Genomic DNA, 137,287 nt, shown 5'->3' on the forward strand with positions numbered 1-137,287 from the left:
TTTCCTCCCTCCCCATCACTGTGCCCCTCCTCAATCACCCCCCTCACCCTCCCCCTGGGCCATCATCACCATCCTGTCTTTAGGATACTCTTTTCCTCACTTTTCTTGACCATTTCACCCCCTATGCCATCTATGTACCCATTCTTGGACAATATCATTTCGCCTGGCCTGCTTTCAACTTCCTAAGCGTGGAATCGTACCGTCTTACTTCTGGTCTCGCTCTTGTTTGTAGAATTCGCACGCGGGGCTGCACGTAGGGGCGGCTTCGTTCCTTTTCATTCCCTGGGAAGAGTTTGCCGGGATGCCTTTGCCCCCTCTCCTGCTGGTGGACGCCTGGGTCCTTCTGGGGCCACCAACGACGTCCGTGCTGTTGCTGCGAACATCCTTCTGCCCCGTGCGTGGATTTCTTTAGCACGCGCACCAGGAGCGGAGCTTTTGGGTCGTAGGGTCCCTGCAAGGTCACACCTAGTCCTGGCTTCCCAGCGTTTGTGCAACATCCATTCTGTCCGGCACAGAGGAGCGGCCTTCGCTCCGCATCTCTGCCCGCACAGTTCCGGCAAGACTGATCTTGCGGAAAATGGGAACCGGATCGTGTCATTCTTTTGCTTCGGATCCATTTTACTTGCAGTAAGATCCACACACTTTACCTTGTTCGTCGGGGCCCCCAGCACCCCCCCCAACCCCCGCTGCCACCTGTCACCACCAGAGAGGAGCCCTCCAGCTGCCACGTTCCTGCCACACGGGTCATGTTCCTGTTCCCCCGAATCTCTACGCTCACATCAGCACATGGGTAGGAATGGGAATCGTTGAAGCTGGAGGAGGGGGCCGGGCCAGGCTGGGGAGCCGTGCCAGGAACTCACCCCAACGTCTTCTGTACAAGACACGTCCATGGACCGGCCAGTCCGCCCCTCCCCTCAGGGGATCACAGGCTCCTAGGCCCTACACCCCTAAGTCGACCGGGTCACCGGGAGCAGAGACCAGTTCCAGCCCCGACGCTGGGGGAAAATCTGCTGCTTGGAGAAGGAAAGAGCGACGGGGAATAATTGAGCATATTGACGAAGCCAGGGTGAAATGCATGAACCAGCGGGGACATTCGAAAGTGGAGTCCAAGCACAACAAAGTCTACCAACCGTCCTTCCAGAACATGTCAGAATCGATCGCTCAAATCCCGCATTTCCGGGAAACAACATTTGTCAGCCCTCTGTGAGGTCTGCGTTGCCTGGGGAGGAAGGTGAAGAGGTCTCCATTTTTGCTGTTGCGGTCGCTGTTGCTCCCGCAGATGAAGTGACAAATATTAGACGGGGTTACTAAGCATTTTCTCTTTCTGACCGTCTTGACTTGGAAAGGAGAGTCCTCTCCGCAGGTTTTGTCTTGCTAAAAACGGGGGCCATCCTCAACGTCAACTGAAATGCGCGGAAAATCTGGAAGGAACATGGCCGAACATGCAGTCCGGGGCTGGGAGAGCCAGCAGGAAGAAGCAGCCTGAGGCCGGCCTTGCCTCGTGCCCTAGCTGTGACGTAGCAGGTGCACATGAGTCAGGGCAGGCCTCAGGCTGGTCCAGAAGGTGTGACAGATTGCACTTCCCAAAGACGGCCGCGGCGATCTCTCCCACCCCATACAGCCTTCCTCAAGGTGGCCGTGTCACTCCTCCATCGACAGGTGGGGTCCGGGGCCCTCCCTTAAATCTCGGCAGGCTTGCGATCTCTCCCACCAATATGGTGGTAGTGATAGGCTCTCCAAGGCCTCATCAGAGAAAGTTGCACGGCTCCCACTTAGCTTTCTTGGGTTGCTCGCCCTGGAAGAAACTAGCTACGAGGTCAGAAGTCAACCTCCCAGAAACGGCCACGCTGGAGAGCCCACAGGCAGTCAGCATCAACTGCCAGCCAAGTGAGCGCACCATCTCGGACGGCCAGCCCAGTCCTGCCTTCAGATGACTGCGTTCCCAGCCCACCACGACCTCGGCCAAGTGAGAGCTGGCCCTCTGAGCCCTTTCCCAATTCCTGTCCCACAAAAGAGCGAGCAAAATAAAATAGTTACGCTAAGCTGTTCCACGTGGGGGTCCTTGCTATGCAGCAGTAATAACCCAAACCAGAAGGAGAGGGGGGGAAAATGAAGTTGGCGGGGAAGAGACAAGGAAGGGAATGCTGGCCACGGCGGCTCGGAGGACATTGAAGAAGGAGACGAAGCTGGAGGTAAAGGAGATGGAGATGATGAGGACGTGGAAGAGTGAGAGGAAGGCAGACGGAGAAAGCACTGGCTGAGTCCCACCTTCCTTTTCCGATTGGTTTTGCTCATCTTCTCCGGGCCCCGGCTGCAAGGGGGGTGTCTGTTCTTTTCTCTTATGTCGCCAGGCTCTCTCCTGAAGTCTCTCTTCTGCCCTCTTTACACCTTGATATGCAATTTATTTGGGATGGGGTGGGAGTTCCGTTCCAAGTTCCAAGTTCCTTTCTATTCCTTGCTTTCTCAACAGACTTTTTACGGAATGCACACGCCATTGTGCTCCCCTGGCCCCGCTGGCCGCCAGAGCCTGCCAGAAATCTACGGGGAGGCGGGCAGACGCCCAGCGTTCTTCTTTCCCTGCACCTGTAGCCATGCGAGTATGGACAGCAAGCAAACAACAACACGTATATGTCTACTCTCCGTATAAAACAACAAATGAGGGGCGCCTGGGTGGCTCAGTCCGTTGAGCGTCCGAATCGGGCTCAGGTCATGATCTCACAGGTCCATGAGTTCGAGCCCCACGTCGGGCTCTGTGCTGACAGCTCAGAGCCTGGAGCCTGCTTCGGATTCTGTGTCTCCCTCTCTCTCTGCCCCTCTGCCACTCGTTCTCTCTCTCTCTCTCAAAAACTAAATAAACATTTAAAAAACAACAACAACAACAAAACTTTTCTGTCTCCATGACAGCAAGGATCTTGCCCATCTTGTCCACTGTTGGAGTCCTAGCGCTAAAAAGACAGCCAATTGGCTCTCAGTAAACACTTGTTTAATGAACGAAACAGGCCAGGGTTAACTCTGTAAGGCTATGCTGTTCCACTCGGTAGCCATTAGCCTCACGCAGCTGTTCATACTTAAATTGATTGAAATTAAATTTAAAAACTTCTTGGGGCACCTGGGTGGCTCAGTCGATTGAGCGTCCAGTTCCGGCTCAGGTCACGATCTTAGGGTTCGTGAGTTCGAGCCCCGCGTCAGGCTCTGTGCTGACAGCTCAGAGCCTACAGCCTGCTTTGGATTCTGTGTCTCCCTCTGTCTCTGTCCCTCCTGTGCTCGTGTTCTGCCTCTCTCTCTCTCTCTCTCTCTCTCTCTCTCGTAAATAAACATTAGAAAAACTTGTTTTTTAATTTCTTAAACTGGCCATACCATTGAAGTGCTCAGAGGGCATGGGCCACACGTGGATGGATGGCTGGCATATTGGACATCACAGACATAGAACATTTCCCTCACAGCAGAAAGTTCTACTGGGCAGCACTGACATCAAGGATCCCAATGTGGTGGGGGTGGGGGGGTGGGGGGGTGCGGGTCACGGCAGCAGAATCTCCCAGAGGCGGGGAGGGGGCAGGGAGGTGGGAAGCACTGTTATAAACACCAGGAAGGATCACGGCCCCCTCTCCCTGCCCATCTGCTCTATGGTGAGGACTGGCTCAGCTGTGTTAGTGACACCGTCCCTTCCGACGGCCGTGCAGGGCAGCTGCTGTCACCGCAGTTAACGATATGGAAACTGAGTCTGCAGTGACACAGGCAGCGGCCGAAGAAAAGGCACTTCCGGTTCAGGGGCTGGCTGGAGGAGGAGAGGGGCACCAGGGGCCCAGCCAAGCTGGCCAGATCTCAGGGATGAACAACAGCCCCAGTGGAGAGCTACAGCATGAGATGGGAGACTGAGGCAGGAGCTGCACTCCGTAGTCGAGGGGACCTCACAAGGGAAAGGGACCACGTGGAAATGGGCCCACAGGTATCCAGGGCTCGGCGACCCACTGGGTTCCAGGCCCGAGGCCGTGAGACCAATACCAGCCCCAACGCCAGACGAGCGGAAGCTGTCGGTCCGCGCTCTGCCCCGGCCGGGACCGGGCCCAGAGCCCTGACCCCACAGGATGAGTCCTCGGTGACCTCAGCGACCTCAGTGGCCTCAGTCTTCAAAGGGCTAAGGAACGCTAGAGATAACGGAATGGCCAAAGCACCAGGGCACCCTTGAGATCCCAGGGCAGCAATGGCTGGGCCGTTGTTGGCCATGCTTCATGGTTGGTTTGCCAAGTCCTGGAGCAGGCAGCCTCCGGGAGGCAGAGCAGGGAGGGCACGGAGTGGAGGGCAAGGTCATCTGATGGTGCAGCCGTCCAGCTCTGGAGGGGAAGCCCCGCCTCCCGGGCGCACCCTGGGTGTTCACCCAAAGTAGCCAAGGGGCTGCGGCGGCACAGAATGAAACCACCACCCAAGGACGCGTCGGCCTTCAGCGCTATCAGCAGCCAGAGTTCCAAGACAGACGGAGCTCGGACTCCGGGCACCCCCCTTCCCAGCGGGGTGGGTGGTGGTCAGGCCTCCCCTGGGCCGGATCCTTCTCCCCTTCTCCCCGGGGCCCCCGGGAAGCCGGGCCGAGAAGCAGAGGCCCTTTATGTGCCAGACAGGACCGCCGTGAAGGGACTGCAAATCTGCTGGAGGTGACACATGTCTGTTTTTAGAACAAGAATGTCACATCAGCAGGAACCAGTGGCCGGAGATGGAGGGAGGGGGGGCGGGGAGCGGCAAAGCGAAGGGGATTAGCGTCTGTCTTCGAGTTTTGGGTCTGCTGCCCACGCACCTGGGGCGCGTTTGCCCAGCGCGGAAGGGCCACCCACCTGCCTCAGCTTTGTGCAGGAGGACCTCGGCCTGTGTTAAGTCACAGCATGCTCTCCACAAAGTAGCAGGCAGGTGGCATTGTTCTTGCTTTGCAGCTGGTGAAACAGGATCTCGGGCCGCTGGGGTTGGGCTGACAGGGCGCCCCAGGCTCCCCTATCCCAGGGCCCAGGAGCCAGCATCGGGGGCACTTCCCTGAGAGCTTGTCTTATCTCTGAGTCTGTTCTGCCCCAGCAGGGCCGGGACAGGCGCTCCTGGGGGGGGACGGGGGGGGGGGCTCACCAGTGACGGATGGGACTTGTTACCTAAACAGCACAGCGACCTCACTCGACAGGATGGTCAGCTCCGAGAGGCCCCCGCGGGGTTCGCCTCAACTGCCATCATGGTGACTTGCTCAGTGATGTCCCTCTGGTGGCTCCCTTCCTGTCCCTGTCTCACTTCTCCATGCCCCTCCCTGGGCTTCTGAGACGTCTTGTAGTTGAATCCCTGTCTCAGGGCCTGCTTGCGAGGTAACTCCAACCAAGCAGAGAACGGAGGAGAAAGCCGGCCGCTCGGGGACCGCTTCATTGTACAGTCTGGAGGGAGGAGGTCCAGGCATGGGGCTCAGGCGGGCTGGCCACCAGGAGGTGTGGCCCTGTGACAGAGTCTCCAGGGAGGGAGCCGCTCAGCCTAGTGCTGGCACGGGATTCTAACGTGGACAGCCTGTGCGGATCACAGCAGGACCTGAGACACGGAAAAGGCGAGCAGCCAGGCCTGGGCAGCTGGGCCAAAGCCCAGGACTGAGGTGTAACCACAGTGTTCAGCCCAGCCGAGGCAGACATCCAGAAGGGTCGACTCAACACACCCAGGGGGCCAGAGGTGAGGCCGGTGCTGGGTAGAGATAGGATTCTTGGTCTGGGGCCCACGGGACAACTGACCTACTGGAGACTGCCATCCCCAGGAGTCAGTCCCAATTGGTTCAGGCAAAGAGCAGGTGAGTTCTGTTCAGGAAGGTCTCACCCGGAAAAGGATAAGCAAGACAAGGGCTTGGACCCAAGCCTCTGTGTCCCCCCCCCCACACTTCCCAACAGCCACTGACCTGTGCCATCCACATGTGGCTTGGGTCCTCAATATGTCTTCCTTTGTCCTCTCTCTCTGTCCCCACTGCCACCTCACCCAGGCCGGTCTCCTCTCTCCCGCCCTTGTCCTTCTCCTGTCCTCTGCCCCCACAGAGTAGCCAGAAGGAACTGTCCATGGGCCAAGTCTTTTCTTGGCCTAAAGCCTTTGGTGGCTTCCGATTTCCAGCGCTCCTTGTATCCTGCCCCTTCTCATGCTGCTCCCTCCGCTTGGATGGTTCCCTACTACCCCGCAGTCCCTTGCCCCTGAGTGACATCCTTCCACCTTTCAGATCTCAACTCAGACATCACTTTCTAAGAGAAACCTTCCACGAAGCCCCATTCACAGAACCATTCCATTACTGATGATGTCCTGACCACCATGGGGGCACCAAGAGCCAAAGGGAGTAAATGCTCAAGGGAGCAGTTAAGAAATCTGGAGGACCGATGGAGAGGCCTCGACATTCATCTCAGAGAAGTTCCAGAAAAAGAAAAGGAGGAAACGGTGGAGAAGAAATGTGCAATGGGACAATTGATGAGAATTTTCAAGAGCTAATTTGAGACCTCGAATCAAAAATACACTCCAGGGAGCCTCGGTGGCTCAGTCAGCTGAGTGTCCAGCTCTTGACTGGGGCTCAGGTTATGATCCCAGGGTCACGGGATCCAGCCCCATGTCAGGCTCTGCACTGAGCAGCAGCTTGCTTAAGATTCTCTCTCTCTCTCTCTCCCTCTGCCCCTCTCCCTGGCTCACATGTGCTCTCTCTCAGAAAGAAAGAAAGAAAGAAAGAAAGAAAGAAAGAAAGAAAGAAAGAAAGCAAGAAAGCAAGAAAGAAAGAAGAAAGAAAGAAAGAAAGAAAGAAAGAAAGAAAGAAAGAAAGAAAAGAAAGGAAAAAGGAAAAATCTATTCCGAGAACAGACAACATAAATTAAGAGAAATTCATATGCGGCTCTATGATAATTAAACCACAAAAAAAATCAAGGATAAAGAGAAAATCTTAAAAATCATTGAAAATTAAGTGTAGCCATCAAAACGAAAAAGAAACATAATCTAAACCTTCCAAGCCAGCAAAGTTTTAAGTGTCCTTCAGAATACGCAGGTACGCATGTGTGTGTACATGTGTCACCAGCAGAAGACAGAGAAGACAGAAAGAAGAAGAAAGTAAGTTCAAAAAAAACATGCAGTGAGTCCAAATATATTCTCAATCACATGTCATTTGAGCAATGAATAAATTTAATCAGATGTCTACATGTATCCGTATGTGTGTGTGTGTGTGTGTGTGTGTGTGTGTGTGTAATGTGGCACTCAACGAATTGAGAATACCTGTAATTTTCACACACATTCACATAAACACTAATCATGTATTAGGTCATAGAGTTTTGACAAATTTAAAAAAAAAATAAAAATGTAGAGGGGTGCCTGGGTGGCTCAGTCGGTTAAGCGTCTGACTTCGGCTCAGGTCATGATCTCACGGTTTGTGGGTTCTAGCCCCACGTCGGGCTCTGTGCTGACAGCTCGGAGCCTGGAGCCTGCTTCGGATTCTGTGTCTCCCTCTCTCTCTCTCTGCCCCTCCCCCACCCACACTCTCTCTCTCTCTCTCTCTCTCTCTCTCTCTCTCTCTCTCTAAAACATTAAAAAAAAAATTTTTTTTTTTAATTTAGAGCCTATGGACTACATCCTCTGACCACAATACAATTAAAATGGGACTCAAGAATAAATCTTGAAAGTAAATTTTTAAACTTTGGAAACCTAAAAATTCCTGGGTAAACAGAAAATTGTACTTAAAATGACAAATGCTTGGTAACTCATGACATTAGAGTTAACACTTGAGAAATGCAAGTAAATTGCTGTCAGAGGGAAAGGTTTATTTAGCCTTACAGTCATGTATTAGAAAAGCAAGAAAGATTAAAAATGTACTCTTTTAAAAAAAAATGTAAGGTTTTATTTATTTTAGGGAGAGAGAGAGAGAGCACATGTAGGGGCAGACAGAAAGGGGGACAAAGGATCCAAAGTGTGCTCTGTGCTGAGAGCACAGAGCCCGATGTGGGGCTCGAACTCATACACAGTGATATCACGACCTGAGCCGAAGTTGGACGCTTAACTGACTGAGCCCCACAGTCCCCCCAAAATGTACTCCTTTTAAATTTTTTTTTTTAACTAATCTCTACCCCCAACATGGGGCTGGAACTCACAACCCTGAGATCAAGAGTCACATCCTCTACTGACTGAGCCAGCCGGGCACCTCAAGAGAGATCCAACATAAATGATCAAAAAAAGGAGCCAGGGAAAGGACACCAGAGCAAAGCTAGAGAAAGTACAAAGACAGAAATAACAAAAATAGATCAGAAATAATGGGTTGGAAAATAAAGAATAGAAAGGAATTTTAAAAAGAAACCTAAGGTAGAGACTGGTCTCCCCCCGACGCATTCTCTATTACCTACAAAGTAGTGGAAGCTTTAGGACGTGTATGGCCACCCAGCAGCCTTTGTGGCTACATGTGACACCTGGGCACAGCCCTGCTTGCAGGCTCTGGGCCGCCCTTTCCTTCTGTCTCTCTCCCGGATGGCTAAAACGCCAGCCTGATGGCAGATCACGTTGAGGACGGCAGATAAACAAGATAGAAAGAGCCTGGGTCTCCAACGACCTCCGTAACATCTGGACTTGCGTGTGAAATCTGGAGCCATTTGCTAGGACTGCCGTAACAAATACATCGACGGCACCCATGGGTGTCAGAAATTAACTTCCTCGCGGTTCTAGAGGCCGGAAGTCTAAGATCAAGGTATTGGCCGGGCTGGTTTCTTTTGAGGCCTCTCCCCTTGGCTTGTCGATGGCCGTCCTCTTGATGTGTCTTCACGTGGTCTTTCCTCTGGGCCCACATATGTCTGGTGTCTTTGTGTGTCCAGATTTCCTCTTATAAGGACACCGGTCACACTGGATGAGGGCCCAACCATCATAATGACCTCATTTTTGATTTAATTGCTTCTCACAAGACCCCATCTCCAGGGGCGCCTGGGTGGCTCAGTCGGTTGAGCATCTGACTACCTCTTGCGTCGTGATCTCACAGTTCATGAGTTCGAGCCCCGCGTCGGGCTCACTACTGTCAGTGTGGAACCCGCTTTGCATCTTCTGTCTCCCTCTCTCTGCCCCTAAAAATAATAAAAAATAAAGGCCCCATCTCCAAATGCATTCTGAGGTACTGGGAGTTAGAATTTCAATATGTGGGGGCACCTGACTGGCTCAGGCGGAGAAGTGTGTGATTCTCGATCTCTGGGTCATGAGTTCAAGCCCCACATTGGGCGTGGAGCCTCCTTAAAATAAACATGTATAAAAGAAGGCAGAACTTCAACATGTGAATCTGAATGGGGTAGGACACAATTCAGCTCACAGCAGGTAATGATAAATGCATGACCTTTTTAGGTCATTAATAATTCCAGGTGTCAGGGCACCTGGGTGGCTCAGTTGGTTAAGCATCCGACTTCGGCTCAGGTCATGATCTTGCGGTTCGTGAGTTCGAGCCCTGCATCGGGCTCTGTGTTGACAGCTCAGAGCCTGGAGCCTGCTTCCGATTCTGTGTCTCCCTCTCTCTCTGCCCCTTCCCCATTTGCACTCTGTCTCTCTCTCTCTCTCTCAAAATAAATAAACATTTTTTTAAAAAAGTAAAAATAAGATGTAATCTAGAAATAGGATATAATGTTCCTAATGTGAAGAGTATTTGTTGAAAACTTGCTGCAAATATTATTTTTAAGGGTAGAATATTAGAGACAGTCCAATTAAACTCAGAACAATGAAAGATATACTCTATCACTGCTTCCTCTCGGTATTACAGCAAAGTACCTAGCCAATGACAGAAGACAAGTAAAAGAAATAAAAGACATGAAGTAAAAAAGAAAAGTGTACCTGGAGAAAGTATGATGTAAACTTGGAGTCAGCAAGATTGCTGTATATAAGATTGACATATAAAAATCGATAACATTCCTATGTACTACTAATAACTAGAATATATATTTTTATTTTTTAAGTTTATTTATTTAGTTTTGAGAGAGCATCATCGATTCCATATCCCAAGTAAGTATCCTCGAGAGAAATCTCAGCACCTGTTCTCCAGAATATACATAGTGTCAATTCATATAAATCTCAAAAATCCTTAATGGCAAGCAACAAAAAGTTGCAGAATATACATACAGTAGCATTCGACGTACATAAAATGTTTCTATTTTATTTTTCACTTTTTTTTTAAGTTTATTTTTGACAGAGAGAGACAGAGACAGAGACAGAGCATGAGTGGGGGAGGGGCAGAGAGAGGGAGACAGAATCTGAAACAGGCTTCAGGCTCTGAGCTGTCAGCACAGAACCTCACATACGGCTCGAACCCATGAACCGAGGGATCACGACCTGAGCCGAAGTCGGACGCTTAACCAACTGAGCCACCCAGGCACCCCTTTACTTTTATTTAAGGAATCTCTACACCCAACGTGGCCCTCGAACTCACAACCCCAACATCAAGAGTCACGTGCTCTTCTGACTGAGCCAGCCAGATGCCCCCATAAAATGCTTTTATTTTTTAACGTTTATTTTTGAGAGAGAGACAGAGTGGGAGCAGAGGAGGGGCAGGGAGAGAGAGAGGGAGACACAGAATCTGACCTGTCCATACGGATCCCGACGTGGGGCTCGAACTCAGAAATGGTGAGATCATGACCCGAGCCACAGTCAGATGCTTAACCGACTGAGCCACGCAGGCATCCCCATGAAATGCTTTTAGGTGCAATAGTTTTAGCCTAGTTTACTGAGATATAATTTACATACAGTAAAATTTACTCTTCTTGGTGTATAATTCTGTAGGCTGTAACAGATGCATACGTTGTGCGGTCACCATCGCAGTCAAGATATAAAACAGCTCCAACACCTCCTAAAATTCCTCGGTGCTCGTCTGTAGGCACTGAATCCTGTCCCTCCACCCACAACCCCTGTAAGCAGACCATATGTAACCTTTGGCGCCTGGCTTTATCCACTTACCAAGTGTTTGAGACTCATCCAAGTTATCGCATATATCCACGGTTTTTATTGCTAAATGGTATTCCATCACCCGAACGTACCGATTTATTTATCTATCCACTGGTTACAGTGCAATTGGGTTGTTTCCAGGTTATGGGCAATTGTGAAGAACCCTTCTGTAAACATCGGTGGACTGGTTTCTGTGCAAATATGAAGTTTTCATTTCTCCTGGATAAACAACCAGAAGCAGAGGTGCTGGGTCATCGGGTGAGTGTATATTCAGTTTTACAACCAGCTGCCAAACCAGTTTCCAACTTTCCTGCACAGTTTCGGGTAAGAGTTCTAGTGCATGGTCGCCAGCATTTGGTGTCGTCAACTTTGTTTTCTAAGTCATTCTAAGGTGCCTAGGGGTCACGCATTGTGTTGCTAATTGCATTTCTCTACTAGCTGAGTGCCATTCCGTGTATTCGTCTACCATCCATATACCTTCTTGGCTACACGGTTTGCTCAAGTCTCTTGACCACTTTTAACTGGGTTGTTTCCTTATCGTTGAGTTTCAATGATCCTGTGTATTCTGGATACAAGTTCTTTAACACATGAGTTTCGCAAATATTTTTTCTCCTAGTCTGGAGCTTGCCTTCCCGTTTTCTTAAATGTCTTTTGAAAATCGGATGCTTTGGGGGCACCAGGCTGGCTCAGTCTCAGGGTCATGAATTCAAGCCACGCATTGGGTGTAAAGATTAATTAAAAAAAAAAAAAATAAGCTTTAAAAGAAAGAAAATCAGGGGCACCTGGGTGGCTCAGTCAGTTGAGCATCCGACTTCGGCTCAGGTCATGATATCATGGTTCCTGGGTTCGAGCCCCGCATCAGGCTCTGTGCTGACAGCTCAGAGACCAGAGCCTGTTTCAGATTGTGTCTCCCTCTCTCTCTGCCTCTCCCCTCCTCCGCTCTGTCTCTGTCTTTGTCTCTCTCTCTCTCTCCCTCTGCCCCTCTCCCCCACATGTGCTCTCTCTTTCTAAAATAATAAATAAATAAATAAACAAACAAACAAACAAACAAATAAATAATAAAAAAGAAAAGAAAAGCAGATACTCTTAATTTTGATTAAGTCTAATTTAGCATATTTTTCTTTAATACCCCATGGATATAAAAAAACTGTATCTAAGGGGCGCCTGGATGGCTCGGTCAGTGGAGCACACGATTCTTGATCTCGGGGTTGTGGGTTTGAGCCCCAAGGTGGGTGCAGAGATCACTGAAAAATAAAATTTAAAAAATATGCCTGAAAGAATTTTTGCCTAACCGAAAATCACAAAGATTTTTCTCCTTTGTTTCCTTCCAGGAGTATTTTAATTTTAGGTTTTGCATTTAGGTCTGTGATCCATTTTGAGTGAATTTCCATGTAAGTCGTGAGATAGAGAGAATCTTTTTTTTTTTTTTTTTTTTTTTTTTTTTTACATGGGTGTCTAGTTGGCCCAACAGCATTTGTGGAAATGATGCCCGTTTCTCTATAGGATCGCCTTTGCTCCTTTGTCAAAAATCAACTGACCGTACATGTGCCCGTCTGGTTCTGGTTTACAAAGTTTCAAAACGAGAAAAACAGGATCGGGCTTTACCCCTTGGGGAGAACAAGTAAGGAATTTCGATAGATACAATTCTGTAAATTTTTTTCAAAATATTTTAGCCATTCTAGGGGAGCTGGACCACACGGAGTGAGGCCACAAATTCATGGGAGGCGGTCTGAACAACACGCCTTTGCAGGTAATCATAGTGGGGGGGTGGGGGGGGTGGGGAGTTGGCATCTCCCTGCTAATCCTGAGGCTGAGCTCTTTTTCAAATGCTTATTGAGTATTTGCTTGTACAGTCTGCAAGCAGGTGACAAAGTGGCTTGGGGCCTTACACAGACACAGGAGGACGCTCCCCAATGTCCCCCCCCTCCCAGCATCAGCCTCTGCATATGGCCCTGGGAAGCCATCCGGAGAGAAGGGGGCGGGGCAGTCTCAGTCTTTGATTTCCTAGGAAATAAGAGAGGAGGAGAAGGGGTCCTGCTTTAATCTACACCCTGGCCCTCCAGACTCCAGAGCTTCCGAGGAAGAGACGCCCCCTGCAGGAAGAGAAATGTCAGACCCAAATGGATGGTGCTAGATCGGTCCCTCTGGTCGACCCGGGGCTCAGCCCCAGGGATCCCGGGTCTGGGTCCCGGGGAACAAGAACGCAGGAGAACGCTGGGCGACCTCGTATCCGGTATCTACTGCCGTGAAGCCAAACTATGTGGCTTCAAGCAATAAAACATTGTTGTTGTTGTTATTTATTTAGTCTGAGAGAGAGAGAAAGTGCACGTGCCAGCGGGGGAGGGGCGGGGAGAGAGGCAGACAGAGAATCCCCAGCAGGCTCAGCGCAGAGCCCGATGCGGGGCTTGATCCCACGACCGTGAGAGCATGACCTGAGCCGAGATCAAGAGCCGGGCTTAACGGCGCCAAGCAACAAAACATTGATTTTACTTACGAACCTGGAGTTCTCGCAAAGCTCCGTGGGGACGGCTCATCTCTGCTGCAGGTGCCATCGGCTGGTGAAGATTTCCTGGGACCAGCAGCAAACACAGTTTCCTCCCAGAGCAACTTCCCTACCCGATGACAATTTCCGATGATGGATCAGCTTCCAGCGCCCGGCGCTATCCCTAATCCTCACCACCACCTTGCCATGGCCGCGTTGTCATCCCCATTCTACGGGTGATGTCATGGAGGCCTCCGGAGAGCCCGCGATCAGCTTGGAGATACGCACGAAGGATGCTGCAAGGCCGGGGCTCATCGAGGCTTCCTGGGGACGCCACGCCACCTGCCACCGGGAGCTGGGCATCCCAGCGGAGGAGCTCAGGGCGGCGCGCCGGGGGCACTCGGCCTCCCGAGCCTTCTGTCGCTGCGGGCCTGGGGCAGGGACGGTGCCTGACCCGCTCACTCTGTTTGGGAGTCGACCAGTAAATTAAAGGGCTTCATTATCTCATTTGAGAGTGGCATAGAACACTTTGGAAAGGCTGGCGCATTGACTGCAATCATGTTCTGAAAGGCCCCGGATCCCTGGGAGGGACGTCCCCTGATAAATTGCTCTTTTCACCGAGATGCGGCTGATACGTCGCCAGCTGTTCCCGCGGTGTCTGCTGCAGACAGGCTTTGCATCGTCGCAAAGGATTTTAAGGAGACCAGATTCCCTCCCGAGGGAGAAAATCCTCCTCGCAATGCCCAGAAGGAGGGCCCGGACACCGCTCCCAACCTGCCGAGGAGGAACTCGGGCTGCTGTGGATCCGGGGGCCCTCGGGAACCCCAGGACGCCCCCTCCCTCCACCACCCCCACCCCCCCCCCCAGTTGCCAGTCGTTCCACAAGCCTTGAATGAACGTCACTGCGGGGAAAGCCACCCGCCGTCCGGACCCTGCCCTCCTGACTTCAGGATCCAAACTCGGCCGCGTGTGGGTTCCACGGGACTCGGTTACGACTTTGCCAACAGCCATCTCAACGCCTTCCTGGGCCGGGCAGCCATCCAGACACCTGCATGTTGGTGATCATGAAATGAGGCACAATTTGCCCAAAATCACACCCTCCGAGAGTCTCAGGCCGTAGCCCTTTCCAGAATTAGTTCCCAGGACACTGAAGAGCTGGAGTAAGGCCGGCCTTGGGAATCGGCAAAGTAACAAAAATAACAGTAATAACAACTGACGGCTGTCGGGCACTTCCCACGGGTCAGGCCTGGACCCAGCACCTGCCCACACCACCCCCGAATCCTTACAGCAACTTCTATTGACAGATGAGGAAACTGAGGCACGGGAGTGTGAGTGGTAGGGACGTAGAGGCCCCTCAGCTCCACCACAGTGTCAACCTTTTGGTTCTTAGAGGCTTTGCAGGCTGTCCTCAGCCACAGACTATGACAGAAGAAGACTTGGTGGCCCCCTGTCCTGCCCCGGCCCTGCCCAGTGATGGCACAAGAAAGGGGATGACATTCCCACTGTGACCATGGTGACTGAGGCTCCCTCGTGGATTCGATCAAGGAGCGTTCCTTAAGTCTGAGCTCAGTCTTGGCGAAGGCTCTCGGGAACCCCAAGGAAAGCTGTATCCACACCTGCCCCTTCTCCTAACCTTCCCCAGCCTCTGTCTTCCCATCTGCAGAATGGGCATACGGATCCCTACCTACCTCCGATGCAACCACATACACGTAGGCACCAACCATAAGCACACGGATTTCTTTCCTTTCTTCCTGCACGGAGGGGAATCACCAGCTGGGAAGGAGTAGAGAGTACGGGTCCCAGAGGGGGCCCATCCTTAAGGCCAGGGTGTCAAAGGACAGCTCCTCAATGCTCTCGTGCTTTCATTCACTGGGCAAATATTTACTGGCCACCTACTATGCGCCAGGAACAGTGCTGGGTGCTTTCCTAAAGACATTCTTTCATTTAAGCACCCCCCCCCAACACGTGCACACACCAGCCATTTTGAAATCCTTCCTGATTTTCGAACAAGGGCCCTGCCTTTTCATTTCCCGTTGGGTCCCACACTTTATGCAGCCAGTCCCAAACCGGCACAGGAGGAAATGGGGCACAGAGAGGTCAGTGATCTGACCTGAGGTCCACACGGCTTGCGAGCGAGAGAGCCGGGAGGGAAGCCGAGGCCCAACCGGCCACAGATGCCAAGGCCTCACGTCGAACGTGGTGCCGCCATGTTGCCACGGAAAGAGATCCCTTCGGACACGCAGTTCTTACTGTCCGGGAGAAATCTTCATTTTTGTAATGTTTATTTATTTTTTTTTAATTTCTTCAAATGTGTATTCAGTTTTGAGAGGATGAGAGAGACAGAGGACGAGCAGGGGAGGGGCAGAGAGAGAGGGAGACACAGAATCCGAAGCGGGCTCCAGGCTCCGGGCTGTCAGCACAGAGCCCCACGAGGGGCTCGAACTCAAGAGCCATGAGATCATGACCTGAGCCGATGTCAGATGCTCAACCGACTGAGCCACCCAGGCGCCCCAGGAGGTGTTCTTGATGGAGGATAAAGGACGAGGCTGTGAGTGCTGGCAGATGGGGTCACAAGCCACATGTAGCACTTCCTGCAAAGAACAGAGTCCACTCTGGTCACATACAAAAGGAATTTATTTTTAAATATTGAGTAAACCGGGGTGCCTGTGTGGCTAAGTCGGTGAAGCATCTGACTTTGGCTCAGGTCATGATCCTGACCTGAGCGTTCGTGGGTTCGAGCCCCGCGTCGGGCTCTGCGCTGACAGCTCAGAGCCTGGAGCCTGCTTCAGATTCTGTGTCTCATTTCTCGCTCCGCCCCTCCCCAGCTCATGCTCTGTCTCTCTCTCTCTCTCTCTCTCTCTCTCTCTCTCTGTCAAAAATAAAAATAAACATTAAAAAAAATTTTTTTTAATATCGAGTAAACTGCCACAGCCAAGAAGAACCTAAGGAGACATTTGACATGGCAACTAAATGTAATGTGGTTTTGGTGATGGAATCTTGGGAAGGTAAAAGGATGTCAGGTAAAAACTAGGGAAATCTGGGGGCACCTGGCTGGCTCAGTGGGTAGAGCGTGCAACTCTTGATCTCGGGGTCATGAGTTCAAACTCCACCGCTGGTGGAGAGATCACTTAAAAATAAAACCTTTTAAAAAAGAAACTAGGGAAATCTGAACAAAGCGTGGGCTTCAGTTAATGCTAATGTGTCAGTATTGGTTCACCAATTGTAACAAATTGGTTCACCATACAAAGAAAGATGTTAACAATAGGGAAACTGGGTGAGGACTTAGAGGAACCTCTGTAGTATCCTTGAAAGTTTCCTGTTATTTCAAAAACTATTCTAAAATGAGTATGATTTTATTTTTATTAAAAAAAATTTTTTCATCTTTATTTTTGAGACAGAGACAGAGCGTGAGTGAGGGAGGAGCGGAGAGAGAGGGAGACACAGAATCCGAAGCAGGCTCCAGGCTCCCAGCTGTCAGCACAGAGCCTGACGCGGGGCTCGAACCCACGAGCCATTAGACCTGAGCTGAAGTTGGACACTTAACCAACTGAGCCACCGAGGTGCCCCTTATTTTTAAGCTTTTATTTTTTAAGGAAACCCAATGTAGGGCTCGAACTCACGACCCTGAGGTCAAGAGTTGCACACTCTACCATGAAGGGTGTGATTTTAAATTGGATGAGGGGGCTCCAAAGGTACAAACTTCCAGTTATAAGATAAATACCTGCTAGGAACGTAAAACCACAGTTACCACTGCTGTGTGATACGTAGGGAAGTTGAGAGTAAATCCTAGGAGTTCTGATCACAAGGGGAAAAAAAAAAACATTCCTTTCGTTCTTTTTATCTATATGAGATGATGCATCTTAACTGATTGTGGCAATCATGTCATAATATATTTAAGTCCAGGGGCACCTGGGTGGCTCAGGAGGTCAAGCGTCCGACTTCGGCTCAGGTCATGATCTCTCAGTTCGTGGGTTCGAGCCCCGCACCAGGCTGTCTGCTGTCAGCACAGAACCGGCTTCGGATCCTCTGCCCCCCAACCATGCCCTGCTCGCACACTCTGTCTCTGTCTCAAAAGTAAATGAACATTAAAAATAATTTTGAAAAAAAAAATGTAAGTCGAATTATTATGCTGTCCACCTTAAACGATATACCTCTGCACATCAACTATCTCTCAATAAAACAAGGGTGGAAAAGAGTGCGTTTTTAAACTATTGAGTCAATTGCAGAAAACTAAACACACACGTACACGTAAAACTGTGGAAATCTGGATAAGCTCAGTGCATTGTATCAGCGTCAACTCCCTGGGTGTGAGAGTATGATGTGTTATTTTGGTTTTTTGTTTGTTTGTTTGTTTGTCTCTCTTTTTAATGTTTATGTATTTTTGAGAGAGAGAGAGACAGCATGAGCAGGGGAGGGCAGAGAGAGAGGGAGACACAGAATCCGAAGCAGGCTCCAGGCTCCAGGCTGTCAGCACAGAGCCCCACATAGGGCTCGATCTCACGAACCATGAGATCGTGACCTGAGCCGAAATCAAGAGTTGGACACTCAACCGACTGAGCCGCGCAGGCGCCCTGAAATTTACTGTAGTTTTTACAAGATTCTACCATTGGTGGAGACTGGGTAGAGGGTCTGGGGGACCTCCCGGATTATTTCTTACAACAAATCTCAAATCTACAATTCTTTCAAGATTAAAAAAATAAAACCTCAATTTAAAGAGATTGAGAACAGACTCTTTGGGAGAGCTGGAGAAACAGGGTCTAGGCTGAACTTCTGGACCCTTCTCTGCACCATGGGGCCAGACCTCCACCAGCCACACCTTCTCCTAGGGACCTCACCTTTACTCAGGCAGCAGGTGTCCCCTAAAATGGCACCACTAAGAATTCCACATGACTCGCTCTTCAAGGTGACGTTGTCATTCTTCCATCTCGAGGTGGACCCCTCCTCTTGACTCAAGACCGGCTTGGGCCTGTTTGGACCAAGAGAACACCACGAAAGTGATGGCATGTGACCTCTGAGGTTTCAAAAGGTTTCGACCTGACTCTCTTGGAACACAGCCTCTGGAGGTGCTTCCTCTGGGAATCTAGCCTCCCTGCCGTGAGAAGCCCAGGTCACACAGAGGAGGGCTCCCGCTGACAGTCCCAGCTCAGCCCATCCAGGCGCTGGACGTGCGAGTGGAGAAACTTGCAGATGAGTCCAGCCCCCCGCCTTTCAAGTCACTCCCAGGATCCAAGCCTTCCAAGGTGAAGTCCAGCCAGGTACGTGGGAGCAAAGCCTAACTGTCCCCACATGCCCTGTCTCAGTTTCCAACCTACGGAATTTGCGGGTTCATAAAATAATAGTCGTTTTACTCTACGAAGTGTGGGCTGTGCGTTACGCGGCAATAGTCACCGGGACAAATCCTATTGTCGTCCCTGAAAGCCTGATCCCTCTCAGCGGCACGTGCACCTGTCGTGCCTCTGGGCCCCTCTCGCGCTGGTCTGATAAGCCCGCCTCGCAGCCATGAGGGAGGGCGTGGAAGCTTCTACACTGTGAACACAGGACTCATAACAAGGGAAATCATCAAAATATACACTGGGCGGCCACCACGGACAGACGAGCACGAGGTCAAGCCAAGGAGGTAAGGCTCCCTGTGTGGGTTAAGAGTGTGACCAGGGACAGAAGTGACCTCACCCCTCCCCTGTAATTTCTACATGACTCCAGACCCCACCACACTGCTCCCGTGCTGACTTCCCTCTTCCGTTAAGGCAGTGGCTCTCCGACTCAGGATTATGTCAGCATCTCCCGGAGGGCTCCGTGAAACAGATACCTGAGGCCCCCACCCCCGGAGTTTCTGACCGAGCATTTCTAACAAGCACCCAGGTTAACGCTGTCGCTGCGGCTGCGGCTCAGATGCAATTTGAGAGCTGGGCGTTGAGGCTTCGGGGTGGTGGTTTTACAACCCGGCTGCACATGTGCAACCGCCAGGGAATGTGGGAAGGAAAAAAAATGCCTGATCCCACCCCAGATCAATGGAATCAATATCAGCCCGAGTGAGCACTTCTCGACCCGTGGAAAGGGGCCAGAACCTTCTTGGAAGGGGGTAGACATGACAGGTGCTTATCTTCTGGAGAGAAAGTGGGCTCTTAAGCTAGGAACTCACGGTGAAGGCCACGCTGGGCCCCGGCCAGGCAGAGCGAGAAGTCCTATCCATCTCTGGGCATTGCTTTCTTGCGTCCAGAAACTCTAGACTTGCGTGGAGAAGTTGCTGGTGTCCACACTCCCACACCCCACTCCCCCCTACCACACCCCCAGCGGAGGGATTGAGGCCTGGGGGTCCAGGCTCATCGAAGCAGGAGAGGGCCTGGGGCTGAGTATTTCTGCCTCCAGGGATTCTGACACCAACCACAGTTTAAGAACAGCTGTTCTGGAAAAGTGTTGTCCAAGAAAATATAATGCAAGCCACGTGTCATTTGGAATTTTTAAAAAGTGAAAAGAAACAGAGGCACCTGGGTAGCTCAGTCCATTAAGCAACCGACTTAGGCTCAGGTCATGATCTCACAGTTCATGAGTTCAAGCTCTGCATCAGGCTCTATGCTGACAGCTCAGAGCCTGGAGCCTGCTTCAGATTCTGTGTCTCCCTCTCTCTCTGACCCTCCCTCCCCTCCTCCCTCCTTCTCTCTCTCTCTCTGAAAAATAAGTAAACGTTAAAAAAAAAAAAATTAAAGGGCACCTGAGTGGCTCATTTGGTTGAGCATTCGACTTTGGCTCAGGTCATGATCTCATAGTTCATGAGTTCAAGCCCCACATCAAGCTCCCTGTTGTTCGCACGGAGCCCACTTAAGATCCTCTGTCCCCCTCTCTCTGCCCCTCCCCTGCTTGCACTCTCTCAAAAATAAATAAAACATTTTTTAAAAATTAAAAAAAGTGAAAAGAAACAGATGAAGTTAATTTTAATATTTTATTTAACCCAATAGCTAAAGTATTTATCATTTTGACATGTAATCAATATAAAAAATTACTGAGATATTTTGCATTTTTTTTTCTATACCACGTCTCTGAGAGCCAGAGTATTTTACATTTATTGCACATCTGGGTTTAGATTTCAGAGATTTCCATAACCAAGTGGTTCCACAGTAGTGTGACCGACGTGTCCCGATTTACCCCAGTCCTGGGTTTAAAACTGAAAGCCCCAAGTCCCCAAATCCCCCTCAGGCCCAGAAAAACCAGGACAGTTAATCACACTACTCCAAACACACGTGAATGTTTTCTAACAACAGAATTGAGTGGCAGTTTTTAAATGTAAATAAAACGACATAGAGGCCCCTGGGTGGCTCAGTCACTGAAGCATCTGACTTTGGCTCAGATCATGATCTCAGTTGGTGAGTTTGAGCCCCGCATCGAGCTCTATGCTGACGGCTCAGAGCTCGGAACCTACTTTGGATTCTGTGTCTCCCTCTCTCTCTGCCCCTCCCCCCCCATACTCTCTCAGAAATAAATAAACCTGAAAAATAAATAAAATAAAATAAAATAAAATAAAAAAGAAGAGGCGATTAAGATGCAGATACAAACACACAGGGAGACCTTGTGAGGACACGGGGAGAAGACAAGACATCTACAAGCCAAGGAGAGAAGCCTCAGAAGGAACCAATCATGCCCACGCCCTGATCTCGGACTTCCAGCCTTCGGATTTGTGAGACAACACACATTTGCTGGGTGAGCCCCCCCCCCCCCCCGTCTGTGGCAGTTTCTTACGCAGCCCTGACAAACCAAGACAAGAGGCTTCCTGTGGTCTGTGTGGCCCATGCTTCCTCACAGCATGGCAGAATGGGTCCAAGATCAAGAGTCCCTGGAGGACCAGGGGCACAGGGTATCACCCGTCACAGGGAGTCATGTCCTCTGTAGTCACAGACCTGCTCCAATTCGAGGGGAGGGAACCTAGACTCACCTCCTCATGGGATGATGGGGACGTTGCGGGAAGCAGCATGGAGAATGGGCGGCCATCTTGGAAAACACAACGTGCCAGACCAGGTGGGTAAGTTGAGGAAATGGGGTGGCGTCGTTAACCAAGACGGGGATCACAGGAGGCAGGGGAGAAGGTCCGAGGTGGGTTAGATGATGAGGGAAGGTTTGAGAAGGTTGGGTTGGCAGAGGCTGTCAAACTTTCCGTGGAGGTAGCCAACCCCTAGGAAGTTAGGTATGTGAACCGGGGCCTTGAGAACATGTTTGGACCTGGAATTGCCCATTTGAGGACCATCAACCTATTAGAAGCCAGAGACTGAGTATACCCGTAGAGTCAGAGAAGGTAAGGGTTGAGTTATCTATTGCTAAATAATATACCAGGCCAAGTAGGCAAACCCTAAGACACTCTTTTTTTTTTTAATGTTTATTTATTTATTTTGAGAGAGAGAGAGAGAGAGAGAGAGAGAACGTGAGCAGGGGAGGGGCAGAGAGAGAGGGAAAGAGTGAGAATCCCAAGCAGGCTCTACGCTGTCAGCGCACAGCCCAACGTGGGGCTCGAACTCACGAACCGTGAGATCGTGATCCGAGCTGAAATCAAGAGTCGGATGCTGAACCAACTGAGCCACCCAGGTGCCCCCGTAAGAGACTTTTAAAGACAGAGAACAAACTGAGGGCCGCTGGAGGGGAGGCAGGTGGGGAGATGGGCTAAATGGGTGATGGGCATTAAGGAGGGCACTTGCTGGGATGAGCACTGGGTGTTCTGCACAAGGAATGCATCACTGGGTTCTACTCTGGAAACCAATACTGTGCTGTATGTTCACTACTTTGAATTTCAATAAATACGTTTAAAAAAAATAATAAACCAGACCAAATTAACAACTATTTAATATTTTTCTATAGGCGGGCTTCTGGCTTCACCTGGCTCGCTCACGGGGCTGCGTTCATCCAGACAGGGAGCTGGAAGATCCAAGAGGGTCCCACTCACATGTCGGGTAGTTGGACGCCAGGGATGCCAACCATTGCTCCAGCTGGGCCGCCTGGGTTTCTATTTTCCCGTGGTCTCTCACCGGGCGTCTTCACAGCATCACGGTCTCAGGGCAGTGTTCTAAGCGGGCGGGTCCCAGGGTACAGGACTTACCAAGCACATTTGCTAACACCGCACTGGCCAAAAAAGTCCCATAGCCAAAGCCAAAGTCGATGAGGGATGCCTTACCAGGAGGCATGATTCACTGGCAGTCATTACTGTAAAAATACACGTACAGGGGGGCGCCTCGCCTGGGTGGCTCAGTCGGTTGGGCGGCTGACTTCGGCTCAGGTCATGATCTGAGCCGTGACTTCGAGCCCCGCGTCGGGCTCTGTGCTGACAGCTCAGAGCCCGGAGCCTGTTCCGGATTCTGTGTCTCCCTCTCTCTGACCCTCCCCCGTTCATGCTCTGTCTCTGTCTCAAAAATAAGTAAACGTTAAAAAAAAAAAAAATACAAGTACAGGAAGGAACACCAGGTGGGCCTGCATTCATTTTAGGGCAGGGCAGAGAAGAAACCACAGATGGAAAGCTGGAAAAACCAGAGCAGGACCAGAAGGGGGCAGGGCTAAGGAATCGAAAGAGAGAGAGAGAGAGAGAGAGGTGAATTCTACTGGGAAAGCGCCACACCAGAACTAGCATGACCTTGACAGTGGGTGTCTCCTTGTAGTCCCAGCCTGAAACCATCCTCTGGATTGGGCAACCGGCAGGTCAGCATCTTTAACAGCTCAGCATGGATTTCTGTAGTCGTGTCACAAAAATCGTCAGCCCCAAATACGGCTCAGTGAGAGCGATTCTCCCAGGCAAACCGATGCCATATCCATTTGCAAACTTTATGGTGGTCTGGCTTGACCAACGAGAAAACTCCCGGTGTGGCCGAACGCTTTCGGCCAAGACCACAGTAAGAAATAACCTTTGCGTCAAGATCCAGCAGGTGGGGGCGCCTGGGTGGCTCAGTCCTTTTAGCGCCCAACTCTTGGTTTCGACTCAGGTCACAATCTCACGGTTTGTGAGTTCGAGCCCCACTTGGGGCTCTGTGCTGATGGTGCGGAGCCTGCTTGGGATTCTCTCTCTCCCTCTCAATAAAGAAATAAACTTAACAACAACAAAAAGATTCAGCACACACACGCATGTGTGCACACACACATGCACACACACCTGAATGCACATATGGACCCACATGCCAAAATTAAAGTTTCCTGCAACTTAGAAAAGATGATATACTGACTACCCTTGCTCTGTGCAAAACTCTGGCATTTTCTTTTTCTTTTTTTTTTTTTAAACACCAGTCAGGTCCTGCTAAACTGATTTCACATTCCACTCATGGGTCATGGCCTACAGATCAGAAAATACTGACTTAGGGAACACCTGGGTGGCTCAGTCGGTTAAGCATCTGACTTTGGCTCAGGTCATGAGCTCATGGTTCGTGGGTTCAAGCCCCGTGTCGGGCTCTGTGCTGACAGCTCGGAGCCTGGAGCCTACTTCCATTTCTGTGTCTCCCTCTCTCTCTGTCCCTCCCCTGCTCATGTTCTGTCTCTCTCTCTCTCAAAGATAAATAAACACTAAAAAAAAAAAAAAAAAAGAAAGAAAGAAAATACTGACTTAGGCCATCCAGCGCAGAAGTCAGAAAAGTGACTGAATCCTATCTTTAGCCTTGTCTGTTTGGTTTCACCAGTTGCTTTGTTGTTGTTTTCTTTAACTGAATGTGATACCTTCCGACAGGCCTCCCTTGTCCCGTTCCACTTATGACTGTCTGATGCCGAACTGGTTCACACACCTATGTTACTCACCTGGGCCCTGAATGCATTTCTGTTTGGGCCTTCTAGATCCCTAGATCCTGAAAGTGTCGCGTTTGCATGTATGCCCTCACCTGCCAGTCGCATTGCAGGCCAAAATCACCGCCTTCGTGGACGTGAGATTCTTGCAGAGGAAGACAGACCCACCAATCAACCAACCAACAAAACATAAACATATTCTTGGGGCGCCTGGGTGACGCAGTCGGTTAAGCGTCCGACTTCAGCCAGGTCACGATCTCGCGGTCCGTGGGTTCGAGCCCCGCGTCAGGCTCTGGGCTGACGGCTCGGAGCCTGGAGCCTGTTTCCGATTCTGTGTCTCCCTCTCTCTCTGCCCCTCCCCCGTTCATGCTCTGTCTCTGTCTGTCCCAAAAATAAATAAAAACGTTGAAAAAAAAATTAAAAAAAAAAACAACATAAACATATTCTTTATTAGAGGGTGATCAATTCTTTCGTGGAAACAAAGCGGGAAGGGAGGGGATCAGCCAGCTCTAAGAGCTACCAGACCCCTGTGTGTAAATGAGGGGGCCTCGGAATGCTCCGACCTGACCTCACAGACGAGGAGGGCTGAGCGAGAGAATGTGGGAGGGCAGAGCCGGAGTCTTCCTCAGAAAGAGCCTTCCCAGACTGCCCCAGCAGGTAAACCTGACCCATCACGTCCCCAAATTATTCTGCCAAAGAGCAAAGCGCCAGCAACTTTAACCTAGACGGTTTCACACCAGTCAGCCAGTAAGGGGAAGCGTCCCAGGCCACGGTCACGGGCACGCTGTCTCTGCGGTGGGAAGCCCTTCGGATCATTTCAGACTTTTCGCTAATTCGGCCTTCGCAGCCCCCAGCACCCTCCCTCGCGCGGGCTAAACGGCTACCTCATTAGATCTGCATACATGACCCCTCTCGACCGGACTCCTGGTGACTGCGCCTGCCTTATCTCTCGCCTCTCCTCCCTCACATTTTCCGCTCCAGCAAAGCCAAACACAGCCCAGTGGGGGCTTTCACGCTTCTGTGCTTTGGACACGCTGTTCCTTCTGCCTGGAAGGCCTCGGGGCTCCGGCCCCGCCCCCCTCCTCGGCGAGCTCCCATGCATCCTTCAGAACCCAGTCCGGATGACCCCTTCCCCCAGGAAGCCTCCGCTGGACCCCTCGGCCCCACCTCTGCCGCAGCACCCATCTCTGGTTTGCTTCTCCGCACCCTAACCAGAGGTTTCTAGCAATCTCCCACCCCCCACCCCCAGACCCGGGCCTCCTCCCGCGCCGGGGCTGTGCGGGCTGCTCGCTCGCACCCCGGGGCGCCAGGTCCCGAGCTCGGGCTCGGAGTGAGAGCTCGCAGCTAGGCCCAGGCTGGCCCGATTGGCCCCCGGCCTGCTCCGCACCACCCCACCCCAACCCCCACTCCTACCCCGCCTCCCCTGCGGCCCGGCGGGCGCCCGCGCTGCTGCCTTCCGCGGGCGCCGGGCCGGCCCCTTGCGCGGCCGCCCAGCCCCCGACAGCCCCGGCCGGCGGCGCCCCGGCCGCGCGCGACTACAAGTCCCGGCACGCCCCGCCGCGGCCGCGCATGCCCAGCGGGCCGGCGTTTGAGTGGCAAGTTGTTTGTTACAGCGAACACCAGCTGCTCTCCGCGCCGGGCGCCGCGCGCCGCCGCTCCGCCAGCGCTGCCGCCCTCGCCCGCCGCCCGCCCGCCGCCCGCCCGCCGCCCGCGGCCCCTCGCGGCTCGGCGGGCCTCCCCTTTGTCCGCCCCGGGCCGCCCGGCGCCGAGCTCCCGGTCCCCGGGCCGGCCGCCCGCGGCGCTCGGTGCCGGCAGGGCGCGCAGGGGGCGGGGGCCGCGGCTCGCCCCCCGCCGATGAGCCGCCGCGGAGCGCGGGCGGACGATGGAACTCCACATCCTGGAGCACCGGCTGCAAGTTGCCAGCGTCGCCAAGGAGAGCATCCCGCTCTTCACCTACGGCCTGATCAAACTTGCCTTCCTGTCCTCCAAGACCAGGTGAGCGCGCGGGGACGCGGCGCCGGCCGGGGAGAGACAAAGAGGCGCACCCGGGCGGCTGTCCTCGCCGCCGCGGCTCGGAAAACAACTTCGAGCCCCGGGGAGCGCCCCCGCCCCGCCGCCCGCCTTGTTTTCGACGAAGCCGCCCGATCTGCCCTCGAGCGGGGTCCTTCCACCCCGAGCCCCGCCTCGATGCACCCCCGCCGCCGTCTCCCGCCCCCCCCCACCCCCCGCCGCATCTCGGCCCGCTCCCTCCCATCCCCTCCCCGAGATCCGAAGGGCCGGGGAGGCTGCAGTGACGAATCCGTGAATGAATGAACGAACGAATGAATGAATGAAAAACAGGTGTGGGGACGCGGCAGTGGAAAAAACAAACTAACACCCCCATCCCCCAATCCCTCGGCTGGGCCGGCCCCCGTAGCCAGGGCCGGGGGAGGGATTCTGCTGAGCGCGGCTACCCAGAGAGCAGAAAATCATAAAATCATTAGTGGGTGTTTATCTCAAGGTGTCTGTGAGGGCTGCGGACGGCGCGGGAGGCCGGGGGGAGGGCCCGAGGAGGGGCTGCGGGTGAGGGTCGCGGTGCTTCTGTCTCCTCCAGGTCCAGGAAGGTTGGGGGGGGGGGTGTTGCCGAACCGTGGAAGGGGGAGGAGCAGGCGTGTTTATGGCTCAGCCTCGAGGCTGGGCTTGGATGCTGCAGGGGGAAAAATAGTTGAAGGCCTTGGGAGGTTGGGGAAGAAACAAACAAACAAAAAAAACCAAGTTGGATTTTCTCCTGCCGGGTCAGGATCTGACTGTGTGAGCCCCCCGTGGGTGCTTGGTTTGGGGTGTGTTTTTTATGGTGCCGGAGCCCCGTGGAGTGTGAGCGCGAGCTGGCCGCTGTAACTTAAATCCCTTGTTTGTCCACCATTGTGACTGTTCAAAGCCATGAAGTTGTTGCTGGTTGGGTCTTTCGGGGTTGGGGCCGAGGCGGTTCCCCCTGGCTGCAAAATGAATGAGTACATTACAGGTCAAGGTTAAGGTTAAAATGACAGGCCCCTAAGGCTGCCCCCTTGGGCGCTGAGCCCAGGGAAGCTCTGGGGATGCAGGGAAATAATTCCATCGGAGCCTCTTATCTGCCTGTTAAAGTTCTTGCCTGGAAATCTCACTTTGATGTGTGTGTCTGAGCGGGCAGTTTAGTCCCGCCATTGTTTGCCAGATGGAGCGAGCCAGATCCGCCGGTGGGATCTTGTATACTTTCTTCTCCCGGCTGGGCTGCTCGGTGGGGTATGGAGGGTTGAAAACCTCTCCTTTGCTGGACCCTGGGCTCCTTTGATGGCAGAGGTAATTATTAAACAGGTCATTTGAAAACAAAAGCCAACAGCTGAAATTCTGAACCTTCCCCCCCCCTCGGCCCCCCTCTGGCTCTTGACCCCCCCCAACCCTCCTCTACCTGCCCTCTGCCCCCCACTCCCTAGCCTGTCTTGCGCTTCCAAGGCTGGAGGTGAGAGAAACCGGCCTTGTTTTTCCAACCCTTGGCCCTCAGCCCCAGGCAGCCCCCTGGCTGATGTGCCGGCTACCATTCAAACCAGGATGATGACTCAGGCTGTGGCTGTGTGGGGCCTGGGTGGGTGCTGGGAGGAGGGGGCATTTGGGGGCTTCTTAGAAGGGCAGCAAAGAGCCCCTCCCTCTGCCCCTCACCTTCTGTGTAGGGACTGGCCCTCTTCAGCCCCCACCGCAGGGTCCAGTCTAGAGGACTCACAGACATGCTGGGAGGGGGGAGCGGGAGGGGGGGAAGGAGGTGGGGGGAGCAGTGAGCCCCTGCTGACCTGTCGGACCACAGAATTGAGTCCTGAGTCCCCCTTCTCTGTCCCCTGCTGGAGGCAGCTGGTCTGTGGCCCAGGTGACCAGTCCAGGCTCCAGATGACTCAGAGGTCAAAGGTCATCCCCGTCTCCAGGGTCTGGCTCCAAGAAGGTGCTTGCCTCTTCTGCACTCTGGGCCGGAACACTGCCTTCAGGTTGCCCCTAGCCCCTCACTGCCTGAGTGACCGTGACCGTGACCGTGACCGTGACCATGGCAGGGTCCCTTTCCTCCTCTGGCTCTCCTTCTGTCTGTAATGGAGACAGCACCATCTGGCCCCCTGCTTCTCCCAGGGCTGCCGTGTGCAGCATGGAATGATTGTGGCCGTTGGCTTTTTAGCAAGTAGAAGGGGTGTTGGGTGTGGATGTGTGATCGAAGCTATTTTCAATAAAAAGTCCTCCAGGGCAAACTTTTGCTCCTTTTTGATTCTTCCACCAGCCCCTGCCCCCAAGTGGTGGCCCATAGCCCTGTCGTTTGCCCCACCCCTCCCCCAACCTAACTTTAGCCCAAACTAGTGCAGTATAGACGCTACAGCCCCCTCCCCCAGCGTCTCTGTTAACAGATTCTCCACCGCTTCCTGTAGGGTCATATCCTTGGCACGGCCTTTGGGATCTGGATCCAGAATCCTCGATCTTTACCCATTCTGGCCAATACTCTGGTCACCCACAGTTTCCTTTTCCTTCCCTTCACACCTCTGTGCTTTCGTAGTTCCGATTCTGCCCGGAAACATGCCCCTCTGCCAGTAAACTTCTGTTCACCCCTCAAGAGGTAGTGATACCACCCTGAACCTTTCCTGACATCCCCCGCCCCCACTTCTCTTTATCCCCAGCACTTAATCACTTTTTCCCTCTACTTTCCACCTGGGTGGAGGGTTGGGGAAAGACGTCGCATTGGCAGGGACCCCACTCTGGGTGGGGGTGCCGCTGGATCTAAGAGATGCCGAGATACCCTGCCCCTCCCTCTTCCGAGCCCAGAGCCTGATGGGAGAGAAGGAAGACACGGTTACAATAGAGCAAGGTGGAGTCAGGGAAGGGGGTCAGGTGGGGTAGCAGACAGGCCTGCGGGAAGCCTGGGAGGCTCCCTGCAGGAGGCGGCATGGGACCTTAGGGCTTTCAAATAGGAGTTAGCCAGGCGGGAAGGGGATCCTAGTCCAAGTTCCTGCACACGCCGGTCCACCGCTCCGCGAATTGGGTTTTTACAAAACCTCCTCTGCAAAGAAGGAGTCTGAGGCTCAGAGGTCAGGTGGCTTGCTCAAGGTCACGCAGGTGAAGTGGCAGAGGCAGGATTCGAAGCCGCAGCTTTCTGGCTGAAGCCCAGAGACTTGCTATTCCAGGTTCAACAGTTAGGTCCAGCTCTCCTGTGGGCTGCACGCTGTTCCAGAGCCTTTAGGAGCACAGAGCCCAAGCCCTAGGCTTCCTGTATCCCTTCCGCCCTGCCCCTGTGGGCCTTTTCTCTCCCAGGAATGCTCACCGCTCTGCTCGGCTCGCCGCTGGTCACCTGCCACCTCCACTTGGCACTTCCACACCGCCCCGTTCAGGTGCTCCCTCCCTGTTCAGCCGTCGTCCTGCACAGTGTATTGTTGGCTTCTTTCTCTCCCACCCAGACGCCAGCCTTACCCTCAGGAAGTTTTTTGAGAGTCGTTTTACTCACTACTTCCCTCCACCCCCACCCAGTACCAGAGATACTGGAGCAAACCTTTGATTTCACTCTCCCTTACCAAGAGGTACAGATGCCGGGTTTGGAGAAGGAAGGCGGCTTGCTCAAGGTCACACAGCTGGGAAGAGACAGAATTGGGATTTGAACCAGGTCCTTTCTCCGCTGTGCTCAGCACACTGCTTTGTAGGCACTTAGTAGCTGCCTGTTTGATGGATGTCCGACTCCTGCACAGAGTGACCCAGATTTCAGCCAGTCCCGTCGGAGTGCCCTGGGGGCTGAAAGAGGCACCTGGAGAAGCGAGACCCAGCGCCCCCTGCCCCCTGCCGAGGTGTAGGGCAGCATCTGGGTATGGCTGGATCCCACCCACGGCACCGCGCGGGAGGGCGAGACCCTGAGTGAATAAAATCAAGGCCATCCACGGAACTTCTCTGCCTTCCCGGTAACCTGGGGCTCTGCAGCCCAGCTGAGGGCTCACTGCAGCCCTGCCCGCCCCTCCCCAGCCTCACCTGTCCCGGCCTCAGCCACAGAGATTATTTCTCCTGCGTGCACGCGCGTGTGCACGCACACACGCCCTATGGCCCAAAGCCTCAGACCTTTGTTCTGTCTGCCCGGGATGTTATTCTTTACCCTTCCCCCTTCCTCCGCCGGCTCATTCTTTTTAGATTCCATTTTCACCTCACCTCCTCCAAGAAGTCTTCCCTGAGTGCACAAGCCGAGCTTAGACCCTTCCTTCGCGACGATGGGCTTGATCTCAAGAAGGTCCCAGCCGCGAGATATCAGCAGGCTGCTTTGGGCTGCAGATAACAAAAAGCCTTGACTTCTCTGGCCTAAATAAGAAGTGTGTGTGATAAGAGGTTGGGAGTCAGGGCTGCTCTAAGGTTAATAACTTAAAGGCTTGATGATGTCCTCAAGGACCCAGGTCTCCCCGTCTTTGTCTTTGGCCATCCTTGGCATGACGGTGTGGCTCCCTCTGGAATGGCCGGGGCAGCTGCAGGCTTTATTGGCAGCTCAGGAGGAAACCGAAGGGAGGGAAAGGCCCCTTGCCTCCAGAATGTCTCTGAGAAACCTCTCCAGGAACACTTCCCAGCCCCGCTCTGCTCCTGCATCGACTCCTGGAGCAGAACTGGGTCACATGAACAGGCCTGCACCAGTCACTGCGCAGGGGATGAGACCATCGCAGACCAATCAGGATCCATCACTGCAGGAGGGGCCCACCGCCTGGGGGCTCAGGGCCAGGGGCGGGTGGAAGCCCACCAGTGTCCTGTAGGACTCAGATTTGCTCTCCGCGGCCCTGTAAGGCAGAGCTGGGGTCCACTGATGAGTATATAGTGAAAACTGTGACCGCTCCAAGTCGGAGTTGGAATATTCCCATTCTACAGATGAGGAAAGCAAGGAACACACAGAAGGGGCAGGGCTGGGATTTGAACCCAAGAAGTAAGGCGGTAAAAGCTGTCCTGATGACCAGGCAGCCAGGCCTAAGGGCCCGCCGGCTTGGATGCCCCGTCCCCAGGGGCCACTTAGCAGAGGTGCCGCTGAGAGGTCACAGCAGCAGAGGGAGGACAGGGGCAAGGTCATCATCCTGAGATGCATTCAGGTGGCAGGAAGCTGTAAGACCCCCTCCACACCCCCCCCTTTTTTTTTTTTGCCCATAAAATGCTCTTATCTTTAAATTCCACCCAAGGAAGTGCATCTCATTCGACTGGCAGAAAAAGCGCCCAGGTGAGTATGTGGTAAGCAGGTGCCCACAAAAACCCACACCGCCCACCTGGGCCAGACCCACAGTCTGCAGGTGTCGGGTGCGTTCTGACCTGTGCGCGCCCGTTCGTGTTGCTGCCTGTGGGAAATCTTGCCGACAAGCCATAGTGAGCGCTGAAGATTTAAGAGGCATTTCTAGGAGGGGTGCCTGGGTGGCTCAGTCGATGAGCATCTGACTCCTAATATCGGCTCAGGTCGTGATCTCACAGTCGTGGCATTGCGGCATATAGATAGATAGATAGATAGATAGATAGATAGATAGATAGTCGTGATCTCACAGTCGTGGCATTGCGGCATATAGATAGATAGATAGATAGATAGATAGGTAGATAGACAGACAGACAGACAGACAGGCATATATAGGCATATAGATAGATAAATAGATAGACAGATAGATAAATTTTAAAAGGAGGCATCTCTAAGAGAAAAGCTCAAAATTGCAAAAAGTCCATCCAAAGCCCTCATCGTTTTCCTGAGTGCCTTGGGCTGAGGCCACCACTTGCTTGCAGTTTAGGGAAAGGTGGGCTAGCAGCGGTGTCCGGGCCTGGGACCGGGCACCTCGGGTGGCATCCCAGCACTGCTGCCTCCTGGCTGTGTGACCTTGGGCAAGTTGCTTGACGTCTCTGTGCTGTCAGTTTCTTACCTCTCTAACGGGGATCATGATCATGCCTACTGTCTAGGCCGCCGTGAGGACTTAACAAGACATGACAAGCGCTTCAGCGGAGTCTGGTCCGCTATAAGCTCCGATGAGCGTTAGCTGAGAGAAAATGCCCTGGTTAAGCTGGCGAGTGCCAGGGCGGAGGTGGAAAAGCCCAGGGTTAGGAGACTTTTTACGGCTCCGCACATGCATACACTCTGATTCTAGCAAGTGGAGATTCTGTCACTGCTCTCCAGGAACCTGCCTGAGGACCTGGGTCGCTTAGCCTCGGCAAGGGGCAGCCAAAATGCTATAGGACCCCAGAGCTGCAAGCGGGTAAAGCTTCCTGGAGGAGACGGCACCATTTGAGCTGAGCCGGGGCAGAATGGGAGGACGGCAGGGGGTGGAGGGGTGGAGGATGCGGGAAGACAGGCAGCTGGAGGGGGTGGGCACTGGTGGGTCCGGAGGGTATGCGTGGAGAGCACGGGGTGGCCCCAGCTGCCGGGCGCCAGGTATGGAAGGCACAGCATTGTCCTTGGCCTGCCCCACATCCAGCTGTTTGGCGTGGTCTACCTGTCCTCGCCCGTGCCCACTGCTCCCGCCATGGCCCGTCCTTCTCATCTCTCCCCTGATTTAGCCAGACAGCTCTCCCCTGGGTCCCTCCGCCTCCAGGGCTGTGCAAGTGGCGAGCACAGCCAGAGCATTCCGGGCAGGGGACACAGCACGAGCAAAGGCCTGGAGCCTGGAAGGAGAGGTGCGTAAAGAGTGCAGGCTGTGACTTGTGGTCGGTGGGACGACAACTTGTGCTTGGTGCACATGGCTGTTTCGTTCATGCAGAAACCCGGCAGCGTGCACCTGCTGTGTGCAGGGCCCAGCGGGAAACACAAACGGAGCTTTTGTCCAGTGGGGAGAAAAGGTGCATTCTCCACCCGAGATCAAGGGTGAGAAACCCAGAGGAAGGGGGCAGTGGGTCAGGTAGGGGCTGAGCGGAGGCCGTGTGGCCCCACTGGAGTCTGGTGCTGGGGCAGATGTCACGGTTCACTCTGCTTTGCTCAAAAGCCCTTCTCAGACCATCCCCTGCTTCTCCCCTGGCATCGTGAATGCTCAGTCTGATTTCCTCTGTCCTGTCTGGCTCTGTCCCGTCTCTGCAGCACACACGCCCTATTTTAGAAGCGGTAGTTGTTAAACATCCGAAATTCTTCAACGCTTTTCCCTTCCGAAGCCAGGGCTCCCCTTCATTGAAGCGGGGCCTGGATTAGCGACTTTCTTTGAACAAGCAGAAGGTGGCAGAAATGACGGTGTAAGCCTCCGAGCCTCGGACGTAAACGGATAGCTTCTGCCTGGCCGTGTCTCTCAGTCTCAGTCTCCCTGTCTCCCTCGGGTCCCTTGTTCCATGGGGGCAGCTGCCATGTCGCAAGGACAGCGAAGGAGCCCCGTGGAGGGGGGACTGAGGCCTCCCACCGACAGCGAGGCACCTTGAAAACAGACCCTGCCGCCTCAGGCAAGCCTTCCAGTGAGCACAGCCTTGGCCAGCACTTGACTGCAGCCTCCTAAGAGGTCCTCCTCCGCAAGTTCCCACTTTCCTAACCCCTAGGACCTGCGAGAGACATAGAAGTTGGACGTACTTTCAAGCCACTGAGTTTTTTGGGTAATTTGTTACGCAACAAGTAACTCACACAGTGACTGCAATTTATCACCCGCACGGGGACACTTTGGAGAATGACAGGGCGCACTAAAAATAATTACCCTGGACAACAGGGCAAACCAGAATGTGTGGTCACTACAGCTTTAGTCCAGCCCGACAGCCCTCACCGGTCCTCAGACTGAACACGGATGACCCCGGGGGTTGGCTCCTGCCTCACCTCCTCCAGGAAGCCACCCTGAGGCTGGGTGAGTGGTGTCCTGGGATCACTGGCACCTCGGGGTACAGACTAGGAGGACTGATCCCCTCTGTCCTCACTCCAGGTGCACGTCCAGGCCTTAGGACCAGCGCTCTATGGCACCGATTCATTTCTGCCCAGAGCCTGTGGGGTTTTTTCTTACGACGACCTCTGGGGGTACAAGGAACCAGCCCCGGATGGACCCGCCCGGTCCCGCCAGTGCTTGGGGCCCATTCTGATCGTCCAGCAACCAGACAGGCCCACCGAGATGTATGGCAGCTGACCGTGCACAGTTTGTTGTGAGTGCGTTCGATGAAAACGTTTAAGGGGAGGGGCGCCTGGATGGCTCAGTTGTTCGAGCGTCCGGCTCTTGATTTCGGCTCAGGTCACCATCTTGCGATTTGTGGGTTTGAGACCCGCCTAGGGCTGTGCGCTGATGGTGTGGAGCCTGCTCCGAATTCTCTCTCTCTCTCTCTCTCTCTCTCTCTGCCCCTCCCCTACTTGCTCTCACTGTCTCTCTCAAAATAAATAAACTTAAAGAACTTACAAGGGGAAACTCACCTCTAGATGCCTTACATCATCCTTGCCTTAAATGCGATATGTTGGACATACTCCGACCTCTGAGCTCTATGCTTAAGATCTATGCTTAAACCCATGTTTATGGGCTTCAGTATTCATAATATAGCCCAGAGGCAAAAGCAGCTTTGTGTCCGTCCACGGGTCATGTGTGGTGCATACGTTCAATGGAATACCCGTCAGCCTTAAAAAGGAAGGAGGTTCTGACACCTGCTACACCGTGGATGAACCCGGAGGGCGTTACGCCGAGTGGAATAAGCCATTCACAAAAGGACATATAGAGTACTGCCCGATGCCACTCACATGACGTACTTAGAGCGGCCGGATGTGTAGACACAGAAAGTAGAACGACGGCCGCCAGGGCCTGGGGAGAGGGGGGGATCAGCTGGGGAGGTTGTTGTTTAGCGCGTGCTGAGTTTCTGTTTTGCAAAATAAAGAGAGTTCCGGGGAGATGTCGCACAGCGAGGTGATGCACATAACGCTACCGACCTGCGCACTTAGAAACGGTTCAGGTGGTGAGTTTTATATCACGTATGCTTTGCAAAAATTTTATGAAAAGAGAAAAAAAGCCCCAGGAGCCTGGAGAGCATGTGGAAGCCGAAGGGCTGGATGGCGGATTCAGGCGGAGGGAAGGAGCTGACATCCGGCAAGACAGCTGCTCAGAACGTGTTCTCTGTTAGCTCGCTTGGTCCTCACCGTGGCCCTAATCACGTAGGTACGGTCACTGGCCCCATTTCCCAGAGGAGGAAACTGAGGCATCGCACGGATCAGTTCCTTGCCCCAGATCACAGAGGCCAATAAGGGAAGAGTAGGGGGTGTTTTATTTTGTTTTTCAAAGTTTATTTATTGTGAAAGAGAGAGAGAGAGAGAGAGAGACGAGCAGGGGAGGGGCAGAGAGGATCCGCAGCGGACTCTGTGCTGACAGCGGGGAGCCCGACGCGGGGCTCGAACTCATGAACCGTGAGATGGTGACCTGAGCCAAGGTTGGACGCTCAACCGACTGAGCCACTCAGGCGCCTCAGAGTAGGGTTTTTTGTTTTTTTTTTTAATAACCGCTTTACTGAGATCTAATTCACATACCATGCAGTTCCCTGTCTTCAAGTTTACAACTTGGTGGCATCCACTGTGCTCACAGAGTTGTGCAACCATCACACCTGTCTAATTCCAACACATTCTCGTCACCCGCAAGAAACCACACCCGTTAAGCAGTGCCCGCCCTCCCCCCAGCCTTCCCCAGCCCCCGGCAACACCTGTCTACCTTCCGTCTGTCTCTGTGCATTTGCCTCTTCCGGACATTTCTTTTCAAGGCAGTCGCACCACATGGTTCTTTGCGACCGGCTTCCTTCACTTGGCGTTCTGTTTTCAAGGCTCCTTCACGCTGTGGCTTGTGTCGGGATGCCGTTCCTTTTCACGACTGAATAATACTCCACTGTATGGCCGTGTCGCCTTTTGTTTATTCGCCCACGGATGGCCATGTGGAATGGCATGGTTTGGCCGTCATGACTAACACTGCTGTGGACACCTGTGTGCACTTGTTGGCGTCGCCCTGTGTTTCCGTCGCTCTTGGGTGTTTGTGTACCTGGGAATGGGCGTAGACATCATACGCCATCGCACGGTGACTCTGCGCTTGACATTTTTGGACACGATTTCTCTAGAGTTTCTTTCCTTATTTTGAGAGACAGAGAGCAGGGGAGGGGCAGAGAGGGAGAGAGAGTCCCAAGCAGGCTCCACACTGCCAGCACAGAGCCCGAGGCGGGGCTCGAACCCACCAACAGTGAGATCGTGACCTGAGCCCAAATCAAGAGTCGGGTGCTCAACCGACCGAGCCCCCACCAGGCGCCCCTGTGCACTGAACATTTTGAGGAAACCCCGGGCTGTTTTCCGCACCAGCTGTACCTTGTAACATACCTGAGGTGTGGGGATTTGAACCTGGGGCCGCTGGCTGTGGAGTCACCGACTACCACATGAGCTCAGTGTGGGGAGGAGCCTGGAGGCCCTTACTGGGTGACGACGGCCGAGGCTGCCGAACTTCAGAGCCACTCTGTTGCTTTGTGGGCAAACAGGATTCTGGGGAAATGATAGCCTGCGTAAACGCCTAGCCTGCGGCCGGCCCGTCCCATAGTCCTTCTGGTCCCGAGCTGGCGGGAAGTTGGGGTCACCTGCGTGGTCACACCCGTGAGTGGAGGTGAGGACGTGTCCTGTATGGGTTCCGGTGCCTCCTGGGGCCCTCAGAGACTGCTCTGGTTGTCACCGGTCTTGAACAGGTGTTTGCTGGAGGGGTGAGCTTCTGGAGGGTACATCGGCCCTGGGGTGGCCACACCTGGGGGGGAGGGCCCCGGTGAGGTGTCCGTGGAGGAGAGCGGCCCCCTCTCTGACCCAGCCTAGGCTGTAGCCACCTGATCTGAGCTGGGGGCTGCCAGGAGATGACCAGGGAGGGAGGGAGCCAAGGAGGGAGGGCGGGTGAGGTCAGCCCTCCCTCTGCACTGGCCGAGCCCTGGGCTGTAACCAGGTGCTGATTTTCAAGGTAGGGTTAATTTTCCCTCAAAGGCTGGCTCTCCCCTGAAACCAGGCCGGGCCTCCTGGACGCTCCCCTGGACTTTCCCCTCCACTGTCAGGGCCTCAGCCTTCCTTTAGATCCCTTCCCCACCCCATGGTTGACTCCCTTTCCTGAGCAGCAGAGGCAGCGGGTGGAAATTTGTTCTCAAAGTTCAGTGTTTTTCCTTCAGAGCTCAAAAGTCACCAATGCGGTGACCGATCTGGGGAATTTACAGCAGACAAAGCTTAACCTCTGCGATCTTTCTGAAGCGCCTACTATGTACCGGGGCTTTGCGCCATTCACCCCCGCCACGGCTCCGTGGGCAGGAGAGGGGCCCACCCCAGTAACCCGCCCCAGGTCACACAGCAGACACGTAGCAGATCGGGGTTCGGGCGGGCTCCCCTGCTCCCAGCCCTTCCCTGCCTGGGCCCCGCTTCACTCATGCCCGCTCTTAACTCCGCACGGAAGATCTTACTCGAGTGGCCGCTTCTCTGGGACGTGCCTGCCACGGTCAAGAAAACGGGTTTTCACTCCTGGGTCTGTCGCTTGATCAGCGGTGTGACCGCAGGCAGGTTGTCGGGAGCCACCCCCCGGGGCTCAGTGGCCTCACCTTTAAAATGGGCAGCACGGTAATCAACCTCTTTGGGTTGTGGCGACGAAATTTTAGGTCGAGGGCTCAGGCACCCAGTGCGTGGCGAGCTGGTTATCCGTAGGAATTCAGCGGATGTTTATTGAGGACCCTGAAGGGGGCAGCTGCACGGAAATCTGATCCCTTCCCGCACACGTGTTGCCTGCTCTGGGGCCGAGTGTGGCCCTGCCACCTGAGTCCCGGGCCCCGGCCCTGCCCCGGGGTCCTCGTCTAGAACACGGGTCAGCTGGTGGCACAAGGCAGCCTGGGGAGGTTCTGCCCAGGTGAGAGCAAGCGTCACAAAAGGCCCAGCCTGACAAGGGCAGGGGCTGTGTTTGCAATCACAGGTGGCCTTGAGCATAGGGACTTTCCCGTGCCCATCCCCCCTGGGGTTCCCTGCACGGCCTTGACCCCTCTCCGTCGTCTTCAGGATGCAGACGGAGTCCTGCGTGTCCACACTGCGTGGTTTGTGGGCGAGTCTAAACGTGGCGTCAGAGGCCTCGGGATGGGTACAGAGCTGTCACCCTGGCTGTGTGAGCCGTGACAGCAGGGAGGAGCCCCACTGATTCCCGTTCTTCTCAAGGGTCAGAATTTGGAGCCTGCAGGAGAATCTGGAACACTGCCGTGGAGCTGTGGGTCGGGGGAAGGTTTCAGAAGGCTCCTTGGACTCTTGCCTCCCTTAACCGCCTCAGGGGTGAGACTGGGTCGGGGTGAGACTGGGTCAGGGCACTGAGGGACGGGAGATGGCCCCGGCCCTCCCATCCGGGAGCTGGGACCTGTCCCTGATTCTTGTCTCCCCGACCCACGGCTCGGCCCCAGGCAGGTGCAGCTCTGAGGTGGGGGGAGGGCTCCATGGTGAACTGTCTGGGAGAACTCGTTTGCACCCACCACGGCTGGATGCCCTCCCCCCCCCCCCTCAGCTCAGCAATCCTTTGGGGACAGGTTGCCCACCCAGAATGTCACAGATGGGAGCGAGGGGACCAGAGGGGTTGCAGGGGTCACCTGTAAATGACAGGCTGCCGTATCAGCTCCCGGAGCTGGGCCTCCGCAGGCCCCCGGTGGGTGGCCCAGATGTCAGGAGGACCCGCGCTTGAAGGCAGTGAAGCCACGTTTCTTTTTTTATCTGTTCTTTCTAAATACTCTTCAGAGTAGCTCTATTCAGAGTGATCTCCCCCCCCCACCCCCCCTCAGCTTCCCTCTGGCCATTTCCCTCCCCCAGCCCTTCAGTCCAAATTAGCCTGGTTTAACCGCCTGTAGTCAGGTTCCCCTGGAAAACAGAGAAGGTGCTAACGTCCGCATCACAGGGCTGTTCACAGGGTTAGTGTGGTCACACAGATCAAGGGCTCAGTGGGTGCCTGGTCCGGAGCCCAGGAGCCCAGCACGGTCAGGGTCACGGGACCTGGAGGCGGTGGCATTTGTAAGATCCCACGTGTCCCCCTGTGCCGTGGGCCTGCTTTGCATTTGTGCTGCTAGAATGTCCCAGAAAAGTCAAAGCATTGGGAAAACGCCCTGTGTTAACGCCCCAAGGAGTGCTTGTTCCCAAAAGCCGGGACCCCTGAATCCTCCCATAGAGTAAAGGTTCTCGCGTCACCCCCACCCCCGCCCCACAAAGAGCCGTCTGTCCCTGTGAGGGCAGGTTTCCTCCACACTTCGCCCCTGCTCCCGCAAAGGAGGGCCCCGTGGGAGCAGCTCAGGTGAGCATGTCTCTGGGAAGCCTGTTCTGCAGCCTCCCGAGGGCTCATCTGCACCCTGAGGGGCATCAGGCCCTTTGGACGGTGGCTGGGGAAGGCAGGGCCTGCACAGGGGGGAAGGTTCTCCCTTTCTGTCTGTGACTTCCTTATACCTGGCCCTTGAGGCTTCCTCCTTCCTCACCAGCTCACAAATGGGTCTGGATGCCAAGCCTATGCTGAGTGCTGGTTCCATGGGGGCTCGGACCCCAGCCCCGGAGTTGGGGACAGCCAGGTGGGGGTAGACAGCTCTGTAAACCCTTAATCACACCGTAGTCTGGAGAGAAGGACGTGCTCGAGCACAGGGAAGGAACAGCATGCGCAAAAGCACAGAGGCCTGGGTGGTGCAGCCCATCGTGTGCTGGGGCAGCATGGGGGCTGGAGGGAATGGCCAAGGGTGAGGGTATGAGGGGAAGACAGGGTGGCCACGGGAGCTGAGGGGGTCTTCCCAGGCTCTTTGGTTGGGATCCATTTGTCGGCCTAATCCCAGGGCCAAAGAAAGCTACCAGGGCGGGAGGGCAGACAAGGAAGAGGATGGCTGGGGGCAGGGCCCGGTAGGAAAGGAAGTGAGAGAGAATAAGGTGTGGAAAATAGACACTAGCAAAATCAGGATTTCGAACTGTGGCTCAGGCCATGATCTCTCAGTTCATGAGTTCGAGCCCTACATCCGGCTCGCTGCTGTCAGCACAGAGCCCTCTTTGGATCCTCTGTCCCCCTCCTTGGCCGTCTATACCCAGGAGAGTTGAAAGCAGGATTTCGAAGAACTCTTTGTACACCCGTGCTCCTAGCAGGCTGTTCACAGCAGCTGAAATATGGAAGCAACCGTGGCTCCACGAAGGGATAAGCAGAATGTAGTCTGTGCACACGATGGAATATTACACAGCCTTCAACAGGAAGGGGACACTTCCTTCCTGCCCCAGCACATGAACTCCGGGACATTATGCTCAGTGGCATATACCACACGATTCCACTCACATGAGGTGCTTAGAGTGGCCAGATTCATAGAGACAGAAAGCTGGGTCCTGGGTGCCAGGGATTGGGGGAGCGGGAACGGGGAGATCCTGCTTTAGGGGTACAGAGTTTGAGTTGCACCAAATGGACTCTTGGGATGGTCGGAGGTGATGGCCACACAGCAATGTGAGTATGTTTGTTACCGCGGAGCTTAAAAATGGTTAATAGGGGGGCGCCTGGGTGGCGCAGTCGGTTAAGCGTCCGACTTCAGCCAGGTCACGATCTCGCGGTCCGTGAGTTCGAGCCCCGCGTCGGGCTCTGGGCTGATGGCTCAGAGCCTGGAGCCTGTTTCCGATTCTGTGTCTCCCTCTCTCTCTGCCCCTCCCCCGTTCATGCTCTGTCTCTCTCTGTCCCAAAAAAAATAAATAAACGTTGAAAAAAAAAAAATGGTTAATAGGGCAAACTTTGTGTTCTGTGCATTTTAATACGATAACACATACAGAATTGCAATGCAGAAATGCACATGGGGGGCGCCTGGGTGGCTCAGACGGTTGAGCGTCCAACTGTGGCTCAGGCCATGATCTCTCAGTTCATGAGTTCGAGCCCTACATCCGGCTCGCTGCTGTCAGCCTGTCAGCACAGAGCCCTCTTTGGATCCTCTGTCCCCCTCTCTCTGCCCCTCCCCTGCTTGTGCTCTCTCAAAAATAAATAAACATCTAAAAAATGCATACAGAGTAACAGCAGCAACCAATCCATGTTAGCGAGAATAAGAAGAAAATCGAGGCGCAGGGGAGGGGGTGGCTGGAGGGAGAGGACTGTCCTGGGGTCTAGACAGATGTGAGTATGAATCTCCTCTGTGCCGCCCGTATCCGTCTGCTTGGGCTGCAGTAACAAATACCACAGACCAGGCAGGCGGAAGAACAGACTGATTTCTCACACTTCTGGGGTCTGGAAGTCCATGATCAAGGTGCCCGCCTCTGCTGGTCCCCATGAAGCCTTACAGATGGCCGCCTTCTCCCTGTGTCCTCACGCGGCCCTTCCTCGGCAAGCGAGATCTTTCTCTTTCTTTTATGAGGATGCTAATTGCACCCTAGGGGTCCCACCCTCGTGATCTCACGTAAACCCGATCATCTCCCAAAGGGCCGTCTACATTGAGGGGTCAGGGCTTCAACGCAGGAACTCACAGGGAGACACGGGCATTCAGTCCATAGCACCCCTGGAGAATTCTTTCGCTTAAGTAAATCACTGTTTTCTTTTCTGGAAGGTGGGGGTGCTGCTGCCCGCCCCCAGGGTATTGTGGGAAACCCGTTGTTCGTGTGCGTCCATTGCCCAGACACCCAGCAGGTGTCTCAGCAGACCTCAAGCGTCGCATGCCGTCTGGAGATCTTGGGATACCTCCCTCATTTGTGGTTCTCCCGGGCTCACCCAGCAGCTCTACTGGGAGCCCTGCAGGGAGAGAAGGCAGAACGCACCAGGGTCAGCTTTAGGATAATGGGTCATTTGGCCTGTTAGGTGGGTCAGGGTCAGAGTCCCCTGGACCAGAGGGTTACAGATGGGAAAGAGGTGGTGCACCCGTCTGGGAGAGGCAGGGAGCCCCATCCATTCTCCTGGCATCAGGTCATGGCCAGGATGTCCCTGGGCTCCAGGTGAGAAATGACTGCCGGGGTCACGGTGCAGGTACACGGCGGGCTCCTGACGCCATGCCCCTAACCGCTGAGCCCCTCCCTCCCGTACCCTCTCGGCGCACCCCAACGTTACACCCCTGCCTTTGCAACTCACCCCGGTCCTACCTCCTCCTGCAGGAAGGCCTCCTCACCTCACTGCTTTGTTTTCTCATTTGTAATTTTGGGGTAGATAACAAAGTCACAACTTGTCATTCCAAAGAGACGCAAAGGTGCCCAGCGATAGCTCCCTCCCTCGCTCCCCTGTTCTTCAGCCACGTGGCTCCTGCCCCACCGACGACGACGGGGTTCGTGGGGACTCTTGGGGAGATAAATATATGTAAACTTGCGTCTGTGGTATTTTCCCTCGTTTTTCTTTGCTTTCGTAGCATAAATTGGTATTAAGCCACGCTCACCGCCCCCCGTTCCGCACTGGGTCTTTCAGCTGACCCTCCCCTTAGCAGAGATTTCTGCCAAAGTCCCGTCCCTCCTTTTAACTCTTACGCCATCAGCCACAGAACAGGTGACTGTCGTGTCTTCAACCTGTCCCCCGCTGGTGGACACTCGTTCCCAGCCCTCTTTGTTGTTGTTGTTGTTGACAGTTAATGCCATAACATACCATTCGGGACACGGACCTCATCTTGCTTGGGACTGTGTTTGCAGGCAAAGGTCTAGAAGCTAAGCAGTGGGTCAGAGCATCTGTGTGCGGGGGAGGTCCTCACGCGGCCCCTCCAGAGAGAGGTTCTAGTTCAGACTCGCAGCACGGTGTCGCGGGCCTGCCCCTCACTGTCTTGGTGCCCATCGAGCCTTCAGACAGCCTGCTGGTTGAAAGTGCCCCCTTTATGTCCTCTTCCATTCTGGGGGTGCCTGAGTGCGCGTGCACATGCATGTGGGCCCTGAGGTGCCTGGTCACCTTCTTGTTGGGGGCTCTTTGCCACCATTCACCTTAACCTCCCCCCCCAGCTTGCAGGACCCCGTGGGCTGCAAGAACCTTGGAGTCTTCCCCACCCTATCCCACCCCCAGCCCCTGCGCGCCCAGCCGGAAGTCAGCCCGCAGAGTGACAGCCCCGATTTTATTTGCGCCTGTTGTGTGGGTATTGGCTTATCTGGATGGCCAGCTCTCCCTCTGTCCCCCCGACGTGCAGGTGAAGGCAGCTGTCTGTCCACCAGGCCCCGCGGCCCAGGCAGTGAGACCCACACTCAGCCATCCCCGGTGTACCCAGCCCTCAGAGCTGGGTCCCTCCACCCAGGGAACACCCCCTTCCCGGATCCTGGGCTCGCTCTCTCCTCCACGACCGTTGGAGACTGTCCCAGGTACCAGGACCCCAGCCGTCCCACCCTCTTGCCGAACTTAACTGATTGAGAGGCTTCAGGCTCTGGGACCGGCTGGGCCCGAACAGCACCCTGCCCGGGGCCTGCATGGAGTGAAAGCTGTCCCCAGAGGTGACGGGTGCCACACCCCCATAGAAGCACCTTCCCACCCCAGGGCAGTGAGTAGGCAGCTTCTGGCCCCTTTCACCCTCAGGGGGCTCACTCCTGCCAAAGATGATCAGCCCTGGGGTCACCCACCTCCTGCGCAGTTAGAGAAGACGATGCCACAGAGGGTCTGACCTCTGGGGCCCAGAGGGTCTACTGACAGCCCCCACAGACCACTTACCTGTCACGCGTGGCACATTCTGTCCACTTACCAGCTCATAGCCTTTGGCAGGGCACTGACCTCTCCGAGCCTCGGTTTCTTCATCTGCAAGATGGGACGATAATGCCGACTCGGCCGGCTTGGCCATTTTTACGCCACTTTCTAGACTTTCTCTCCTTTTTTCTGTCACCACTGTCTCCCTCACTTTCTCTATCTCCGTGACTTCGGCAAATTGAACGCGGCCCCGGGGATGTTGGCCATAGCCAAGTAAGAATTCTAATAAAAGTGAGCAATTTGTCCCAAAGCCCGTGGAAAGCCCTCAGGGCCTAGACCTCCTCCCCAGGGGGCAGGGCCGGGTTGGCCGCTGGACTGTCACCAAGTGCTCAGGGCAGCTCCGAGAGGCGATGACAGGCGTAAACCGGGCACAACCAGATGCAGTGTCCTTGGGGAGGCAGCGCCGGGGAGGTTAGGCTGTAAGGGGGGACCTGGCTCCGGGGCGGGGGGGTTTGCATGTGTCAGTTTTAGGCCCCAGTCTTGACTCGAAGCCAGTATGCAGTTAGCTAGAGTGCGGGGGGCCGTGAGGCAGCTGGGGCGTGGGGCTTGTAGGTGGGTTTCAGCTCTTTTGACCCCCAGGCCAGGTGCCTGAACATTCTAGAAAGCTCAGGGGCCAGTGACCTCAGTCCACATGGTAAACGAAGCCTCGCTCTGACTGGGCCCACCTGGGGAGAGCAGACTGCCAGGGAGGCTGGAGACAGGGTGTCACATCCGCCCCTCTCCTGTCCCCACCCACAGGCCTTGCCCCCATCATTTGGGTAAGTGCTGTCTTCCTGGGGGAGAAGGATAGCACGTTGAGTCCCTAGTTGTTGGCTGCTCTGGGCAGGACCAAGCCTCGCATCGCGGGCTCCACTTTTATTTCACGGATTTGGAATTGAACCCCAAAAAGAAAGGACTGGCCGTGGTGCACGGTGGTCACACCAGTCCCCCAGGGTATGGAGCAGGCCCCGGCCCCAGGGCCCTGCGGGTGGTGTCTACTAAGAGACGTCAGGAGGGCTGTTGCAGCTAAGACACGGGGGTGGCGAGGAGGGAGCGGGGCACGGCCTCAGCTCCTTCTCCCTCCGTGTGATCACGTGTTCCAGCTTCACACACTGTGCTGGGCCCTTCCCAGGGACCCCCTTTCTGCCCTCTTGTCCTTGAGGGTGCAGCATAGAGACCCCATGGGTGGGGTCCCCTCTGGGAAGCTCCCCCAGCTTTGTTCGCCCTTGACGTGGCTCCCCCCCATTCACGGCTGTGGGCCAAATGCCCGTGTCCCCTAAGACTCATGTGCCGACACCCTAATCCCAAATGGGGACAGTGTTTGGAGATCAGGCCTTTAGGAGGTAGTTAAGGTCAAATGAGGTCAGAAGGGTGGGGCCCTGACCCAGAAAGATTAGTGTTCTTGTAAGAGGTGACACCAGGGAGTTCGCAGCCTGCCTCCAGCCTCCAGAACTGGGCGAGATCAGTTTCTGTGTTTTAAGCTGCCCAGTGGCTGGTGCTGTGTTAGGGAACTCTGTGCCCTCTGTGTCCCCCACGCCACCCCTGCCCTCCCAGGCCCTGGCAGTGAGGACCAGTGGAAGGAGCCCAGGCTCTGGGCTTGTTCAGACCCTCTTCCTTCGCTGACGGGACTGTGTCCTAAGCCTCAGTGTGCCCACCTTGGTAATGGGAGGGGGAAGAGCGAAGCAGGAGGTCAGGCCCCAGAGGCACAGCAAACAGTTTTCCTGCCCTTTCTTCATGGCTCAAGGCTGAGCTCCTTGGGGGTACCTGGGGGGCTCAGGCGGTTAAGCGTCCGACCCTTGATTCCGGCTCAGGTCATGATGTCGCGGTTCATGAGATCGAGCCCTGTGTCAGGCTCTGTGCTGACAGTGCAGAGCCTGCTTGGGATTCTCTGTCTCCCTCTCTGTCTCTCTCTGCCCCTCCCCTGCTCTCTCAGAATATTTATTCTCTCAGAACAAATAAATAAACTTAAAAATTGTTTAATAAAAAAAGAAAAGCTGGGCTCATTTCAAGTGCTCAGGGTCAATGTCCGTCTTCTCCCAGGAGCTCAGCAAACATCAGAAGGACTTTCTGGGGACAGTAGTGAGTGCTGTGTCCCTGAGGGCCTTGCTGACATTCCTGACATCGCGGAGCCAGGATGGAACCCGAGCCTGGAATGGTCCCGGTGCTGACCGGGGGTGGGGGGGTGGGGGGGAGCGGTTAACCACAGGGGAAGATCAGGGACCGGGGTGGAGGCTGCTGGCGTTCGAGCGAGTGGGGGACCGAAAAGTCCCAGAACTGCACCATCCGCATTGGTAGCCTCTAGCCACATGTGGCTGCGCAAACGCAAATGAATTAAAATCAAATCAAATCACGGCTTCCTCAACCGCACCAGCCACATCTCAAAGGGCTCAGTGGCCACATGTGGCCAGTGGCTATCGAACTGGACGGCGTGGGTGCAGGACGTTTCCGCTCTCCAGGAAGCTCTCCCAGGCGGCGCGGTTCCAGATCTGCTTGGACTGAGGTTCTTCTGCTTCCCGCTCGGGCACCACCACCTCCAGGATGCCCTCCCTGAGCTCCCGACTCCCCAGCGTCTACCTGTTACCTGTCTCTGCTTATTCCCTGAATCCCGTCCCCCCCCCCCCCCACCGCCTTATATAAACACATCGTCACCCACAGCAAACAGCACTGGGCCCGTGGAACCGTGGTGGACAGGCCACGCGTTCTGACTCGAGGAGTGCCAAGGTACAGCCCAAAGCTCAGAGAGGCACAGGACATACCTGGGGTCACCCAGCTTGCTGAGAGCGGGGCCGGGAGTCAGAGCTCGTGCTCCTTCCTGACTCCCAACTGAAGACCCTTGCAGGGGGGTGACAGGCGAGGAGACCCTGAGCTGTGCCTTCCCAGGCTCTGGGCTTGGGCACCGGCGAACTGCAGAGGGAGGCAGGCCGCTCAGAGCAGCGGGCTGCCGAGACTCCCACTTAGTGTCCAGAGCTGGCACATTGGAGCAGGCCGCTTGCTTTGATCTGGTTTACATTTTTGCTCCACCTGCTCCTGACCCCAACCTCAGAGGCCACCCGGGGAGCTCTGAGCCCCCTCGGTGCTCCAGGCGCAGACCCCACGAGCGATCATATACACGGGCACCCCTTGCCATCCAGGAACTCGACTCCCCCTCCCCCACCCAAACCCAAGACCCTTGAGAACTTTTAGGGGTCTGGGAAGGAAAAGGCGGTATTTGTAAGCCAGACGTGTTTTCTTCGGCCCACCCGGTGTGTTTTCAAAACATTTAAACGCGGAGAGAGATCACAAAACGCCGGATTTCCGTCTTCTCTGGAAAAATTGGAAGACCTTGTGATCCAGGACCCACAGGGTAATAGGTTATCAGAGCTGAGCGGCGGCTGACTCCCCTTTCAGCAGGGAAGGAGCCTCCCCACCGCCCAAGGCAGCCTCGATCCTTTCTGCTTCCTGCCCCCCACCCCCGCCCCCGCCCCCGGCCAGACCAGGTGCCGGACCCACTGGTCATCGTGTTATCACCAACCAGTTTCTTGGGTCCAGAAAAACACGTCTCTGTTCTTCTTTCCCAAAAGTGCAAGGAAGGAAACAGGCTGAGAAGGAAAACCTGCTTCTTGGTGCAACTGGTGGACATTCCTGGGTGTTTGACATGCAAAGCAGGTCTTAACCCTGGTTCCCTTCACCCGATGAGCTCAGCCGCCTGCCCCTTGCGGGCCTTTGAGTTTTAGACATTTCCAAGCTCTTCCTTGACTGAGATCCACCCCCACCCCCGTCCTCCTTCTCCATCCCACCCCCGCTTTGTTTCCTGTCCCTGGGACCCCTACAGGTGCATCTGTGTGGAGCTCCTGATCTTGGGGGGCCCTCGGGCAGATACTGCTGACTTGGTCCAGACAGTGGTGGCTGGCTGGGCACAGCTCCTCGGGGCTCCCGACTGGAGGGGCACGGGAGGTGGGGGTCCGCCTAGGTGCCTGTCTGACATGGCCACACTCACGGGCTTCCTTTCCTGGGTCCTGCGTCCCAGAATCCCCCGGGGTCCCCGCTGTGGGCTGCGACGGATGGAGCCTGAGCCCAGTTCCCCCCACCTGAGGGAAGACGGGACCCAAGCAGGAGCAGAAACTGCACAGGGACATTGTGGGGGACATGCAGGAATGACTCTCCATGCCACCAAAGTGGGCTGCTTAAAACAGACCCAATCTGTTGCCGTCACCACCCCCCCAACCCCGCCTCAGAGGTTTCAAAGCTTTTTTTTTTTTTTAATTTGATCATGCTGAATGGTTTTCATTAATTCATTTAGTCAAAACTTTACCACCTCATCTGTGCCAAGTGCTGGGCTAAGGTTTTTTTTTTTTACTTTTTTTTTCTTTAATTTAAATCCAAGTTAGTTACCATATAGTGTAATAATCACTTCAGGAATAGAATTTAGTGATTCATCACTTACAGACAACACTCAGTGCTCATCACAAGTGCCCTCCTTAATGCCCATCACCCATCTAGCCCAACCCCCAACAAATACCCCACCAGCAACCCTCAGTTTGTTCTCTGTATTTAAGAGTCTCTTAGGGTTTGTCTCCTCTGTTTCAAAGCTTTTAAAAAAATTTTTTTTGACGTTTATTTATTATTGAGAGACAGAGAGCATGAGCAGGGGAGGGGCAGAGAGAGCAGGAGACACAGAATCCAAAGCAGGCTCCAGGCTCCGAGCTGTCAGCCCAGAGCCCGACGACGCGGGGCTCGAACTCATGAGCGGTGAGATGATGACCTGATCTGAAGTCGGATGCTCAACCTAACTGAGCCACCCAGGCGCCCCTGGTCTGTGATACATATTGATCCCACTTTAATTTTACGTTTGTTTATTGTTTGAAGAACAGCACCCCCGTCACTGCGATCACGGCGTTGACGGTAACTGCCTCCTACCCATGCTTACCTTTCCCTTGACTTCTACTTTGGTCCCATGTATGTATCTGAAAAAGGCCATCTGGCTGTGGGTCATCTTCTGGGCCTTGCTTTTGTTCCCACTCAACGTTGTATTACAAAGTGTAGAAGATGTTCACCTTTCCATGAGTGTAGACGGTTCAACCACATCACCGTAAGACTATTTCCCTTCCTTGAGTTAGGGTCTCTCCATGCAGGATCCCTCTGTGTGCTGCGTCCCCTGCCTAGATCTCTTCCTCTAGGCCTCGGCTTCTGTGTCCCTCCTCTAGCCCATCCTAGGCACCCCACCCATGGGGGGGGTGGGGCTTAGGCAGGTTGGAGGGGGGGTGGTCAGAATGTGCGAAGAGAGTTCTTGGGGAGAGCCTGAGCTGCTTTTGTGGAATTATGGGAATTTGGGGCCTAGGAAGCCAGCCAGGAGATTTGTTGTTATTGTTTTTTTTTTAATTTTTTTTTTCGTTTATTTATTTTTGGGACAGAGAGAGACAGAGCATGAACGGGGGAGGGGCAGAGAGAGAGGGAGACACAGGATCGGAAACAGGCTCCAGGCTCTGAGCCATCAGCCCAGAGCCCGACGCGGGGCTCGAACTCACGGACCGCGAGATCGTGACCTGGCTGAAGTCGGATGCTTAACCGACTGCGCCACCCAGGCGCCCTTGTTGTTATTGTTTTTAAATACGGAGGTTCATAGTGTCTTTATCCATAGTAGCCAAAAACCGGAAACAACCAAATGTCATCAACAAGAGAAAGGGGTAAATAAAAATATATAATCAATACATCTAAACGTATTTTTTAGCAATAAAAATAACTATAGACTCGACAGAGAAATGGATCGATCTCAAAATACATTAAAAATTTTTTTTTAATTTTTTTTTTATGTTTATTTTATTTTTGACAGAGAGAGAGACGGAGCATGAGTGGGGGAGGGGCAGAGAGAGAGGGAGACACAGAGCCCAATGCGGGGCTCGAACTCAGAGACCGCCAGATCATGACCTGAGTCGAAGGCGGACGCTCAACCGACTGAACCACGCAGGCGCCCCCAAAAAACTTTTTTTAATGTTTTATTTATTTTTGAGAGAGACAGAGAGAGTGAGAGCAGGGGAGAGGCAGAGGGAGACACAGAATCCAGAGCAGGCTCCAGGCTCTAGGCTCTGAGCTGTCAGTACGGAGCCTGATGTGGGGCTCAAACTCCCAAAGAGATCGTGACCTGAGCCGAAGTCGGACGCTCGACCAGCTGAGCCACCCAGGCGCCCTGCTCTCAAAATACGTGGAACAAAGCAAGCCAGACACAAAATGGTACCCACTGTGTGGTTTCCTGGTGGTGAAACGCACAACGCACACTGATCCATATGCAGTTAGGACCTGGAACAGGGGTTTCCTGTCGTGGGTCGTAGGGGCGGACAGCGAGGGACAGAGACTCTGCGGTGCTGGGGACATTCATAAGTTATTGGGACAGAGCTACATGGGGTTATACATCTGCAGAAACTCATCCACCTGTACACCTGAAGTGTGTGTGTTTCATTATGGTAAATCACGCCACCGTTTTTAAAAAGTTTGGGGTTGGGGCGCCTGGGTGGCGCAGTCGGTTAAGCGCCCGACTTCAGCCAGGTCACGATCTCGCGGTCCGTGAGTTCGAGCCCCGCGTCGGGCTCTGGGCTGATGGCTCGGAGCCTGGAGCCTGTTTCCGATTCTGTGTCTCCCTCTCTCTCTGCCCCTCCCCCGTTCATGCTCTGTCTCTCTCTGTCCCAAAAATAAATAAACGTTGAAAAAAAAAAAATTAAAAAAAAAAAAATAAAAAGTTTGGGGTAAAAAGGGGCGCCTGGGTGGCTCCGTTAAGCGTCTGACTCTTGGTCTTGGCTCAGGTCCTGATCTCATGGTTCGATCCATGAGATCAAACCCTGCATCGGGCTCTGAGCTGACAGTGTGGAGCCTGCTTCAGATTCTCTCTCTCTGCTCCTCTCCTGCTCGTGTACTCCCCCACCCCCCTCTCTCTCTCTCTCTCTGTCTTTCAAAAATAAACATTTAAAAAATTTTTTTTGTAAGTTTGGGGTTAAGAAAAAAAGATCTGAGAAATTATGATCCAAGCCCAGCTTTGATCTCATTAAAAACATTTCTTGGGTCACCTGGGTGGCTCAGTCAGTTAAAGCATCTGTCTTTGCCTCAGGTCATGATCTCGCTGTTTGTGGGTTTGGGCCCCACATCGGGCCCTGTGTTGGAGACCACATCGATAGAGCCTTCTAGAAATAAGCCACCCCTGGATGGAATGAATCGCCTCAAAAAGGAGTGAGCTTCCCTAACCTCGGGGCATGCAAGCAGAAGCTGGGTCACCCTCTGTCCAGGGTCCCATTGCTGAAAGAGGTCGCACACCGTGGCCTTCCTGGCTTGACGTTGTGGTTTTTGTTCAACGGGGAACCTGTTGTAAGCTTTCCGCAAATTAAATAAACCCTCACCGCTCCTTTCCCTCTGCTCACTGGTCATAGATCGGAGCTCTCAGGGTGGGTCTGCTAGGCCGCGGCCCCGCCCCCACCACCCTTGCCTCCTGTTGAAGGTCCATTGCCCGAACAGGACTCCCAACTGGCCGGGGCTTGTCGCATGCCTGAGGGGAGGCCCGTGTGAGGGCCTCGCTCTGCTGGGCTAGGAATCCAAGAGTAAACAGATCGAGTTGCCAGTGTCAGCTGGGCCTTCCGTAACAGACGCCACAGCAGTGGAAAACGAGAATGTTCTCTGAGATGACTCAACCTCCCGGCCCCCAGGTGGGGGCAGCCCCGGGCCTTGGCTCTGCCCTGGTGACTGGCTGTGGGCCAAGCCCAAGGGGGTGGCCGTGGGTTTTTAGGGCTGAAGACTGGGGTGCCTGTCAGGGTGAAGGGCACACACGTGTGGCCATCTTGGCTCTCTGACAGGTTCCTGTCCTCGGTTTCCTCATCTGTGAAATGGGATCAACACTCTCTCTCCCCGAGGGGCAGGTGTGTGAAGTGAGTCCAAAGCAACGCAGGCAAAGTGCATGTTGGAAGCTTGGGACCACCGCGGCTGGGACCATGGGAGTGACAAGGGGGCCCCCTCAAGGTCCACCTGCATTGGGGAGAAGTTACCACAGGAAACCAAAGAGGAGTGTCACTGTCAGAAGCTGGTAGATTCCAGGGTCCAGGGGAGGGCCTTGGCCAGCCGTAGGGGTCAAGGGCAAGGACGGGAGGGCGTGACGGAAGAGGCTGCGGAGTGGCTGGGGGAGGTCATTGCTGAGCTGAGCAGCACCCTCCAGCCGGTGGCAATAGCCAGAGGGTTGGCGTGACCGGCTGGGGGGAGGGGAGGGGAGGGGAGGGGAGGGGAGGGGAGGGGAGGGGAGGGAAGAAGGTGGCGGCCCGAGGAGGAGATGAGGATCAGGGAGGCTTTTTTTAGGATGTTGGAAACTTGAGCCTGTTGGTCGTTAAGACCAGGAAGCCAAGAATGAGATGGAGTCCCGAGAGGGAGGCGCCTGTGGGAGGGGAGAAAGGGAGAGAAGGTTGCCTTGGGACTGGTTTTCTCTGGCCAGAGACAAGGCATAAGATGGGTGAGAAAACCGAGCTGCTTTGAGAGGTGGCGCTCCCCAGCTGGCCTGAATCTTAGGAAATTGGGGGTGCAGCTTGGGGTGCGGAGGGGGAGGGAGGGCCGAGCTGATCCCGAGAGGGGGGATGGGTAGGAGCCAGGCCCTGGAGAGGGGGCATTTCCGGCTGGAGGCCATTGCTGAGAAGGACGGTGCTGGACAGGGGTCATCTAAGGATGGGGTCAGCCAAGGAGGCCGCCCAGGACACCCTGCCCCAGAGCCAGCCGCACACGGCACAGCATCGGAGCGGCCACAGGAGAGCTGGGATGACCCAGCAGCCGGGGGCACTCATGGAGTCGCTAGGCAGCAAGACAGCAACCCCAGGCAGTGCCCCTGCTTGGCTGTAAAGTCCTGCGATAGCAAGCCATCTAGGGACTCTTGTTTCTAATTAACAGTGTCAGGGACTTGGGGAGGGGGGTGGCCAGGACTACGATTGCTTCGGCGTCCGGTATTTTGGTTCTTGTTTTCGGCATCCTGGCACAAAGCCGTTTGAATCCTTGGAAGGGCAGGTGGGCAGGCTGTGTGTGTGTGTGTGTGTGTGTGTGTGTGTGTGTGTGTCCTCAGCAGCTGTGTGAGGGTGCCGACCTCTCACCCTGGCCCCGGCGATCAGGGGCGGGGTGGGGGGACCCCTCTTGATGGCTCGAGAGACGGGCTCAGGGGCCATGGAAGTGCCTAACGCCACAGTGCCGATGCCGTCACTGGGACTCGAACCCAGGCCCCCTGACTCCAAAAGCAGTGCTCTTTGCCAAGCGTGAGCTCGTGGCCCACAGCACCATCGGAGGGTCACAGAGAGCCTGGACCGTGGGGACCGAGTTGGGGAGTGAAGCTCTCTCCGTGGAGCCAAGGTGAACCCCCAAATCACTGGCCAGCCACGGCTGAAGTGGGTGAACTGGACCGGGGAAGGGGGGTGCTGTAGTCCTGGGGCCAGTCCCGTCCACTCACCCTGGGGCTCTTGTGGATTCTGGCGCCTGGACCCGTCTCCGGCCACCTCTTCCGGGTGGCTCTCGAGCTGCGTTCCCACACGGTCTGCCTTCAGGCCATGCCTGCGGCCCCTCACATTCGCGCCAGAGGACCTTGGCCCAAGCGTGTCCCTGTGACCCTCCGTGCGTCCTTGCAAGCCCACCTTAATCACTTACCTGACCGACTCGCGTTAGAAGGTGCAAAGCCAGAGCAAAAGAAAGGTCTGGACAATAACCTGTGTTTGACCAGAGGCCCCCCCACCCCCTCCACCCCCAGGTAATCTGCACCCTTCACCCCCTGGCTTCTTTTTTTATGTAGTTAGGTTGCAACTACACGTGGTCTTAAAGGTGGTGTTTTGGGGTTTTTTTTTTAATTTTTACGCGATAGCTCCTAATTGCACCAAAATATATGACGCTGTGCATGATGTTTGGGGGCTTCCTTTTCCTTCTGCTGTCGTACGGCTGAGACGCATTCATATTCTTGCAAGTCACTGTGGACCGTTCATTTTGATGGCTGGGTAATCGTCTTCTGTCATTGTCCTTCTCCTCGCCCAGTGATGGGCGTCTGGGTTGTAGCCAGGTTTTTGTTCCTGAGAACAGGCCGTTAGGAATTTTCTGGCCTGTGCCTCCCGTGACGTGTGTGTTTCAGAGGGTGGGCACCTCCGAGGGGAAGAGCTTTGTCACAGAGATGATGCTGCGGGGCCACACCTGCCTCCCAGCTGTCCCGCCTTAGAGACCAGCATAGTGGACCCGAGGCAGTAACAGCCTTAACCTAACTGAGCGTCAGTTTTCCTGCCGGAGAAGTGGGAACAAGTAGTTATGCCACACGTGCATTCAGTTGGCGCCAATGATGCCCAGACGGTGGCACATCCTGCGCCAGGCGCGGGGGGACCTGGGTAAGAAAGGCTCGGCCCACCGCCCTGATGGGGACAGGGAACAGATGGATGGCTGAGCCAAGTCAGATCTGGAAGTGAATGATCTCTGACATTGTCATCACGGGGGAGGTGGTGGACCGGGGCTCTGACCTGCCAAGGGGTGTTGGGCTGGGCTTTTCGGCTGGGGCCCCTTTGTGCGACTGACCCTTCTCGGCGAGGGTTGCGGTGGGGGCCACAAGGAAGGGGGAGATCTGGAATCCGGCAGAGATCACTTAACACCAGAGAAGCCACGAGCCTGTACGCAGAAGGCATTGTCCGATCCGCGAGGCCTGCGTGCTCCCCGAGAATGCTGCTGGGGGAGGGGGGGTCCAGTTCTGCCCGGGGTCCCCGGGCCAGCTCCTTGACTCAAGGCATCGCGTGACCACACGTGCTTAAGCAGGATCTTTTTTTTTTTTTTTAAATTGTTTATGTATTTATTTATTTTGAGAGAGAGAGAGAGAAAGAGTATCCCAAGCAGGCTCCACGCTGTCAGCACAGAACGGGGCTTGAACTCACACTCACGAACCGTGAGATCATGACCTGAGTTGAAATCAAGAGTCAGCACTTAACTGAGCCACCAGGGCTCCCCATGCAGGATCTTGAGCACTGCTTTGTGTGCTTAGGGCCTCCTTAAATCCTACCCTACTCTGCAAGGGAGTTATTTCCTCTTTCAGAGATAAGAAAGCCGCTCCAACCTTGTCTTGGGTGGGTGGCTGTAAAGCCAAGGTCCACACTTAGGCCTTTTCCATCTCAGATCCCCCAAGGAAGAAAGAGAACCACCAGTCAGCTCAGATGTGCTCCGCGCTTGGGTATGTGTTCATGAAGCAAGAGGCTGGACTTCACCCAGACTGTGTTTCCACCCTGGCACAACCTGTTCCGTCCTGCCGGGCTGCCCCAGGCCACTGGGACATGCGTAAGGAAACAATAAGGAAGCCACTCTCGGAAGCTTGTGGCCTTGGCCCTCAGGGCAGGGCTTGGCCAGCCCTTTGCCCCAGGTTTCTCACCTTCCCCTGGTGTCCCTGGAGGAAAGAAGTGAGGGGTCAGTGGAGGCCGGAGTCAGAGGTGAGGACAGTCAGTCTGCTGACCTCCCTTCTGGTGCCTCTGGCCAGAGCGCTGGCTGTGGAAGACCACCGTTCCCTGCCACGGCCTTGTGTTTTTCACCGACCTTATGTCCTCAGCTTGTGGAATCTTGTTTCCGCATAGGGACCCACACCCACGGCCGCCAGCCTGGTCCGCCCCCCCCCCCCCCCCCAGCTCCTGTCAGCCTCCTTGAAGAGAGTAGCCTCCTAGCTGGTCTTAGGGCCCCCACCTACTCCTTACCCTTGGCCACAAGGTACTCCCCTCCCCTAGGACCCTTCTATGGGTCTTATGGGGACCTTCCCTGTACCTGCTCAATTTTCTTTTTTATTGTGGTCAAATATACATAACAAAATGTACCATTTTAACCTTGCTTTTTTTTTTTAATGTTTATTTATTTTTGAGAAAGCGAACACACATGAGCAGGAGAGGGGCAGAGAGCGGGATGGGGTGGGGACAGAGGATCTGAAGCAGGCTCTGTGCTGACAGCAGAGAGCCCGATGCGGGGCTCGAACTCGCGGACATGTGGAAGATCATGACCTGAGCAGAAGTCTGATGCTCACCCGACTGAGCCCCCCAGGCGCCCTTAACCGTTCTTGGGTGCACGAGTCAGTGGCGTTAGGTATATTCACCCTGCTGTGCAACCGTCACCCCCATCCATCTCCAGAACTTTTCTATCCGCTCAAACTGAAACTCTGTTCCCATTAAATGACTGCTCCCCATCTCCCCCTCCCCACAGCCCCTGGCAACCGCCCCCTGCTCGGTTTTAGGTTGCAAACCCCTGTTCTGCCAGCCCTCTGCCCCTTCTCCACGTTTTTGATTTGCTCTGTGGCACAAGCATCTCATGCACTATGTCATGTGTCCCACCCCTCCACAGTAAATCCTAATTGTCCAGTTATTTAAGGCGGGGCCCCAGCACCCGAAACAGTGCTTGACACATAAAGATGCTTAGTGATTTGTTTCTTGAATGACTGAATGATCTAGCCACCGGGGTTAGGCTGCTGCCGGGTCCGGGAGCTTTCTCCAGACCCCAGTGATTCCTTGTGCCCTCCCCGCCCCCCTTTTTGCAATCCTGCCCGTGTGTGTCACCCTGGAAGCTGCCAGCGCCGTCCCCCACACTGTGATTATCCTGGCCGCCCGTGACACAAGCACGCGGGTTTTGCCCGTGTTGACAGAAGAAGAAACCCCTTTTCAAGATCGTCCTTCAAGTCCAGAACTAAAGCTTGAAACAGCAGCCTCCAGTTGCCAAAGACAGCAGAAATGAAACGGAAGCAACACAAGAGACCTATCGAAGACCCAGAAAACCATAAAAAAGGCTGGTTGAGAGAACAAAGCCGGACCCACGCCATCTGCCTGGCTTTCCTTTGGGAAGGACCGCGCTGGACAGACCCCGGAGCGCTTCTGTCGCTGGCGGCGTGCGGTTGCAGAAAAGCATCAGCTGGGGCCAGCGGGGTCTCGGGAGCAGGTCGGACCCCAGCCCCTCCCCCTCCTCACTGGACATGCTGCAGAGAGAGAGATGTGGCTGAACTTCCCTCGCTCCGGACCGAACCGGCCGCCCTTTGCAGGAAACACTCCCGGCTTCCCAGACGGAATTTCAGAATGGGCTGGTGGGCACTCAGAGACCCCAGCGGAACGAAGGAACAAGAACGTGTGGAAACAGGTCCCTGGAACGTGCTAGATGCCTGTTCTGGGCCCCGTTTGCACGGCCCATCCCATGGGCATGAAGAACGTGGGCTCATGTTAAAGCTCGGCCGGCCAGGCTGTCGTCACAAAGGCTTGCACTTACTCTGTGATGAGCCGGCAGGTGACCTCAGCGGGGTCTGGCCGACACAGGGCATCATGACCCTGCAGGAAGCAGGCTCCGGTCCCAGACGGGGTCTGGCTCCCGAAGCCAGCTCGGGCCTCCCCCTAGATTCAGGTCTTCGGCTCAGGATTCCGCACACAGGGAACCCTTGCTGGTCCCTGACTGCGTGGAGGGGACGTCGTGGTGTCTGGGAAGGGAGGGCCGGGGAGCGCGACAGCCTGGCAGGGCCATCAGTCAGCCAGCAGGTGAGTGGAGAAGGTGACAGAGAGGCCCCTAGGGGCCCCGGCCTGATGGCGATGAGGCAGGCCACCTCCCCGGCTCCCCCCACGCGGAGGGTCCACGTGCTCAGACACGGCGGACGTCCGTGAAGATACCCAGGCCTCCGCGTGGCCTGTCGGGATGCTGGGGTGACGTCAGGCCCGGCCTCTTCCCTCGGAAACCGTCATCCTGGCTGTCTGCTGGGGGCCGGGATGCTGGTGAGGCGGACGGAGACTTTTCAGCCAAAGCTTGTTGCTTTGAGGGTCAGGTGTGCGAGAGCTGGGACTGCATGGGACCCTGGAGGCGGCTGAATTCATCCTCCCCTTGGAGACCTCGTGCCCCCTGCAGCCCGCTGGTCTGTGTGGCCTCGCTGGCTTTTTTTTTTTTTTTTTTCATGTTTCTTTATTTTGAGAGAGAGAGAGGTGGGGGCGGAGAGCACAAGCTGGAGAGGGAGAGAGAGAGAATCCCAAGCAGCGCAGAGCCCCACGCGGGGTTTGAACTCACCAACTGTGAGGCCACGACCTGAGCCGAGATCAAGAGTCAGACGCGTAACGGACTGCACCCCCCGGGGCACGCCGCCTAACTGGCTTCAGAGCTTCTCTTTACTTGGAACACCAGCTGGCCTCCGTGTGGCCTCCCCGCCAGCTACCTCTGCCTTCCAAGAAGAATAAATAGCCAACGAGTTAACTGCTAACTAGAGTTACAACGGGTCTTCACTCATTAGTGCTCCTTTGACAACAACCCTGTGAAGTAGATGCTATTCTTATCCCCATTGTACGCACGAGGAGACTGAGGCACAGAGAGGTTAAACTTAAGGTCACACAGCCATAAACAGCAGCATTGCCTTCAACCCATGGTGCGCGACAGCCAGGTGGTGGCTGGAATCTTCCTCCAGGCCAAAAGGCATGGTCTGGGCTCTAGAACCCCTATTCTGTTCAACAGAGCCCAGCGATGCACGGGCTCCCCCGAGATGGGGGACTTGCACAATTCTTGGGGTATGTCCCGAACCACAAGCTGCTGTCCCCCCGTCTGTCTCCTTCGTTGCTTGGGGCTGTAGAATTTTACGTCCTGTCTACCTGACGGCTCCAGCAGAACCTGCCCGGTGACAGTCATACACAGTTGCAAGGGTTGTGCACTGCTCAACTCCGAGAGCGCTCTTTCACAGAGACTATGAGGTGAACGAGCCCCACCCCCAGAGTTGTGATACACCACCTGCCCAGCTGTCTGGGCAGCAGATCGGTCCTGGGTTCTTCTCACAGCTGGATGGGATTTTGCCCGCCCTTAAAAGGTGTTCTCCAGATGCACTCCATGGTTCTAGAATCATCTTTCCGTGCCTTCTGGGCCAGGCCCCTTGAGGTCACCCTGCTGTGGAGCTGGCGGGGTTCCACGTGGCCCGAGGTGGAGCCAGATGGGAGCCAGGCCACCTTGAGCCTGCCCCTCACTGTACAGAGGAAGGAAGCAGCCCAGGGTTCAGCACCCCCGGGTGCCAAGTTGGGACCAGAACCCAGGTCTCATCTCCAAGACCACGGTCTTCACTCTCTCCCCGGGCTGCTTTGTTTTCCCGTGTTGTTTCATCCCGTTCCTGAGTACTATGAGGGCACGTAGAGGGCACCCCGCTCTCTTCCTCCTCGGGTTTCCCAACAGCAGTTAGCAGAGGCTGGGTAATTGCTGGGTTTGGGTCCTCTCTCCAGACCTTCAGAGACAAAGTACTGAGAGTCCACAAACGCCGGGGGCTCAAGCATCTGGAGGATGCTTAGCCATGACTCGTTAGAAGGCTGGGACTGGAGACTTTAGTGCCTCCCAAAGGAAGGGTAAGTCAAGGCAGCACCCCACAAAATACAGGCAGTTTGTCTGATCAGGGCTTCTGTGGCTTGGGGGTGGGTCGGTGGCCATAGTTCACTTTTTGTGAACAATGAGTGTTGATTCTATTCCTACCCTGTGTCAGGTGTATGCACGGAGAATCCGGAGTCCTTGCCAGTGAGAGCTGGGGGAAACGAGTGTTATTTGTGATAGGTTGTGGAAAGCACCCACGACCATCCTGCACAGTTGCACAGATTGTGCCCTGCTCAACTCTCAGGGCATACCTCACATAAACCGAGATGAACGAGTTGTGATGCGCAACCGTCTACAGTGGCTGTCGTGTCCTCTCGTGGACACAGTGTCAGGCTTCAGGTTGTCAAGGGAGGACAGGCTCTTTAGACTGGTGGCAGGCGAGGGAGGGGGATCGGTGCCAATGTGAGAAGGCTCTCCCCCAAAGAAGATGCTGACACCGGGTCGTGGAGGATAAGCAGCAAGGCTCCAGCCAAAGAAGAGGGAAGGCTGTGCCGGGCAGAAGAAAGAACATTTGTCAACCTTTGGAGGCTGGGGAGGGAGGCCGAGAGTGACGGAGCGGGATGAGGTGGGAGGTCACGTGGAGGGGAGTGGTAGACAGAGGAGCTTGAGAGGCAAGACAGGTGGGGCTGAGCGCCACGGAGCAGGGGAACGGGGAGCAGGAAGAACCAGGGGCCTGTCGGTCCCTCCGGCTGATCCGCGCTCCCGGAGGCCTGCCCACCCCAAGGAGCGCATTTCGAGATAGGCTTCCGGTAGCTGGACCTCAGAGGCCCTCGACCCCGGGAGACGGGTCACATCAACAACATATTTATACCCCGTTTACACAGAGGCTGAAGCGACCGTCTGCTGGTGTTTATGCCTTTCCGGGACGGCTTCCATGGTCTATTTCTGGAGCATCCCTCACGGCCAAGAGGGCACAGGGAGCGAGTGCCATATCTCCTTGCCTTCGCAGACAGCTGGGCGGCCGCTGTGTGTGGTGGTCTGGTGACTGGGGGGGCTGCCGGGGCTCCGTCTGAGTGCACGGGGGTCCCCAGGAGGGAGCCAGGCCGGGCCGGGGATTGCCACTTCCGGAGGTGGTCGTCTGCCGTTGTCCCCGAGCAATTGCAGATTTTCTTTGTCCAAGCAACATTGCCAGTGGGATGGGGGACAGAGATGTGACATGGAAACCGAAGAGCCGGATGGAGCTTGAGGAGTGTGTGTGGCCGGTTGAACAGAGCGTCAGCGGGGAGGAGAGTGACACCTTGCTCACGACTCTGGCACAAGAAACTTCTTTAGAGTCAGATGCGTCTGGGGCACCTGGGTGGCTCCGTCGGTTAAGCTTCCGACTTCGGCTCGGGTCACGATCTCGCGATCCGTGAGTTCGAGCCCCGCATCCGGCTCTGTGCTGACAGCTCGGAGCCTAGAGCCTGCTTCGGATTCTGTGTCTCCCTCTCTCTCTGCCCCTCCCCCTTTCATGCTATGTCTCTCTCTGTCTCAAAAATAAATAAACATTAAAAAAAAAATAATAAAAAAAAAAAGTCCGATTCATTGAGGTATGCCGCATTTGCATACAGTAGAACCCACCCCTTTTAGGGTATAATCCTTTGCGTTTTGACAAATGCGTGTGGTCTTGTAACCACCGCCTCAGTCAAGATACCAAGCACTCCTGTCAACCAAAAATTTCCTTGATGCTGTTCTACTTCTGTCTTTAATTTGTTTTTAACGTGTATTTAGTTTTGACAGGGAGAGGGAGAGCACAAGCAGGGGAGGGGCAGGGAGAGAGGGAGAGAGAGGATCCAAAGCGGGCGCCTCGCTGACAGCAGTGAGCCCGACGCGGGGCTCGAACTCACAAATCTCGAGTTCGTGACCCGAGCCAAAGTCGGACGCTCAACCGACTGAGCCACCCAGGCACCCCTCTTTCCCGTTTTAACCCCTGTGGGAGGGATAGTTGGGCCCTTGCTGGGGTTACTCGCCAGGCCTCTCGCTGCCAGGGCTCCCCGCGATGGATGGGTTTCGCACGCTGGGCACCGAGCCCGGGCCAGGCCTCCTCGCGCTTGAGAGCCACAGCGACGCAGAATAAACACGGGCCGTTTCCGGCTGCTGCTGCTTGTGTCGTTCTGGGGGCCCTTGCAGCTGGATGAGGGACAGGGAGGCAGGCACCAAGGGGCAGTGAGTGCCACACCCTGGCCTGGAGGAATCGAGGGTCTCGTATGGGGACAGAAATGAGCAATGCACACCCGAGGCTGATCCGTATTACCGAAGGTGACGGGTGACAGTTGGGGGATCCGGGCCCCCCAAAGGGCACAGACGGCCGCATCTCTTTCTCATGCAAGGAAGAAAAGTACCCTAAAGGCTGGGCTGTCGGTTGGGTGATGTGACTTGGGTGTGGGACGACCGTGGGAACTCCCGAGTTGGTGGGGGGTTGGGGGTGGGGGGTTGGGGGTGGGGGGGGGACAGCGGTGGAGGCTTAGATGTCAGAACGTGGGGGGGCCTGCAGAAGGCAGTTCACCCACCTGCTCCCTGCCAGAACCCCCCTTCGGCTTCTTCCCCTGGGAAAAAGTGGGATCTAAGCCCCTTCAGCTGTAGTAGGGCAACCTAGAGGCTGGCTCAGGGGTCCCCAAAGATTGGGGGGGTGAGAGGGGACCACCAGCCTCTCCAGGCCCCCCTGAGGCCTCGGGAGTCGGAAGTGGAGGGCCGTGGCGGGGGCGACTAACACCGTGTCCTCTGTCTGTCTGTCCGTCCGCCATCCAGGTGCAAGTTCTTCAGTCTGACCGAGACGCCCGAGGATTACACCATCATTGTTGACGAGGAGGGCTTCTTAGGTGAGTGCTTCCACCACTGGCGCTCGGCCGGACAGTGGCCTGCACTCAGTGCTGGCTGCCCGCCGCCTTATTTCTGCCCCTCCACCTCCTTACTTTTTGCCCGCCGCCTTATTTCTGCCCGCACCCGCCGCCTTATTTCTGCCTCCCCTCCGCCTTCCTAGCGGTGGGTTAGAAAGTCAGCAGGGGGTCTGTTTTCTTCTCTCCCTGTGCCCTGGCTCATCCCCCCTCCGTTTCCGCTTGTGAGACTCCCCCGGGAAAGGCGACGGCAGAGCCAAAAGGGTCAATAAGACGGTGCTTACCCAGCTGGGAACTGAAGCTACCAAGAAGGCACCCAGGGCTTGTTTTCTTGAGCACCTGCTGTTGGGCGAGGGGCTTTAAAATGTCCTCAGTCCTCGTTCCCTTTGGAGGAAGCCCTGATTATCTTCCTTTTGTGATTTTCCTTTCCGTTGTTCCGTTTTTCAGATTGAGATATCATTCACGTATCACAAAGTCCACCATTTTACTTTAGTTTTTAATTTTTTTAATGTTTATTGATTTTTGAGAGACAGACCGAGTGGAGATGGATGGGCGGAGAGGGAGACACAGAATCCGGAGCAGGCCCCAGGCTCTGAGCTGTCAGCACGGAGCCTGACGTGGGGCTTGAACTCACAAACTGTGAGATCATGATCTGAGCCGAAGTCGGTCGCTTAACCGACTGAGCCACCCACGCTCCCCATAAAGTCCACCATTTGAAAGTGTCCAGTTCTGTGGTTTTTGAAATGCACGGGGTTGTGCAGAACATTCCAGAACATTTTCATCACCCCAAAAAGAAACCTCGTACCTGTTAGTATCACTCCCCCTTCTCCCCTTCCCCCATGTCCTTTTGGTTTCATCAGTAAGGTTTTTACTATGTTTGTCCTGCTCTTAAGCTCGAAGCTCCTGGAGCAGAGGGGACGTCACGGGCCCAGGCTCACCAGCCACCAGCTGGGCTCCCCCCAGAGCAGATGTTCCTTCCAAGCCCCTCAGTTCCATTCCTCAAAGCATGCAGAGAATGCAGCAAATTCAGAGTTTTTATAAAAACCCTATTCCGCCCCAAAGACAACTCCTGGTCACTTTTTTTTTTTTTTTTTAACGTTTATTTATTTTTGAGACAGAGAGAGACAGAGCATGAACAGGGGAGGGGCAGAGAGAGAGGGAGACAGAGAATCCGAAACAGGCTCCAGGCTCTGAGCTGTCAGCACAGAGCGCCACGCGGGGCTCGAACCCACAGACCGCGAGATCATGACCTGAGCCAAAGTAAGGTAACATTTCCTGTGATACCCCAGCCTCTCACCGTGCACGTCGTGGTGGACGGGGCCTGCCTCCTCACCGGGTCCCCAGCGGTTAGAATCCAAGTTGTTTCCTTGTTCTCTAGTGATAAATTTGTGAACTCCTGAAATGTGTAACATACATTCTTATCCGGGCTGGCTCCTTAAATGGGGTCTGAGACGTGGTGTTTGTGGGGTCAGAAGTCAACCATCTGTGTGGTTCTCAATGCAAGCTGAAGGGCGGCCGAATGAGACCGTCCTCACTGGTGAGCACGCGAAACCCTGGGGGAACGGATACGGCCCCCACCCCCTCTGTCATCCTTACACACCCCTGCCCTGGGCACCTAGCCAAGGTTGGGGGGCTGCACCCAGCCCCCCCTATATCTAAAGGCGCACGGTTTCCCTCCCTCCGAGGGGACAGCTGCCCGGCCACAGCAGGGACAGGACAGGCCCTACGGGAGGCCCTGCCCCATCATCAAAGTTATCTAGCTAGTCATTCATTCATTCATTCATTCATCCGTTGACTCACTCATTCACTCAGCAGATATTTTCTGAGCCTGCGGGCCGCGAACGAGAACTTTTGCCTTAACCACAAAGCGTGGTCCCGTGAAGAGCGCGTGCCTGGGCAACCCGAAGCCATCTGCATTTTTGCGTGGGGACGCGTGCCCTTGTGCGGGAGCACCGAGGAGCGCCCCGGACTATCTCTTCTGGTCCATCTCCCCGGACGAGACTGACTCTCTCCATCGTGAGGCAGCAAAGGAGGCATCGCGGGGAGCGGGGAGCCGGGGAGCCGGGTTTTGCAGGCCCTGGGAGCCCGCGTGTGCAGGAATTGTCAGTAACCGGGGCGGGAGGTGTCCCGCAGCTAAAGGGCCGCCTGCTCGGAGCCCCCCCCGGCCCCCTCCTCTGGATTGCAGGAGGCAGCATTTACTGAGCACCTGCTGTGTGCCGCATCTCGCTGGGCCCTGGAGGGGCAGCCGGGGGGTGGGAAACACCACCTCTGACCCCATGAGCCTCAGGGCCCGCCAGCTAATGACACCGTTCTCGTGGTCGGTGCCGTGCAGGGAGGGGGTGGGTGCCGTAACGGCATGTCGCAGAACATACCCTGCTATGCAGGAGACCCCCTGGGAGGGGCCCTCGAAATAGGAAGCAAGATAAGCCAAGAGCGGATACATGCGCTCCCTGAATCAACATATACTGCCTTATTTCACTGCCCCGCTGGGGCTGCTATCTGTTGACACTGTGCTAATAAGCCCTGGGAAGGACTCTTTTTTTTTTTTTTTTTTTTCACGCGAAGCTTGGAACGGGATGTAGCATCTTAAAAAAATTTTTCAAGTTTATTTATTTTGAGAGAGAGACAGAGAGAGCAGGGGAGGGGCAGAGAGAGAGGGAGAGACAGAACATCCCAAGCTCTGTCAGCGCAAAGCCTGATGCGGGGCTCGAACCCACAAACTGCGAGATCATGACCTAAGCTGAAGTCAGGAGTCGGATGCTAAACCGACTGAGCCACCCAGGCGCCCCGGGAAAGACTTTTCTTACCTTTGTTTTATAGATGAGGAAAGTGAAACACAGAAATGTGTGTAACCTGCCCAAGATCTCACCGTTGGTGTCACCTCTGGATGCTTCCAACGGCCAGGCCCTGGGCAGGGGAGGTCAGAAGCGCAGGAATCCAGCCTTTGCCCCTCAGGTCTTGGGAGGACAGAAACACAGGAACCAGAGTTACAGCATCAGTGGAGAGTGGCGCTCAGCTTAGCGGGCAGAAGTGCAGTCCAAGAGGACTTCCTTGAGGAGGCAGGGCCTGAGGCAGACCCAAGGAAATGAGTAAAGAGCTACCCAGTGGAACCTATGCAGTTGGGGTTGGGGACACTTCCAGAGTGGAGGGTTGCTTGGCACTCTCAGGGAACTGAGGTCACTGGGCACATGAACAGGGGAAGGAGGCAGGACGAGTGAGACCAGGAGAGGCAGGGGCAAGGGGGAGCCAGTGAAGGGTGTTGCTTGAACTCGAAGGGCTTGCCCGCAGAGAACCGAGTGGGGAGGCTGGCACAGTGACGACAGAGCAGGAATCGAGAAAGATTCCAGATCAGAATTTACCTGGGACTTTCCTGAGCTCCACTGCCGACCGGCACAGAGCCTCACGCTTTGGGTCTGGAAGAAGTAGTGAGTCTTCTTCAGCATGTCCCTTTCTTGGGGGGGGGGGGGGGGGCTCCGAAGAGGAGACTTTGGGGGAGCTCGTGTAGTCAGGGAAGGCTTCCTGGAGGAGGCAATTTTTTGCTGCCCTTGATGGGCTGAGGAGGGAGAGAACATGTCCGGTAGGCATCTACGAGTAAGTACAGGAGAAGAAGCAGAGACCAGGTCCAGTTCTAAAACAGAGGTGAGCAAGGTAAATTTGCACCTTATTCCGCAGACAGTAGGGAGCCATTGAAGATTGTTGAGCTGGAAGAGAGTCATCACTGGCGCTGGATTCAGGTAGAGGCAGCTGGGTGAGTGTACAGGAGGGGAGTGTGAGGTAGGGGCCTCCCTGGGAAGTGTATAAGCAGGCTTTGTCCAAATTGAGGTCTTGAGACCCTAACTGGCCCAAGGAGGGGATCACCCACCACCCTGAAGCCCTGAGGTTCCCCGGAGCCAGTAACAATCGCCTGGCTTCTCCCCCAAACCTTTTCCAGTGGCAGGGAAGTAACCATAGCAAAGGGCTCATCTGCTCAGTCTTCAAGTCAGGGGAAGGTGGGACCTGGGACAGGTTTGAATTATTCACCCAGCAGGGGCTGGGAGGAGGGGCCCAGCCTCCGGCCACCCTTAACTCTGTGACTTCCAGGTAGGGGGTCTTGTTTCCAGGTTGCAATTCCTGGCCAGCAAACCAGGCTTCTTGGTCATCCGTTATTGCCCAAGAAAAATCTAGAAACATCGTGTGCCTCTAATGAAGTGTGCTGTCTCCAGCACTCATGTTCTAGAGCTCTGGGGTGGGGTGGGGGGGGGGTGGAATACACAAAGCCAGACTCCTGTTCACCTGCACAGCCTTCCTGTTGTGAGCTCAGCGGAGATGCCTCACCTCATGGGCTCGTTCCAGTGGTTAAGAGCAAAGACCCGTTTTTACAAGTGAGAAAACATCACTGTGAGTGATGGAGGGGGTGCGGATTTGAAGCAGGAAATGCCTTTGCGACGGTCCGGGCAGAAATAAGGAAAGTACTCGGAGAAAGTGGTATGGGGGTTCCAACAACCGAGGTCAGGAGCAGCTGCTGAGAAGTTGGGGGGGGTGGGTGGCAGGCAGTGGGGGAAGGCTCTTAGAGGCAGGATCTGGGGGAGGGGAGGGGTGGAAGGAGCCACACGGTTCCACCTTCTTGCCCAAGCTCTGGGAGGCTTCTCTTCAGAAAGGGAGTTTGGTCTGTGGCCACCTCCGTGGGACACCTGGCTGTGCCAGCTGTGCAAACACTGCTTGTCCCCCAGAGGCCTCCCGTGGCCTCTGTTAACATCAGCCAGGGAGCCTTGGTGACTGTTCACTGGCGTGGAACTTTCACGGTTAGGAACCGGCCGCCCTTTGCAGTTCACTTGCACGCAAGATGAAGAATCTTGGAGGGGGTGGGGACAGGACGTCAACCAGACAGCTCTTCGTTTAATGTGGAAATTAAGAGTTTCTTGGCTCAACTGGATGCTGTCCGTCTGGGTGGCAAACAGAAGCAGGAAGCGTGTGTGGGTTTCGATCTTTTCCATGTTTAATGAGCACTTACTATGTGCGGTGCAAGGTGTTCTTGGGGACCCAAGATGACAGTCCCTGCCCTGACTTCTGGGTAGTGGGCGGAATCTTAGGTTTGCAGTTTCAGAGGGGCCCGGGGGTAATTGGGCTCCCCATCACGGGCCCCCACAAAGTCCCCGTATCTGAACGTGTGATCCGTCGCACAGTGGGGAGGGGCACGCTCAGGGGCTGCGATCGGTCCAAAGGTGGAGCAGGAAAGTCGTTGAAAAGCGACTCCTGGCCTCACCCTGGGCTGAGACGGGAAGACCCAGGTTCGGGTCCAGCTCTGCCACTTTCACTGCTTATGATTCTGGACGAGCTGCTTCATCCCAAACCCAGGATCACCCTTCCCTTCCAGAAGGCGCGCACACGGCCATACTATGCACCCGTGCTCCATAGGCATCAGGGAGTCGCCGTGTCTACCTTGCACGTCCACAGGGGCAAAGAGGGCTGTGGCCACCAGAGCTCTGAGCCCCTAGCTTGTCATTTACCATTTCAGTAAGCGGAGGACAAAGTGGTGCCCCCAGCGGAGGTCGCCTCTCCAGGAAGTCCAAGCTCCCAGCTCAGTCTGTCCGGTTCTTATTGTTCCCCTAAAGCTGATCCTCCCAGGGAGCCCTGGGGGGACAGTGCCCATCTGCATGTGTAGTGGCCTCCTACTCACTCCCGCTCCGCCCCTGCCTCGCGTGAAGTCACACCCCGGAGCTGAGATTGCATTTGCCAGGATGGGGAGAGAGGCAGGGAGAGCAATGAGGGACGGGGAGGGGTGGGCCTTTGAGTGCCTGTCCCCTGCAGGGTCCTGGCCATTCCCGTGACACCCCAGTTCCCACCCACCCTCCGACCTCCCTCCAGGGCCGCCCTGTGGCAGATCTCTTCCTGCGAGAGCTCCACGGTCTACACCCCCGTGCTGGCCCGCAGTGGCTATGCTTCCTGTCTTTTTATTCTACCCAGTATAGTCTCCTGCTCATTCCCCAATACCAAGTAGCCTTCCAAGGCATGCCTCCCTTCTCTTTACGTTTTGGCAGTTTTCAGACCCGCACCGCGGCTGAGAGCCCACTACGCTAACCGCCCCCGTACCCTCCCCCTGGAAGGGGGGCTCCCCACCTGTTAACCTTTGAAGACCATTGCCCTCTCCCTCCTTCCGGTAAACACACGCGCACGCATTTATCGTTTGCTGAACCATCTGAAGGACAGCTCACCCCTAACCACCTGAGCACCTGTCAGCTGATACTAAGAGCCCCATCCTGTTCATCGCGCCCGCGGAATGAGATACTCCTTCTGTCTCTAACATCAGTTCTCATTTAGACAGCTACCCAAAGATACGTTGTGTAGCTGGAAAATGTGCTTTTAACCGGACGTGCAGCGTTCTGTGGCTGATGAGCCGTGGTCCGTCCGCCTGGGTCTTCATTTGAAATCCCTTTGGGTTGAAGCCTCACCCCTGAGTCTGTTGTCGCCCCGCGTGTCAACTGCTCCCTCCCAGGGAAGCCGCACAGTGAGAGCACTCTCGTTATGTTTTGCCCAACTGCCGTCCAGAAACCATCGAAACTACCACCAGCAACGTACTAACAAAGTTTCTGGCATGTGGTGAGGGCTTGGATGCCAGACGCTTAGCTAAGTGCTTGATGGGGATTATCTCATTTAATCCTCGAAGCATCTTCTGGACCTGATCCTGATTTCATCATTCTGTGTTTGAAAACTTAAGAAACCGAGGGGGCGTTGACTTTGTGCCCAGAGTCGTATCGGCAGGATTAAACCCGCCCGTCTGACCCCAGGACTCTTGACCCTGCTGCAGGCAGGGTAGGAGAAGCCTGAGGTACACAGGCTGTGTGGGGAGGTAGCAGCTGTGTAGCACGGAGGACCGCGGGTCCCACAGCCGGAACAGGGGAGTCCTGGGGACGTGGGGGTATGGTGAACAGCGCAGGGGGCGCTCTACCCAGCAACAGAGCCGCCCCACTTTGCGGCTGGGGGTGACAAGACCAGTTAACCTCCTCCACCACAGAGCGTGTTCAGCTCTGAGTGGCTATTTTTAGGGTCTGGTACTATGTGCAGTGACAGAAATAATCCATTTCGGTCTTGGAATGGGTCCACTTTTCCTCTAGGGAAGGGCAAGCTTCCTGCCTCCTGGTCAGCCTCCTGGAAGCTCATCCCCATGGCCCCAGAATGCCAGCTCGGGCACCCTGAAGCTTGGCTCCGGGGTGAGGCTGGGGCCCGGACAGGCCTGCCTTCCCTCTCCCCTAGAATGCCAGGGCAGTGCTCTGAGGTCCCGGGGGCGGGAAGCCGCAAACAACTGTGGTTTCCAGATGCTTCTGTTCCCCTGGCAAAGCTCGCCCTTTTGGAAGTATGGTGACCACCGGTCTGAAACTGACCACCGTCAGTGGGTTCTGTCCGGGGCCGAGAGCCAGGAGCGGGGGCCCTGAGGCTGGGAGCAGGGCGGGCAGACCCAGACTGGCCAACGGTTGGATTGGCCTGAAATCCTGTGTTCCCACCCCCACCCCCACGCCCCCGTTTGCAGCCTCAGGCCTGGGCTTCTCTCCCCGGGACTCCTCCAAACCTGCCGAGAAAGACTCCCCAGAGCAGAGCCTTGGCCGCACCAGCACCCCTTAGCCATGCACACGCCCAGCGGTTCACCGACGACGCGCCTTCCCCGCTGTATCTGCAGCAGCTCCCTGGCAACCTCCCCTGGGCAGGGTGGAGCCGGGGTTTGGGGTTTGTCACTGTCTGAGAGCCCGAAGCCTGTGTCCTCTGCCCTCCTCCCACCTGCTCTCGGGAGACCCCCCCCTACCTTGCCCCGCTGGAATGCGGAACTCAGGTCCGCCGGGCAGAGGAGCTCCCACCTGCACGGTGAAGGCCTTGCGGGGTCCACTGAGACCACATGAAGGCAACGCCTGGGTGTGGGACTCACGGTGTCCCAATTGGAGCCCCTGCTGGCCCAGTGCCTCCACTTTACAGTCCTGGAGCTAAGCCTTGCGGGGGGGGGGGGGGGGTTCTCTGATACTCCAGGGTGGGCTGGTGGCCAAGGTGGGTCTGGAAGGCATTCCACGGTGCCAGAAGGAGATTGCCCTGCCATTTACTACCCAGTGATCTTGGGGACTGTCAGCTTCCCTCTCTGGGCCTCAGTTTCCGACCCTGTGAAATGGGAGCAGGGCTGACTTTTCAGCCTATTGTGCGTCCATAAGTAGATGAACAGCGTTCAGACAGCATCCCTGATTCGCCGATGTCTGGGCCCCTCTTCGGAGCCCCCTCCCTTATTGGGGACCTGGTCCTTCTTCCTGGTCAGTGCCCAGAGCAGAGCATGAGGTCTGTTTCCTAGTCGGACCTGGGTTTGAATCCTGGCTCTTACGCGTCCGGTGCGTCCACAAGCAGATGGGCATCAGTCCCCACTGGTGGATTGTAAATTCAGAGAAGTTGGCCGGCTCTGGGAATGGTCTCTGTGGGAGTGGCATCGGCTGCCCCCCGGGGCCTTTGCCCGATCCTGGGAAGGTGGATACAAGCAAGGGATGATGTCGGGGGCCACCCCCCCACCTCGGGTCTGGCAGGGTGACGGAGCACTGACCAAGCTGGGCGGAAGTTGGGGGATGGGGGACGGGGAACAGGGGAGGTCGGGGGGTGGGAACCGTGCGGCCCGGACAGAGTAGAGCTGCCACTGTCCCTCATCCACTCATCTCACACCTCCGCGGGCCGGGCGCTGAGCCTGGCGGAGAATGAAGCCGACCGGGGCCCGCGCCCCGGTGAGGGTGACGCCCCGGGGACTCATACCCCCTGCCCGGGACGGTAACCACTCACCGTGTGCAGCCATCAGAATTGAAATGCACCAAAATTAAATAAAACTCACAGTCTGTTTTCTTCGCTTGCACCAGCCGTATCTCTTCTGGTGGGAATGGCGACCGTCTGGGGGCAGCGCAGGTGTAGCCCCCCTCCGTCCTTGCACAGAGCTCCCCCGGACAGCGCTCACTGAGGAGAGGACTTTGGCTTTTCTTCGAAGGACGTGGGAAGCCGCTGGGTGCTTTCGGGTTGTGAGCAGCTTGGAATGGGCAGGCAGAGGGTGGATACGCCAAAGCTGACACGGCCTCGTGTTAGCATGCGGCAACATGAGTGAGCCTTCCGGAATTTTCCGAAGGAGGCTTCAGGGGTTCTGCCCTAATGAAAAGGGACACTTAAGATTTTCGTCGCCAAATATATTACAATGATGCCTGAGATGGCTGGCCACCGTCGGGGCCCCGCGACTCACGGGGTGGACTGTCGGGACACCCCAGCCCCGGGGGGCTCTCAGTGCTGCCCCTTAGAATTTCAGAACTGAGCTCCTGGTTCTGGGGAGCATGTTTCCTCTGGAGGTCTGTCCTGGGGCTCTCTCTCTTCTGACCCCCCACGTAACAGACTAAAAGTGTCTCCCGACTCGTGATTTCAGCTCAGGTCATGATCTCAGAGCTCGTGACTTCGAGCCCCGCGTCGGGCTCTCTGCTGTCAGCCCAGAGCTTGCTTCGGATCCTCTGTCTCCCTCTCTCTCTCCACCCCTGCCCCTCCCCCAAGATAAAACCATTTAAAAAGCCTTTCCCCCTGCTCTTCCTCCCAGACTTTCCCCTTTTGTGGGAAGCCGCCTCCCTCCCCAGCCAGCCTGGCCGCCCGCCATGGTCCTTTCTCAGCAGCAGGACCAATGGGCTCACTAGCCTGTGGTTACCATGGCAACCAGAGCTGGACAGGTGGAAGTCCAGGTGGGGCCTCACTCAGTTTCCCCTCCTTGGAAGCCGTCTTGCCTGAGGCCAGCCCAGCCTTCCTAGGGCAGCATGGTCCTCCTCACTGTCGTCCAGACAGCCTCCCTGATTCCCCAGTGGCTGAGGCCCTCTTCCGGTCTCCCGCCCTGACTGAGGACCTGGCCCTTCTTCCGGGTCAGTGCCCAGAACAGAGCGTGAGGTCTGTTTCCTAGTCGGACCTGGGTTTGAATCCTGGCTCTCACTCGCTAAGGGATCTCGGGCGGTCGCCAGCCCCCTCGGCGCTCTGGTGCGCCGCGCCTACAGTGGGAATGACAGTCCTGGTACAGGGTGTGTCTGAGCAGACGCCTGTGATGCGCAGAGAGCCCCGTGTGCAGCCCGCATTGCACTCTGTAGCTGTGCGTTGGAGACACGTGCACCTGCGTGTACCTGCGTCCTGTGGGCCAGGCTCCAGTCCTGAGTCTCAGAGTGTTCTTCTGCGGGACCGGCTAGGACAGGTGAACATTTGGATTCCGGGGGTTTGTGAGCTGGTCAGGGAGCCTCGGTGATTACTGCCACTCTGACCCTCCCGGTGCTCACCCCCAGGATCCCTGGACTGTCTGGAGGGACTCGGGTGGCATCCTTAGGAACCCTCCTGGAGCTCTGTGTTCTTCCAAGACGCAAGTCTGATAGAAGCAGGGAGAGAAATCCTGGGGGCCCCCCCACCCCCCGCCCTGGCGCTGGCCCCCTCTCTACCTCCGGCCCCCTAGGAGGGTCCCAGGAACCCAGTATGAAAACCACAGGGCCCATTCCACCAGTATGAGGGTGGTGATGGCAGCCCGACTCTGGAGCGAGAACTGGAAATAACAAAGTCACTACTGACTGCTGGATACCATCGTTGGTATGAGTATCATGGCGGAGGACATGGAGGCCCAGCCCCATAGGGCCACTTGTCACCGAGGTTCCTGCCCTGCTGAGCTGCCTGGCGCATGTCTGCTCGGTGCTCCCGGCCCGGGACCCCGGATCCCATCCTCCTTTGACAGACGAGGGCACCGAGGCCCAGAGGGTGGGGCTGACCGGGGTGTCACACAGCCACCCCCGTCCCTGCAGCCCTGCCCTGCCCTGCCCTTCCCCCCCCCCCCCGGGACCTGGGACCCAGCAGTCACAGGCCTGCCTTCCGTGTCCTCCCCTCCCTCCCCCAGAGCTGCCCTCCTCGGAGCACCTGAGCGTGGCAGGCGCCACCTGGCTGGCCCTGAACGTGGTGTCGGGCGGGGGTGGCTTCTCCGGCTCACAGCCCATCGGCGTGACCAAGATTGCCAAGTCAGTCATCGCCCCGCTGGCCGACCAGAACATCTCCGTGTTCATGCTGTCTACCTACCAGACAGACTTCATCCTGGTGAGCCGGGGCCCCGCCCGCCGGGGCCGTGGGTGGGGTGGTCCACAGTGGTCCCTGGCCCCGTCCCGTGATCCGCTCACAGAGACGTCAGGGGTGCCTGGGGGTCATCGGTCAGGGGTCAGCACCACCCAGGTGGGGCTTCGGGGCCCTGCCCGGCCCCACACACCGCCTGCCTTTCGCAAGCCAAGCTTGCTTTGACCCGGGGGCCAGGAAGTAAGGGGCACAGACCTGCACCTCCCGGCCCTCCATGCGGCGTCCTCTGCCCTGCATCTTCCCAGCTGCCCCTGGGGAGGCGCACGCACCCGGTTCCAGGCTCCCATCCGCCCCCCCCCCCCAGGGTTGCAGGAGGGTCAGGGGCCACGGGACACTCACATCCTTGACTCCCCGCCCCCAGGTGCGTGAACGGGACCTGCCCTTCGTCACGCACACCTTGTCGTCAGAGTTCACCATCCTGCGGGTCGTCAATGGCGAGACGGTAGCAGCCGAGAACCTCGGCATCACCAATGGCTTCGTGAAACCCAAGATGGGTGAGTTGGGGCGGGGGGGTGCCCTACAGGGGAGACCCCTAGAAGTTACCAGGTCCCACCCCAGAGCGGCCCCAGAGCAGAGCGTACATTAAGCACCAGATGTAACATAGCGTAACAATCCTGGTCAGACATTGCTGTCAAGGGTTAGCAGGGAGGGGAGACATGGACACAGCCAGCGACGGCCAGAGGCCACTCCTCACCCACCCAGGGTATCAGGGCAGACCTCCCAGAGGCAGTGACTCTCAAACTGAAGCTTGGAGCACAAGTAGGAGCTCAGCCAAGTGGTGGAGGTTGGAAAGGGCATTCCAGGCAGACAGCAGGGCATGTGCAAAGGCCCAGGGGTCTGGAGGTGAGCCTAGAGAATCAGGAGAGCTGTGGGTGATATTGGAGGCTACAGAAGGGACAAGGGCCAGGTCTCCTCCACCTTCCCGGGCCCTCCTGCCCGATGCTGCTCTTCCCTGAGCACCTGATGTCTTTGCTCTCCCAGTCCAGAGGCCTGTCATCCACCCTCTGTCCAGCCCAAGCAACAGGTTCTGTGTCACCAGCCTGGACCCTGACACGCTGCCTGCGGTCGCCACACTCCTCATGGACGTCATGTTCTACTCCAACGGGTACGGCCCCCTTGGGCATGAGAGGCTACAGGGGTATCGGGGGGATGGACATGACTCTGCCCGGGAGCCCCAGTCCGAGGAGGGAGACACAGACCTGCCCTGAAAGCTGGTCTGGTGGCGGAGGGGGGTGGAGGGGGTGCATCACGGCTCTACCCAAAAGGCCCGCTCCAAGAGGGGAGACATTCTTCCTGGAGAACCCCGAAACTGGGGGAAGCCCCGAGTGCACATGTACATGTAATGAACACCCCACTGTCGTCCCCTGAGGTCCAAGGGCAAGAGCCCAGTCAGTCGAGGAGCCAGGACCTTGGGATTTTTCGTTCAGCAGACAATAGGCTTTGCATTTTTCCTCAGAGCGGATTTTAAGTTTAGGCCAACGCTGAGTGGGGTGGGACCAGGGGCCAGTGAGCCGGCAGTGACCATAGCCTGTGCCCTGAGACTGGGATCGGTGCAGGGACAGAGGATACTGCTGAGGAAGGGACACGTGTAGTCTGCACTCGGGGCCTTCCGGGTCTCCGGCGCTGCGAAGTGTGGTGCATGCCTCGGTGAACGCCGTGGGCTCATCTGTATCTCACCGATGACGAGACTGCGGGGGGTGGGGGGCACAGGTTCAGGGTCACCCAGCAGGGCGGGGTCAGGGCCAAGTCCTGGGGCTTTCCCAGGCTTCCCAGCACTGTGTGCCGAGGCCCATGGGCGGGCAGGCGGGCCGGGTGGGGGTCCGGGTGCAGCGGGGGCCCACTGCCCCCCCTCACCAGTGCCCCTTCCCCGGCCCCCCAGAGTGAAGGACCCCATGGCCGCCGGTGAGGACTGCGGCCACATCCGCTTCTTCTCCTTCTCCCTCATTGAGGGCTACATCTCCCTGGTGATGGACGTGCAGACCCAGCAGAGGTGAGTCGGGCCCAGGGTGGGCTGGCTCCGTGGTGGGTGCCCTTCGTACCTAGTGGGTGCTCAGCACAGCCCTGCCTCGTGGGTGAGCTGGGCCCATCTTTCAGATGACAGCAGCTCAGACGAAGGCCTGGGGCCATCGGGCGCTCCCCGTCTCTGGGGCCGGGCGTGGGGATGGCATCCCTCGTGCAAATTGGCTAAGGGGGGCATTTGTTCCAAAGCCCGCTCCCAGCCTTGCCCTCCCCTTCTGCCCCGATGAGGAGGGCACGGAGAGGGGGTCCTTGACACCCTGGAGCTCCCGAGCCCCCTCACTGTGGCCCCGCATCAGTGCCCCGAGGGCCAGCCAAGGGACCACGACCAACGTCAACCTCTGGGGTTTTCTCTCTTTGTTAAGGTTCCCTAGTAATTTGTTGTTCACGAGTGCGTCCGGAGAGCTCTGGAAGATGGTGCGGATCGGAGGACAGCCCCTGGGATTTGGTGAGTCCCGTGGGGCTCCACACCGGTGGGTGGGGGGCCTAGCATCGCCGACCTCCGTCTGGGGTCCCTCACCCTGCGGTGCAGATGGGGAGGCTGAGGCTTGCCGAGCCGAGGTCCCCACCGCCACGGGCCCTTGACCGGCGAGCGACAGGAGGCACGGGCCTGCAGAGGACGGGAGGAGCTCCTTCAACCCAAGCGCCCTTGTTTTTAAGTCACTCGTTAGCCCCATCTGCTCACAGGCGGTGGCTGCTGTGGTTTTGATGAGTTTCCCTCGTGTAGATCAATACAGTTGCCGAACAGTCTCCCAGTAAGACTCCAGACACCCCCGCACTCACCCCTGAATATCTCACCCTTCCTGTTCTCTCCTCCGTAACCACGACAAACTGATCCCATGGGGAGAAATCCCCAGTGATTCCCCACGACTCCGTCCAGACTCGGTTTCCACAACTGCCCAAACAGTGTCTTTGGGCAGATAGTGTTTTCCTTGAGCATTTTACAAGGGGCCACAGGGCTCAGGGCCCTCGGTAGGTAGCAGGGCCACGTGACACCGATCCGCCCGGTACTGGGTGGGGGCTGCTGGCCCCGTCACCAGGGATGCAGCCATCAGAAAGGATTTCTTTAGGCTGGACTCGCCAGATGCCAGAGCTCGAACCCGGGAGAGGCTGTCAGTAAGTTACAGGGCAGTCGTTTCTGGGAGCATCCTCGGCCAGCCCTGAGCACCGATTTCCCACAGATGGAGTGAAGAATGTTCCAGATAAAGCTCAGACTGCTCCAGGGGCCATCGTGTCAGCCCTGGGCGCTCAGTTCCCGGGACAGGAGATGGAGGTGGCAGGGCATTTTGACCTGAGGGCGAAGGGTCAGCGAGGGAGCCATGTCCTGCCTCCTGCCTCACCCGCCTCTGGATGAGCCTGCAGGTGGACAGTAACTAGCAGGACGGGACAGGTCCCCCGACCCCCATCTCCCACCCCAGCTCTGCTCACATCAAGGCCAAAGCCAGAGCCATGCTGGGGGCAGGACAGTAGGCTGTTCTCTGGAGTGCTGGGAAATGTACACTGATGGCTCCTGGTCCGACCCTGGGACCCACAGCCTGCCTCTCAGGACCTCCTCCTCCACAGACCCCAGCCCTTCTCCCGCCTACTTGTGCAGGGTCATGGGGATGTGGAGATGAGCCCTGGGCTGGAAGAAAGCGGCGAGACCGCAGGCAGGCTGCTTAACCTCTGAGCCTCAGTTTCCTACTATGTAAGATAAGGATGACCGTAGATGCTGCGTCCGGGTGGCGAGCACGCGTGTCTGTTACCCCAGGTGCTCAGCAGGCTGCATGTGCTGTCACCGTCACATGGAAGGACCGGGTGATTGGAGAAGGGTCAGGAAGGGAGGGCTTCCCGGTGAAGGTGACTGGTGGATATTCACCCGGCCGCGGGGAGGAGAGGGCAGTAGCAGCAGAGGGAGGTATGACGTGACACCCAGGTGGCTCCCGGCGGCCGTGCCCAGGGTGCAGAGTCCAAAGGTAGAGAGGGTGAGCTGGTCAGGTCACCACAGGCAGCGCGGCCAAGGCCAGACCGAAGAGCCTGTCACTATTTCTTCCTGAAGGTGGAGGCGTCCGGCAGAGCTCGGGCGGGCAAAGCGGGGGCTGCCGGGGGGTCACCAGGAGACTCAGGCCAGAAGCAGGAGGACACGCGTGTCGGCTCGCCTTTCAGCCCCCAGCTCTGGTCCCGAGTTGATCGAAATAGACCGCGTAGAATACAAAAACAGCAAGTCCAAATAAAGAAGAGATACAGAGGGGATGGGTGGGTGAAACCCAAAACATCTCTCCATCGGCAAACGTCTGCGCGTCGCCGTGAGGCTGTTTTTGTCTGCGCGGCCCCGCGGGCGGGCGGCCGGCCAGGGGAAAGGGTGTGTGTAAGAATCGGCCGCGGAAGCTGGGTCTGCCTGCCTTCCCGGGACGCCGCGGGGTTCGAAGCCATGCTTCCAGCTATAAATAGCCCCGCAAGGAAAATAGCTCCCCGAGAATCCAAGATCCCATATGTTTTCGAGCGTGGTTTGGAGTAAACACGCTTGCTAATCCTAACCCCGCGCGCGCACACAGCCCAGATTGCATTTGCACAAAACCGTACTCGCTCCAGCTCTGCGCTGCGCCGTTTGGTCTTTTCCTCTTCCGTCGCATCATTTTGTAAAATGCTGGCCACCGGCCTTCTAGGCGGGCGTCAGGATGGGTCCCAGCCCACAGTCGGAAAGGCGTCGTTCTAGACTCTAATCTCCCGCCCCCGTCTCTATCGGGATCGTTGCGTCTGGAGCTAAAGGGTCTCGGATACAGCCAGTCTCCACCACTTGGTGGCAGAGGGTCACCAGATGTGCAGGCCCCAGGCCCGTACGGCCACCGAAAGGGCCTTCGGGTCCAGCCAGGAAGCCCCCCGGCGGGCCAAGCGAAAAGCAGGAGTTTGAGAAGCCTAGCTGGTCGCCACACGGGTCCAGGGCTGGGCTGACAACATCAGGAGCCGGGGCCAGGGAGTGAGGGGGCAGAAGGGAGGCTGGATGGGGTGATAATGGGGTGTTGCAGTGGTGCAGCCGGGGCTGTTTCCCAGGCTTCAGCCTCAGAGTCACGGGGGGAACTGGTGACCCGATCTGGCCTCTCCCACCCAGTCGGGGACAGTGTTGGGAAAAATGTACCATTGTCAAAATCCGAACAGTGGCTTTGGGAGAAGCCACCTGAAAACTTTGAGTGGGTTGTGTTGGTGACTCAGAGTGGTCCTCGCACCCTGGAGGTCTTCCTGTAGGAGGCAGCCTTGAATGGTGCCTTCAAAACAGACAGGATGCTGGAGGCGAGGGACTTTGCAGAAGTCCCGTTCGGGCCCCAAACAAATGCCTGGCACCGCCCTTAGGACAGGCAGAGGTCACTCATTACCCGGTGGGGACTCCAACGGGGAAGCTTACGCTCAGAGAGAGGAAGTGACTGGACCACTCTGGCTAGAAGAGAGTCAGACGGCAACAGGAGAGAGGGCGTGAACCCATGTCCTCCCGTCGGCCACAGCTCCATCTCGGAGAACTCGAGAGGTGGCGGGGAAGGAGGCCTGGAAACAGGACCGAAGCCGGACAGAGCTGGGCCGTGAGGAGCCCCACAGAGGAGAGCTCGTTGCTGGCCAGGGACATCCGAGAAGGATCCCGGATGGAGGGGCCTTGCGCTAAGGTTTCAGGGCGCGAGGGGCAGGAGCGCTTAGACACTGCGGGTGCGTGGCAGGCGCTGTCAGCAGAGCAGGGCGGAAGGCTGGCCGAGGAGGCTGAGCGTCGTCCCCACCTCTGTCCCCAGATGAGTGTGGCATCGTGGCCCAGATCTCCGAGCCCCTGGCTGCCGCAGACATCCCCGCCTACTACATCAGTACTTTCAAGTTCGACCACGCGCTGGTGAGTGTCGAGGGCGAGGGGGCGAGGGATGCCAGTCCGGGGCTCATGGCTACTTGCCCCCCCTTCCTGCCCCCTGCAGGTACCAGAAGAAAACATCAACGCCGTCATCGGCGCCCTGAAAGTCAGCCAAGCAGAGAAGCATTAGGAGGGCCTCTTCCACTCCTCCCTGTCTGCCCCCCCAGGCCTGGGCCAGGCCCCTCCCCCGAAGATTCTTCTCACAGTATTTCTCACGGACTGGAAAATCGGCCCCGGGGGCCCCCAAGACAGGGCCTCAGGGAGACACCCCCTGATTGCTCACCCTGCCGGGCCTGGGGCCCAAGCCAAGGCCTCCCCATGCCCTCCTGCCTTCCTGGAGCCCCCAGACCCTCCAGAGAACCCCCCCTCCCCCCAGCTGCTCCTCCTCCCCACCACCCCTACTCCAGAAAATGATGTCTGAGGCCCAGGGAGTTTGCGAGCCGACCGGCCTTCCCCTCTGGCCTGGCCCACGGCGGGGGGCGGGGGGCAGATGCCGAAGGAAGCAGGCCCCTCCTACGAGACGATGGGGTTCTGACTCTCGCGTCATCCTGGGGAGCCGGCCGAGCGGAGCCGAGTTCACGGAGACCGGGGAGACCCCCGTGAGGACCTGAGGCTGGATGTTGTGGCCGCTGGTCTCCCGTTCCGTCAGCTCCGGGCTGGTTCCCGCAGAGTGGAGGCCAGTGGGCGGCCCTCGGGTCACGCGCTGGGGAGGCTCCGACAAGCAGGGGTGGGGCCCTGATCTGGGGAGGACCCAGGCCACCCAGAATTTCACCTGCCATCCGCAGGGCCCGCGCCCCGACTCCCAGCAAGACTGCCAAGGGGGCCCTGTCCACACCCTCCCCGCCATAAGCACTCACTCCTGGGGGCGGTTCCCAGGAGACCCACCAGCCTGGGGCACGAGCTCCTGTCCCCGCTGCTTTCCCTGGACCCTCCTTGGGCAGGCGGAGCCTTGGTTTCCCCGAAGCGGGGGGCATCCCCAGCATTTTGGACCTGGGGTTTCTTGGGTCACCCCCACTCCCCAGCAGTTGACTAGACCAGCACAGGGCTCCCCGTTATCCTGCCCCCTCCCCTGCCCCACTTTTGGGGGGATGTGGAAGGCCTCTGCCCCCAACTCACCTGCCTGCCCGCCCCTCAGCTGGGGCCTGTGGCATTCATGAGTACTTGACCTGGGGGGGCAGCTTATCTGAGCCTTAATAGAGAAAACCATACAGTACGTTTTAGTTTCTTATTTAATGTATTCGCGCCCAGGCTGTGGTCGGCGGCAGTTTCAGGGGACAGGGGACGACGCCTGCTGAGTTCTGTTGGGGGACCCAGAGGCTCAGGGTCCTTTGGCCGACGCCCTGTGGCTCCAGGGACAAGCGTGGGAGTCTGTAGGCGTCACAGAGGTATTAGCCCTTTCTCTGGAGCAGGGAGCCGGCAGAGGTGTGTGGCGAGGTTGGGGTTCCCGCGGGGTGCCCAGAGGCCACGGGGCAGGGGACAGCCAGGTGGCAGGCCGACCAGGGCGAATGGGGGTGAGCCCCAAGGCGGCCCCTCCCTCCCTGGTGCTCCTTCTCAGGCGACAGCTGCCTTGCGCTGTCCCTGAGAGGCTCAGAGGAGAAAGGAGGGTCTCTCTGGTGAAGGGCTTGTGTGAGCCCCACTGCCCTGTTCTCCCAGCGTCGGGGGACCCTCTGAGCCTGGGACGCCCACCAGATCCTTAAAGATGCTCGGGGCCCAAGCACTGATGAGGAACCCACTTTTTTTTTTTTTTTTTTAAGTTCATTCATGTTGCACAAAACTCTTAAAACAACCAAAACGTGTCCATCTGTTTGCTGGCTCCAAAACGGGGTGGGGGGTGGCCGAGCGGGCAGGAAAGCACCTGAGACCCCGAGTCCCCTTTCTCTCCTCGGAAGGCCTTGATTCTCCGTGGCGCGCCTCTCCAGACTCCTTCCCCGTCGGGTCTCCTGATGATGTCACTCCTCCACGCTCCCCCCCCCACCCCCACCCCGCCGAGCAAATGTGTCGGCCCCGTGACCCCGGAAACGTGTGCTCCCCAGGCCCCCCCCCCCCCAGGACGTATCTATTGTACACACTTATAAATACCTGTGTTTTATGTTGATATAGATATATACTGTAAATAGCATATATACTTGAGCAATATATATGTTAATATATACTGTGTGAGCACACACGCGTGTGTGCACAGTACGTGGATCACAGACCCCGCTGTGTGTGCACGTGTGTGGGCGTGGGGGCCTCCTCCCGCCGCGTCTGCCGTGCACGCGGGCACGTTTTGAGCCACCATATATTTTTAATTCAAGTATATAGGCAATACATTATTCGAGAAGCCCTGACTTGAGAGGGAAAAAAAAAACCAGCAGCCTAGGAGCGGAGCCCCAAGACTCCCTCCCCCAGTCTCCCTTGAAAGCTGGATTCAGCCCCTGCCTGCACCCCCGTTTCCATGGTCAAGGTCCCCCGGGCACCCTTGTTTTATCTGGGGGACGGTGGTATGGAGGGAGGAGTGTTGGAATTTCTCGCTCTTGAGCAGAAAGGCCCTGTGACCGTTGCTCTTTGCCCAAAGACCTGGGCAGGTAGGTGGTCCCGCCCTGCTTTCCAGCCTGGGCCCCCCTCCCCTCCCCTCCCGTCCCCTCCCCTTCCTCCTGGCTGACTGCTTACCTGGTCCTTTTCACCGGCAAGCTGACAAACTTCGGCTTCTTTTCTCAGGCTTCTTCCTGGACACTGGCCCCGTCTAGTCAACAAAAGGACCGAGGCCCTTGACCTTGTGTCCGGGGGGGCTGGGGCGAGGGTTGGCGGCCATCTGGGCCTGGGCCCCGAGCTGCCGTCTGGATCTTCTCGTTCCCTGGGCTCCCCTCTTGCTGTGCCCGTGACGAGCATAGTCAGGGATTTGGTCTCCATGGCAGTTTGGGAGGGAAGAGTGACCCACGTTTGCTGGGTGCGGGGGGCTCTCCAGCCCCACCAGAGTGGCCTGAGGGATGTGCCATCGGGGCGGAGGGTATCTTGGCTCTGGCCGGTGGGGCACATGGCAGGGGCAGGAAAACGGGGCTCCTGAGTGAGGCTGCCGAAAGGTAGGGGTGAGTGGTGGCCCCAACCTGCCTCCTGGGCTCCAGATGTGCATGTCTTTGCCTCTGTGCCACTCCGCGGTAAGAAAAGCTTGCACCAGCTTAAGGCCACCCTCACCCCTCACCTGCCCCATCCCTGCACACTAAAGAGAGGAGGTGGGGAGACGGGAGGCTCGACCACCCCCTTCTCCCTCACCCCCGGTTACAAAAATCTCTGTGGCTCAACCCTCAGCATGGGCTCCTCTGGTTTCCAAGAAACGCCTTCCTCCCTCTGCACCCCTTCCTCCGTGGTGGGCTCCAGAGCCCAGGGCACACATCCAAGCTGGAGAGGTGTGCAGACTTCCCCTCCCCAGGATTTGGGGGGTCCAGAGCGTCCCGAGCACCAGCATCCTCCCCCTGCCACCCACCCCAGGCCACAGGCCCCTGGTGGGCAGGAAAGGAGCCAGGTGACCCAGAGCTGCCCGCCATGGCCTCCCCCATCAGACAGCGTGGCCCTGGTGACCAGCGTGGTGTCCAGAAGAAGATGCGTGGTCTGGCGAAGCTTGTCCCCTGTGAGATGATAGAGGACGGCAGAGAAGGTTATGGGTTGATGGGTAGGGTGAGGCCCCTATCCCGAGCCAAGGGCACCATTTGCCTAATAGTCAAAGATGAGGCTGTTAGAGGAGTCTTGTGGCCACCCTAGGCTGCCTTTGTGGGCCTCTGGACTGGACTTGGGGACAACTTGGGTTCCCAGCCAGGGTTAAGAGGGACCTTGAGGACCTCTCAAATGATAGCCAAGCACTCCTGTGCTCTGTGACCTAGAAATGTTTGGTACCACTTCCTGAGTGAACACTGAGTAGGGGGTAGGAAGAAACCCCCCAATATGTCCATGCCCCCCTGTGAGCCAGGAGCAGCCCGTCACGGCTGTCACAGACGCTGGGAAATGGACCTGTTGTGTGGCTGGCTTGGTGAGCAGAGCTTGAGGGGCAAGGATAACGGAGTCTCCCCCCTCAACCCCAAAGACCAGAGCTTTGGCTTCTCAGGTTTCCCAGACGCTATGCTGAGGGAGGGGCTGGGCCTGGAGGGGGCGGTAGCCCTCCCTACAAAGAGGCCGCCAGAGGGGAGCCAACCAAGATGGCCGCTCGGTGGTCAACCCAGCAGAGGGCGGGCTTGGGAAGAGAGGCCCGGGTGGAGGGCAGTTGACTCCTACGCTAGCTAGTCCCTTTTCCTGTATCTCAGAGCCCATCCCAGCTCTTTTTCTTTCTTTCATTGTCAAAGTAGAGGTAACAAAAGGGCAAACTTAACTGTCTCTTACTCCTTAGACCCTGGGGAGAAAGCCACAGGGTGGGCCGTGGCCTTCAGCTTTGACATCCACGACCTCCTATGAAGCCTGCTCTCTTGAGAAGGCGAAGGCAAGGCGGGAGCTGTTGGCTGAGGCAGCCTGCCATCCCTGGGGCCGATGGTGCCAGGAGTGGCCCGGGTCAGAGGGAGAAAGAAGCCTGTGGCCTGGACCGCGGCATCCGTGGTGGGGAGGGCGTTTGAGGCTCTCGGAACAAGGTGGGGAAAGGCTGGGAGGACAGTGTCGTGAGTTCGGCCGCGTGTGTGTGTACATACACGTGGGAGTGTGCACGTGTCCTACACATCGGTGTGTGTGCAAAGCCCACATCCGAGCCAAGGGCCTGGCTCGTTCAGTATTTTGAGGCCTCAAGGGCATTCTTACCGGGGGCTGCCTGTAGAGTTGATAGGGTGTGGGGGACAGGGATGTCCCCAGCAGGGGCTCTGCTGTGCCCCACAGACGCCTGGCGGCCCACACAGCCCATGCAGCCAGCCCCAAGGGGCTAGACCTGCCGGGCCAGCTCTTCAGGAGCGCCCAGCCCTGAAGACAGTATTCACGGGGAGACGGGTAGGGTGCCGGTGCCCCTTGCCTACCGGGGGCTCGTCTGCAAAGAGCGTCCAGTGAAGTCGGGGACCAGGGTGGGGAGTGTGGTTGGTGGTGGATGAAAAACGGGCCAAATTCGTGTCCCAAGACCGAGGTCAAGCCCAGTGCATTTTCCCATCCTCTGCCTCAGTTTACCTATTCAGAAAATGGTCCAGGGAGAACTGAGCAGGGTTGGCTCCAAAACTGGGCGGGGTGGAGGTGGGGAGAGGGCAGGGGGCTGACAACAAACAAAATCCCAAGTCCTTCTCTTGCTCTATGCCAAAATTATTTCCGTTATCCTGAGATGGGGGTGAGTGGATGTTGGGTGCATGATGGGGCTCCGAGGGGCCTCTGCCCTGCCCAGGGCCTCGCCTCGGGGGGTCCGGCCCTCACCTGGCAATGCCCCGGGTCACCAGCAGCAGCAGTGGCACTTAGATCTGTCCCGGGGCCTGGGCGAGGGGGGAGCACCGGGTGACCCTACGCCCCGGGGGCCCTCACGCTTACTCTTTTTTCTTGAAGAAACACAAAACCCTCGAGATTCATGTACTGTATGACGGAGAGAAAAAAAGTACCTAATGTTCCCCCCCAAAAAAGACAGTATATTTTGTACTTTGTAAAGTGTTAATTAAAATGGACAAAAAAACGGGTGGTGGCTGACGGCTGTGTGATTTGGGGCTGACCCGGGACCACGTCTATCTTTCCCTTCTCTGCCACGGTCGGGAGCGGGGGTGGGTGGAGGACAGGCCGGGGGTGCTGGGAGGAGGGAGAACAAGGCTTCCAGCCCAACACCCAGAGTCTGAGAGAGGAAACGTGCCCCAGAGCGAGAGGGGCCGAATTAGTTGCCTGGTGCTGCGTAACGAGTGGCCCCCAAACTTAGCAGCTTGGAAAATGACTGTTTGCGCCTGGCGGTTTCTGTGGGTTAGGAATCCGGGAACAGTCTGAGCAGTTCTGGCCCAGAGCCCCTCGCGAGGCTGCAGTTGTCTGAAGTCTTGGCCGAGGGACCCGAGGATCTGCTTCCAAGGCGGTTTGTTCACACAGCCTGCAGGTTGGGCCCGGCTACTGGCAGGAAGCCTCTTCCTCTCCGCGTGGGCCCCCCCTCGGGGTTGCTCGAGTCTCCTCGCGGTAGGGTGCCTGGCCTCCCCCAGAGCAAGGGATTCGAGGGCCAAGGGAGAAGCCAGAATGGTTTTTTTCTTCCCAGGCCTCAGAATTCACACACCACCGCCGAGCGCCATGCCGTCGTCATACAGCCCGGCTCGGATGGGACACAGGCCGAGGCCGCTCAGGGGTGTGAGAGCCGGCAGGTCGGGGGCTCGGGGGCCATCCTGGAGACGGGCCACTACACCCTCCATTCCTTCCCAGACCTCTGGCAGAGGTGGGGCCGGGGGGTGGGGGGCGGGGGGCGTCATGGAGGACAGGGCTTCTTCCCCAAGCCTGGAGCCCTGCTGTGGACGTCACACCCCCGGGAAGGGTTGCTCGGACAAGATACCCTGGAGGCAAGAGGGAGGGCACCTGCCCAGCGCCCCTCCCATGAGCCTCTGTGTCTGGCTCCTTGCTGCCTTGGTAGGTGGGCATCGGGGCTGCCTGGGCACAGAAGAGATCCTGGAATCGATCTCTGGCATTTTCCGTGGAAGGCAGGTGTGAGCAGGGCGGGGCTGAAGGCCCAGGTCTGCGCTTGGCCCCACCCACCGACCCCCACACCCACCCCACCTCACCCCTGCCCCTGGAGATGGACGGGCGTGGCGCAGGGGGGCTGGAGCACTCTTACCACCCTGAGCTCCAGAAAGTTCTGCTGCCCTGAAGGCTTTTCCCTCTGGGGTCTGCAGGCCGAGTGCCCTCTCAGGCCTTCAGATGACGCATCAGAGCCAGGACATCCACGGGGACCCAACTGCCCAGTGCTGGGAGGGTCAGGAACGAGGGGACGGAAGCGGAGAGCCTGGCACAGAAGACGACTGTGGAGAGGGCCTGGCGTGTGGCTGACGCAATCCGACCAGCCAGGCAGACAGACCAAGCCCAACCGAGGGCATCCCTTACAAGTGCCGCGGTCGCGGTGTCCAAGACGGAGGTAGTCACCGGGTCGGAATCTGGGGTGGGAGGCTCCAAACCACTCGACGGACCCTGCCCAGCACCATCACTTCCTGCCCCTGACCACCACCGGGGGGACCCCCGGTATGACCGTGGCCTTCTGGGACACTCCCCCTCTGTAAACCGGCGGGTGCTTTAAGATCCGTAGTTCAGGGAGGACAGATTTCTGTCCTTCACCGCTGGGGCGACACGGTACGTGGCCCCACCATGAGTTTGGGGAAGGAAGGTGACAAAGCATTTTCAATTTGTCTCTCAAGTTTATGGGAAACCTTTGCTGTAAAGCTTAAGAACTGGTTCTCCACAGAGAAGAGGAGGTACGCATGAGCCCGGGAGGGGTCCCGGGGCCGCTCCCCCGGATGCAACCTGGCTGGTTCCTGCAGCCTCTGGCCACACACAGCAAGGACTCCTGCTTAAAGAAGTGACCGTTCCACGTTTTTTTTTTTTTAAGACTATTTTTGCAGCGCCTGGGTCAGCTGAGCGTCCGACTCTTGATCTTGGCTCAGGTCAGGATCCCAGGGTCGGGCTCCATGCTGGGCTTGGAGCCTGCTCGGGATTCTTTCTCTCTCCCTCTGCCCCTCTCCCCCACTCTCTTTCCAAGCCGTTTATTTTTGAGAGAGAGAGACAGAGACAGAGCGTGAGTGGTGGAGGGGCAGAGAGAGAGGGAGACAGAGAATCCGAAGCAGGTTCCAGGCTCTGAGCTGTCAGCACAGAGCCTGATGTGGGTCTTGAACTCACAAACCACAAGATCATGACCTGAGCCGAAGCTGGACGCTTAACCGACGGAGCCACACAGGCGCCCCCATAAAGATTTTATTTTTAAGCAATCTCTATACCCAATGTGGAGCTAGAACCTACAACCCAAAGATCGAAAATCTCCCGCTCCAAACCAGCCAGGCACCCCAACCATTCTACTTTAGACCGCAAAGCGCCCCACATCGCTAGCCCCCTTCCCCTGCTTTTTCTCCACAGCCCGCATAACCGTCTTACCGTATTTTCCATTTTGCCTGTTTACGGTGTTCCGCCTCCTAGAAGTCAGCTTCATGACACCTGCTCGCGGGGCTCTTGGCCCCAAGTGACCCAGTGTGCTACACGAGCCTGGCATACAGGGGCTGACAGGAAGTATTTGTTGAGTGAATGGACAAAAGGAAGGGGGTGCAGCCACTGAGCTCCCCGGGCTGTGGCACGATTATCAATTATTTCAGATTTCGTCATTTTCTCCCAACTGAACTGTGGGAGGACACCCTGTTCAGAAAAATTGCCTTCAGGCAGGACTGTCCCCTAAAGTTATTTGTCACTGGCTTCTAGCTGTCTCTTTGTCCAAAGTCCGGCTTTTGAAAGCTAATCTCTAACTGACCAGGTAAAGTAAAAATAAAAGACTTCTTCAGTGCTCAAAAATAAAAAGGCAGAAAATAGGCTTTATTGCAAAAGAGAGTTCTGAAAGAAGTTTTAAGCAAGAGGACAGGTTATGTTACTCCTCAAATGTTTTCCACACTTTCTGAGCCTCTTCCCCGGGGCCGGCCCTCCAGCCAGGCTTCCGCGGGGCGTGTTCAGTGCCCCAAGAATCGGGCCTCGCTCTTCCTCCTGCGGGGGCTCCTCGGCTTTCCCCAGCCAGGCGGGGAGAATGTTTAGGAGGCTCCTGATGGCCGTGGGCCGTGCGTGCCGCCCGGGGCCCACCGGTACTCGCAAGGGACTGCAGCTCGTGTCCCAGCACGGGCCGGCCGCGGGGCAGCAGAGCCGGGTGACTGGCCGAAGCCACAGCCCGACTCCCTCGGTCAGGCCGGGGCTCGCGCTGGGGTCCACGCGCCAACCGTGAGCTCGGCCGTGGTCAGAGGGTCACAGAAGCCCTCCCGGGGCCCAGATCCCCCTTTACGATCAAACATGCCGTGGAGCTAAGCTTTCCTCGGACCCGCCTCTCCGGCCAGAGATGACCCCGGGAGCCGTCGTGTGTTCCCCGGAAAGAGCAGAGACGTGTGGATTACCCTTGCCCTGCCAGGGCCGCGCAGCCTGGTGAACGTGGCAGGTCTCACCCGCAGCCAGAGGGACTGAATCGTGGGACTTCTTCCAGTACGCTCCTGCTAAGGGCACCGGGAGATCGTGTCACCCTTCACAAAGGGCCCCGATCCCCTCTGACCCCCTGCTGAGCAGTCCAAGTGGCTCTGAGGCCGGGTCCGGGCTCAAGCCGGTCAGGAAGCAGCATCAGATGAACGACTTGGCCAGAGTCACCATGTGATCCACACCACACGCCACATCCACGGGCTCCCCGGGCATCGTCACCTGCAAAAGAGGACCCAACACACCGTGAGAGGACGGGGCCGGCTGGGAGGTGGACGGGCTTGGAGGAGGCCCAACCTGGGCCTGACCCCTGGCTCTGCCTCTTGGTAGGTGACTTACCCTCCCGGAGCCTCGGCTCCCTACCCTGCAAATGGGGGTGCTTCTACCTAGCCGGCAGGCGTGTTAAGACGAATAAACGCGATCACCGTGGAAAGAGCCATCCCGACGTCCCACCCGGCCGGTGGCAGACGTGACTCTTCATGCCCACCCTTCGGAGAGGCTGCTAGAACATGCCTACTCCCCCAGGTATGACTCTGCCACAGGTCAACACCTGCTCTCACGCCAGGTGCTTGCTGGCCATCCCTAGGGGTCACCACCACGGGTCACTGGGGCAGCTCAAGAAACCCCTTCTCCTGCAGCCAGGGTCTGCTTTGGGAAGGAGGCTCCCGGGCCGGCGTCTTCCCCTGAGTTAGCCGCCAGCCTCAGTCCCAGGTCGGCCGTTTCCCAGATGACAGGCACCCTCGAGGGGCGTCCCCCGTGTCTCAGACGGTGCCAGAGGCCTCACCGGCAGTCCCATCGGCACTGCCCACCTGCGCTGACATGTCACCGCACGCAGTCCAACCGGCGAGGTGACCTCAGGCTGCTGTGGAGGCTCTGGCCTGCTCGCCTTCAAAAGACCTCTCACGGGGGGCGCCTGGGCGGCTCAGTCGGGTAAGCGCCCGACTCAGGATTTCGGCTCAGGTCATGATCGCGTGGTTCGTGAGCTCGAGCCCCGCGTCGGGCTCTGTGCTGACAGCCAGGAGCCCGGAGCCTGCTTGGGATTCTCTCTCTCTCTCTCTCTCTCTCTGCCCCTCCCGTGCTTGTACTGTGTCGGTCTCTCTCAGGATAAGTAAATAAACTTAGAAAAGAATTTTAAAAATAAAATAAAATGACTCTCCTTGTCCTACAGGCCTTGGAAGTGACCACCCCAGCCAGCTCCGGGTGGGCCCACAACTCAAGGATTGGCACGTCCCCACAGCCAAGCCCGTTCTCCAGAGGAGGGGCGCTTTTCTTCCTCCTGTGACAATATTATCATCATTATTTTCAAGAGGTGAGCCACTCTCGTGGCTCCCCCATAGAATGACATTCGGTGAAAAAGAACGAAAAGGCATTAGATACCTTTTTTCCCCCGATTTTATTTGTAAGTAATCGCTACGCCCAGTGTGGGGCTTGAACTCACAACCCTGAACTCAAGAGTCGCACGCTCTTCCTACTGAACCAGCCAGGCACCCTGGTGTTAAATACCTTTTGGAAGTTTATCAAATGTTCATTTATTTTGAGAGGGAGGGAGAGAGAGCGAGCGAGCATGTGCACGTGGGGGAGGGGCGGAGAGAGAGGATCCCAAGCAGGCTCCACACTGTCAGCAAAGAGCCTGACGCGGGACTCGAACTCACAGACTGCGAGATCACGACCTGAGCCGAAATCAAGAGTCGGATGCCTCACGGCCTGAGCCCCCCAGGCGCCCCCTAAATATGTCTCAGTCCCACCCTGTCAGCATCTGCCCCTTTATTCCCACCTTCCCTCGGAACTGGATTTTTAACTGCTTCCATGGCCTTCCAGACAGGATGCTGCTGCCTCCGACCCGATCCAAATGCTGCCACCCTCCCCCGGTGGCAAGCGCTCCGCCAGGCAGCGTGACAGCTGGAAAGGGGGTCCGTAGCAGCCCGTGGAGTTTGCTGAGCATAAGAGGGGGAAAGGGCTCCCCCAGATGGCCTGGCCTAAAAGCCCAGAGGCAGCGGAGCCCGCTGCCTTCCGTGTGGGCTGGCAAGCCCATTAGGGGCTCCTGGCCGGCAGGCAAATGGTGCGAGTGACTGAGTCCTGCTCCCTGCCCCTCCCTCCCCAAACAAACGTCTCCGGCGACACCCATCACAGAAATCACTGAGCACACCGAGCAGCGCCCCCGGCTCATCGCAAAGGCACAGAGGTGCAGAAAGCGGGCCAGGCTGACCACAGGGGCAGAAGAAAACAGGTTGCCTCTGGGGTGACTGGGCCCAGACGAACTCCTAGCAACCTCCCTGGGCCATTAGAGCGCATTTTGTTGACCTTTCCTGGGGAGGGTGCCGCCCTGCCCTCGGCACTAATGTGTCCCCAGGCTGCGGCACGCAAGCACCTGTGTTCTTGCTCCCCGAGCGCTCTGGCCATTAGGGCCCCCGAGCAGAGTAAACCACCTGGCCCTGGTCTACCGGCTCGGAGGCCGGTCGGGGCTAGGGCTGGCCTCTGAGCCCCTTCTGGGGAGCAGCGGGGTTCCTGTGGTTCCCGCTCCCCCTGGCACGTGGGGGCTCAGTCTCTCATGGTCTCTGAACAGCGTCCGAGAGGAGATTGCCCCCGGCCGTGTGTTCTGTGTCTTCAACGAGGTTAAAGTTCCTAGTCTAAATCACTTTATGCTCACGACAGAATTACTGCAAAGGGAAACAGTTCCAAAAACTGAACCTACATCTGACCTGAAGGACTCTTAAAGGTTTGAGCAGAATCCTTCAGGAACATTCCTCTTCACGACGACAAGATGGTAAGACAAACATCCACGGGACAAAGGCAGGGGACTCAGAGGGAACACGGAGCTGGGCTCCCGGCTGCTCCCCGACTTGGCTGCGTCTGCCAGGTCGTTTGTGGCACCAAGAGGTCAGCTCCCCCAGACACCATCCTGGGGCCCAGGGCCCATCTGCCAGCCTGTGCGCCCCAACCCAACCCGGTCCTGACCCGAGGGGCACAGGGCGAGGGGCGGCGCTGCCTGCACACAGAGCCCCAAGTTCGGGACGCAGCCCCTGCTTCTGAGTGGCCATGAGACGGGGCAGCCCCCTCGACCCCTGAAGTCAGTGAGCCCGGCTGCAGGCTGGTGGGGGGTGGGGGGGGCTTCAGGGGGTCCTGAGGCCGAGGGAGAACAGCAAGGTGCCCAGCACGCCGGAGAGCTGTCCCCTCAGGCAGGCAGCGATGCTGGCCTGGAAGGCCACACTGCCGGGTGGGTGGGGCGCGCGCCCCAGGGGCCTGTTCCCACGCCCACGGTGCTGCCATACAGGTCGGAGGGTCCCGTAAAGACCTGGACGGTGAGTCCCCGCCTCTCCCCACCGCCGGGGACCTCCAGCTCCAGCCCCGGGCCCTCCCAGAGGGCGGCACGGAGAAGAGACCACGTCTCCAAGTCAGACACATCGGAGTCTGAATCTGGGCCCTGCTGCTTCCTGGATGAGCGGCCCTGAAGACGTCACTGACCCTCCCTGAGCTCTGAGTGTCAGTGGGCGGCAGGAAAACCTCCTGGAAAGCTTCCGGAAGGAGAGGGTTTTGAATCGGGTGGCTCTGTGGTCACTCCCTGGGCCTTCGCACTGTCGGGGAAGGCCAGGCTCTGGGAGCCTAACAGCAACAGACTCAGTGCCATTGTAGGAGCTACAAATAAGGCTTTACTGGTTTTCCTCCCTTCTTGGAATGCTTTTTTTTTTTTTTTTAATATGTTTATTTATTTTGAAAGAGAGAGCACGAGCAGGGGAGGGGCAGAGAGAGGGAGACAGAGAATCCCAAGCAGGTTCCGTGCTGTCGACACAGAGCCCGATGCAGGGCTCGATCTCACGAACCATGAGATCATGACCTGAGCTGAAATCAAGAGTCAGACGCTTAACCGACGGAGCCACCCAGACGCCCCCACCTTCTTGGAATACTTTTAAAATGATAGAACAGTCCCCCCCCCCACCCCCGAAGATTAGTAAGAAAACACAGTTTTTAAAATAAAAGTCGCCTGTAATTTAAAAGACAGTGAATGCTGGGGTGCCTGGCTGACTGTACAGAGCCTGCTTGGGATTCTCTGTCTCTCCTCTCTGCCCTTTCCTCGCGCACACACACACACACACACACTCTCTCAAAAATAAGTAAACATTAAAAAAAAAAAAAAAAAGCGAGTGCAACTGAACAGACTAGAGTGAGGTCCGACTGCCAATAAGAGGCTGATCTGATCTTGAAGGAATCCAGCCCCGCTGACCCCAAACCTGTTCCTGCCACGGCCCTCCCCAGAGCCCAGCCCGACACAGAGCACGGGAGGGGCCAGGCCCCCAGCACCACCCTCCACAGTGCTCTCCTTCGCCGGCCCCCCCAAACCTGCAAACACGCAGGGCTCGGAACACGTGCCAGGGGAGGACGACGGTCTGGCAGCCATCAGGGGGACAGCCCGGGGCGTCCCCTCCCCAACCACGTGGGTGCCCCACTTGCTGAGTAGGGAGTCCGCGGAGGTGGCTCCGGTCTGAACAGCAGGTGGCCCCAGGCCCCGGAAGCCTGCCGATTCCAGCTCCCCAACGGATGCCAGAGCCCAGCCATTTTTCGCTGGTACAGCGATCAGATTTGCAGTCTTATCTCATGGCTGACCATCACTCCGATGCGGAGGACAGGAGGGCGGGTGGGGAGTCATGCCGGTCAGTCATCCAACACCCAGCTGCTCTACCGCGTCCCCAGCTTCCCCTCGGAGTGAAGGCAAGCGGGGCCTCTACCTTATCGATGCTCGCATCACCTGGCCTGCCACCCGCTGGCCACAACCGGCTGTCCACTCCTCCCACATCACGGGAATCCCAGGCTCAGGTGAACAGGCGCGTGAGCAGTGGGCAGCCTGCAGACAGCTCTGGTGCACAACCATTTGTTCCCAACCAACATCAAGCCTCAATCCTGCCCTGTGTTCTTAGAGACTGCATACATGGTTTTTATAAAGGGGTCAGGGCCCGCCGAGGTCACAGGGGGCCAGGACAGCGGGCAGCCAAGGGAAAGAGCCCCTAAAATGCTCAAGTGCCTCCAAACATTTTGCAGGGGGATTTGGATGGGCAAATCCTCATTATTTGATTTAAGTTATAAATTCCTTTTGCATTTTTACATGTCGTTTCAAAAAATGCTTTACACAATTTCAAAATGTATTTTTTTTTTAATTTTTAAAAAATGCTTATTTTTGAGAGAGAGAAAGCATGAGCAGAAGAGGGGCAGAGAGAGAGAATCTTAAGCAGGTTCCACACCCACTGTGGAGCCCGACATGGGGCTCGATCCCATGACCCTGGGATCATGACCTGAGCTGAAATCAAGAGTCGGACGCTCAGCTGACTGAGCCACCCGGGCGCCCCTCACAACACATGATTAAAATCCAACGTTCACAGAAAATACTTTAAGCCGAGCACGCGCGCGCGCGCACACACACACACACACACACACACACACACACACACACGTGCATACACACACGCTTTCTATGCAGAGCCTGCTGACTGTTTCCAGAAGGGAACATAAGAAACCAGTGCCAGCGGCTGCCTCCGTTATAAGAGATTGGGGGGGGGGGGGGGTCTCATATTTATAATACCTCTTGCAGCACGTACGTTTGTGCTGTTCTCAAAAATACCAACAGCTTTTTTGGTTTTCAGGAGAACTCAGTAAACAACACTGAGATAAACTACAATTTAAGAGAGAACCTTTCTCCCCTTTAATTTTGAAACGAGCCTTTTTTGTGTAATTGCATCCTCCCCCTAAGAAAAACTTATTTTTTTCACTCTGCCGGCTGTGGTTAAGGCACTCTGACTATGAAACAGCCCGCTTTCCTCCGAATTCGCTGTCAAACTTTCCTCTGCACAGGCCTCTGGGGACAGCCCCTGGCACAGCACCTTCTTCGTCTCGAATCTCCCCCTCGCGGCGGGGGGGGCCGGCCTGCGCCCACTTCTCTCCCAGGCACTGGCGCGTCATCTCCCCGCTCCGCGTGCCCACGGCCAGCCTCCCACGAGGCTTCTCCCAGGGCACCGCGGGACTGGAAGCCTCGGCCGGGCGGGCCACTCACTCGACGGGCCCCAGGACGGAGCCGAGGGCAACGAGAAGCTGGAGCCGGGCGCCCGCTCGGGCTCCTCACCACGGCGCGGCCTCCCCTGAAGCCACGGGGCGGTGGGGAGCGGGTCCCCGCACCACCACCCGGGGGGGGGGGGGGGCTCCCTGTGGGTGTGGCCTGAGCCCACCCATGCAGCCTTACCCTCCACGGGAAATACTGGTCTTCCAGGCGACCGATGCCCAGGCACCCTCGGATGTTCTTGCCCCACACAAACAGCTCTCCTCTGTCTGCAAAGAAAGGAAAACGGTAGCTCGGTTGGGGCCAGGCCAAGGGCAAGTCTCCAACAGGGGGAAGGGTCATGAGAACAGGCTTTCTAGGCACCCACAGGGCCCGACGTGAAATCTCAATTTCTCCCAGGCGTTCACGCTTTCCTCTGAAGGGAACAGTTTACCCGCCACCAGAACACGGCCAAGCCCAGACCCGCGCTGTGTCCGTCACGTGGGAGGCTGGCACACGCGTGGGGCTCTGGCCACAAGCCCACTCTTAGGCACACCCCGCCTCAAATCTCGAAAGCTGAGCACCCTCAATCCCCGGTCATGCCCTGGCGGAGTGAGGAGTAGGGCGATGTATTCCTTGCCTGGGTTTCTCTCTCTCTCAGGAGCATCTGGTCGAGAGCTACAAAGTGACCAGAGCCTCTCTGGGCCAGGTCTTCGTCTGTGTGCTGGGAGCTGGGACACAGCAGTGACCGAACACACACACAGTCCCTGTCCTCATGGGGCTGGAGCTAGACACAAACAAATGAGCAGAACTCACTGTAAAAATGCAGGTTTACAAACTGTAAAATGTGCCATGAAGGAGGACAGACAGGGTGCCGTGGAGGACGGCTGGGAGACAGAACCCAGAGGGGAGCTCTGGGAATGCCAACCTGCCCGACGGAGCCCCAGCCCTAGCAGGGCACCGCCCAGAGCCCAGCGCTCGCTTTAGACTTCCGTACACACCAGTTTGGGGTGCTCTGTGACACAGAGAAAAGGCTTTGGTCACGGGGACTAGAAGAAAGGCCGCGGAGAAGCCGGGACGACAATAATCTGGTCTGATTAAATAAAGAATCCTTTTGTTCCGAGCTGGCAGATCCCCCTGATCCGACCATCCTCCTTGGTCCTCCGCCCTCAGATGCGATGTGTTCAACAGACCCAGTCAGTCTGGGCCCCCAAAATGTTAGCAGACCTCAGGGTAAACCCAACGCCGACTCCCAGCTGGGCCCGGGGGCAGGGCAGAAACCCAAACTCCAATGCCCCCCCCTGCTAGGGACGGTGACCCCCACGTGGAGAGTGGCCAGGTCTTGGGGGAAATCTAGACGGGGAATTCACTTCAAGGTGACCCACAATGGCCACACGGCACGACCACAAACAGAAAACAGTCGCCCCCAGGCTCACGCTCCGTATGGATTTCCGGGCGGGCGACTCTGCACACAGACGCAGAGGCCTGAAAACATCCTGCGAGACACATCTGCACTGCCTCCAGAATCCGTCCACACCAATGCTTACTTGCTAAAAGCAAAATAAGCTTCAAAAAACTCACGTGACTCAAGACGACCCAAACTCACCGTCCCAGCCCAGATGCTTAAAGAAAAAAAGAACACAAACCAGCCAATTCCTAACCGCGAAACGAGAAAAAGGGCTTCTAATTGCAAAGAAACCGCGAGTCTGCTTGAGAATCACAACACGAAACTCAGTTCAGTCTTCCTATTTGACTAACGTGGGCAAACTGAACCAGCAGTCGCTGTGGTTCAAGAGAAGCACGCAAGCCAGAGGGCCACAGAGGAACCGGATGCTTCACGGCCCCGTAGTCTGGCAAACCTGTGCGCAAACCCCGTCTCGCCTCCCCTCGGTCACGCTCCTGCCAGCCCTCTGGGGCACTCGGGCAGACTCACCTCCACAAAACCACAGGAGGGCCGACAGATCTGCCTCTTGCCACCCCACACGACCAGTTCCTAATTACCCACCGTGGGCTCGCCAAACCTCCGCCGGTTTCCGCCGGCATCCCCAACACGCTCGACGGTCCCTCTCCCACCACCGCCTGGGGTCCTCTTGAGAGAACTCACTTTAACGTTAACCCGACCACAAACCAAATGAACCAAAAACACAACTTTGGGATGAAGAGAAGGTACACATCATACGTCCCCAAGCCAAGCAACTCTGGATTAGCCGCTCTCTTTAATTATCCACGCGGAAACATCACCCCACTGCCTGGGGAGACGGCTAAGCTCTGCCCGTCTTTGGGGCCACACGGGCCCGGTCACTTACTGGTAAGGGCGGCAAAGTGGCTGAGGCCGCATCGGATGAGGGAGACTTGGACTTCTGGGTTGAACTCCGTCAGGCCAAAGAGGGTGGGTGGAATCATTTCTGGAAGTGCAGTTTCCACGAGGTTTGGTCCTTTCCCAAGAATTCCGTAGCCCCAGACAAAAACATGTCCTTCTCCTACATTACAGCAAAAACAACGGTCAGTAAGTCAAATCAAGTGCAGCCCGCCCTCATTAGAAATTCAGACTGTACCACCAAGACGCATTATGTCCACATGGATTTTTTTTTCCCCCTCCTTGCTTGGCAAGAACATACGGACAGATACTTAAAATAATGTTTCTTTTCTCCTCTTTCTAATTCTTGCTTGTGGCGAATGTCTAGCCGGCTAGCCCACCTCACGATACAAATTTCCCCCATCTTGAGGGTCACCTGGATGGGCCCAGTTCATCAATCACGCAGAAGCCCCATGAGCACGGGGGAGGCCCAGAAGGATGGTTTTCCCCACTCTGACACTCTACGTTTCAAACGGATCGGGAGACCAAGCCAAGTACACAAAGAACCTCTGGCCCGATTTCTGCAAGTCTTAGAAATGATTCTTTTTGTCATAGAAGTTTTTAATGCTCATCAGCGACCCTAGACACTTAATCCCAGGGGCACAGGCCTCAGTATCCAGACCCTACGGCCCTTCTCCTATCTGCCTTTGTCTCCTGGCACAGCCTCACCGGGAAGGCAGGGCTGAGTCTCTGGCCGAGGCTAAGGGAGCGGGAGAGACAGCTCGGCCCCTCCGGAGGTCTGCTGTAACGGGCCAGAGTGACTGTGCCCTGTCGCTGTCGATCTGTCCACATCTGAATCACGACTATTACCTCCTGCCAACAAGTCAAGCTCTCCCTCTAGTAACTGGGCCCAGTCTAGCTGGACCTTCCCAGGGCCACGCTGCCCCCTCCCTCCCTCAGGCTAAGGTCTGTGGCTGTGACGCCAACGGACACTGACCCTTCTCCCGCCCAACCCACTGGCCGTAGGAGGGTCTCACCATTTAACACCGCACAGCCTGTGCCACCGCACGCGGCCTGCTTCACCCTGCCCACTCCTGAGAAGGGCAAGCACCGGGGCACGTTCACCTGAAGCAGAGCAAGAACCACGCTGTTAGGAAGGCAAACTCGGGAATGTTCCGTCTTGTGGACAAAGCATGGAAGTCCCGGTTTGTTCATTCAATCTACAAATATTTCCTGAACGTCCAGGATAAACTAAACATCTAACTGGGCACTGGGAATTCGACAGGGAACAGGAGACTCGGGCCCTCTCTCAGAACGGAGTCTGGTGGAGAAAGCAGAAGCCGGTCAAAATTAACATGAAATTAATCTGCGCTGAGGAGAGTCCAGGGTCTCTGAACGTCGGGGAACCTGATCTAGTTTGGGGGTAGGAGTGATCAGGGAAGGACCAGGAAGGCTTCATTTGATCCTGTGACCTGAAGGATGAGCAGAGCTAACCAGGCAAGGGGAAAGAGGACATCCCAAGGAGTGGAGATGGCACGTGCACAGGACACCTTCGGGGAGTCTGAACAAGGTCGCAGTGGCTGAGCAGACGGGGGAGGGGGGATACGGAGCGTGAGCTGGCGAGGAAGGAGGCCAGATCGGCAGGCCCGTAGGCCACAGTAAGGAGCTGGTCTCTATCCTGAGCACAATGGGGAGCCAGCAAGGTTCTGGGTAGAGAGGCAATGTCAGGGGATGTGGGAGCCAGTGGAGGACCGGGATGTGGGGGATGTGCCTGCATTCCCTGGTGGATGTACCCAACTCACAGCGCCCAGGGATGGCCAAGTGGAAATGGCAGGTGACGTTCACAGATGCGTGACCCTGAAGAACAGTGTGGGCCCAACGTGTGAGCTGGGGAGTCACTGGCACACAGCCGGTAACTGCAGCCACGGGTGCGGGTGAGACCTCTGAAGGGACCAGACACAAGGAGAGGACCTCCAACATGTAAAGCCCAGCACAGGAGGAGCACCAGAAAACGAGGCCAAGAAGAAACGACGAGGGAGTCGGGAGGGTACTTAGGAGTCATTAGAGGGGCCCAGGGAGGAGTGTTTTAACAGACAGTCAACAGCTCATGATCAGGGTCAAATGCTGCTGCGAGGTCAAGATGGATAAAGGCTGGGCTATGTTCTCCAGAGTCTTGGCTATTATGTGAGCAACACGAAGGCCCCGGTAGCCCAGTGAGAGGCTCTCTGCCAAGTGAGAAGGGTGGAAGCCAAGTGGATTGGACTGAGGAGTGAGGAGAGGGAGACAATAAGTGAATGTGGCTCTGAGAGTTGGCCCTAGAAGTGGAGGCAAGGGTGGGTGGAGATAAGGGGTGGGGGGTGGGGGGGAGTAAAGATGGGGGAAGGGGCAGGGTGGGTAGAGATGGGGGAGGGGTGGGGGTAGGACAGGGGTGGGTAGATATGGGAGAGTGGAGGGGGAGATGGGGGGGATGGAGATGGGGGAGGGGGCAGGACTGGGTGGAGACCAGGAAACCCACACAGGGCTTCTACAGACAAAGGCCACAGGGGGTCAGGTGTAAGGACGGCTGGGGAGGGACCAGTGGAGAAGGGGAGGTTGAAGCTATGGGGAAGAAGGCCCAGTAGATGGAGCAAAGCTCCCGAGAAGGCGGGAGGAGACAGGACCCGGGGCCCAGGGCGGGAGGCACCTTCCCCCAGCCCCGCCCCCTGCTACAGAAGGGGTGGGCCTGGCTGGAGTGTAAAGGGCTCGGCGTGGGAAACTGGGGGCACTCCCATCTGACAGCACGTGTTTTCTCTACTAATCGGGGGCCAGACACGACACGAGGGTCGGGGGTTTAGAGGATGAGGTGCTGCCCACTTAGCTCTCCAGCAGGACTTGGTGTTGGTGCCTCCACCGAGGCCGAACCCCGGAAAGACAGACCTGAAGTGCTTCAGTGGCGGCCACGAATCCTTTCGGAGGTACTTTCAGATGCGGGCAGCTGGAGGCTGACAGCCCCTCAGCTGACTCAGAAGGAACAGGCGGCCTCACTGATCCAGAAAGCGCCTGCCTAGACGAGGCGAGGCGGTCAGAGGGTCTCTACCTGCCCGTGCTCTGGCCCGACGCGCTCGACAGACACCGAGGAACACGCCAGCACAGGGCCTCTGGGAACACCCCGCTGCCGTCACCCACAGGACGAGGCTCGGGCCACGGTTAGAGTCGGGGCCGCGGTGGGCTGCTTCCAAGACCCGCGGCCCCCGCCCCCGCCACGCACACCCGAGTGTAACCCTGCCCTCGTGTGGGGCTGGACCCCCCGACTGGCTTCCGACAAGCAGAGTACCGGGGAAAGCAAGGCGAGGCCACTGCCAAGACTAAATTACGAAACGCTGGCTTCTGTCTCACTGGCACTCTCTCGCCCTCTCCTTTGCCTGCTCTGATGAAGGCAGCTGCCGTGTTGGGAGCTGCTACACGGAGAAGCCAGGGACCAAGGGAGCCTTGGCCGACAGTTAGTAGCCGGCTAGCCACCAGCAAGCAACTGGGGCCCCAGTCCAACAGCCCACGAGGATCCGCACCCTGCCGACAAGCACCGGGGTGGTCCTGGAAGCGGGGCTTTCGCCCGCGGAACCCTACGATGCCTGCAGCCTTTGGGGGACCAGGGCCAGAAGACCCGGCTAAGCCACCCCTGGATTCCCGATCCACAGAAACTGTGAGGTAATGAATGCGTGTTGCTTTAAACCCTTAAGTCTGGGGTTTAAACTAAGTTGGGGTTTAAACATATCGCTGATATGTCCTGACGTGTCCCCCACAGGAAGGCCGCGGGAGCCATTTTTCTCAGCACCGGTAGCAGGAAGTGCAACACTCTTCCCGAAAACAGCGTTTGTTTGTCTTATAGAAACAAAGAATCATTTACATGGGTACGTTTTCTTCTCTGCTTTGGCTACTAGGAAGCTCAGAACCAAACCTGCAACTGCTTCTAGCCGCTGTGTCGGACCCCAGGGAACGCGTTCTCCTCATCTTTTTCACTGGCTTTTAGTTTCTCTCCGTGCTGATCTCTTTATCAATATACATTTAAAACCCTCTGTACCTTGTCAGCAATTTGGTGTTATTAAGGAATAAAGTATGTTTTTTAAATAGTCCTTACCTTTTTTTTTTCAGTTTACTTATTTATTTGGAGAGATAGACAGTAAGGCACAGAGAGGGAAAGAAAGAAACCCAAGCAAGATCCACGCCCAGCACGGAGCCTGACGCGGCACTCGACCTCACGACCTCGAGATCATGATCTGAGCCGAAATCGAGAGTCAGACGCTTAGCGGGCTAAGCCACTCAGGCACCCCAGTCCTTATCTTTTAGAAATATGTATGGAGACTTTTATGGATAAAATATGACGTCTGACCTGAGCCTAGGTGGCTCAGTCGGTTAAGCGTCCAACCCTTGGTTTCGCCTCAGTTCACGATCTCATGGTTTGTGGAGTTTGAGCCCCGCCTCGGGCTCTGGGCTGACGGTGCAGAGCCTGCTTGGGATTCTCCGTCTCCCTCTGCCGCACTCACTCTCAAAAATAAATAAACTTAAAATATATACACAGACCTGGGATTTACTCAGAATAATCCAGGGCAGAGGAGCAGATGGCAACAAAAACTGGCCATTAGGGCATGGGGCTTTTTTTGGGGGGGAGGGGGGGAGGAAGTGCGGCAGGTAATGAAACTGTTCTGGGATTAGCCCACTGCACAACCTGGGACTCCACTAAAACCCACCAAATTCTACACTTGAAAATGGTGAATTATATCTGTTTTCTTCTTTTTAAATGGGCCATTAGTTGGTAATCGTTGAACACGGCTGAGATACATAGAGATTAATCATGCAGGGAGCTCTACTTTTGGTTTTTATTTGCAACTTCCCTTAACATTTAAAATCCTGCCGTACTGTACTGACTGCGGGTGACTCCCTTCAGTGAGGAGGAGGGCGCGGTGACCGGAGAGGCCACGGGCAGTGGCTTCTGAAGTACTGAGTGTCCCACTGCTTGTGGCGAGGGGGCGGGGGACACAGGCGTCCTCATCCAGGTGCACACTCAGGATCTACACCCTTTTGGGGCACTCATGTTACACTGCAATAAAAAAGCACAGGGCGACCCCACGGGAATGACATGAACAGCCTCGTACCCCTCGTGAGACGGGGTACACGGCCACACCTATCAGCCTGCTCTAGACCAGGACTATCGCATCAAAGGGTTGATAACGATGGCTTTGAACCCACGCTTTCTTTCCGGACTCCAACGAGATGGCCAAGAAGAGGCGGTCTTACAGGTGGCCAGGCCTTCACAGCCTGAAGGCCACACTTTGCTGAAGAACTTCTTATAAACACCCTTAACGCTTCGTCGTCTCCAAATCCCCCAGCCCGGCCGTAAGCGACCGCATACCTGCGTGGAGTCCGTGACAGAGGCCAGCTGCAGGTACTCGGAGTTTCCCCAACCGAAGAGGCCACCCTCAGCAGACACGGCCAGGCAGCAGTCACCGTAGGTGGCAAGCTGGACGACGTGTACCCCGGCCAGGTCTCCGCCCAGCTTGGTGGGTACGCTGGTGATATTGTAGTGACCCAGACCTAATACAGTGGGGAAGCGTTACTCTCGATTACCGACTCTTGGGACACTTTCGCAGACTTACCGCGCGCCAAGCACAGTTTTGAACGCTTAACAAACATCAGCTCGGAAATGAGAATCTGCCTCTGCACTGTCTGCAACTTCCTTCCCCGGGCTCACTCAGTGCAGGATAAACACATAACAGTCATTGTTTATTCGTAAAACCCTTGAGACGGAGTCTGATTCACGCGAGAAACCCCTGTGAGACAGAATACCACTACAGTGAGACCAGAAGACCCTATGACAACACACACAAAGAATTCTCAACCAGCAATCTCTAATGTACTGCTGGACTAGTGAGAAGATAAAGGACGTCTCCGAGAGGGTATCCCACCTCAACCCCCCAACATCGCCCCCCAAACAGCAAACCGAAACTGGCAAACTGGCATGGCAGAGGAAAAGACAGGGCTGGCCAGAGGATATCAGGACGCATATCGCTGCCAGCACTGTGATGGCGTTAAGCCCTGGGCAGACCAAGGCAAAATGCACAGCACAGACTCCCACTTTAAACCAGGCTTCTGTAAATAAACATTTTAAAAAAACAAAAACAAAAACAAAAACACAGGGGTGCCTGGGTAGTTCAGTCCGCTGAGCGTCCGACTTCGGCTCAGGTCACGATCTCACGGTTTGTGGGTTCGAGCCCCGCTCTGGGCTCTGCGGTGACAGCTTTGAGCCTGGAGCCTGCTTCAGATTCTGTGTCTCCCTCTCTCTCTCTCTCTCTCTCTCTGCCCTTCACCCACTTGTCCCCCCCCCCTCAAAAATAAACAAACATGTTTTTAAATAAAAATAGGCCAGGCTTCCGCAAAGGGACCCAGAGCAGCATCAGAATGGCAGCACCCTTTAGCAACAGGTAAAAGCAAATCCGAATCCTCCCTGGAGGAAATCATCTCCAATTAAGGCCCTGAGAGCTTCCACCAATTCAATTCAATGAAATATGAGCCCACAGTCAAAACTTACTAAACACATAAGGAAGGATGCCCCTATGAGTCAGAGAGTAAACTGAACCAACAAACTACCAATTGACGGCCTCCGGGTTTCAGACCCTGGGATTATGATATACAAAATAAAAATAACTCTGTGTGCAATGTTTACGCAAATAAAAGCAGGAATACGAGGCTATCGAAAATGGCCAGGTACATCTGAAAAGGAAGCAATAAGAAATGAAAAAAAAAAGACAGTTAAAATTCAAAATCCAAACAGATGGACAAAAAGGCAAGCCACCGTCTGGAAGAAAACACATACAACACTAGAACTGCAAAGAATACAGATGAGGGTAAAGAATTCCTAAAAATCAATAAGCAAAAGACACATAAGTCAACAAATGAGCAAAGAACACCATGTACATTTCAGAGAAGAGAAAATAAGGCTGGCTTATAAACGTGTAAAACGGTGGTCACTCTCAAGCAGTTTTTCGGAAAACGAAATTGAAACCTCAATGAAATACTATGTCACACCCACGAGACAGGGAAAAACTTCGAAGTGGACGATACCAAGCCCTGACGAGGCAGTGAAACACCACCCCGTGGCCGGGGGTGACTTATTACAACTATTTTGGAAAACAACCGTTTGAAAACAGCTCTAACCCACGGCCACTCAAGGCATCTTCACGAGAGCGACGAGAGCTGTGGAACACGTGACCAAGGAGACAGACAGACGGCCCCGGAAGCACTGCTTGACATGTAACAAAAAGTTGTAAACCATCCAAACATCCATCAACACGAAACTGAATAAATGGAGGTATATTCCGTGGTAGGATGTCATCCAGCTATAAACATGGACTGCATTCAGCAAAGAAGCAGAATACAAAATCAACACAAAGAAATCAGCTGCCTTTCTCAACACTAACAATGAGCAATCCAAAAAACAAAATTAACGGGCGCCTGGGTGGGTCAGTTGGTTACGCCTCTGACTCTTGATTTCGGGTCAGGTCGTGATCCTGGGGTCACAGGATTGAGCCGCACAGTCAGCACCTGGGATTCTCTCTCTCCTCTCTCTGCCCCTCTCCCACTTGTGCACGTGCACACATGTGCATTCTCGTTCTCTCTCTCAAACAAATATTTTTTAAAAAAAGAAAAAATAATTAAAGAAGACAATTCTATTTACAGTAGCATCCAGAAGAATAAATACTCAGGAATTAACTCAACCAGCGATGTCAAAGACGTGTACAAGGAAAACTATGAAATACTGCTGACGGAAATTAGAGAAGGCATAAATATGTGAAAAGAACATCTTATGTTCATGGGCTAACAGATCTAATGTTGTTAGGACGTCATTACTATTCAAAGTGATCTACAGATTCAATGCCATCTCTAACAAAATCCCAATAATGCTTTTTACAAAAATATTTATCCTATTATTCATACGAAATCTCAAAGGACCCTAAATAGCCAAGTGATCTTGGGACGACTCACACTTCCTGATGTCAAAGCTGCAACAGTGCAAACAGGGTGGCAGTGGCATACAAGACAGACATATAAACCAACGGAATAGAACAGATAGCCCAGGAATAAGCCTTTGCCTTTATGATCATGTGATTTTTGACAAGAGTCCCAAGACCGATGGGGAAAGGGTAGTCTTTTCAACAAATGGTGCTACGAAAACTGGATATCCACCTGCACAGGAATGAAGTTGGGCGCCTACCTAACACCATGTACAAAAGTTAACTCCAAATGGATCAAAGACCTACACACAAGAGTGAAAACCATAAAGCTCTTAGGAGAAAAACAAAGAGCGAGAGCTTAACGACACCGGGTTTGACAACGACTTCTTGGAAATGACCCCAAAGGGATAGGCAACAAAAAACAGACAAACCGGACTCACTATCAACAGGGTAAGAAGGCAACCCACGGAATGGCAGAAAACATGTGCAAATCATGTATCTGATAAGGGATCAATATCCAGAACATAGAGAGAACTCCTAAAACTCTACACCACCACCAACAAACAAACAAAGAAAACAAAACCCAAAACCCCAAACAACCCGATTAAAAACTGGGCAAAAGGACTGGAACACACGTTTCTCCAAAGAAGACATCGAAATGGCTGATAAGCCCAGAAAATGATGATCAACATCACTGAACACTAAGGAAATGCAGATCAGAACCATGAGTTATCAATTCACATCCATTAGGACAGCTTCCATCAAACAAAACAAAAGTTAAAAGTGGCCACCTGGGGCGCGCGGCTGGCTCGGTCAGTGGAGCGTGTGACTCTTGATCTCAGGGTTGTGAGCTCGAGCCCCACGCTGGGTGTGGGGATTACTTAAAAATGAAAATCTTTCTTTTTTTTCATTCCTTTTTTTTTTTTTAAAGTTTAGCTTATTCATTTTGAGAGACAGTGAGCGAGCCAGGGAGGGGCAGAAAGAGAGGGAGAGAGAGAGAATCCCATGCAGGTTCTGCACTGCCAGCACAGAGCCCGATGCAGGGCTCGAACCCATTAACCATGAAAGCATGACCTGAGCTGAGATCAAGAGTCGGACGCTTACCCGACTGAGCCACCCAGGCGCCCCTGAAATAGGTCTCAAAAGTCTACGTCTTTAATTGGGTAGTACTCTCACAAGTGTTGATTTTATTATCACGTTTTATAATTTACATTTATGTTGCCTATCGCTATTTTATTTTTTGTATTTAAAGATTTTTAACTAATCTCTACACCCGACAGGAGGCTCGAACTCACAACCCTGAAGCCAGAAGTCGTATGTTCCACCGAGCCAGCCAGACGCCCCACCTGTTTTTATTGAGATAAGGTTCACATGCCACAAGTTCACCACTTCCACTCTTCTGAAGTGCACAACTCAGTAGTTTTTAGTACATTCACGATGTTGTGCCACCGTCACCTTTAATGAATTTAAGAACATTTTCGTCACCCAGAAAGAAATCCCCTCCCCGTTAAGCAGTCATTCCTCACTTCCCACCTCACCCTCAGCCCTGGAAGCCACTATACTTTCTGTCTCCATGGATTTGCCTCTTCTGGGCACTTCATATCAATGGAATCCCACAACATGTGAGCTTCTGTGTCTGCCTTCTTGCACTTAACAGCATGTTTTCAAGGTTCATCCACGTTGTAGCGTGCATTAGGGCTTCGTTCCTTTTTAGGGCTGAATGATATTCCATTGTATGCATATACTGCATTTGGGGGCTTGGTTGGGTTAGCTTGACTTTGGTTTGGTCTGGTCTGGAAAAGGCCCAACGCAATTCGTCTCCAATCCTTCCCTGCACCGTCCCCGGGATTCCCCGTGCAGCTGAGCGGGTGAGCGGCGTGTGCGAATCCGGGTTTAGGGGGATCTGAAGTCCGAGTGTGCGACTCTGAGTTCGATGCCCTGGAAGTGCTTCCACAGGGCGCTAGGCAGTCCGTATAGCACACGACTGGCAAGGGTATTTGTGTAAATGACACCTGCTATGGGACGGACGTGAGGAGAGCAGGCATTCGGGGTTGGGCCGTGGACAGAGATAAATGAGGCTGTGCTTACTTCTTCCACTGCTGGAATTTTTCCCTGGTGTGTTGGCTTTTTTTTTTTTTTTTAATTTGTTTATCTTTTGACACCCCCCCCCCCTTTTAAATAAAATGAATGCGTGCCGTTTATCCATTCAACAGCTGATGGACATTTGGGCTGTTTCTACTTTTTGGCTGTCATAAGGAATGTTGCTGTGAACATTTGTGCACAAGTTTTTGTGTAGACAAATGTTTTCATTTCCCGTGGGTCCCCGGCTAGGGGTGGGACTGCTGGGTCAGATGGTAATTCTATGCTCAACTCTCTGAGCACCAGCCAAACTGTTTTCCACTGCAGCTGCACCATTTGACAATCCCCCCAACAATGTCTGAGGGTGCCAATTTCTCCTAAGCCTTGCCAACGCTTGTTATTTTCTGGGTTTTTTAAATAGTAACCATCCTAATAGATGTGAAGTGGTATCTCATTGTGATACCAATTTGCATTCCCCTAATGACTAATTAATGAGGATCTGTTCCACATGTTTATTGGCCATTGGTAGATCTTTGGAGAAATGCCTTCACAAAACTTTTGCCACTTTTTTTTTTATTTATGTATTTTTGGGAAAGAGCAGGGGGGAGGCAGAGAGAGAGGAAGACAGAATCCCAAGCAGGCTCTTGCACTCGACACGGGGCTCAAACCCACAAACCATGAGACCACGACCTGAGCCGAAATCAAGGGCCAGACGCTTAACCAACTGAGCCACCCAGGTACACTATCTTTTGCCATTTTTGAATTAGGTTGTTTTATCTTGCTATTGGGTTGTAAGAGCTCTTTATATATTCTGGTCCTAGACCCTTATCAAATATACAACTTACGAATATTCCTTCCCATTCCGTGGGTTATTTTTTCACTTTCTTGGTAGCATCCTTTGATGCATAAAACTTTTTCATTTTTGTAAGCCCAATTTACCTATTTTTCCTTTTTTGGTTATGCTTCCGGGGTCATATTTAAGAAATTGCTGCCTAATCTGAGGTCACAAAGATTATACCCACGTTTTCTTCTAAAAGTTTTACAGTGTTAGCTCTTAAGTGGACTTTGATCCATTTTGAGTTCAAGTTTATTTATTTATTATCTTGAGAGAGCACGCATGCGTGCACACACGAGTGGGGGAGGGGCAGAGAGAGAGGGAGAGAAAGGGGGAGAGAGGGAGAGAGAGGACCCCAAGCAAGTTCCACACTGTCAGCACAGAGCCCGATGCAGGGCTCGAATTCACGAACCACAAGATCATGACCTGAACCAAAGTCAGATGCTTAAACGACTGAGCCACCCAGGTGCCCCATTTTGAGTTCATTTTTATAGATGGTGTAAGGCAGAGGTTCAGGTTCGTTCTTTGGCATGTATGTAACCAGTTGTCCCAGCACCATTTGTGAAAGACTTTTCTTTCCCTCACTGAATGGTCGTAGCATTCTTGTCAAAAATAATGGATCACATAAAGAAACTACGGTATACAGGTACAATGGAATATTACTCAGCCAGAAAAAATAATGAAATCTTGCCATTTGCAACAACATGGATGGACTCTGACAGCATTATCCTAAGTGAAATAAGTCAAACAGAGAAACACAAATACTGTATGGTCTCATATATATGTGGAATGAATGAACGAAAGAGAAAGAAACGGTGAAGGAAAGGCAGACAAACAAGCTCATAGATCCAAGAGAACAGACTGGTGGTTGCCAGAGGTGGGGGTGGGGTGTGAGCAAAGTGGGTAAAGGTAGAAGCTTCCAGTTATAAAATAAGTAAGTCCTGGGGATGCAATGTACAGCATGACAACTACAGTTAATAATACTGTACTGCAGGGTGCCTGGGAGGTCTGACTCTTGATTTTGGCTCAGGTCATGATCCCAGAGTCATGGGATTGAGTCCCACATTGGGGCTCAGCATGGAACCTGCTTAAGATTCTCTCTCCCTCTGCCCCTCCCCGACTCGTGCTCAAGTGCGCGCGCTCTCTCTCTCTCTCTCTCTCTCTCTCTCTCTCAAAAAATAAAAATAAAAAAGGGCACCTGGGTGGCTCAGTCGGTTGGGCATCTGACTTCAGCTCGGGTCATAATCTCACAGTCTGTGGGTTTGGGCCCCGCGTTGGGCTCTGTGCTGACAGCTCGGAGCCTGGAGCCTGCTTCCAATTCTGTGTCTCCCTCTCTCTCTGCCCCTCCCCTGCTCACGCTCTGTCTCTCTCTCTGTTTCTCAAAAATAAATAAACATTAAAAAAAAATTTAAATAAGACGAGCACATAAAATCACACCTATGGTATTATTATGATATAAGAGATGTACATGCGTGAACAATAACTGGAAGAAAACACAAAACAGTGAACAAAGGTGATTTGATGCAGTGGTAGGATGATGGAGGATTTACACAACACCGAAGTCTTAAATTTGAAAAACAAAACACACACAAAAAAGAAATAACTCTTAAATGTGAAGGCCCTCCCTTCAGACAAATACCAAAACAAGAAAAGGATTAGATAAGCAGGGTTAATACCTCCCGCCCTTAATCACATTCTCCTCAAAACAGTGAAAACCGAGCTCCCTTTAGATGGCATTTGTGCAGCTGTTTGTTGAGCAGCGGCAGTAACCCTGTCCCCAACCCTTCATGGGTTGTTCGCCGTGGGAGCCGGGGGTGAGGGGAAGGAGACAGAAGAGTCTAAGGAAGGGGGGGTTCTGGCCCACGAGAGCCCTACAGCCCACAGCCCCTGGGGCGCCACCCCGGGGTGGGGGTAGGTCACCCACCTGTTTGCCCGTCGGCACCCCAGCCACACGAGTACACCTCTCCTTTATCTGTTAGGAACAGGCTATGGTCCTGGCCACAGACGACCTACCGGACAGAGAGGAGGCTGATGAGAAGAAATCCACGGAGGCGCAGGATCCCGGGGGACGGACCCACAGCTTGCCACGTGCCCTACAGCAGCGAGCGACACGGCCGGGTCCGGCAGGCTGCCCCGCTCGGCCTCCGCACCTTACTCATCCCCAGTCCGCCTCAGCCTGGCGTTTGCGTCCCGCTCCCCGAAACTGCTCCTGCTACAGCCAAGTGCCGGACGTGCCGAGGAGACCCTCCCCTCCGCCCCACCCCTGGGGAACCTCTCCCTTCTCCGTAAGCCTTTCTTTCCCCCCTTCCGCTCCTCTGCCTCTCTCTTTGGCTCTAGCTCACCATCTGCCCTTCCGAGCCTTCAGGCTGCACCTCCTTCTGCCATGAAACCTTTCCTACCACCCAGCCCCGGTCTATCTGATAAACCTGCTCTCCCTCCCACTCCACCCCTGGCAGACTTAACAGACCTCCTGCGCTCAGAGCCCTTCGTGTACGCACCCGCTTACGTATCTAAGGATTTTTCATAAGTACTTACCACGTGCCAGGCACTGCACCAGGGATGGAAATAAAATGGTGGGCCAGATGCAGCCAGCCTGGGACACACACACAGCGCTGTGGGACACTGTGACACAGCTAGCCTCGCTTGTCTCTGCCCCCTAGAGGGTTACCCCCAAACCTTATTACACTCTGTACCCCCATAACCTAGTGTAAATCAACACTCTCCTGACCTACAGGAGGCAGCCGAGACTTTTTACTAGAATAATTCACCAATTCAGAAAACCGCCCTAACCGAGTTGCCGTCACCCCACCCAGCTTTCACCCCTGCAAAAGCACCCCCGGGGGCTGGCTGAGTGGCTCTCAGCACGTGTCCCTTACCTGAACCACCTGACCTTCGAAGTCCTGCAGTCTAGTGACTCTGTGACTTTCGCTGCAGCCAGAAGCAATGTGGGGAGAAACAAGAGATATGGTCACGGCGAGCACTGTGTGGTCCTGCCCCCTCTTGTCACCCCTGATGGCAGCCCCCCACGGGCACACAGTAACTATTAGGGAAATTCAAGTAGGCTCCACACCCAATGTGGGCCTGGAACTCACGACCCTGCGATCAAGAGTCACACAGTCTACTGACTGAGCCAGCCAGGGGTCCCCCCTTTGGCAATTTTAATACGATGTCAGAGATGAGACTGCTATTTAGACCCAACAGTATAATGTGAGGAAGGAGAGGGGAATTCTTTTAAAGACTAAAACAAACAAGGGGCTCCTGGGTGGCTCAGTTGGTTGAGCGTCCGTCTTCGGCTCAGGTCATGATCTCACAGTTCGTGGGTCTGAGACCACATTGGGCTTGCTGCCGTCAGCGGGGAGCCCACTTTGAATCCTCGGTTCCCCTGTCTCTCTCTGCCTCTACTCTGCTCATGCTCTCTAAAAAATAAGCAACATTTAAAAAAGTTTATGTGTTATATATATATTATACATATTATATATTATATTTTATATTTTATATTATATATATTTTATATATTACCTACATATTTTATATATTACATATATATTATATATATATATAAACACATAAAGAATGGAACAGAGAGGAATTTCAGTTAATTAATTTGGTAAAAATAAAAAACTAATTGGAGGGGCACGTGGGAGGCTCAGTCGGTTAAGCATCCAACTCTTGATTTTGGCTCAGGTCATGGTCTCACGGTTTGTGAGTTCAAGCCCCACATCAGGCTCTGCACGGAGCGTAGAGGCTGCTTGGGATTGTCTCTCTCCCTCTACCCTTCTCCCCTACTTGTCACTCTCTCTCTCTCAAAATAAATAAATAAACTGGGGAGCCTGGGTGGCTCGGTTGAGCATCCAACTTCAGCTCGGGTCATGATCTCACGGTTCGTGGGTGTGAGCCCCACGTCGGGCTCTGTGCTGACCGCTCAGAGCCTGGAGCCTGCTTTCGGATTCTGTGGCTCCCTCTCTCTCTGCTCCTCCCCCACTCATACTGTCTCTCTCTCTCTCTCTCTCTCTCTCTCTCTCTCAAAAATAAACATTGAAAAAAAATTTTTTTAATAAATAAACTTAAAAAAAAAACCTAACTGGAAATAAGTTCTACACACCACAATCAACACTAGTCTGCCCTCCCTTCCACCAAGCTAATGTCCAGAGCTCAACCCACAACGGAACAATGGCACAGCTTTCCAGTGACTTCTCACCGCCCCTCTCAGGCATCAGGAAGCCTGCAGTTCCCTGCTCCATGGGTCCATCACTTAGTAACCACACGAGAAACGTTAAATGCTTAACGCAACTCGGGGAAGGGCAGTCCTTTGGGGAACTCACCTGTAAATTTCATCTTCGACCACGTTTCTTCCACACTGCCCGTAAGAATTGTTTCCCATGCTGAAGACTGAAGAACACCACCACCGATTAAAACCATTCTGCAGGTTCACGGGATCCCTGCACGTCAGGACTGCAAGGCGGTCTCGGAAGTGGTCTTAGTCCAACCGCTCATCCTCACCGCCTCCTGACCTCCTTCTCTGACAACCCCAGCCCGGCAGGCACACCCACAGGCGTGCTGGGGTCTAGCCCCGCACCGACAGCCTGGGCCACCGTGACTGTTCCTTCTGCCTTCCCCTCCAGGCCCTCGTCCCACCTCTCGAGAACTCCACGTTTTGAGGCCAGCCCATCCTGGGGAAGGCCCCAACACCCCCACTCCCTGGACCTGTCACTAGGTTGCCCTCCACGTCAAAGCTACTCTTGAAAGAGTTCCTGAACGCCACCGTTGCCTTCTCCCGCAAAGCATGCTTAGCCAGAAAGTGAAATTGGAAAAATCTAGTCCAGTTGGCCTTTCCGTAGACACCATCGGTCTTCTGGCGAAAGTCAGTGTTATCTGGACTCCAGAAGCCCACCAAATGAAACAAGTATTAGCAAATGGGCTTCTTTCAGTACAAGAGAAAGAGCTGTCTCCACACGCGCACGCGCACACACGCCCACACAGCCCAGCTCGGGGACTTCACGGCAAAGCGAGCAGGAGGCCTTGCTGCGGTATGCGCGGTCACATTTCCAAATCCCTAAGGTTTTCGAAGAATCGCAGAGAGGAGAGAACACAAAAGAGCTAGCAGAGTCTGCCCAACGTGGTGACCCTGAGCCATCCTACCGATTCTCTGGGGAAGTGCCAACAGCCTCACTGATTGAGGTGCGGTTCAAGCAAACGAGCCACTGTGGACCCAAGGGCAACCGCGCGGCTCCCCCACTCCCCCGGGGAACCCGGAGCAGGCCCGTTCACCTCCTTCGCGGTCTGTGAGGATGAGGGAATGGGCTCTGCCGCACGAGACCTGCAGCACCTGCGTGTCCTGGGGTCTGTCCAGAGGCAGCGGCACAGGCGAGGGCTCCAGCACATACTCGTATCCCCTGGCTGAAACGAGGACGGCCAGCGTCACAGCACGTCACACTGGCGGAGAGGCACAGCGCTTCAGACGTTAGAGATCACCCCCCACACCACACTGCCCCGCGGCCAGAGATCAGAGTGGCTACTCAAGGCACGCAGGCGAGGGGCAGAGCAAAGCCCAGAGGCCCAGTCCCCATTTCTGGACCCACGACACCCTCCAGGACGCATCGGGCGGCTGAAAATCAGAGTCTAATTAGCCTTCCTGCGTCAGCAAGCACCGTTTGCGCCCCAAGAAAGGAAAGCATTTTGCTCCTGTCATACCCACTACCGTTTCTCAGGAAGGAAAACAGCAGCATATACTGGACGATACCGCTTATGTTAAAGCTGCTTATGCTAGAAGGAGGCAGAAAGAGCGCGTAGAGGCATCCGCGTGCCTATACGCTAAATCCCTCTAGAAGGAGACGCTGGAAGCTGTGGACAGGTTGTCTTCCCGGGGAAAAACCGTGTGGCTAGGAGGGCAGAGGCAGAGAGCAGCCTTTTCACCATACATTCTACCCACTGTTGGGATTCTAAAGGTACACGAATATGCTCTCTAGTCAAAAAAAAAAAAAAAATTTTTAGGGGCAGCTGGCCGGTTCAATCGGTAGTGCGTGCGACTTGATCTCAGGGATTGTGAGTTCCAGCCCCATGTTGGGTGTAGAGCTTTAGTTAATTAATTAATTAATTAATTAGGAATTTCTCATTTAATTTAATTTTATTATTTATCATCTTTTTTTTAGGAAAATGTGAATTTTAAAAATTTTTTTTTTCAATGTTTATTTATTTTTGGGACAGAGAGAGACAGAGCATGAACGGGGGAGGGGCAGAGAGAGAGGGAGACACAGAATCGGAAACAGGCTCCAGGCTCTGAGCCATCAGCCCAGAGCCTGACGCGGGGCTCGAACTCACGGACCGCGAGATCGTGACCTGGCTGAAGTCGGACGCTTAACCGACTGCGCCACCCAGGCGCCCCTGGAAAATGTGAATTTTAAATAAGCAAGTAAGGGAGAACGTTTTTTAGAAGTCACTCTACAGAAGAACCCTAATGTTCTTTACAGTCCTGCAGGAGAAGCCAGAATGGCCTACGTGGGGAATTCCCCTCACAGGTTTTAAACAAAGAGCTTTTCATTTTAACATCTGTAATGTTGACTGAGGTTAAGGTCTGCGAGTACCAGTTCTCAACGTGTCACTAACAACTCCCGTGGTTTCTCCTATGGACCCCATGTTTAAAAAGACTCTACCGAAAAAACGGCACTGTTACGGTCACAAGAGCACACTTGCTCATTTGTATTCATCAGCGACTGATAGAATATTCAGAGACACCTTTCGATCAGCATGGAGTAACTGCTTTATCACTATGAGATGATGTCATTCGAGGCAAAATCAAAGAAACTGGGCAATGCTGTCAGCAGACACAGTCTTATTAGCTGAAAATATGTGGTGCTTCCAAATACTAAAGAGTGACTCACATACCCCATTACTATCTGCATAGAGCCTGAAGGGCCTGGGAAGCAGTAATTACCTAACATTTAAAAGGAATCTGGCTCTAAAAAAGAGGGGAGGGAGGGAAGGAAGGAAGGAAAGAGGGAAGGGTTGGAGGGTCAGTGGGTGGGTCCGGCTCTAAATGCAGCCATCAATTGACAGGAAATACAGAGGACAGAGGATCGTGTTAAATGGCACCACAGGGATACATTCAGCAAACTCCAGACTGGAGAATTCTATAGGGTAACCAATGTGATTTCTCTTCTTTTTGTTTTTATTTTTTAAAGATTTTATTTTTACATAGTCTCTGCTCAACCGACTGAGCCAGCCAGGCGCCCCTCGTTTCTTTGTTTCACAAATAAAGCTGGATGACTTCTTGCCAAAGTCATTCCTTCGGCCAATAAGCTTCAAGGAAAAAAAGATTAAAATAGACTTAAAAGAAGTCTTATCAACGGGGGGCGCCTGGCTGGCTGAGTCGGGACAGCCTGTGACTCTTGGTGTCCCCTGAGTTCCAGCCCCACGCTGGTGTGGAGTCTACTTAACTAAATAAATCCGTACATACATGCGTACATTGGTCTTATCAACTGATTGCAATGCCGGGACCTTATCTGGATACTGATTCAAACAAATGTTTAAAAACTGAAATAAAAATCTACCGACATTGATGAGACAACTGACCGCTTGAACACTGACTGGATATTTGATAATATGAAGGGATTGTGTTGTTCATTATTTTTATGCACTTGCCGTTTTTTAAGGGTCTTTTATTTATTTATTTTTTAGATACATACTGAAATGTTTACTAATGAAATTAACAATGTTGGGATTTGCTTCAAAACAAATCAGGATTGAGTTGGAAACTGAAGCTGGCCACAGGACATGGCATGCTTTACAGGACTCGGCCCATGTCTGTGCGTGCCTCCCAGTAAAGGGCACAGCAAATGGAATGTGGCATCTCACAGCCGAGACTTCAGGACTGACTTATAAAAGACTCTCGATATAAAACTAAGTGGGAAAAGGCAGAAAACATACAGTGATCCAAACTGTGCAAAAAAAAGGCACATGACTAAGAGAACAAGGAAACAACAAAAAGGTTTATCCAGGCGGTAAAGGTACAGCCGGCCCCCCCTTAACCGTGTGGGATACATTCCAAGACCCCCAGTGGATGCCTGAAACCTCAGATAGGACCAAACCCCATATATACTGTTTTTTCCTGTACGTACGTATCCATGATAAAGGATAAGTTATAAACTAGACTCAAAAAGAGGAATATCCTTGCTTATCAGCAAATGCTCTTTAGCCTAAAGGTTCAGTGTTCTTCCCAATGAGGCTGATAATCTAGTCCAGATGGTCTCAAATAACATCCGTTTAAGACGCTATCTTTTCTGTTGTCCCAGTCTGGCTTATGTAATCATGTTCTGGAAAACAAAAGGGAGCTCTCTCAGACCAATCACAGCACAGGGAAGCCAAGGTGAGAACACTCACTAGTATCCTTGCGGCTCCTGTGAAATCCAAGCTGGGAATCTTTGTTGAGTCCCATGCCCCAGACTTTCGTAACATCCTTGGTTTTAGAGGACAGCAATGTGAATCCGTAGCCACAGGCAGCAGATGAAATCTGAAAAAGAGTTCCATGAAACACTGATTTGTGATAATCGAGTTTTCTCAGCAATAAATGAAGGTTCTTTACCCAAAGAACACGTGCTATTAACGTAGCAAGTTAACATTTTTAAGATTTCCTTTTTAATTAATCTCTACACCCAACATGGGGCTCGAACTACAATCCCTGAAATCAAGGGTCCCATATTCTACCAACTGAGCCAGCCAGGTACCCCAAGTATAGCGACTAACATTTGCCGAACATTTATTGTGTTGATATGTAGTATCTCACTTAATCTTCATAAACACCCGAGAACGAGTTATTATCATCAACCCCATTCACCACGACACGGTCTTACATGGTAGTAAAGTGAAAACTGCCTTTGTTTGAATCTCAGGTCTACCCCTTACCAGCTCTGTGACCTGAGACAGATCACCTCTCTGTAAAACAGAAATAGTAATAGTGTCTCTCGTACTGGGTTGTTGTAAGGACTAAATGAGTTAATAAAGCTGAAGCCTTATGATAAATAGTATGCGACTTCACCTAGAGCTCTACAATGTCCTGGTAATTATTATTGTTGTAGTAATAACAGTACTCTGCAGATGGGAAAACTGAGGTTCCTAGAGATTAACTACAGGCTATTGCTTCCAGAGAGCATGCTCTTAACCCTTATGTGGCACTGGGACATTCTCAAACCAGTGCCTGAAGAAGAATTCGTATCACAGCTACGGTGAATTTATTTATTATTTTTTTAAGATTTTTTTTAATGTTTTAATTTATTTTTGAGACAGAGAGAGACAAAGCATGAGCAGGGGAGGGGCAGAGAGAGAAGGAGACACAGAATCGGAAGCAGGCTCCAGGCTCCGAGCTGTCAGCACAGAGCCCGATGCGGGGCTCGAACTCACGGATCCCGAGATCGTGACCTGAGCCGAAGTTGGATGCTCAACCGACTGAGCCACCCAGGTGCCCCAACATTTTTTTTTTTTTAAAGTCATCTCTATACCCAACACAGGGCTCAAACTCACAACCCTGTGATCAAGAGTCGTGTGCTCCTCCGACTGAGCCAGCCAGGCGCCCCCAAAATATTTCTTTTAAATGTGGTTTGCTTTTGCCTTGTTTTGTTGTCACCCACATGTGATTTTCCCCTCCTGTTGCCTTGTGATATTTTCTCCCACAATTTTCGTATGGAACTTACACACATGCAGTCATGTTCAAAAAACCTCAGTTCTCTGGCCTTCTGGAGCCCCTACACTTCTGGAATGGCTCCAACTCCACAGAAATGACCCAGTGAGGAAGCAGGAGACACAGAAAAGGAATAAATCCTAAGGTGATACCCGGCACACTACAACTATTCTCTTTGCTTGTGATCATCTGTTTATTCAACAGTCAACAAATATCTCCTAAGTACCTACTTTAATATTAAATCTACTAACAGGCGAAAGGACTTTGAATGATACCTACACACAGTCAGCATTACATAATTTTTGTGGTAACGTGCCATCGGGGGACTTCCAACTATGGTGGTATGAAGAGGTTAGCAAATCTCTCCCCCCCCAAAAAGTACAGAATTGGACAAAATTGTGAAACAACAACAACCAAAAACAAACAAACAAACAAACAAACAAAAAAACCTCAACCATTTCAGGGATGGAGAAATCAAAGGCAAATAGACTGAGAAATGTTTACTTGTGAAGCGCTGGGGTAGCTCAGCGGGTTAAGCATCCAACTAACTCTTGATTTCAGCTCAGGTCATGATCTTACGGTTTGTGAGTTCGAGCCCCATGTCAGGTTGACAGTGTAGAGCCTGCTTGGGATTCTCTCCTTCCTTCTCTCTCTGCCCCTCCCCTGCGTGCATGCTCTCTCTTTCTGAAAATAAATAAATAAACATTAAAAAAAGAGGAGGAAATGTTTATTTGTGAAAGGCTGCTAGAACTTCAGGTAACAAGAGCAGGAGTCTGCAGATTTCCCGTCTTGGGCTGTACCATCTACTCCAGCTCAGTGCACAAGTTTGAAAAGGCCAGGGTTGATCACCTTTGTGGCCAGGAAGGAAAGACTTACTTTAGGATGTAAGGTGAAAACTCATGCCTGGTAGTGAACTCAGCGGGAAACAAACAAGGAAAACAAACCCACAACTCAGCCAGTCTGTGGTTGCGATCCTGACCGGGGCAAGGGGAGAGGAAGACCAGCCAGAAGGGTAATGGAACGATCCTAGAAATGAAGCTGTCACAGAAGGCTCTCCACACATCCACGGCTGACAGGCAAACTCCACGAGGGGACATGGGAGACCTGAGCACCCAGGGCCACGTAAAGCTGAGGCAGACATGAGAACAGCCTGATCGCTGAACGTGGTCTCCAAACCTATAGTCAGAATCAAAGGTAGAAGGTAGAAACCTTAGAAGCCCAAAGCGTTTGAGCACAACCTCTGCCCAAGTCATCGGCTGACCACAAAAGTACACGGATGGGGGCGACACTCAAGAAGCCAGGCTAAAAAAAGGAGGGGGAGGGAGACAAATCAAAAACCTGAAGAAAGACATCAGTGGCCGTGCACCGCAGGGGAGATGGATTCTACAGATGAAGTACATACAAGTTACTTAAAAAAACAAAAAACAAACAAACAAAAAAAAACCTCAAGGGAAAAATATCAGAATCCAAAGTCATTATAAAGTATCACCCAGAAGTCCAGGTTTTAACCAAAAAGTAAAAGAATTGCAAAGAAACAAGAAAGTGTGAACTATACAGAAGGGACAAAAGCAGCTGACAGAAACCAACACTAAGGGGACACATGCTGGATTTATCAAAGACTTCGATAAACCACTGTTCAAAGAATATTTTAAAACCGTGTTTAAAGAACGAAAGGAAAACATGATGACAATGACTTCACAGCTATGGAATCTGAATGTAAAAATAAAAACATTAACAAGTTAAATGGGGGAGGGGGGGAGGGACACCTGGCTGACTCAATGGGTACAGCATCTGACTCTTGATCCGTGTCATGAGTTCAAGCCCCACGGTGGATACGGAGCCTACTTTAAAAAGTTAAACGGAATTTCTAGGGTTGTAAAGTACAGTAACAAAGAGAAAGAATTCTCTAACAGGCTCAGCAGCTGATGTGAGATGGCAGAAGAACGAAGCAGTTCACTTGAAGAAATATCAAGTGAAATTATTCATTCCGAAGAACAGGGCGTAAAAAGAAGAAAAAAGAACAGTGACTCAGAGACCTATGACCTAGGACACAACATCAAGTGTACCAACATCTATGTAATTAGAGTCCCAGGAGGGCAAGAGAGAAAGGGGAGGAGGAGGAAAAAAAAAAACTTTAAAAAATGGCAGAAAACTTACAAATTTTGTGAAAACATAAATCTGCAGATCAAAGCTACTCAATAAATCACAGTTAAACTGTTGACAGGCAAAGAGAAAAATCCTGAAGGCATCAAAAGAAAATGGACTCAGCAAGGACAAGGGAACAATAAGTTTAACAGCTAAGTTCTTATCAGAAACAAGGGAGACCAGAAACCAGAATGACATATTCAAAGTGTTGAAAAGATAAAAACTGTCCACCAAGAATGAATTCTGATAGCAGGAAAGGCCCAAACAAAGACTGAGCGAATTCAGTAGACCTGCCTTAACAAGTCCTGAAGGGGGGCCTTCAGGCTAAAAAATGAAATGACAGAGCACCCGTTAGCGGAATTATAAGGGTAACTATAAAGCACTGCATGAATAAATCTCTTCTCTTTTTGTCCCTTAAATGATTTAAAAGACAATTGCATAAAATAATAATGGTAAAATTGTATTACTGGGCTTAAAATGTATGAAGATGTAACGTGTATCACAATAACCACATAAAGGGGAGAGGAAGAAATGGAGTTTCGCTGGAACAAAGTTGCTCTAGTTTTTTCAGAATTAGGTCACTATTAACCTAAAGTAGACTATGATAAGTTAAGACAGATATTATAACCTCAAGAAAGACCTCCTCAAATGTACAGCAAAACACCCAACAAAGGGATTTAAAAGGTACACTAGAAAAATACCTATTTAACACAAAATACCTATTAACACAAAAGAAATACACACAAAAAATACCTATTTAACACAAAAGAAGGGAGCAAAGGACGAACAGAGAAACAAGAAAGACATAGCAAAATGGCACATGTGATCCAACCACCTCGGTAATTACATTAAAAGGACATGGACTGAGCGACATCAGTGAAAATGGAAGGGCAACAAAGAACTGGCAAGCGTCAGAACCAATTTTTTCAGAACTCTGAAAATTACCCAAAGACTTAAAGCAATCTAGGGAATGTTTACTCAAGAAAAGCAGCTTACTTAAGAACCCCAAGCTCTGCAGCATTTTAACTTGACCTATTCCCATCCACCTCTGCTCAGCTCTGCAGTGGCTCTGAAAACCAACAGCTCACAATTACAGCGCAAGCCAGCGGTCTTGCAGCCACTGGAGGGGTCAGAAAGGGACTGAAGCAACTTCAAAGCTCCACTCCCGGAGCATTCCCATCCATCTGTCTGGTGGATCCCCGGAAGACTCCGTTCACAAGGCTCCATTGATTTGACCTGACCCAGATATCACTCGGTGCGAACAGCCTTTACCCCCAGGGATATTTGTTGAAAACAATCAGCGGCTAACGACGAACACTGCAGCTGCCTGAGCAAATAATATTTTAGCCGAGAAGTTACCGACTAACTTGACCTGACATCAACTCCGCCAACAGCCGAACACACATCCCTTTTCAGGCACACGTGGAACATTCTCTAGGGTAGACCGTACGCTAGGCTACGAAACAAAGTCTCGATACATTTAAGAGGGCTGAAAGTAAAGAAGGTATATTCTGTAGCCACAACGAAATTAAACTGTAACTGATCACAACCCCGACTCCGGGGGTGACGTGCGAAGGACGACAGTCGGGCACAAAACGGGCACGTTTCGGCCAATCGATAAATGCGAGCAGCGCCCTAACGCCTTCCCCTGCCGGGCCTGCAGCCCGCTCGAGGGTCCTCCTCCCTGACGTCGGACCACCCGGCTTCCCAACTTCTCGCAAAGGGCCTCGGGGAGCAGCGGCAGAGGCCGGAGGGCGCGACCGAGGGAGGGAGGCGCGACCGAGGGAGGGAGGCGCGGCCCGCACCTTCTGGTCCAGCTCCAGGCGGTAGGGCACAGGTTGGATCCTGCGTCGCGGCCGCGAGCCGGCGCGAGGCTCGGGCCCGGCGCCGGGCAGCACGAAGGTGGGCACGCCCAGCGCCCCCGAGAAGCTGAAGCCCCACACGAAGATGCGGTCGGCACGGGCCGCGCGCTCGCCCACGTATTGGAACACGGGCGTGTCTGCCTCGCGCGGGCTCCGCGAGCGCCCGGCCGCCGTCCAATGCCCTCGCCCCGGCCTCAGCTCCGGTCCCGACCCACTCAGCCGCCACCCCAGCCGAGCCCTGGCGGCCAGCGCCCCCAGCCCCATCCTCAGCTCCACGCCTCAGCGCCTCCTGGGCGCCGCCATCTTGCGTGACCCTTGGCCCCACTCCGTGACGTCAGAGTCCGAGGCCACGTCGACTACTGGCTGAAGGCAAAGGCGCCGAGGGCTACCATTGGCTGAAGGGAGGCGGGGGGCGGGGCGGGGCGGAACCGGGGAGCGGCGGGCCTAAGTGGGCGGAGTGCCGGGCTGGGGGTTCGGTCACTGGTCTGCGCTCCTGAGCGCTGTCGGTCTCCGAGCTGCGCAGCCGGCCGAACTCCTCGTTATTGAGCTCCGGCAGGAGCGGAAGGCCTTTGTTGCTTGTCGATTAGCAGAGGTAAAACTTAGGGATGGCCCGCTCTGCGCGACTCCCTTGTGGTGGTCTCCCCTTGTCCCTGTTTTCCTGCCTTGTCGCAGCCTTCCCGTCCGCTTCCAGGACAGTCAGTCGTGCTCCAGCTAGAGTGCAGCTCTTACCGGCGCCGGCGCTGACCCTGACCCTGACCCTGCAGCCTTCCAGAGTGCTTCCTCTTCCCCAGCTCAATTCGCCCCACAGCCCCGCACGCCACTGGAGTCAGGTAGCTTTACTTGTAATTTCCGAATCCCAGGGCCGCTTCAGGCCTCCCTGCTTTTGCACAGAGTGCCTCGAATGCCCTCTTCCCTGCAGATGTCTGGCAGACTCCTGCTAAGATCCGGCACCTCCTCAGAAGTTCCGTGAAGGAACCTGGGGACCTGGGTCTAGTCCTGGCTCTGCTACTGACTTGATAGGTATCTTTAGCAAGTTGTGCCCTTTTCTCTGGATCACACCTCTATAGGAAGGTTAAAAAAAAAAAAAAATCAAAACGTGAAATTAATTTTTTTAAGTGAATGAGATATCTAGACTTGACCTCTTACAGCCCGTTATGATCCATGATAGATGTTCCCAAATACTAGTCCCTAATGCTGAGGACAGACTGTCCCGACACTGGGGACCCCAGAGGATGGTAGCGTTCCAGAACAGCAGAGCCAGGTAGCTGGACTTCGTCGTCACAAGTAAGGTAGGTAGACTTGGTAGATGAAGCGAGGACAGGGTGGCAACCGCAGTGGCCATGACACCAGCGATCTATGCCGTTGGTTCTCTGACCATGATATTCCAAAGGATGAGGTATAAGGGCCGACAGCTACAGTGCTGCCTTGACTTGAGGAACCAGAAAAAATCTGACCCAGTTCTCAGACCAGAGTCCAGCAATTGTAAGGGAGGTAGAATCCACTAGAGGAAGGACCCATAGAGCCAGCACAAGTAGAGGCAATACTCTAATCATTCCCCAAAGGCATTTGTGGTTATTTACCAGCGTTATATACTGGAGAAATGTGTGCAGTGACCCCAGAGAACCTGAAACGCTAGCAAGGACCCCAGTTAGAGTGGGAGCTTATGGGGCCAGGCAGAGGCATGTCTCTCAGTGGGTCAGGGTGTGCATGGTCCCACCCTGTGGAAATTTCCTTGGTTCTGAGCACACAATTGGGACAGACATACTCAGCAACTTGTATTGGTTCCCTCCTCCTGTCTTGACTCAGCCAGCATTAAATCAGAAGCCATACTGCAAGCCCGGGTGGAATTGTAGACCTGAGTGCCATCTTCAAAGATGGGGATTCAGGGGTGGTGGTTCCCCGTCTTAACCCCATTCAGTTCACTTGTTTGGCTCCTGCAAAAACCAGATGGAGCATGGCAGGCAATGGTAATAAACTACATAAACTTAGCCAAGGGCATATAGCCCAATCATCTCTGCTGTGCCAAGGGTAGCGTTTTACTGGGCCAGGTCAACACAGCTTCTGGAACTTAACTATGGGATACTGATCTGGTGGATGGGTTTTTCAATTCCAATGGTAAAGACGCTCAAAGGCAGTTTGCCTGTATGTAAGAAGGACAGTATTGGGGCGCCTGGGTGGCTCAGTCGATTAATCATCTGACTTCAGCTCAGGTCATGATCTTACAGCTTGTGGGTTCGAGCTCCACATTGGGCTCTGTGCTGACAGCTCAGAGCCTGGAGCCTGTTTCAGATTCTGTGTCTCCCTCTCTCTGCCCCTTCCCTGCTCACTCTCTGTCTCTGCCTCTCTCTCTCTCTCTCTCTTGCTCTCTCTCAAAAATAAATAAACATTTAAGAAAAAAAAAAGGACAGTATTATACATTAACTTTCCCTGCCCTTTCACTCCTTGTACCTCCCAAATTAAGTATCTGTGTACAAGATCTTGTCTCTAGCTCTGCTTTTATTTATCAATCTGAGACATATATTGATAAAGAAGAATTATGTAAATGTTATCACATTGGTGAGGGTTCTCCAGAGAAACAACTAGTAGAAACGGGAGTCCCATGATCCACCTGCAAGCTGGACACTCAGGAGAGCCAAAGGTATAGTTCCCAGTCTGGGTACAAAGGTCTGAGAACCAGGAACAGTGGTGTAAGTCCCAGGTCAAGGTCAGGAGACTGACTCTCCAGCTCAAACAGCCAGGCAGAGAGAGAATTCAACCTTCCTCTGCCTTTTTTGCTCCCTTCCGGCCCTCAGTGGGTTGGACCCTCAGTGGGTTGGGTGTGGCCCACACAATGGAGAAGGCAATCGTTATCTGGTCTGCCAATTCAAATGCTAATAATGTCTTCCAGAAACACCTTCACAGACACACTCAGAAATAATGTTTAACCGTCAGTCTGGGCATCCCATAGCCCAGTCGAGTTGATGTATTTAATAGCATAATTAACCATCTCAATTATTAACATAGTTATAGAATGCTTATTCATGAAATGTGTATCCGGTTTTCAACTGTTCTTGCACAAACAGGACCATCCTTTTATCTGAGTTCATGGCCTCAAGTATCTGTTCTTTTACTGGCCATGATGATAGATTATGCTTTTAAAACATACTTACTTGTCAGAATTTAAAAATTGATAACCCAGGGGCGCCTGGGTGGCTCAGTCAGTTAAGCTTCCGACTTCAGCTCAGGTCATGATCTCGGTGCTTCGGGCTCTGTGCTGACAGCTCAGAGCCTGGAGCCTGCTTTGGATTCTGTCTGTCTGTCTCTCTCTCCCTCTCCCCCTCCCCTGCTCACACTCTGTCTTACTCTCTCTCAAAAATAAATAAGCATTAAAAAAAATGTTTTTTAATTGATAACCCTATGTAGGTCCCTTAAATTTATTTATTTTTTAAAGATTTATTTTTTTAGGGGTGCCTGGGTGGCTCAGTCGGTTAAGCATCCGACTCTTGATTTTGGCTCAGGTCTTCATCTCATGGTCCGTGGATTTGAGCCCCATGTCGGGCTCCACACTGACAGCACAGAGCCTGCTTGGGATTGATTCTCTCCCCCTACCCCTCTCAAAAATAAATAAATTTTAAAATTAAAAAAAAAAAACAAACATTTTTTTAAGTAATCTCTACACCCAACATGGGGCCGGAGATCAAGAGTCATGTACTCCATCAACTGAGCCAGCCAGCTGCCACTGGTCTCTTGAATATAGAACATTTGACTGTTAAGGTATATCCAAAAGATAGAAGCATTAGTTTGAGATTAAGGGGACAAGAGGCACGGTGATGAATTCTGCAATGTGAGCCACAGCCACTAGGTGGCAATGCTTGCCCATCAATTTTGTGTCTCTTGTTCACCAAGAAATGGGATAAAATCGACTAAAAGCCTGTTTTGCCAATGAAGAGCTGGGTTTGTAGTGACAACTGGGCCTTTATATTTTACTATCAAAACCTGGTTGTTTTATATACTGGCTGTATGCTAATTCTTGCGTTTCTGTCTATATTGTTGCTGGGGAAAAAGATGGTCCTACAGTGAAATATCAGCTCCCCTGGAGTATTAAAATATCTACTAGTGTTAACCAAGCTCAGTTTTTCCCCCCACCTATGATGACGTTTTCCTGTAGACGTTCTCATTTCTTTGTTACATTGGGATAGCTGAAATTCTCTGGTCTGGGAAAGAGTGAACCTACCGAGTCATATATACTTTAATTATTGTTATTAACTTTTAATTATTCAATTAATATATGATGAAGTCTCTTTGTAAAATAATTACTTAAGTGATTTATAGCGATAAAGGTAAAGGCTCCTTCTCCCCCCCCCCCCGTGTTTATTTTTGAGAGACAGAGAGTGAGCAGGGGAGGAGCAGAAAGGGAGAGGGAGACACAGAATCCAAAGCAAACTCCACGCTCCAAGCTGTCAGCACAGAGCCCAACGCGGGGCTTGAACTCACAAACTGTGAGATCATGACCTGAGCCGAAGTCGGACGCTTAACCAACCAACTGAGCCACCCCGGATGCCCCTAAAGGGTAAGGGTTTCTTTAACCATAGCCCCACATGTGTCCATTGCCATAGAAAAAATATTTTTAAGTTGTTCTTGCATGTGTGTTTAAAGAAAATAATGTAATATGTACCTCATTCTGCACCCTTGTCTTTTCACTCAAAACTATGTTGGAGATAATTTATTTTTTTTTTAGTTTATTCATTTTATTTTGAGAGAGAGGGAGAGCATGAGCAGGGCAGGGGCAGAGAGTGAGGGAGAGAGAAAGAGAGAGTATCCCAAGCAGGCAGCGTGAAGCCCAAACTCACAAACTATGAGATCATGACCTGAACCAAAATCAAGAGTCAGACACTTAATCAACTGAGCCCCCCAGGAGCCTCTATTGGAGATACTTTCATAGCAATTTGTTTTCACTTAGCCCATTCTTTTTCACTCTTGCATATCAGTATGAATAAGTCTTAGTTAACCATTCTTTTGGTGGATATTTGGGTTATTTCCTTTTTTTTTTTTTTTTTTTTTTTTTTTTTTTTTTGCTATTACACTATTACAATGAATGTTCTGGTACATGTTTCCACTTGCACCTGTGTGAGGGTGTCTCTTGGGTAGATTCTGGTAGAACTGCCAGGTCATAGAAAATGCTCATTTTAACTTTTTCCCTTTTTTTTTTTTTTTTTAAGTAGGTTCCACACCCAATGTGGGGCTTGAACTCATGACCCTGAGATCAAGAGTCCCATGTTCTGCTGACTGAGCCACTCAGGTGCCCCTGGGAAATGCTCATTTTAAAATTTTTGATAGCTATTTTCAATTTGTTCTCCAAAAGTTGTGCTTCAGTAGTATGAGTTCATTCATTTTTTTCTGTATACCCAGCACCTGATAGAAACTTTTTAAAATGTTTGTCAGCCCAATACCTAAAGCATAGCTCTCATTGATTTTTTTTTTTTTCCCATTTCTATAGTCTCTAGGAAGGTCGAATACCTTGTCGTTACTGGCATTACATGTTTCCTGTGCCAAGAATTGTTTGGCCATTCGTATCCTTGGGCACATTTCTGTTGAATTGTCTCGTATTAATTTTGGGGAATACTTGATATAATCTGCATGAAACCTTTTGTTCTGAGTTGCAATATTTTCTCCTGTCTTTTTGCTTAATTTGTGGTGTCCTTCTTTCTACAAAATTTTATTTTCATGTAGTCAGCACTAATCTTATCTGCTAGAGCTTTTCTTTTTATTGCTTGCTTAGTTAGACTACCGATTATATAATTATGTTGTATAATATTTGTAAAACACCTAATCTGGTACTGCACTTTTATTTTTTATATTTAGATATGGAGTTAACTTTTGTGAATGGTATGATTGTATATTTATTAATATTTTATCTGATATATGGTTGTCCCCAAATAATTAACTGGCTATAACAGACTTTAAAGATTTAAAATGTCATTTATAGGGGCCCCTGGGTGGCTCTGTCAGTTAAATGTCTCACTGTTGATCTCAGCTCAGGTCTTGATCTCAGGGGCATGAATCCTACTTTAAAAAAAATTTTTTTTAACGTTTAATTATTTTACAGAGAGAGAGACAGAGTGTGAGCGGGGGAGGGGCAGAGAGAGAGGGAGACACAGAATCGGAAGCAGGCTCCAGGCTCTGAGCTGTCAGCACAGAGCCCGATGTGGGGCTTGAACCCATGAACCGTGAGATCGTGACCTGAGCCGAAGTCCGACACTTAACCGACTGAGCCACCCGGGCGCCCAGGCATGAATCCTACTTTAAACAAACAAATAAACAAATAAACAAAATGTCATTTATAACATATGATGCATTTCTATATACAGGGGTCAATTTTTGGAGTCTGTTCCTTCTGATCTTTTCTTGAACTAACATACAAGGGTTCCATGGCTACAGCTTCACACTATGCTTTGAGTTTTATTCAATCAAGTCCTCTTTGTTCTTTTACAAAATTGCCTTTGCTACTCATAATACTGCCATATAAATTTTAAAATCATCTTGTCAATTGCATGAAAGATCCCCCTGGGACTTTGGTTGGAACTAGATTAAATTCATGATCTAATTGAGATAAAATCACGAACAAATGCCGTTTAACAATCTTGAGTCTTCCCATATCACATAAGTGTGTGTACTCTCTGCTTGAGTGAATTCAACCCTTTGCTTATAGATAAATTCGCCTATCAGTTTTCTGAGAACAGAATCTTCCAAAGTTTTAGGGCAATAATCTCCAAATTACTTTGATTATATATCCATATGGGTAAAATTTGTGAGCATGAAAAAACACATATGAATTATTTACACACATGACTGTCCTCCTATGTACTTTACGAAACATACGAAGATACTATGTAAATAGTGTGATAAAGATTAAACGATATTTTTTTTAGTAAACAATAATTTTTAAATGAATGTCCTACTTTTTTTGATTTTTAAAGTTTATTTATTTATTTTGGAAGAGAGCGAGAGCATGCACCCGTGTGTGAGCACACAAGCAGGGGAGGCACAAAGAGAGAGAAAGAGAGAGAATCCCAAGCAGCTCCACACTCCATGCTTTGCCCGACGTGGGGCTCGATCTCAAAACCATGAGATCGTAACCTGAGCCGAAATCAAGAGTAGGATGCTCAACCCAACTGAGCCACCCAGGCACCCCGTCCTGTTTTGTTTTCTAAACGATTTACTCTCATTAAAAATAGTACTGGTAAAAAAAAAAAAAAAAAATAGGAATGGTAGGAAGCTAGCAGTCGTAAGATGACGTGAGAAGAACAGTGTGACTGCATGTGCTTAACTTCATGATACAGAAATGTCAACGGCTGAGTCATCAATATCAGGGTAAATTTATGTATAATAAACTGCATTCATTTAAACTGTACAGTCTGATGAATTTTGAAAACTACTCACTTGTGCGAGCACCACGACAGTTGAGGTGCAGCACAGTTCCATCCCCCTAAAAGCATCTTCTTGTCCTTTGTGGTCAATCCCTTTTTCCACCGCCGGTGCTAGGAAATTGCTGTTTCCCCACACTGTGCGATACAGTTGATCTTTGAACAATGGAGGGGTTGGGGTGCCCAGCCCCCATGCAGTCTAAAATCTGAGTGTAACTTCAGACTCCCCCAAAAAACTTATGTAGTAATAGCCTACAGTTGACTGGAAACCTTACTGACAACACAGTCAATTAGCATACATTGTATGTTGTATGCACTATATATACTGAATTCTTCCAGTAAAGCCAGGGAAAAGAAACAGTCAAGAAAATCATTAGGAAAATACATTTACAGGGGCGCCTGGGTGGCTGAGTCATTTGAGTGTCAGGCTCTTGATTTCAATTCAGGTCATGATCCCAGGGTCATGGAATTGAGCCCCACATTGGGCTCCATGCTGAGGGCGGAGCCTGCTTGAGACTCTGTCGCCATCTTTCTCTCTCTCCCTCTCCCTCTCCCTCTCTCTCTCTCTCTCTCCTCTGCCATTGTCTCCCACTTGTGCATGCTGTCTCTTTATAAAATAAAATAAAATAAAATAAAATAAAATAAAATAAAAGGGCGCCTGGGTGGCTCAGTCAGTTGAGTGTCTGACTCTTGATTTTGGCTCAGGTCATGATCTCGTTTTTAGTGAGTTCGAGCCCTGCATCAGGCTCTGTGCTGGGCATGTGGAGTCGGCTTGGGATTCTCTCTCTCTCCCTCTCTGCTCCTCCCCTGCTCGTGCTCTCTCTCTCTCTCTCTCAAAAATGAATAAACTTTTTTAAAAGATTAAAAATAATAAAAAGGAAAATACATTTACTGTACTTTTTGTTGTTTATTGAAAAAAACCCACATAGAAGTGGGCCCATGCAGTTCAAATCTTTTTATTCAAGAGTCAGCTATAGTTTGCACTTTCTAGAATTTTATAAATGTACAGTCATAAAATATGGATTATTTTATGGCTGGCTTCTTTGACTAAGCATGATGAATTTGGAGATTACATGTACCCATAATTCATTCATTTTCATTTTCTTTTTTTTTTTAAGTAATTGCTACACCAAAATGGGGCTCTGGCTCATAACCGTGAGATCCAGAGTCACGTGTTCTACCAACTGAGCCAGTCAGGTGCCCCAATTCATTCATTTTTAATTCTGAGTACTGTTCCATTACATGGGGTACCACAATTTGTTTCTTGATTCACCGGCTGATTGACATTTGACTTGTTTTCTGCATTCAGATGTCATGAATAAAGCTGCTGTGAACATTGGCGTACGAGTTCTTGTATTCTCATATATTCCTTTTATCTTGGGGGTAAATTCTTGTGAGGGGCATGGCTACATCATGTGGAGGGAAATTCTCACCTTTAAAGTGTTTGTGGTAAAATATACATAACATAAAATGCATCATCTTAACAATTTTTAAAGCTACAATTCAGTGCAATAAGTTGAATTCACAATGCTGGGCAACCATCACCACTTCTATTTACAAAACTTTTTCCTGACCTCCAACATTGTTACAATAAAGCCAGCTTTTATCAATGCCCATACACTTCCTTTTGTTGAGGTCTTTATTTCTCTGTATGGCTTCAAGTCACTGTCCAATACCTTTTCATTTCAGCTTATAGAACTCATCTGAACGTTTCCTGCAGGGCAGTGGTAACAAACCCTCTCCTTTTGCTTATATTCAGCAAGGGTGTCAGGGCCATTCAGTAGGGAAAGGACAGCCTTTTGTAACTTTGGTTTGTAACTCCATGCCTTCTTTTCTACAGGTTTTAAGAGAGTAATGCATTTAAAAGAATTATTAGTTTGTGTTTCTGGGCACACAGTGTATAAAGATGTAATTTTTGTGACATCAGCGATCAAAAGGGCGGGGTTGGAGCTATTAAAGAGCCGAGTTTTCATACGTCGTTGAAGTTAAACAAGTGTGAATTTAGAGTGTTACAACTTTAGGATGTTAAATGCAATCCGCAGAGTAACCCCAAAGAAGATAGCCATAGAATATGCACAAAAGGAAATAAGAAAATAATTTAAACATTTCACTATAAAACTCAACTAAGCACAAAAGAAGACTGTAATACAGGAAATGAGGGACCAAAAAAAGCTGTAAGGCACCTAGAAAGTAGTGCAATGACAGAAGTAAGCCCCTCCTTATCAGTAAGTGCTTTACTTTTTAAGTAATCTCTACACCCAACAAGGGGCTCAAACTTACAACCCCAAGATCAAGAGTCACACTCTACTGACTGAGCCAGCCAGGTGCCCCAGTAGTTACTTTAAATGTAAATGGATTAGGGGTGCCTGGGTGGCTCAGTCGGTTAAGCGTCCGACTTCGGCTCAGGTCATGATCTCGTGGTTCGTAAGTTCAAGCCCCGCGTCTGGCTCTGTGCTGACAGCTCGGAGCCTGGAGCCTGTTTCGGATTCTGTGTCTCCCTCTCTCTCTCTGACCCTTCCCCGTTCATGCTCTGTCTCTCTCTGTCTCAAGAATAAATAAACGTTAAAAAAAATAATTAAAAAAAATAAATGTAAATGCATTAAATTCTCCCATCAAAAGACAGAGATTGGCCAAAAGATAAAGACACAAAAGATCCAAATGTTTGCCATCTATAAGAGGCTCACTTTGCATCAAAGACACAAATATTGAAAGTGAAAAAATGGGGAGCCCTGGGGGGCTTAGTTGGTTAAGCATCCAATCTTGCTTTCAGCTTAGGTTGTGATCTCATGGTTCATAAGATTGAGCCCTGAGTTGGGCTCAGCACAGAGCATTGGAGCCTGGTTGGAAGTTTTCATTTATTTTTATTTAATTTTTTTTAATGTTTATTTTTGAGAGAGAGAGACAGAGTGTGAGTGGGGAAGGGCAGAGAGAGAGGGAGACCCAAAATCCAAAGCAGACTCCAGGCTCCAAGCTGTCCGCACAGAGCCCGATGCAGGGCTCAAACTCCTGAACCTCAAGATCATGCATGACCTGAGCTGAAGGCGGACCCTTAACCGACTGAACCACCCAGGTGCCCCAACACGGAGCATTAGAGCCCACTTGGGATTCTCTCTCAAAATAAATAAACTTGAAAAAATAAAAACTAAAAAGAAAGTGAAAAAAATGGAAAAAGATATTCCATACAAACGGTAACGAAAGATCAGGAATGGCTATACTGATATCACACCAAATAGACTTAAAAACAATTCCAAGAGACAAGGAAGGACGTTATATATTAACAAAATATAGCAAGATACAATAAACATTCACCCACCTAATGATACACCATCAAAATATATGAAGCAAAAACTGACAGACTTGCAGGGAGAAACAGACAGCTCTGTGATAATAATTAGAGACTTCAGTACTCCCATTCATAACAACGGATCGGGCAACCAGGCAGAAGGGGATAAATAAGGAAATGGAGGCATCACATAAGGCAATAAACCACCTAGACTTAACAGACATATACAAAATACACTTACAGGAATAAGCTGGCTCTAAAAAGGCAAATGCTGTGTGACTGCACTTATAAGGCACTTTAGTAGGCAAAGTCACAGACAGAAAGTGGAATGATAGTTGGGCAGAGGGAGAATGAGGAATCGTACTGAATGGATATGGATGGAGCGTCAGTTTCACAAGAGGACAAGAATGACAGAGATAGATGGTGGCGATTGCACATTATGAAGGCATTTAATACCACTGAACTGTACCTTGAAAAATGATTAGGATGGGGGGTGCCCGGGTGGCTCATTTGGTTGAGCATCCGACTCTTGATTTCGGCTCAGGTCACGATCTCCTGACTCATGAGGCTGAGCCCCACATCTGGCTCTCTAAATAAATAAATAAACATTAAAATTATTTTTTAGGGGCGCCTGGGTGGCTCAGTTGGTTGGTGGTTCGGCTCAGGTCATGATCTCACGATCTGCGAGTTTGAGCCACGTGTCGGGCTCTGTGCTGACAGCTCAGAGCCTGGAGCCTGCTTCCGATTCTGTGTCTCCCTCTCTCTGACCCTCCCCTGTTCATGCTCTGTCTCTCTCTGTCTCAAATAAATAAAAACATTTTTTAAATGTTTTTAATAATAAACAAACAATTTTTTAAAACGGTTAGGATGGCAAATCGTATGTTATGTGTATTTTACCACAATTTTTTTAATTGGGGGGAGAAGCTTATTGGGAATTTTTATATCTGTGTTCATGAGAGACATTGGTCTTATTAGTGCTTTTCTTGTGATGTCTTTGGTTTTGGTATCATGGCAATGCTGGCTTCCTAGAATGAGTTAGAAAGTATTTCCTCCTCTTTGGCCTTTGAGAAGAGTTTGTGTCGATTTTTTTTTTAATGTTTATTTATTTTTTATAGAACACAAGCGGGGAGAGAGAGAGAGGGAGACACAGAATCTGAAGCAGGCTCCAGGCTCTGAGCTGTCAGCACAAAGCCCGACGCGGGGCTTGAACCCACAGACCATGAGATTACAACCTGAGTTGAAGGTGGTTGCCCAATGGACTGAGCCACCCAGGTGCTTCCGTGTAGATTGCTTTTTACCTTAAAGTTTTGGTAGATACCATCAGTGAAATCATCTGGGCCTGGGATTTTTCTTCATGGGAAGGTTTCTAATTTAACTTTCAATTTTTTAAATTTTTTTTTTTCAACGTTTATTTATTTTTGGGACAGAGAGAGACAGAGCATGAACGGGGGAGGGGCAGAGAGAGAGGGAGACACAGAATCAGAAACAGGCTCCAGGCTCTGAGCCGTCAGCACAGAGCCCGACGCGGGGCTCGAACTCACGGACCGCGAGATCGTGACCTGGCTGAAGTCGGACGCTTAACCGACTGCGCCACCCAGGCGCCCCAACTTTCAATTTTTTAAATAGATACAGAGTTATTCAAGTCACCTAGTTTTCTTTTTTTTTTTTTTTTTTAATTTTTTTAAGTTTATTATTTTGAGGCAGGGGGAGGGGCAGAGAGAGGGAGACACAGAATCCGGAGCAGGCTCCAGGCTCTGAGCTGTCAGCACAGAGCCAGATGCGGGGCTCAAACTCTCAGACCACAAGATCATGACCTGAGCTGAAGTTGGATGCTCAACTGATTGAAGCACCCAGGTGCCCCAAATCACCTAGTTTTCTTGAATGAGCTTTGGTAACTTGTGTCTTTTAATTTTTGTTTTTAACGTTTTTTTATTTATTTTTGAGACAGAGAGAGAGCATGAACAGGGGAGGGGCAGAGAGAGAGGGAGACACAGACTCTGAAGCAGGCTCCAGGCTCTGAGCCATCAGCCCAGAGCCAGACGCGGGGCTCGAACTCACGGACTGCGAGATCATGACCTGGGCTGAAGTCGGACGTCTAACCAACTGAGCCACCCAGGCGCCCCAACTTGTGTCTTTTAAGGAATTTGTCCATTGCACTCAAATTGGCAAATTTAGAGCCCAGACTTGCTCGTAATTTTCCCTTATTATTGCATTTTTTAAGGTTTTATTTATTTATTTTCAGAGAGAGAGAGGAAGCTCAAGTGGAGGAGGGGTAGAGAAAGAGGGAGAGAGCAGGGAAGGGAGAGAGAGGATCCCAACCAGGTTCTGTGCTGCCAGCGCAGAGCCCAATATGGGACTAGAACTCACAAACAGCAAGATCATGACCAGAGCCGAAATCAAGAGTAGGTTGCTTAACTGACTGAGCCACCCAGGCGCCCCTACTATTGCATTTTTTTATTCTCGTGTTTGTCTTTTAGTTGTTTCAGGCGAGAAGGTGAATCCAATCCTGGTGACCTCACCTTGGCCGGAAGCATAACTCAGGACCTTTTACTTTTGTTCTGAGATGGAAAAGTTACAGGACAACTGTAAGCAGAGGAGTGAAATGAGTTACGGGTTCCAGGATTTTTCCAGTTGCTGTGTTAAGAAGGGTCTGAAGAGAGTTAAGGGCAGGATCAGGGAGACAAATTAGGAGTCTGTTGCAGGAGACGATGGCGGCTTGGACCAGTGTGGTGGTAGTCGTGGTCAGAGGGTACTTAGGAAATCGGAGCTGACTGGCTTGTCTGAAGGATGAGCAGCGGGAATGGGAGAAGCGAAGTAACTGGAAGAGTGGCGCTCCAGTAACTGAGATGGGAAAGAACTACATGAGAATCCCCAGAGAGGGTGGGACGCGTCTGGCTTGAGCTGCCTCTTCCTCCTCCACGCGAAGTGTCAAAGTAGCCAGTCGTTGTACAAACCAAGCTGGAGGTGAGCGGGTGGGGCTGAAGAGACATACTTGAGAGGCATCACCATATGGAAGGTTTGTAAAGACCGGACATTGGACACAGTCATCTAAGGAGTGAGAGCAGGCAGCGAAGAGATCCAGGACAGCCCCGGGGAATGGTCATGTCAAGTGCTGACAGATCAAGCGACTCACAAACTGAAAAATGGCGAGCGATGCGGGGGTCACTCGTGACCTTGGAGTGAACAGTTTTAGTGGAGTGGGGGGGGGGCGGCTAACTGGAGTGGGCTCAAGGGAGAACAAGAGGAGAGAAATCAGACTCTTGTTGATGTCAGCTGCCCTTTCAAACCACTGGCGTGTTTTGACATTTTAAACAAATGGTTCGAAACGTTGAAATTCTTCGTGTGGAAGATTTTAAAAAGCGGATTAGAAAACTCTTTCCAGGTTCAGTTGTCAAGTAGGAGTTTTAGGCGGCTCCTTGTTTTTGGCAACAAAACAGAACCAATCCTCCTTACTCATCAATTTCATGTTTGTGGATTCACCTACCCAGTTACTCATCAATTTCATGTTTGTGGATTCACCTACCCAGTTACTCATCAATTTCATGTTTGTGGATTCACCTACCCACTCATGCTTTCTTGGTCATCCTCAGACACGCGCCCAGTGGCAAGAAAACAACTGGGCATTGCCTGACACACACTTCCCAGCCGAGGTGGGCACACTTGTGTCAGCTCTCACACTGTAAACAAGTGTCCTTTCCCTGGTCTTTTTTTTTTTTTTTTTAATGTTTATTTTTGAGACAGAGCATGAGGGAGAGGGGCAGAGAAAGCGGTAGACACAGAATCTGACACAGGCTCCAGACTCCGAGCTGTCAGCACAGAGCCTGATGCGGGGCTCGAACTCCCCAATTGCGATAGCGTGACCTGAGCCGAAGTCAGACACTTAACCGACGGAACCACCCATGCACCCTTCCCTGGTCTTTTTAATGCTACGTTTTCCACATTTTGTGCTTCCTTGTTGGTGATTTTGCTGCTTAAAGTGGCTCTCAGACAGAGTGCTCAACTGTTGTCTGGTGCCCCTAAGCACAAGAAGGCTGTGATGTGCCTTAAGTAGAAAATACCCGTGTTAGGTAAGGTTCCCTGAGGCATGAGCTGTAGATAGTGCTGTTGGCCATCAGTTCAACTAATGAATTGACAGTGTATGTTACATAAGGTGTCTTTGAACAGACACACACATAAAACAGGGTTACGTATTGACAGGTTCGCAAAAATGTCATGACCAGAGGCTGGCAGAAACCTAACCTTGTATTACCCCGCGGAGTAGTGGTTCAGTCTTGCTCATTGTTTGCCTAACTTCATAGAACACAACTCTTTGGAATGAGGAGAATCAACTGTAACATAATGGGAATATTTTCCAACATCTCTTTTAAAAATAACATCAAGGGGCGCCTGGGTGGCTCAGTCGGTTGAGCGTCGGACTGCGGTTCAGGTCATGATCTCATGGTTGGCGAGTTCAAGGCCCACATCAGGGTTTGTGCTGACAGCTCGGAGCCTGCTTCGGATTCTCTGCCTCCTCTCTCTCTCTCTGCCCCTCTGCTCTCTCTCTCAAAAATAAATAAACATTAAAAAATAATACAAATTTTAAAAAGTAAAATAATGTCAAAAAAGCAGGCACTTTGAAAAAAAAAATTAATGCTTATTTTTGAGAGGGAGAGACAGGGACACAGAATCTGAAGCAGGCTGCAGGCTCCAAGCTGTCAGCACAGAGCCCAACACAGGGCTTGAACCCATGAACTGCGAGATCGTGACGCAAGCCGAAGTTGGATGCTCAACAGTCTGAGCCACCCAGGCGCCCCTGAAGCAGGGACTTTTCTAATTAAGTTTTTTTTTTTTTTTGATCCCAGTATAGTCAATATACACTGTTATATTAGTTTCAGGTATATAATACAGTGATTTAACACTGCTATACATCACTGAGCGCTCATCATGGTAAGTGTATTCTCTTTAATCCCCACCCCCCTCCCCTCTAAGTAACCAGCTTGTTATCTATAGTCAAGAATCTGTTTCTTGGTTTGTGATACTTTCAAAATTACTTGTTGAATTGTTAGCTTTACTTTAAAAGGATACGGTTTTTTTAATGTTTATTTATTTAGAGAGAGAGAGAGCAAGCGTGGGCAGGTGAGGGACAGAGAGAGAGAGAGAGAGAGAGAGAGAGAGAATCCCAAGCAGGCTTCACGCTGACAGTGCAGAGCCCGACTACGGACTGATTCTCATGGAGTGTGAGATCTTGATCTGAGGTGAGATCAAGAGTCAGATGTTAAACCACTGAGCCACCCAGGTGCCCTGAAAGGACAGGTTTGTTTTTTTTTTTTTAACAGCATCTGCTAGGAAGTATATCTTTGATAGACACTTACAGAAAGAAAGTCTCAGCAAATTTGAGACACTTGTCTTTTTGCAAAATAAATGTATATTAGTGGGGCACCTGGGTGACTCTGCCGGTTCCCGGACTCTGATCACAGCTCAAGTCTTGATCTCAGGGTTGAGTTCTGCCCTGTACTGAGCTCTGTGCTGGGAGTGGAGCCTACTTAGAAGGAAAGACAGACAGACAGAAAGAAAACGTGTACTAGAACATATAAACTGCGAGACAGTAATTACCCGTGGGGAAGAGAAGGGAACAAGAACAGTGCCTTTGGTTGTGTCTCTGTAATATTTCTTAAAACTATGAAATAAATATGGCACACTAGGTTAAATCTGAGCAATGGGTAGGTAAATGGTTTCTGTTCTTTTCTCCTTTTGGCACAATAATACACGTAAAGCGTAACTAAGAAGAAATAACACTACTGTAATACTGGGCTGTTTGCTGGAGCGCCACCACCAACGGATGAAAGGCTCAAGATTGGTTGGCGATGGCACTGACC

The 137,287-nt window shown here is 53.6% G+C and overlaps 2 protein-coding genes across 2 annotated transcripts; one reads left to right on the forward strand and one right to left on the reverse strand.

Annotated features, from left to right (window-relative positions):
• Nucleotides 1-25,970: 25,970 nt before the first annotated feature.
• Nucleotides 25,971-84,368, forward strand: CASTOR2 (cytosolic arginine sensor for mTORC1 subunit 2). The gene is made up of 9 exons (XM_030300791.1): nt 25,971-26,125; nt 61,699-61,769; nt 72,664-72,857; nt 73,252-73,384; nt 73,872-73,995; nt 74,770-74,880; nt 75,272-75,354; nt 78,659-78,753; nt 78,833-84,368. Exons 1-9 carry the CDS (start codon nt 26,013-26,015, stop codon nt 78,896-78,898), a joined length of 990 nt encoding a protein of 329 aa, XP_030156651.1. The 5' UTR covers nt 25,971-26,012; the 3' UTR covers nt 78,899-84,368.
• A 2,830-nt stretch (nt 84,369-87,198) lies between these two features.
• RCC1L (RCC1 like) lies at nt 87,199-121,048 on the reverse strand. Its single transcript, XM_030300294.1, has 11 exons — nt 120,690-121,048; nt 115,446-115,575; nt 112,338-112,466; nt 111,392-111,458; nt 109,946-109,997; nt 108,994-109,078; nt 101,557-101,738; nt 97,208-97,295; nt 96,181-96,354; nt 94,079-94,164; nt 87,199-88,077 (listed from the first exon to the last, which is right to left on the reverse strand). The coding sequence occupies exons 1-11, from the start codon at nt 121,008-121,010 to the stop codon at nt 88,000-88,002; spliced, it is 1,392 nt and encodes a 463-aa protein (XP_030156154.1). The 5' UTR covers nt 121,011-121,048; the 3' UTR covers nt 87,199-87,999.
• Nucleotides 121,049-137,287: the final 16,239 nt, after the last annotated feature.

Source organism: Lynx canadensis, chromosome E3, assembly GCF_007474595.2.
Source record: "Lynx canadensis isolate LIC74 chromosome E3, mLynCan4.pri.v2, whole genome shotgun sequence".
NCBI lineage: Eukaryota > Metazoa > Chordata > Mammalia > Carnivora > Felidae > Lynx > Lynx canadensis.

Coding starts and splice junctions, on each gene's coding strand:
- CASTOR2 (XM_030300791.1), top strand. CDS start 26,013: ATGGAACTCCACATCCTGGAGCACCGGCTGCAAGTTGCCAGCGTCGCC. Junction 26,126..61,698: donor TTCCTGTCCTCCAAGACCAG/GTGAGCGCGCGG, acceptor TCCGCCATCCAG/GTGCAAGTTCTTCAGTCTGA. Junction 75,355..78,658: donor AGGACAGCCCCTGGGATTTG/GTGAGTCCCGTG, acceptor CTCTGTCCCCAG/ATGAGTGTGGCATCGTGGCC.
- RCC1L (XM_030300294.1), bottom strand. CDS start 121,010: ATGGGGCTGGGGGCGCTGGCCGCCAGGGCTCGGCTGGGGTGGCGGCTG. Junction 101,739..108,993: donor GGGTGCCGACGGGCAAACAG/GTGGGTGACCTA, acceptor CCACTGTATTAG/GTCTGGGTCACTACAATATC. Junction 94,165..96,180: donor CCACTTTGCCGCCCTTACCA/GTAAGTGACCGG, acceptor CTTTCTTTGCAG/ACAGAGGAGAGCTGTTTGTG.